Below are 144,179 nucleotides of genomic sequence, written 5' to 3' on the forward strand. Positions count from 1 at the left end.
GGTCAATGTTTACAACTAAAAGAAAGGGCATGGACTATATGCAAATGTGTGATAGTTATTAAAGTCATCAGGGCCTGACTGGAGTGCCAATTCTATGGGGCCGAAGGCACCTCAGCCCCCCAATATTTATTTTAAGGGGACCAGTCCTCCTCACACATTACGTGCGTGGCACAGATCCAGTGGCTAGCTCCTCCAGAGCCCTCGGCCTCCTGCGTTGTCCCACATGAACAATGAGCATCCCCCCCCCTAAAAAATGGGAGGGCAACCCAGCACCTCTGGAGCCTATTCTACCATTAGGTGGAATGAGGCAATCACCTAAGGCAGCAGATGCCATCTATTCGTCCTCCGTTTACTAGCTGCTCCCCTCTAGGGTGGCGCAGGCTTGTTGTACACCCCCTAAACTAGCCTGCTGCAACCTCAGGTGCACTGAAGGATGTGAAATAAGATCAACGGTCCAGTCATCTTATTCAGATGGGATTGGGGAGTGCGGGAGGGGAAGCACACCAACTTGTCTTTTCCCTCAAGCAACAAAATGTATTCTACCAGCCCTGGACATGACACCCATCTAAAACAAATACACAGTGTCAATGCTCTGACATGCCAGGGTAGTGATGAAGTGCAGGGTTGGGGTTGCTGAGGCCCTCAGCTATGACAAATATAAGAGGCTCCATAGCACTGCCAAAGAAAAAAGGAGGGGGGAGAGAGGAAGTGTATTATTCTAACAGAAAAGGCAATGAAAATGAAAATGATAAAGTTTTCTATTGCTTGTACATAGGACAGGAAGCAACTAAAATCTAATAGTCTATACAAAACATATTGGGAGGGATTCACTTAAATAATTCCCACAGCGGAAGCCCTAGTGCAACAGTTTACACTTGTGCAAAGTGGCTTTCCACCGTCCTCTCACTGAACTTCACTCGCTTTCCCTGAAATTGCCTCAGGAGTGGTGGTCGTTTGAGAGAACCCCAGAACACAAACAGGAGGAAGAGAGCAGGGAATCGTTCTGTCTGGCAAGCTGATACTCTTTCACAGATGAAATGGTTGTAATAGCATGCTATTCAATTCCACACTTAGGTTGCAATAAGCCTGGTGTGGTCTGCACTCAACCTGAACCAGACCTCACCTACAACAAAAGCTGTTTGGCAACTTATGGACACCTGGCCTAATGAAATTTTGAAATGTTACAGTAATTTCTGCACAGATTTATAAACACAATATGGCATAGAACTGTGTAACCATTAAGTATATTTTGTCATGTCAGAACAATGGTGCCCTTTCTGAGCCTGTTTTCCCTGTTTCCTTTTTTTTTTAACCCATTCCATAAAACTTGAATTTTACTTGTAGTTTACTTAGTTTGTGCACAATTTCAGCACCGATGAAATGACTCATAAGAATGCAAGAAGAGACCTGCTGGATCAGACCAAAGGCCCACCTAGTCCAACCTTTTGTTCTCACAGTGGTCAACCAGACTCAAGAACTGCTTGGCAGACAACTATATAAGAAAACTATACCCTGAAGGTATTCTGAAAATCACTGGACCTTGAATGGCATTAATTCCAACTTGCATGGGATCTGTTGTGAGCAACCTCTTCAAGCCAGAAGAACTCAATGGGAGCAGGCCGGATGTGTATACAAAAGTAAAAAGTTTCACTTCCACATGAGAGCCTTGTCTGAGTGGTAGAGTCCAATAATCATCTCATTGTACCTATATAGACTAATAGTCAAAACCAAGTTTCTGTTAAACTGTACTCCTCCCCTTCCAGTCTGAGAACTTCAGGCCCAGTCTTTCCCAGTGAGGTGTGTGTGTGTGTGTGTGTGTGTGTGTGTGAGAGAGAGAGAGAGAGAGAGAGAGAGAGAGAGAGAGAGAGACCCTCTTATCATTTCTCCTCATGGACATCCTATTCCGTCCCCTCCAATATTTTTCCAGTGAAGGAAAAGCAGGACATTCCAAGATCAAATAAGAAACTGAGGCGGCTTTTGTAATTCTGGGACTGTCCCTGGAAAATCCGGACACTTGGGGAGTCTGGAAAGAGGTTTGGTTGTGTGCTGCCATTCTCACACATACAATTAAATCCTTGATGCCACTATATGTATTTTAACGAAGAGGAAAGGAACATCCTCCTGCAAAAAGTTTGATTAAGCACATACGCAAGACATGACCAAACCAACTTCCAGAACCATGAAGACCAAATTTCCTAGAAGGGGCATGCACACATTTAACAAAACATCCATATTATTTTGGAGCCTTTTTTTTTTTTTTTTACTTTGCTAAGCTAATTCTCCCAGAACCCAGTGTTCACTTCATCACTCCATATAAAATACAGAATCCTTAATTGGTATGTGCTTCTCCAACATGTTTTTAATGAAAACGCAGCACATAACTCTTAGTTTGTTGGCTGGCGGAGCCCAATTTACAAAAGTGGGACTGCAAGATAAGAAAAGAGTACATCTGCAAAGCAGGCTGTGCAATGAATCACACCGTGCCAAGGTTGAGCAGAATATAATTGAGTCCAACATCTCTGAGCACTTTCACCATAATTAATGATAATCTGTAACAGAGGAATCTGAGATTCCAGTTCAGAGAACTGTTTAATTAGGCCAAGTAATGAAAGCAGAAGCAGTACAAGAATATGGCCTGTCTCATGATTAATGATTCATGCTACTGAACACAAAAGTGCCGCACTGTTAACTCTAACGGATGCTGCATCTCTCTGGCATTTACAAAATAGTGAAATGCATGCATTTTTGTATTTAAAAGATGTAACTGGCAGTATCCTTTTCTGAGCTATTTACATGATAAATATGGTTCCAGAGGTACCTGTCTTCTTCCCGGGTTCTTTTTGCTCTGGGGTACTTTAAGATAAATATGGTATCTGCCTAAACAGCAACATTAAGGTACTGCCACTGAATAATTAACACTTTTACTTTTAAAGTTAGTCAAACACGGCTTTCTTTTCTTCAGACTCCCATAAAATGAATGGTTCCTGGTGGCAGCGAGATTGCAGTTCATAATACGTTTGGTCCTACAAAGGGGAACAAGGATTTGGGTTAGTAAGGATGCATTAATGTTGGTGAGCTGCAGGGGAGAAGAATGGAACCCGTTGAGGATGCCCAAGTGACCACATTCAGAGGTTAAAATGTACACCGGGCACCCATCAATTTGATAGACAATGTATAAGAAGAAGAAAAAGTGTAAGAAGTGTAAGAAGCCAGGCATAAGACAGCCTTGGGCATTTACTTACAGGCCACCAAATGATATGGGTTTTATGTGACTATTTATTGCGCTATTCAATGAAACAGGAAGCACCACTTATCACGGGGATTGCAGAAACCCATAGTACATATGCAAGGTCTAAGATAAGAGCACCTTTATAAAGAAACATGTTCACTAATGTCTCTGTCAACCACCAAATTAGGTCTCCCTGGGTGCCTGCCTCAGAAGCTTCCATGGTTCAGCACCCACTCAAAGTAATAAAGATTCAGGAAACATTATCTGCTTTATGGGATAATAGCTCACTATTTCTAACCTTCCACTTTACTCCCTGCCTGCACTCAACCCTTTCCATCTCTCTCTCTCTTTTTCTCATGTACACAAACACAATAGTGGGTATACTTCAGGCTGTTTGCATGATCAATTATTCTGGGATAGCCCTTGAATTCAGAATGGGGTGGGTTTTTTCCCTGATTTTTCACACTTCTAAGTCAATCATCCCTGTCAAGATCAGGACCTTTTTATACACTTATCTTTCCCTTAGGGAAAGCCTGTACCAAATATTCTTCAATTTCAGTTTCACCACAATAGCAACAAATAGCTTGCTGAAACTTTGCATTGTTTCAATACAGTCCCAGAACCATCAGTTGCTTGGGCTCCTCTTTCTTCTTGGTACCACTGAACTTCCTCTTTGCCCTCACTATCCTTGACCTCATTTGCCACACTGACATTTCATCACACTGGATGTGGAATATCTGATTGTTTGAAAAGCGTCTGTGACTTTATCACATCAGACATAGTATCATGACATCATCAACAACATTGCCACATAGGCTCATGAATGCAGAACCAAACTGAGAAAAGAGTGGACTTTTCAACACCTAAATAAATGCTGAAATGCTCTCCCCGCCCCCCGTGCACTATCTCTTCCAGTTATCCCTGAGTGGGGAGATTGGTTGCAGAAATGTATTTAAGTATTTAAAGCATTTTGACCCTGCTGTTTGGCTGAATAGGCTTCTGGAGTAACTTACAAAAATCAGTAGTAAAAATGTCCCTGTTCTGAGTCTTATAATCTAAAACATTTCACACAAAAGGAAAGAGGGATGGGAAGGGAAGAAGAGAAAGTCAAGCTCAGGGACTAGTTAATACAATTACAGCTCTTATAATAACCAGCCGGGATGAAAATAATTCATGTAGCCTGATTAAATAGTAATAATAAATAAATAAATAAATAAATAAATAAATAAATAAATAAATATTTATACCCCGCCCATCTGGCTGGGTTTCCCCAGCCACTCTGGGCAGCTTCCAACCGAATATTAAAAACAATACAGCATCAAACATTAAAAACTTCACTAAACAGGGCCACCTTCAGTTGTCTTTTAAAAGTAAAATAGTTGCTTATTGCCTTGACATCTGATGGGAGGGTGTTCCACAGGGCGGGTGCCACTACCGAGAAGGCCCTCTGCCTGGTTCCCTGTAACTTTGCTTCTCGCAGTGAGGGAACCACCAGAAGGCCCTCGGCGCTTGATCTCAGTGTCCGGGTTGAACGATGAGGGTGGAGACGCTTCTTCTTCTTCTTCTTCTTCTTCTTCTTCTTCTTCTTCTTCTTCTTCTTCTTCCTTTATTATACCCCACCCATCTGGTGGCTGCCAGTGCCACTAGGTGACAGTTGATGCATGTGTGTTGGGAGGGTGCAGCTGGTCTTTCCGCAGAGGCCTCTCTGCTTCACTTCCCTTTGCTCTATTATATTGACCCAATATTGTACAAGTAGACTTCCAGTACAATTTCTGTGAATAGGAAAATATTAAAAAATATTCATAGGCATCAGTTCATACAATGTATCCCATCTTATCCCTATTTCAAGAGATGGTTGGGAGGGAACAAGTTGAGCCTATTCACCCAGGCAAGCCAGCTCAAAAGTATTTTGATCTTAACTGGAGATTCTTAGCTGGGAAGGGGAAGGAAGATTCACATCTCAGTGCCAGAACAGCTGCTTTGCATGCAGAATGCCCCAGGTCCAATTCCTGGCAACTCCAAGGTAGACAGCCACTGGACAGCCACTGACAATCAAAGCAGACAATACTGAGCTACATGGCTCAACAGTCTGACTTGGCAAGAGGCAGTTTCCTATGTTAATTCCTATGATTTGTGAACGATCCATGACAACTAGCAAAAGAAGCACTATGGGGTCCCTCATTTGTGTATATTCTCTCAGTAGCAACTACTTCTAACACCTTGACTGTAAGTCCTACTCTCCATTAGGGAGGGACCAAGCCATCCAATTCCACCCCCTTTCAGATACACTGGCACTCCATTATAGGTCTATTCCGCCCCAGTTTGTTGACATTTACTGTAAAACGTTCATTTTAGATGTACGTTTTCATGCAAAACACATACTTTCCAGCACATTTTCCGCAAGTACACATTTTGCATGCATTTGTATTCACTGTATGCATTCTAAATAACAAAATATGTATTCTTGTGTACGCATTTTGTGCATAGAAACTGTACACAGATATACATATTCCGTGCACAGAAGCCACATTGTGAAATCCAGGCAGGTGCATCATCCAACTGAGAGCAACAAGTTCTGATCACTGTGCAAGTTCAGGGGGCAAGTCCGTCTGCTGCGAGAGCCTCTCCTCCATCCCTTCTCCCTACTTCCATTCAAGGGTGGCAGCCTTTTACTAGCTCAAGTCTCTTCAGAGGAGACTGTTCAGAAAACATTCCAAGCAAAAGAGTGCTTCTGGCGCTTGGCCGGCCTGCCATTCACCTTCTGATTCAGAATCTGTGACCTCTTCCCCTGAAGAAGAGTATTCTGACTCCAGGGCCATGACAGATGAAAGCACACACAGAGTGAAGAGTTTTGGAGCACGCTGTCAGTAACATGCTGATGACACACAACTCTGCTTCTCCTTTATGTCCACAAGTGTGGCAGTGGATGTGCTGGACTGTTGTCTTACCTCGCTAATGGACTGGACTAGAGCCAATAAACTCAAACTCAATCCAGATAACACAGAGGCGCTGTTAGCGGGCAGTTCCCTAGATGAGATGGAGGGGAGGTTGCTGCTGTGGATGGGGTTACACTCCCTCTGCAGGAGCGAGTAGGTAGCTTGGGGATATTCCTGGATCCTTCGGTGTCATTTGAGGCTCAGGTGGCCTCAGTGACATGAAGTGCCTTCCATCAGCTTTGGCTGTTGGCCCAGATGCAAAATCATAGAACTACTGGTATTGGAACTATTGTATGATTCAAGTGTAAAGGTAAAGGGATCCCTGACCATTAGGTCCAGTCGTGGACAACTCTAGGGCTGTGGTGCTCATCTCGCTTTACTGGCCGAGGGAGCTGGCATACAGCTTCCGGGTCATGTGGCCAGCATGACTAAGCCACTTCTGGCAAACCAGAGCAGCGCACGGAAACTCCGTTTACCTTCCCGCCGGAGCGGTACCTATTTATCTACTTGTACTTTGACGTGCTTTCGAACTGCTAGGTTGGCAGGAGCAGGGACCGAACAACGGGAGCTCACCCCGTCGCGGGGATTCGAACTGCCGACCTTCTGAACAGCAAGCCCTAGGCTCTATCATAATATTCAAATCAGATTAAGGGACATTGAAAAACAAAGCATCCGAGTCAACTGTAAATAAAATTTGGTCCGCCATGTTTTATGGTTTAAATACAACAGATAACAGGGTCACTTGTATTCCAGTCCAATGCAGGGCCTTTATGTTAGCCCAACTTAACGTTTTCCCCTCAGCTTTTGTCAAGGGCAGATATTTAAACATCCCCAGAAATGATAGACTTTGCGGATGTTTTTTGAATGTGCCGGACACAGTAGAACATATTTTTGTCTACTGTCCATTGTACAACCTGCTACGCAGATGCATGCTATCCCCCTTTTTAGGTAGTCTAATATCATGGCACAATGAAAATATCAGATTCTATATGTCTGTCATTAACCCGGAAGGAACTGCAAGGGTGGCTGAGTTTTTATCAAGAGTAATTCTCAGAGTGGTAAATGGCACTATTTAGCGGGAAGAAACTCCAATGAATATCCTTGTTGTTACACATTTTTACATGGCTGTTTATTTGCATAAATTTGTAATGCCTAATAAAGGTTTGGTGAAGTAGGTCCAGCTGCACCCCTATCTGGACAGGGAGAGAGTAACTACTGTTGTCTATGCACTGGTAACCTCTAGCTACTAATGCTTTATACATGGGGCTGCCTCTTAAGATGGTTCGGAAACTTCAGCTGGTACAAAATTCAGTGGCCAGGTTGCTCACTGGGGCAATACGGTTTGAGTATATCACACCAACCCTTACTAAACTGCACTAGTTACCCATCAGTTTCTGGGCCCAATTCAAAGTACTGGTTTTGACCTATGAAGCTTAGGATCACAATACCTCAAAGACTGCCTCTCTGCATAGGAACGGGAGGTCCTAGATTCAACACCCAGCATCATTAGGCTGGGTAGACAATACTGAGCCATACGGACCAATGGTTTGACTTTGTGCAAGATAGCTTCCAGGGACCCAGGTGGCGCTGTGGGTTAAACCACAGAGTCTAGGGCTTGCTAATCAGAAGGTCGGCGGTTCAAATCCCTGCCACAGGGTGAGCTCCCGTTGCTCAGTCCCAGCTCCTGCCCACCTAGCAGTTCGAAAGCACGTCAAAGTGCAAGTAGATAAATAGGGACCGCTCCAGCAGGAAGGTAAACGGCATTTCCATGCGCTGCTCTGGTTCGCCCGAAACAGCTTTGTCATGCTGGCCACATGACCCGGAAGCTGAATGCCGGCTCCCTCGGCCAGTAAAGCGAGATGAGCGCTGCAACCCCAGAGTTGGACACGACTGGACCTGATGGTCAGGGGTCCCTTTACCTTTACCTTTAAGGTAGCTTCCTAGGTTCCTATATTCTGATTAAGTTGGATTCTTAAGAAGAGCACAAGCCTCCAGTGTTTTTGCTGGAAACAATTATCAGCATTGATAATCAAAGAGGCAAGACCTGGGGGGGGGGGAATTACAATACAAAAAAGCAGGGATATATATAGCAAATAATAAACAAACAAATAAAATAAAATAAAATAAAATAAAATAAAATAAATCTGGTAGTAACTGTTCCAACTTTCCAAGAATCTGAAAAGCCTGTGGTTGCGCTTCGGAGATATCCAACACAATCCAATTGGATATTAAGTGCCTGTTAAGATTTCTACGACTAGTGAGCTTAATTATTTCTGTGAATGGGAAAGCACTGGAAAACAGCTTAAAGCAGGAAGTGAACATGCAGTTTGAATAAAGTCAAGATGGAGCTAAATGGAGAAGGCCTTGTGCAATTTTTTTCTTTTTTTTACAGTCAGTGGATATACATTCATTCTATAAGATACACATACATTAAGCCAGAATATATATCAAGAGATTCAAAGAGCAACAGATACAAGAATGTATCTTTTACAAGGAAATATGTGTTAAAATGCATATATTCATGGAAATGAAACAAAAGTGTGTATATTAGTCAAAACTATATGCAAAAGTAGGACTAAAGGTAAAGGTAAAGGACCCCTGACAGTTAAGTCCAGTCGCAGACGACTCTGGGGTTGTGGCACTCATCTCGCTTTACTGGCCAAGGGAGCCAACGTTTGTCCACAGTTTTTCCGGGTCATGTGGCCATAATGACTAAGCCGCTTCTGGTGCAACAGAACACCAAAACCAGAGCAGCGTACAGAAACGCCGTTTATCTTCCCGCCTGAGAGGTGCCTATTTATCTACTTGCACTTTGATGTGCTTTCGAACTGCTAGGTTGGGAGGAGCTGGGACCAAGCAATGGGAGCTCACCCTGTCGCGGGGATTCAAACCGCTGACCTTCTGATCGGCAAGCCCAAGAGGCTCTGTGGTTTAGACCACAGCCCCACCTGCGCCACCCAAAATTAGGACTAATTCAGGCTAAAAGGCTGAGAATTTTTGAGGGTTTTTTCCCTTAAGAACCAGAAATGTGGAGAACTGAATTTAAGATTAGAAAAACAGGACACTAAAAGAAACTGAAAGTGGCAGATCAATCCATCCCTAATCCAGTTCTGCTGCTAGTTGAATGGCAGATTCCACCACTGGTCCCTCCACCGCGAGTGTTTTGGTCTACCAGAGTGTGCTGCTCTCTGATCAGCCCTCTTTCTTTCCTCCCTTCTCTTCCTCCTCAGGCCTGTCTCCTTAGCTGCTCCCCCTTGTCTCTCCTCCCAGATATTTCCATCTCTCATCCCTGTTCCAACAGCATTCTCTCTCCCCTCCCTGTTGCCTGCCCTGCCCCTTTGCCTTTCTCACATTGAGAGGCCCTTAGGAACAGGCATTGAGTACTCATGAGACTAATCTGTATGGAGCCAATGAAGAAGAGCTCTTAGATAATCTGAAGCTTTTGGGTATGAGTTTGATCATCCAGCAACCCATTCCAGAAACATTTCTAAAAGTGATATGACATTATTTCCTCGGTGCCCACATGCCTTGAAGGAAATGTGCATGTTTGTACAGCTGAGTGGATAATTCATTCCATGAATTTAGCTTTCCTTTCTGCTTGTTGTGTAACCACAAGCAGATTTAAATCTCCTTGCATTTATTCACTATTCAAATGGTTTTTGATGAATACCCTTTTAATTTCTCTTTTCAGAAATTTTACTCTAAGGAATAACCATAATTGGAGCTGCATCTTCCTTGCTGTGTTCTTCCGAGGCAAGAGCCATAGGTGGGGACTCTTTCTCCTACTGCACCAAAATGGCAAATTTTATCTTATGCTATCATATAGTGGCTCATACCCCGCAAGTTTCCCTGAAAAAGCGGGACACCCCCCCTTTTTTTAATCACGAGAGAATGGGGGCCATTTTGGTTTTAATTTCACAGTGCAATTTCCCTCAGATAAAAGTGCTTTTTCTCCCTAAGAAAACTACAGTTCCCAGGGTTAAACCCACTTGACCTGCCATGTTTGTATGTGTATATGTGTGTGTTCCACAATCAGTTCAAATGGTTGATAGACACAAGGCTAAAACATTCATCTTTTTCCCAGACCTTTGGCTAGTTAAACGATCTGTGGCCTTTTAAACTGGGAAGGGGGTACTGTATGGTTTTTGTTTGTTGCTATGCTATATATTTTTGTGTTTTTGCTGAAGGGCAGTGTAGAAAAACAACAACAACAACAACAACAACAACAACAACAGTTGGTGACATGCAGTAAGCTCATTAAATGAGCTTGTCTTTCAGTGACAAATACTCTCTGTGATTATAACGAGATCTTAATCTCTTATTGAAATAAGGCTGTGGCCAAGAGGGATGTGTTGTTGTTTTTTTTCAATTCCTCAAGTACCATTTTTACAAAGGGTATAAAATACAAGAAGATCTGAGAACTGCCCCAGATCTGGGAGAAATAGAAAAGCAAACCTTAGAAAACTGCTGCCTTGGAATAACTAATAAGTATGTTGAAGGAAGAGATTGTACAGACAGCGATATAATTAGGTGCTGAAGCTTATTGTGGAAGAAGCTGTAAATGCAAAGAAGTGAAATTAAAAGAATGCAAGTTGTGTGAATGAAGGTGAGGTGTGTGTGTGTGTGTGTGTGTGTGTGTGTGTGTGTATCATCTATCATCTACAGAGTAAAAAAAAAAAAGCTAAGTCAGAGATGGGAAGCCTATGACCTTTCAAAAATTGTTGGATTCCAATTCCTATCAGCACAAGCTGGCAAGGCCACTGGTGAAGGATGTTAAGAGTTGTAGCTGAGTCAGCTGACCGGCACAAGGTGGATCACAGGAAAAATTGAAGTTTTAAAACTTCACTTCCTCTTCCTTAAGCTTGGGGGGGAAGCTAAATAGCAGTATGGGGGGCTAATCGCCATCAGAATCGTTGGGGAGGGGCGAGTTAACCATCTGAGGGTTACCCAGCAGAGAAAAGGGAGCTGGGAGAGACTGAAGTACCTATGGTCCCACTCAACTGCCATTTCTGGGGGGACCTTCAGCTGAGAGTGGTGGAAAGGAGACTAAACTGCAGAAGAAGTTAATCTTTTTTCCGGAGCCCTATCCCTTCCTCCTGCTGATCAGTGGGAGGGTATGTTGTGGGCCATGTAATATTATGCTGCAGGCTGCAAGCATCCAAAGGGGTGTTTGGGGGTGCAGATTGCATGTACACTTCTTCTCAGCTAGAGTGGGGGGCGTGGAATTGGATACTATGCATACTGACCGGATCATGCATAATGACCAGAGAATGCACAAAATTCAGGTGAGATATGCACATTCCCGAAAGCCTGTTGGGAATTATGCACAATGGCCAAAGAATGTACAAAATGAAGTTAAATATTCCCCAAAAGGGATTATCTGTTTAAGATGGAAATAGGCACACTTCCCTCGTTATTGATGGGCTATGTACACATTCTGCATGAGGCCTGGGGAATGTGCACAATGGCTGGTTGTTATGCACACTAACCACTGAATTTACATTCCCCTTAAATCATGTACATGAATGAAATAAGATGAATGCAAAATGCTGGGAAAAATGCATATGTGTATGGTAATTAGGTGCTGGTTACTATTATCTATTTATCTATTGCCCACCCTTCACCCGTAATATCCCAGGGCATTAAAAACAATTTAAAACAAATTTGAACCATAAAAATAAGGTGGCTTCTAAAAACATCCACCTCAGGCCTACTGCAAAACCAAATTCTAGATATTTCCAGCCTTAAATTGTAATAAAGGAAATAATGACCAACAACAATGATATTGCACAATATTTCATGCATATGCATTTAAAAGATACCTTAAGGGAGTTTTATATACTGTAGATTGGGGGAAGTGGAAGAGAGAGAATCACTTCTGTGGGGAGGGGCGAATCCGCCACGGAAATAGGAAGGACAAGAATACCTCCCTTCTTGGAATTACTTGCATTAGCTCTACAAATCCTGTTTCTTTCCCATCCCCTTTCTAACCGTGTGTGTGTGCGCGCAAGCGCGCATTGTCTCAGAGAAATCTCTTTTAGATACATTTCTTGTATGTATAGCCTGAGGCTATACATACAATTCATGAAATTGCAATGGAACATTATCGCTGTTCTTATATTGGCATGATCATGTCACAAGAGACATTCTATAATCTGAGCCCGAGGGCTAGACATTCCCCTGACACAATTGAAATAAAGAAGCCAGAACATGGCAATAGCGTATGTTTTATGAATATATCTCCAGCTGCCCAAACCAAAGGAACTTTATGAAAGAGAGAGAGAGAGAGAGAGAGAGAGAGAGAGAGAGAGAGAGAGAGATGCACCGCTAAAAGAAAATGATTACATCATTAATTTCGAATAGGCAAGCAGCATCCAAGAATGCCCTGTCTCCACTGCAGTCCTTCCAACCTTGACTCCCTTTGAACCTTTCTGCTGAACATGCAAAGGTTTGAAATGCAGCGTGTTCTGCGAAGCTGAGGGCTGCGTCTGCTCTCATGCCCTCCCTGAACCCTTGAATATGGCTAATATCTTCAGGAAGCCCTGGTTAGTACAAGGAATTACCAGGGAGCATAAGGAAGGGACACACTATAAACAACAATTATATTGGCCCTAGTTTTGTATCACTGTCTAGCAATGGTCAATATCGCCTTCTAAGCAGCGTCCCCACTAAATTTGAAACAATCATTTTGAGGCCAAGCTAGGCATGCTGTGGGAGTTCTTGATGCCTTTTGCCTTTACGAAAAGCAAGTCTGGTGGCTTACGTGAGGATGGAGTTCAGCTCTACCCTCCTCTACCGTTTACTGTGGCGCAATGGGCCAGTGCGTCTGGCTGTTAACCAGAAGGTTGGTGCTTCGAGCCAAGCCAGGGAAGCTGTGGGCAGGATTCCTGCATTGCAGAGGGCTGGGCTAGATGACCCTCGGGATCTCTTCTAAATCCACAATTTTTGATGTTTGATATTTTACGCCCTGCATAATTTTTGATGTTTGGTCTTTTACGTCCTGCATAATTGATCACATGATGCGGTGCGCGCACACCATTTGAATGGCAATGCCCCTCAAATATTTTCTGGGGGGAAGACCCCGTGGCCCCTAAGAGTTGGCTCCTATGGAGGAAACGGAAACCCCAATCCCCATGTGCCACATCACAGCCTTGATATCAATCTCTTAAGAGCCCCTGTGGCTGTTTTTTTATCAAATAAAGAAGATGCTGGGAATGTGAATTATGGAATGATGCCTAACTCCATCATTGGTATTGTTACAGTTGTTACATTGAAGCTTGGAATGTTCATTTGCGTTCCTGCAAGTGCTACACGGTCAGCTGGAGTCAGTGCGGACACTGTGACAACCCCCTGGCTGCTCATCTCAAAGGCAACCAAGAATATAGGTGGTTTTGCTCAGTGGAGTGGTACCTCTGGTTACGAACGCATCTGGTTATGAATGCTTCAGGTTATGAGCTCCACTAACCCGGAAGTAGCTGCTCCTGGTTGCGAACCTTGCCCCAGGATGTGAATGGAAATCATGCGCCGGAAGCGCACGTGCGCAGTGGCACTCCCCATTAACAAACGCGCGCCTCAGGATAATAACGGTTTCAGCTTAAGAACGGACCTCTGGAACGAATTAAGTTCGTAACCAGAGGTACCACTGTATAAGGAGGCCTCATAGAAATCCCCTCCAAAGAGATGATCATGGCATTGATCTGCAGTGACTGATGCAGCATACCTTTAGTGCATTGCATTGTGGTCCTTATTATCGAAAGGAAGCCATGTGTACCGTATGTTGAGATCCAAGGGGAATCTGTGCGTGAAAACCTGCTTCTCTGCCCAGATTATCAGCCTGCCTGAGACCAGGCAAGTAAGGTATTGACTGCACAGTTTTCCAATTGATCCATCATCTTTAATTTTGAAAACTTAGGCATGACATCTTCGCAGACCTTTATGCTTCAGACTCCAATTGGAGTTCCAGGTGTTATGGACCTTTCAGTGAATCAGACAAGTGTGCTGAGATATTTGCCCAACTCTGTTGCCTACACATGAAAGAAAAAGATTACTCCTGCATCTCCAAAAAAGTGTAAGGCTCTTTGGATGCTGATTATTCAAGAGGCTTTCCTTGTCTCTAGGTCATTCTTTAAGCTTTCAAACAAAATGGAAGTGACTTAATGCCAAAAATAATGCCGAGAACTGTGAAACCATTTTTAACGAATGCTAATAGACACCGAGCTTTGTATTTTTAAATATTTGGAGGGGAGCAGATTTTCAAAGCTCATGAAGGGTTTAATCTCATGAAATACTGTGAAGTCAATTCACTTTTTCACCGGAGAAAAACTACGAACAAACCAATGGTATAAAAGTAGCTTGTACTGGGGGCTAAATTGTCATCTTCCTACTTTGCAGTTCTCAGTTTTCTGAAATCCTAACAACAAAAGGCACAGAAATATTTTCAGAATACAAAATGAACTAAGAGTGTCCCTCTATGGAATAAGATAATCAGTTGGATTTATTGTCTTTGCAAAATCAATAGCTATTTTTATTAATCATCTTTAGATATCATGATGCCTCAACTATATCTCTTTCAGTGACTAATACAATAAATTTCCCCTGTTTGATGTGTCTTGACATTTGAGCAAATTAAATGGAGCATTAAGTAGGATCCTCTTTTTTGGGGGGGGGGAGTGGCAGAATGATTTTTGACTACTTTATTAACTTCTTTGGCAATACTTGGGAGCACCTTCAAAATATTGCTCAGGAGGCTCTGTTTATTATTATCATTCACATTTTCCAGAGCACTACTATATTCCTCCGGATCAGGTGGTTTTACTTTTGCCAATATGTAAATAGATCTAGACTTATTTTCTCATCAAAAGCAATAACTACTGGGGAGGGGAAACATAACATTGCGTTCTGGGTATTGCTCTTAATATGGAAAAGAGTGTTTAGTCATAAAAAACCACAAGATTATCCTTTAAAATCCACTGTCGAAGCTTTAAAAACTAGAAGAGAGAGTTATTCAAAAGCCTCGCAAAATTATTTTTTCTTAAGTCTCATTCTCCCAGAAATGTTTTTTTTCTTTTTTTTTTGCAAATCACAGTATAGTTATTTCAGATTAAACGTCTTGTCAGATTGATTATCAATGATAAAGAAAGAGTAGGTTTGTAGTTGAAAATGGTCCTGCTACCTTTCTGCATCTGGGAAGTGGAACAAAAATAGGGTGCTGGTCTAGTAATATTTTCCATAAATATTACCATCATGATTTATATTGTTAAATCATCTAACTGTACACAGTCAGTGAATGATATGGTATGCAAACACATCAGTCTGGTGCAAGCAAAACATGAGCTCTGCTGGACCAGATCCAAACGACCATCTAGTCTAGCATCCCGTTTCCCACTTTGAGAAGTCTACCAGCAGGACATTACGGCAACAGCCCTCTTCTGCTCATGATGCCAGCAACTAGAATTCAGAGGCACGGTGCCTCTGAACTTGGAGCATATGACCATCATAACTAATAACAACAGATAGACTTATCCTCCTTGAATTTAATCTCCATTTTAAGAATCTGAGTTGGTGGCCATCACTGCTTCTGGTGGTAGCAAAGTTCAACTATGCCTTGCAAAAATAAGTGCTTCCTTTTCTCTGCCCCCAATTCTTCAGCATCATGAGGATGATCATGGGATCTAGAATTATGAGGGAGGGAGGAAAACTTCTCCTTAGCCACTTAGCATAATTCTATAAGGCCACTCCACTTCCTTGTGGGGCAGTGTTGCAGGCAGGCCATGTGGCCTCCCTCACACAGCAGGGGCTGGGCCAAGCCCCCGCATCATCAGGGAGTCCCTGGCTGCGTCATCGCCCCCGGCCAGCCAATCTGGTTAGCCAGGGGCTTAGCACATTTAAGCAGCCGTGTGGCCGGGGGATCTCCCTTCTTGTTCCAGCCTTCTTGTTTCCATTGGGGACCCTGGGGGAGCTCTTAGTTGATGTACATCAACAGGGCTCCCCCTATTGGTGGTTGATATTATAGTCAGTTCCATTCCAATGCCTAAGCCAATACCGCTCACATTCTGTAACCAATAAAGTTGTGGCCCAAATTTGCCCATTAACCTAATATACTGTGTCTATTTGTTATTATTCAACATAAGGGGGAGGCCTCAGGGTCCTGACACGCAAACCTCTACCATGTATCCTCCAGGTATCTGCCTTCTTCCTAAACTGTAAAGTCTCAGGAGATGTAACCAGAGGTGTGTTACTCCAGACCTCTGACCATTTTCAGTGCCCCTTTCCAGCTCTACAGCATCCTTTTTGAGATGCAGAGACTAGAAACAACAGAAATAGGCAACAAGGACAGGCAGAGTCACAAACCAGGCCTCCCAGGGGCAGAACTGCTCCCAAATACCATGGCAGAATAGGTTGAGGACAGTGCTCTAGTGAAGCTCAGCTGGCAGTTCCCATACCTCAGTGCCCTCCAACCCAGCCACAACCAGCACAGCACCACACCACTGCTGCGAGGCCACGTCTGTAGCATCATCCCCTCCACCACCAGATGCCTCCCCCAGTGTGCCTCCCCCAGTTAAATATTTGCAGAAAGGCATTGCAATATGGGCAGTTTTGTTTTTGATCCCTTGCCCAGTTACCTCCACCATGAAATTCACTTTTTTCACCACTGCTGCACAGTATGTGGACCTTTTTGTTGAGCTACTTGCCATGATCCCAATATCCAGCTCAGATCCCATTTGTATGCATGTGAAATGAAAATAACGAACAGTTTTGTGACACTTTAAAGACTACTAAATTAATTGTGGCGTATTGTTTTGTGGAGAAGAATTCACTTCATTGGATGCAAGAAGTATAATCCTAAATTGGCATACACATGCACAATAAACACACACACACACACACACAGAGAGAGAGAGAGAGAGAGAGAGATGTGAAAGTAAAGGTAAAGGGATCCCTGACCGTTAGGTCCAGTCGTGGACGACTCTGGGGTTGCGGCACTCATCTTGCTTTATTGGCCAAGGGAGCCAGGGTACAGCTTCCGGGTCATATGGCCAGCATGACTAAACCGCTTCTGGCAAACCAGAGCAGCGCACGGAAACGCCATTTACCTTCCCGCCAGAGCGGTACCTATTTATCTACTTGCACTGTGTGCTTTCAAACTGCTAGGTTGGCAGGAGCAGGGACTGAACAACAGGAGCTCACCCCGTTGCAGGGATTCGAACCGCCGACCTCCTGATCGGCAAGCCCTAGGCTCTGTGGTTTAACCCACAGCACCAACCGCGTTAACACACACAGAGAGAGGGGGGGTGTAAAAATGTATACAAATGTAAATCTTAGAAAAGATAACATAGGGTAAATGACAACAAATGCTGAACAAGAATTTCCAGCCTGGACTCTCTTCCATTACACACACACACACACACACACACACACACACACAGTAAGGTTAGAAGGTAATTAAACTGACAATGATAATTTTATTAAAACACAGTGACGATTAACAAGGCAGTGTTGGTGGTAACGTAAATATCTTGGCACTGTTTAGCTAATTAACACTTTTTATTATTGTATTTTAAACATTTATTTACCACTTAATTATTCACATTTCTAAGTGATGTACATAAAAACAATCCACAGAAAATCAGACTATAAAACAATAAAAATTATCATAAAACCGAATACCACAGTGAGCTAGCAGCCCACAATCTCGATTTGAGTAAAAAAGCCAGTGCAAACTGGGAGTTTCATGCTAGAGATTTTCTTTGAAGGTTCTTTGTTCCAGAATGGCTATCTGAAGGTCAACAACACAATCGACTATTGACCTTAAAGTAGCCAATATAGAGGAAAGTAAGCAGAAATGGAAAATCTAGTGTGGAACTACTGACTCATCATCATTTATCAGGAAATTCAATTCTATCATCTTTTTGCTTGAATTAAGTTTATGGGCTGTTATCCCACTGCATGTCTTGGTCCCAGTTTAGATAATTCTCCCATCGCCATGCTACGACTGCTTCTGGCATTGGCAGAAGAAATCCCAATACAACTACTGGAACAATTCTCACAATGCAAATAGGCATTGCATGATTAGGACCAAGATCTGGGCTGCAGTGGGGGCAAACACCTAGCCCCTTTCACCCCACCTATGAAGATCAGGAGTCACTTGTTCATTTTCAGAAGAAGAACATGCACGCAATTGCTCATTAGGTGAAGAAGGTTGCTACGGAATTGGCCCTAAATTCCTAGTCACTTTTACAACCAAGAAATCATGTCGGGGAACGCCTATATGCACACAGTTCTAGTATGACCTATTCAGTCTAAATCACATGCTACCCAGGGTCAGCATACATCTGTTCCTCACAGCAACAGCATGCATTCATGTGCATTAATGCAACAATATACAGTGGTACCTTGGTTTACAAACTTTATCCGTTCCGGAAATCCGTTCTTAAACCAAAGTGTTCTTAAACCAAGGCATACTTTCCCATAGCAGCGGGGGACTCAATTTACAAATGGAACACACTCAACAGGAAGTGAAACATGTTCTTATTCCAAGGCAAAGTTCACAAACCAAAACACCTACTTCTGGGTTTGCAGCGTTCTTAATCCAAGCTGTTCATAAACTAAGCTGTTCTTAAACCAAGGTACCACTGTACAATAATACAATCTCTATACAATACTAAAAAAAAAAAAACACCACAACCCAACAAAAACACTTTCTCCTGCATTTTATTTGTTAGTATTTCAATAATCTGGAACTCTGTTGTTCTTGCTCATCTTTCTCTGCTTAGTACCAACTGGAACAAGTGCAAGTCATGCCATTTGCTACCTATGCAACATTTGGCTGAAGATGGAAGTAATTCAATAAATACCAAGGAAAAGCAGGAATGTCAGTTAGCCGGACAGCTAACGTTATTATCATGCGTCTGCAGGTATCCAGATCAAACACAACCCATCAATAAAGGCAAGGATACTTTTCTGAAAGGGAAATTGCGATTTCATCTTCCCAGTGCCCACCTGACTCAACTGCTGGTGCCAGCCAGCAAATGACAACCAGTACTTGGCAGATCACACCCTCACACCAACTGACTTGAAACCAGCTGGCTGGGTTCTGTTGCCTTCCTCGCTGTGGATTTCCCAAAGTCCTGCTATAAAACAGTACAATTACTACAGGTCACGAACATGAAATGCCACTAACACTTCCCGCTGTCACTATGCAATAGCCCCCCAACAGTAGCACTGTAACGTGGCAATAATAATACCCCAGCTGTAGCCACAATCACAGAAATCACTGACAGTGTCAGTAATGTATAAAACCCCATGTCAGCTCAACTGTACTTGCCAAAAGGCATTCATCAATTTCACTGCTTTTTTTAATCTACCGTTTAAAATGGGCTGGTTTTATTGTTGGAGTTTTAAAAGAAATGTGTAGGGTAAATAGGCCCTGGCTGAATTACTCACTTTCTTTCTCTCTCTCTCTCTCTCTCTCTCTCTCTCTCTCTCTCTCTCTCTCTCTCTCTTTCCCCCTCCATCTATACAGATATATAGCCAGCAAAAGGCACTATATGAAAGTTTTATTTTAATCGTTCCAAAGAATGTTCTTCGTAACCACTGCGGATAAGCAGCAAGCGTTTCAATGAGACGTTGAACATACACATGACTGAGCATCAGGGGTTTAAAAACTGGCTTTCCTGTCGTTTATGTGCTTCTCGGAAATAGGAAGAAGATGTGCAGCCCCGTTGACAGCCAATTGGCTTCAGAATCAGTCAGCTGGTTGCTAGTAGAAAAAGAAGATCTCGGAGGGGAGAGAAAGGAGGGCTTTCCCTCTCCCTCTCTCTCTCTCTCTTTGTCTGTCTGTCTGTCTGTACATGTCGCAACAGAGTACAACCATTGCAGTCTTGAAAGACAAAGACGCTGAAGCTGCCATTGTCCTATGCACATTTATTTGGGAGCATTTCCTAAGCGCTTAGGATTAAGTTGCCCATCATCCACCTCTTCCAGTCTAGCCACGCTGGATTCTGAAAGCTGGACATTGCCTACTCCCCCTTGGATAAACGAATAGGTATGGACTTCTCCGTAGTTTCGCAGGAAGGACTCCAGTTCCCAGAATGCTCAGCGGAAGGACTAGGAAGTGAAACAATGAGAAGGAAAAATACAGGATGCTATGCAAAAGGGTGGTGAAAGACTGAACTAAATGTTGGCATGTCTCCTTGTTCTTGAGCATCCTTCTCATAAACAAACTTGGGCTGCTATTATTTTTATTTTTAAAATGTAATTGCACTTTAATGCAGAATAGGAAGAAATGAACAAAGCTGCTTGAAAGAGAATATAGCCAGATAGTTTAAGAAAGAAAAACCCAGCAACAGCTTATTTTGCTTTTAAGAACTGCAGGGTGGGCAAAGCTTAAAACTTGTCTAATTTCATTGCACATCTACATACAGACCTGTAATTCATCTATTGTACTGTAAGGTATAAATGGAACTCATAAGGCCAAATTAGATGTGGCATCTTCTTTGGTTAAAAGCAGCATCTGAGGAGGTGTGATATACGTTGGGGCTTTTGCACACACATATGGAAGCAGTGTAACTGGGATTGCTGTGCAGGAGACGTTTCTGTATCAAGACCTCATGCAGCTCCAACCGCAGAAGAACCTTCTGTAGAGGCTGCACATGCACAATCTCAGCAGATAAGCTGGATTCTTATCAGTTCCTGCAGCCAGAAAGATGTCTTAGATAGAGCCAGCATATATGAGGGCATTCTAATGTGCTTTTATGAATGGAGTTGCATTGGGGATAAATAGATAGAGGCCCATGAGGCAAGAGGGGCTCTTAAAACTGATCAAAGGATACCGTTAGTAGGTGCAATGGGTTTCAAAAGTCTCTATGCAGCCAAAAAGGAGGCAGGCAAAAGATAGAAAGCTTTCCCTTCCTACATCACAACACAGCACACCCATCCTCTATGCAACTCCCTAGAAGGAGGGGGGAGACCCTATGGTAATTCAGCACGTGCAATAAAGAAGTAATAGGATTCAACTAATTAGTTAAGGAAACTGTAAAATAGATTAAGTGCAATGTCTGCTGGACTTGGGGAAGAAAACACCCCAAACTGGTGTGCTGTTTACAGAAAGATCAACAGTCTTTTGGAGAAGTTCTAAAGGGATTTACACCAACATTTGAGAAATGAGCTTTTCTGCCCTGCTCAAATGCTTGATAGCAGGCGCCCAGCAGGAGCGTCACATGAAGAACGCAGGAAATCAATACCACTATTTCATCTGAGTGGTCTCTTTACCAATCCCCATATAAATAAAAGGGATTATCATCTTAGGCCCCAGCCCTGCTTAACTTTAGCCCCATAGGTAGCTTTTTCTGAAGACCAGAACAGGGTGGCCAAAATCTTCTTTCTCTCTCTCTACATGAGCAACTGGAATGAAACTGATAGAAGAATTCTTCTTCGCCTCTCTTCCTCTTTCACCTTGATGTATTATTTACTGATAGAGAAACACAAGCATCCTTAATATTCTATCTTTCCACAGTGTTTTCTTTTATTCTTACAGGACAGCACGCTGGTCATTTTAATTGCGATTTTAAAGAAAATTGTCTGGTTTCTTTTATTAAAAACAACAACACAATCACCATTTCTGAGCTCTCACTATTACAATCCCTTTGACTGCCTGTATGTCGGTGTAAAAAACAGTGAAGCATCCCCCAAACTTCCTCACTTACCACCTTTATGATCTGTGCATTAAATTATGCTAGGGATGTTGGTGAAGAATTGAAAGCCTACTTTGCAAACTCCATTAGTTTCAGTGGAATAAAGTTCAGCTTGTGCCAGCTGAAAACTCAAAAAGAGACTATAAGGAAACTGCCAGGTTCAGGGAAGGGGGTGCTCAGTGGTGCCATTTTAGCTCCGTGGCAGAGCATCAGCTTTGCACCCAGAAGTTCCTGGGTTCAATCCCTGGCATCTCTTGCTAAGGCAGGGAAAGACTTCCGTGTGACACTCTGAAGAGCCCCTGCCAAGTTGGTATGGACAATACAGAGCAAGATGGACCAGTGGTCTGACATGGTGTTAACTGAGCACCTTCTTAGAGAAGCCAAAAGAGTTCTGAATGTTATTGTTCTCTTTGGCTAAGGCCAGCTCCAGATCTGACGGGTGGCCCCCTTCCACATTGGTGGGTAGGCCTACTGGTCGAGTCATGCCATTCGCAGGGAGTTCAAAAAAGTGGGTGCTTCAGAACCAAAGGATAAATTTTGTGCCAGGGCAGAACAAACATTTGACCAATTACTAATAAAGTGGGACCTCGGTTGTCGAACGTAATTCGTTCCAGAAAACTGTTTGACTTCCAATGGGCGCAATGGGCAGTCGGCAATTTCAATTGAGAAAATTGAGAAATGTGCCTCGGAAGCCATTCAACTTCCAAAGCACGTTTGAAAATGGAAGCAATTACTTCCAGGTTTTCAGCGTTTGAAAACCGAAACGTTTGGCTTCCGAGACGCTCGAAAACCGAGGTTCCACTGTAGATAGATATGAGCTAGAAAAAGAATAGCTGTACACGGAAGGGGCACTAACTTTATCACAGAGCCAGACTTTTACTGCTTAAAAATAAACAGCAGCAACCAATATCAAAGAAACACCTATCTTCCTCCAAAGCAAAGGCAAAGACAATCTGACTGCTCATTTTCCCATGGGTGGAGAGTGCAGTGGCCACAAACAGTCCCTGATTATATCCAGTGAACCTGGATTTTAGATTCAGAACAGAGGAAAAGGAGGTGCTTCTTCTCACAGTACATGGTTAAACGTTGGAATTCACCCCCATGAGAAGTAGTGATGGCCGCCAACTTGGGTGGATGTAAAAGGGGTTAGACAAATTCATAGTGAATGATGCTCTCAGTGGCTACTAGCCCCAAGGACTATGTTCAGCCTCTCCTGCCGGGGACACTATGCCTTTGAATGCTAGTTACTGGGAATCACACAGTGGTAAGTGCTGTTGTACTCGTGCTTCCCAAAGGCATCTCACTGGCCACTGTGACAACTGGATGCTGGACTAGGTAGCCCTTGGTGTGGTCCAGCAGAGAGCTTCATATGTCCTCATATCCAGTGTTGTTTTTCCAGAAAAAGAGGTGCCAGAACTCACCATGAATGCCTCCCTTGTTCTCTTAGAATGGCAATGGCACCCACCTGAGAGGTGCAGTTCGGGCTGAGGAAAAACCCTGCTTATTGCCCCAAGCCAGGAAGTATTCTGCGACACTCGCAAAGCAGATGCTTAAAAGTGGCAACTTCCATCAAGCGCCTCAAATAAATCTTCCTTCCTTCCTTTCTTTTCTTTCTTTCTTTTCTTTCCTGACCTGAGACCGGCTGCCAGTGCACATGAAAGAAATTACAATAGCTTCTCAGTCACTGCAGCTCTGGTTCCTTGTGCACTATAGCATTTGTCATTGCCAAAACAGCAGAGTTTAATTAAGTGTTGTGAGCAGCCTAGTGAGAAACACACTTTAAATTAAACCTCTGTACATGCAGCTATTGGTTCTTTACCTCCTGAACAATCAGCGGGGTGTTTGGCATAAATTCTGTCTCTCTAGGTAAAAGGCGGCTCGGTGCACCTCTAGCAATTCATAAATGATCCAGCTTTCCCCGAACCATATCTTATTAAAAAGTGCATTTAATTATTTCTCCGTTTTAAAGACCAGTAGATGGAGGCGATAATTAATGTGCCCACCGCCAAACATTTTATTTACTCTTGATATATTAATGGTATTATCAGGAAGATGCACCACAGTTTCAGAATCTTAAAGGTGGGAAGGAGGGGGAAGACAACTATTTTGAGGGAAACTTTGTGGCTCCAACAACAACAGCTAAATGTTACCAAGAAAAATGAACCAGAATAACAGAGTATTAAATCACCACTAACGTACTAAAATGTATTTGGTTGGAGCCAGATAAAGTGAATGGAACTTGTGTAAGATTGAAATTAATTGGACAAGTTAGTCCAATTGAACTAAGTTCCTTCCATTAACAGTCTGGATCCAGCCAATTATTTTGAACGCCTTTCTGGCCGGAGTCATGTTACACCAGGCATAAAGGTAAAGGTAAAGGTACCCCTGACCGTTCGGTCCAGTCGCGTATGACTCTGGGGTTGCGGCGCTCATCTCGCTTTATTGGCCAAGGGAGCCAGCGTACAGCTTCCGGGTCATGTGGTCAGCATGACTAAGCCGCTTCTGGCGAACCAGAGCAGCACACGGAAATGCCGTTTACCTTCCCGCCAGAGCGGTACCTATTTATCTACTTGCACTTTGACGTGCTTTTGAACTGCTAGGTGGACAAGAGCAGGGACTGAGCAATGGGAGCTTGCGCCGTCGTGGGGATTTGAACTGCTGACCTTCTGATTGGCAAGCCCCAGGCTCTGTGGTTTAACCCACAGTGCCACCCGCGCCACCAGGCATATAAAGCACTAAATAACTTGGGGCTGAAGGAGCACTTCCTTCACCAATAATCTGCCCAGGTGCAGGGGAGTTCCTGCTGGGCAGTGCCACCACCCTCTGTGATTCAGGGGCTGGAGGTGCATGACAGGGCCTTCTCTGTGGTGACCCTACAGTTGTAGAACTACCTCCCTTCCAAGGTGTGCCCTGCATCATCACTATGTTGTTTTATGACTGATCAAGCCACACCCCTTTATCCAGGCCTTTGGCTGAGTGGATGTCTTGCTTTCTGCTGCACTGCTGTGCTCTGCGGTTCTGCACTGCTGTTTTGTTGTTTCATACCCTCCAATGTTTCTCCGATGAAAACGGTGACGTCCTAAGGAAAAGCGGGACATTCCGGGATCAAATCAGAAACTGGGATGGTTTCTATAAACCTGGGACTGTCCCTGGGAAATAGGGACACTTTTTGTTGGTTGGTTTATCTTAATGCAAATGTACTTGTTTTACTTGTGATATTTTTGTAAAAACAACCACAACCTGAGGGTTGATGAAGAGTGAGCTATAAGTACAAGTACAAATGCTTGGTATGATCCACAGTGTCTCGCTGACTGTAAAGTGTTTAAATGTTTGTTTGTTTGTTTGTTTGTTTGTTTGTTTGTTTGTATCCTGCCTTTCCTCCAGGGCAGCCCAGGGCAGGAAACAACAAGTAACAAAGCAATAAAAGTATATTTAAAGCATCTTTAAAACAATTCCAGTACAGATGCAGAGTGCAAACAGTTGTGCTGATCAGTTCTGTATCTAATGGGATTACTGTAGAAACAAATTGGTTTTGCCGCCTGGAAGCTGTACCTACAAAAGAAATGAATTAGAGAAATTGCCAAGGCGATGAACAGCCTGATCAGATTATGCTTTTTGAAATCAATGGGATTCTTTCCATTTATATTCACAGGAAATGAAGAATTACAGATGCTAACACGGATAAATTTCATATCATTATAATTGTCGTTTTTCTTTCTCGGTGCTAAACAACTGGTGGCTGTATATTATTTACTTACTTATTTAGTTTGCATCATGCTATTCAGTTTGATAATACTGCCAAAGCGGATGACAAATTATTATTATTATTATTATTATTATTATTATTATTATTATTATCACACTATTGTTTTAAAAATGAATATAGACAATACAAAACAAAATCGAAAATTCTTTCTAGTAGCACCTTAGAGACTAACTGAGTTTGTTCCTGGTATGAGCTTTCGTGTGCATGCACACTTCTTCAGATGCCGAAAGCTCATACCAGGAACAAACTCAGTTAGTCTCTAAGGTGCTACTAGAAAGAATTTTCGATTTTGTTTTGACTATGGCAGACCAACACGGCTACCCACCTGTAACTATAGACAATACAGTAATCAATAGAAGACAGCATATAATATGAACAGCTTCTATGAAACTTGAAAGCAGCCGTAAAAAATAATAAATAAATAAAATCACTGATCAGTTCAAATCATGAGAAAATGAAACCATTTTGATTGGGCATCCGGACCTTAACTAGATTGCTGTTGGTAAAACATTTCTAAGAAAGAGAGGTCGAAGGTGTCACCAAAGAGGAGGCTATCTACCTGAAATTTTTAATTTAGGTTTACATGACCAACAGCAGCATAATCCAAAACCTAGTCTTTTGGAAATGAGTAGAGCTAAATAGTAGAAAGTGTGGGGTGGGAAATTCAGGGATGCTCATTGGAGACCTGGGAAAACTGATGAGTAGAGACGGGGCCCTTAGGCCTAATCTTGTGGGTTCCGAAAGCAGAGCACTGAATTATTAAACTGATCCCTGAGAAACAGATTGAATCTACCAAAGGGTTGCTTGCTATCCATATTTGAAGGCAGCATACTGCACAGATGTGAAGGATTATTATTTTCATAGCAGCTAAAATTTATCTAGTATCCTCCATATGTTAAAAAGCTGATAAATAATGCCACACATTTGCCCAGCGAACTGTAAAATCCATACACGGCTAAAAGGATGGCTCATAACTATCACCAGTGTTTAGCATTTTCCCACTCTTGCTGGGATCTGAAGATGTATAGAAACATCTCTTGCATTAAAGACACAAATGTGACACCTTAGTGCATTTCTTTCCTTAAAACAGTACCTTGCCTCCGCAGCGTTCCATGTTTCGATGCCTCATTCTCCAGATAGAGTTCCGTTAACCAACTCTGCCCACAAGGCTCAGGATCAGATGAGGTGGGATGGTAAAGGCATGGATACAAGCACAGTTGTGGAAAATGGCTGCTGAGAAGCAAGCCTGGGCAGATTCAGAATCCCAGGGGGCAGGAATTTTATCTCCTACTCTCCCTGTCATGCTCCTGACAAACATCCCCTATTAAAAGCAGACCTTCCAAGTGTCCCTATTTTGCAGAGACAGTCCCTGATTTACAGAAGCTGTCCTGGTTTCAGAATTGATCCCGGAATATCCTGCTTCTCCTTAGGACATCCCTATTTTCATTGGAGAAATGTTGGAGGGTATAGAGTTATGCGACCCCCAAGACAAGGAGATAAGTAACTATACAACCTTTAGAAAACATCTGAAGGCAGCCATGTATAGGGAAGTTGTTTAATGTGTAATGTTTTGTTATGTTTTTATACAGTGGTGCCCCGCTAGACGAATGCCTCGCTAGACGAAAAACTCGCTAGACGAACGGCATGCGTCTAGCGGAAGCTGCCCCGCAAGACGAAAAAGTCTATGGGGCTGCTTCGCAAGACGAAAAATTTTCGTCTTTTTTTTTCGTTTAGCGGAGCGCGGCTGTCATTGCCGCTTCGCTAGACGAAAAAAACCGCAAGACGAAAAAATTCGTAGAACTAATTATTTTCGTCTTGCGGGGCACCACTGTATATGTTGCAAGCTGCCCAGAGTGGGCATTGTTGGTTTTGTTGTTAAATAGGACATTCCTATTTCCATCAGAGAAATGTTGGAGGGTATGTATAAGCTGCTATTTACATTTCAAAGGAAGTCTTAATTGGCAAGAGAAAGAGTTAAGCTGCCCCTCCTTTCTTAGGCTTATTGCATCTTGGTGGGCCCTCAGTCAAAAGCAAATACAATATCCCACTACCACCCCAGTGATGTGAGCACAAGGTTCTGAGATTATGTATGCACATCACATGTGCACAGTGTCTGCCTCCATGTGCACAGAATCCAGGGTATGCTTCTGAGAGGAAGTTTCCACCCCCATCGTTCAGCCCGGACACTGAGGTCCAGCGCCGAGGGCTTTCTGGCGGTTCCCTCACTGCGAGAAGTGAAGTTACAGGGAACCAGGCAGAGGGCCTTCTTGGTAGTGGTGCCTGCCCTGTGGAACGCCCTCCCATCAGATGTCAATGAAATAAGCAACTATCCTACTTTAAAAAGACACCTGAAGGTAGCCTTGTTTAGGGAAGTTTTTAATGTTTAATGCTGTATTGTGTTTTTAATATTCGATTGGCAGCCGCCCACAGTGGCTGGGGAAACCCAGCCAGATTGGGGGGGGGGTTATAAATAAACAGTTGTTGTTGTTGTTGCTGTTGTTGTTGTTCTTGTTGTTGTTGTTGTTTCCTGCTGGTGCCACAGCTGCCAACCACTTAGCGAAAGTGATCCCTTAAAATAAATCTCTGATGAAAATAGCGTGAAGAATTTCATCTTTGGGGATTCCTATATGAGCTGAACTGGCCCGCAACTCAAAGACTAAGATGTGGACCACTTAGCCTACAGTTTTCTCACTTCCCAGTTCTCAACACAGAGAACATATGAAAACACACATTCAAATGTACAGAGAAAATACATTTAAAATGTGAATTGTTGCATGGATATCTTGTATTAAAAATGATAATAAGCAACATGGAAACAGGATGGAAGAAATTTATGGGTGAATTCATAAGAAAGTGACACTGACTGGAAAAAAGTGACTCGTCTACCCTTAACTTAAAATTAAGGGTTTTTTTTTAGAAAATCAATTGAATTTTATAAAGCAATGTACAGCAGTAGGTTGGTATTTTAATGCAAACCTGCCTAATCCACACTGCCTGAATGAAAATGTGAAGCAAAATGCAACTATCCTTCAAAATACAAATTTCTCCAAATGCTGTGATGCAGTTCTCCAACGGAAAACTACTTATAAAAATGTGTATGTTGTGGGGAAAGGTTCGGGAAAATGTATATATCAGTGAAAACAATGCACAGAAATGTACTATGTTAAAGGAAAAGCTTGCAAAGGTGTGTATATTGGAATAAATGTGCTTGAAAATGTGATTTTTGTGTGATTTTTTTATTTTTAATGCAAACTGAAGCAGAAATGGGGCAAAGTGAAGACTGGAAAAATGAGAAATGAAGCAAAAATGAAATTAACAGATTTGTTCATCTATCCACCCATCCCTTGTAGAAAATAGGTTCTAGGTGTACTTTCATATGGTGTTGGACTACAACTGCATGGCAGAAGTTGCATTGCATAGATTTGACCCTGTGGCCTTTCAAACAAACCATACTCCAAAGTTCAGCTCCATACTACAGATCCTATGAACCATTCCATTCTTTTCAAAATTAAAGCCTTCAGAGTGTGGGTCCACATAACTCCAAAGCCTCATTTCCCCAATATTCATTAACAGCTTGAAATATGAAATAAAAAGACCTCCACTTACATTAGCTGAAAGCAAAGCTAAGCCTGGCATTAGAGATGTGATCTGCAGCCTAAATCCAAGAAGACACCGCTTCCCACAGCATACATATACTTTAGGGATCTATTAGTGGCTGTGATGTGACAATATTAAAAGCACCGTCTAAAAATAATGAATAAAAGCTAGCCGTTAGGGATGGAGAATCGTTTAAATGAGTTAGACGTTCCCCGAGGCTGCCCTGTAGGTTAGCATATAGAAGAGTGGGTGTTACTGCATTTGTATTTCATTCCTAATAACACCTCTAATGCCGTGAACTTGGGATGACCGCCTCCCCACCCCCTTCCAAAAAAAAAACCAGCTGTGCCACAGGACATGGCAGAGAGCTCAATGCAACATAAGACAGATGTTGACCCTCCAAAAATACCAAGCACCCTCTCAGAAGCTCAAAAGTTGTCTACTCTGTTGCTCTGCTATGACCTCTGCTCCAGATGACCTGTTAATTGAACATTCATCCTTATTTGCTTGCACAAAGCTTACACAGAGGTTAAACCATGTCCAGTATTTACTGAGCATTTGTTCTGATTTGTTTGTAGGGAGGTTACACAATAATGAACATTTCTCTTGCCTATCTCTTGAGTTGCTTGCATGGTGTTTAAATGTCTTTGTGGGAATATACTTTTCAGGTGCGCTCGCACCTGTGGTTATTTGTGGTTATTTGTGTTTAATTATGCTTGATTTTACTGTATCCTTCCACCTGGAAGGAAAGGTAATAACAGGATCCGACAGGTGATTTACTGCTGGGATCCCTCCACGAGGTTTTAGTGGCTCCAAACTTTAAAGTAATCTACGGCCAGTTAATCTGCTTCCCGCCCAATTTAGGGCAGCAACAGAGTTATGATTGGTTCATGTATTGTTTATGACGTTGGTTGTTCACTCAATAAAAAGCTGCCGCTCCCTGCGTGTGGTGTGGAAAACGGTGGAGAACGCGCGGAAAAGCCCAGTGAGAAGAACGTTGCGTGACAAGCCTAGGCAAAGCAAAAGCGAAACCATCCACGCAGGGCAGCCAAAGCCGTTTCCCTCCAGACTGCAGTCTCCGTAGTTTTATTTTCATTTTTGCTTTTAAAGTCTTTTATTTGGCCGTTCAGTTTTGGCCACTTTTGGCCTTATTTTCCTCTTTGGAGTTTTGAACCAGACAGACGCTCACAACCATCTACGAGGCAATCTTAACGAACTCACAGAACCTGAAACCCTCAGGTTGCAGCCAGCGGTTCTCTTCATCCACGGCGCAGTGTGAGCAGGCTCCGGAATTACCGTCCGTCCCATCCGCAGGCTGCCTATCCCCGTAACTGGCGCTCCGTGTGAGGCCAACTTCGTCCTGCACACGGGAGGTGTCAGCAAAGAACCCCCACAACGGTTGCCCCGTGTGAGGCCTCTCTGAGGCTACACGTGAGGTATCGGCAATCTATCCCGACATGTCTTCCTGTTTATTATCCTTTCACCTTATGCTGCTCATTTCCCTGTCACTTTTCTAACTGCAAGCGGTCAGTTTTTAGTGGGGAAGTAGATTTGCTGTACTAAGGTGCCAGAGCCTTATGACCCACTTTAACTGTGCAAACCTAAATTTCTGGTATGCAGAACACGGATAATCTGGAATCAACCTACTACTGTTCCCAGTCTATTACATCAAGGAAAAGGATGAGGTGTGCATGTCCAGTCATTATGCATCCGAACACACTTCACAGCTATCTGTTAAGATCTGACAGCTGTCAACTGATGAACTGATGTCAGCAGGAATGGAGGTAAGAATGAAAAGAATATATACTTTCACACACTTATTGTTTAAGCTCAGCTCTTGTTGCAAGTAGGGATGCAGGAGAATTCCAGTGAAAACAGAAACAAGAGCGGAAGTTGAGGATGTTTGCTTATTCATCCCATGCCTGGAACTGAAATCAATGCAGAGAATGCAATCGATATTCACTCTTACCGCTGCTTTCAGTCCACAAACAATAAGCAATTTCCCCCCATATTCACTTCTGTTTCCTTTGCATTGAAATGAACGGGGTGGAATAACATAACAACAATGTAATTTCTCCACAGCAGATGAATAATGTAGTTTTTGCCAGAAGATGAACTGCAGAGGAAAAGAAGCAGTTCCACATGCAACATGGTCATCTTACATCCTTAACCGCAGGGAACTAGGTTTAAAATATTCGTGATAAAAGGCTCCAGTGGAAAATAACTTCAAAATATGTTTTTATTCTTCAACGCTAAACTTTCAAGTTCTTGCGGCCCCTTTGAGTGGATCACCGCATGGTGCCATTTATTAAGCTGTGACAAGTCTGTTAATTACTGCTTCTCGAATTCAGTCCATATCGCCACTCTGATTATTCCAGTGTGTTGCCATCTGGTGAAATGAGAGGTGCCATTGGCACTTAAGAAGTCACAAACACTTATCCCTCTTAGGGCTGTTAGGTTCACGCATTGCAAACGTAACCTGACACGAGGCCTCGGTTTGCGGTGAGAGGAGGCGACAAGGCCACTGTGATCAGAAGAGATGGCCAATGCTTTTTGTCACCGCTGACAAAACTGCCAATGTAATCTGTGAGGGGATTCCATCCCCAGCTTACTTCCAGCTATGCATCGAGCCTGACAGCTCAGCCTTCAGTAGACTCAGGGTTAAATTTAAAAACCCACTGCCGTTTACCATGAACCTTAAACAAACTTGCCGCAGCATTTTTCTTTGAGTCGACTGACATTTTTCTTTATGTTTCATCAGTCGTATCTGAGTGATCAGACAGCCACTACACGTGGTACACCCACCAGGATTATTATCTAGACCAAAAGCCCAAAGCTCATTGTAGCAGGCATGTAATTCTTTACAATGTATGCCACGTTAACTGTGTTGGGTTATCTATTCAACAGCTGACTGAGCTGGGCTCTCAGGCTCTTCTCAACAACCATGTAAGAAGCGATGACAATTGTACTACTTTATAACAGCTGCATGGAACTCTGACATACACTTCACAGCAACCAGTCATCTATATAAACCAATTTCAAGAGCAAAATTGCATGGTGCCTCCACTCTGTTATAAACACAATGATACCCACTCAAAGCTGATAAATGTACTGCATTCCTCTAGAGCTTTAAAGAACTAGTTCCTTGCATGTGAGTATTCTTCCCGGCAAATTAGGCCTCTTTGTGTGTTAGTCCATAATTTAGTTTCACAGTCTCAGACTTTGTAAATCTTTAAAAAAAAAAAAACCACAAAAGTAAGACCCAGATATTAATATTCTGCTGCATTACACTAAAAGGCTCTTATTATCTCCATTCTCACTCCTCTTGCAAAGCTATTGTAAGAATCGGATGAACTCAAGTCGAAAGCAAGGTATTAACAGTAGTAAGTAATTACGGTCTTAAACACTAACTCCCTAGCAATTTTCAAATTAGTGACTGTATCGTTTCATAGGATTACATGCAATATTATCTTTGCAATGGGATAAAACATTACAGCAAACAGAACGCCCTTGGAAGAAGAAGAAAAACATTCAGCATTAACCACTGTGGAGCTGGGAATATATTAAAGATTAATAAAAACAAATTAAAAACATTTTGCCAGACCTGAACTTCTTTAGTTCTGTGATATGGCACTTTGACACCTTATCGAGGTTTCTGACTTCTTGGAGATTTCACAAGTACACTCCATCACAGCAATGCAAATTACACCAATACACAAATCATAGCAAAATTTATGAGATTTGGATTTTGCAAATATTGTCGGTTTTCCATCAGAAATTCCCATCGAGATGGTAAACACAATTTCTCTGTTATATGCGATGAGATAGTCTCATATGCTGTAGGTCTTATGCACTGTGTACATAATATATACAGTAATGTCAAATATGGGAGAAATGAGGAAATAACCTTTCTTCCATTAACCCTAACAATTCCAGAGAAAAAAAGAAGAAGCAAAAATAATAATTGTGGTGTTGAAAGTAAAAACTCTAGGTTTTCAGGTTAGCAAGGTAAAATATAAATCCACAATACCTTGCAGTTCTTTGTCCTATAGAGATTTTTTATGAAGCTTCCCATTATTTTGTGGTGGTTAGCATTTATAACTTTGTGGACCCAAATGCATAAAACCAAAGTATATCAGAATGCCTAGGGGCAAAAACAACATTTTAAATTACACTACTATATTTGTGCACATAGAAATATTATGATGATTACAACTACTACTACTACTACTAATAATAATAATAATAATAATAATAATAGTAATAGACTGGGGGAGAGGGGATATGTATGAAGAAGAAGAAGAGGAGGAGGAGGAGGAGGAGTTTGGATTTGATAGCCTGCTTTTCACTACCCAAAGCGGCTAACATTCTCCTTTCCCTTCCTCCCCCACAACAAACACTCTGTGAGGTGAGTGGGGCCGAGAGACTTCAGAGAAGTGTGACTAGCCCAAGGTCACCCAGCAGCTGCATGTAGAGGAGTGGAGACACGAACCCAGTTCCCCAGATTACGAGTCTACCGCTCTTAACCACTACATCACACTGGCTCTCACAATGACCACAATGCAAGAGACAAAAGTGTGATGGAAGGGTAAAGGAATTGAGAGGGATCAGGGAGCAAAGACTGAGGAAAAAATGGGGATCTTCAGCCACAGTGTCACTACAGGGATAGAGGGAGGTGAAGGCAGAGCATTTATATATTTAATGGGATTGTTTTACTGTGCATTTTAATATTGAATGTTTATATTCTAATGCTTCTGTATTTGGATTTTTATATTAAACTGCTTAAAGACCTATGTAGGTGTTAAGTCCTCTGTCAGTTCATAAAAGGAATAAGGATAGAAAGGTGCCACAAGGATATTGAGAGGGATACCCAGAACAAGAGAAGAATCTGGAAATGTCATATATTATGTTCAGGTAGTTCACTATGTCCCACCAAGACTGCGTTTGAGTACTGCACCCATAAATGTTACAAATCTGCTCAACCAGTTTGCCCAGTCTTTAACTTCATTTTCATGGAGTAGCAGTATAAATATGTTTTTTCTTTTCCTGTGGGGAGGAGATGATTCCTCTAGGGAGTATCTACCATTCCTTGTAGGCCATGTGAGGGATATGTGCTCCTCCTAGCCCTTGGGTTGAACATGGTGCCAACATGGGCATCATCCCAGTAAATGCTGTCATGGATTTAGCTTGTCTATGACCCTGCCAAACTTGCTCACATGCTGGATACCTCCTTGTGAATGGGTTAGAAACACCATGGAATTGAAAACTACTCCTCCAGTCGTAGACAAGTAAAGAAAAACCATGACAGCCAATTTGAGAATTGACAATCAAATGTTATTGATACAACAACAGGATTGGAAATCCCCAGTTATGTTAGGATGGCATCTAATATTTGAGAGAAAAAGATCTGGAAGGGAGAGAAGAATCTACAAAACTACTGAGGGTTTGCCCCAACAGCACATGGGTGGATTTTCCAGAAGCAAGAAGAAAGGGCAGAGCGAAGGCCTTGGTTCAGAATTTACTTTACCCTGTAGATGTTGATGCAAACTCAGTTTACTCTGATTTAACCTTTTCTTGTTAATTTATATCTGTTCAGCTTGCCAGCCTGTAGCTGCCAACTAAACCATCCCAAATCAGCTGTCTTGCATTGAAAGGTTTCATCTTTGGATGAAGGAAGGCAGACATTCGCTCAAGTTTCCCTCCATAACTGATATCGCTAATTGAAGTCTTTAAGCAGTGACTTGGCTCCCCCCAAAAAATAATCAGGCAGGTGTAAGAAAGCAAAATGAAAGGCAGTCATTCAGTTATGGTGCCTTTTCCCCCTTTTCCTCCACCCTCAAGCAATAATCAAATTATGTTTTCTTTTACTAAAGGTTTCTGTGGATGGCAGCCTCACTCATTTATTTCCAAACCTATTAACAATAGCCGAGGTTGTATTTTTTTCCTGGGCAACACCTGCATTCTGAACTAGCTGAAGGTCTCAGCCTTCAGTGGAACAATGAATTTGCCATGTTCAACCTACATTTCTCCCTACAACTTCATTTTTTTATTTTTTATTTTTGTTAAAGAACATGCTGCTTATGATGGGAAGGGGGGGAAGGGAAAGTAAATATATAAACCAGCTGTAATAAGTGATTAAATTGTCCTCCAGGCACATTTTGCATAGGACTATAAAGTTCTGATTAATAGGTTATCTAATGTATTAACAAGGGCTCTAGCAAACACAGCACAATATTACCAGCCATTTCTATTTCAAATAGAGCTGTAAGCAAACAGGTCACCGGAGTTACAAATTCTGGCCAACAAGGCCATCAAAGCTTCTGAGATTGCTGCTTTCTACCCAGTAGGCTTTTTTTTCTTCATTGTAAGCTTAAATGCTCCCATCAGGCTCCCAATTAAGAATGACCATAAAAATAATATAGAAGGGGGGGCGACTGCAGAAAACAATGCCCAGCTTCGGAGAGAAATTGAAATAGCTCTATGAGCAGGCCACAATGCTCTTGACATAAAGGTGACATTTAGAACAGAAAGTCCCTGGGTTATGATGGTTATTCCAAAACTAATTTCCTTTACTGTTTGGAAAGAAAGACCGAGTGAGAAAACCATTCTGTTTCCGAATGAGTGAATGGATGCATCTCAAAGAACGGAGATTTGCGCAGCAGCTCCAATTGAGAAATCAAGAATTAAATCAGAAACTGAATATTCATTTAATGCAAGTAGAGAAGTACCAAGAAATCACACTTTTTTGGGGAGGGATCCTGCAATTCAGTGCCATTTACTTAAATGGACTGGATGTCCAAAAGATTCAGATAATTAGAATTCTGGACAAATGTGAATATTCATTGACAAAGGAAGTGAAGCACCACCTCACGCCTACCCAAAAGTAAGTCCTATTAAGTTCAGTGGGACTTGCTCTCAAGAAAGTATGTATGCATTGGGTTGTTGTTGTTATTTATTAAATTCATATACTGCCCATCAGAAGATCTCAGGGAGCATCACAGCATAAAAATACAAGATAAAAACACAAACTAAAGAAGAAGAAGAAGAAGAAGAAGAAGAAGAAGAAGAAGAAGAAGAAGAAGAAGAGGGGGAGGGGGGAGGGGGAGGGGTTTGGACATGATATCCTGCCTTTCACTCCCCTTAAGAAGTCTCAAAGCGGCTAACAATATCCTTTTCCCTTCCTTCCCCCACAACAAACACTCTGTGAGGTGAGTGAGGCTGAGAGACTTCAGAGAAGTGTGACTAGCCCAAGGTCACCCAGCAGCTGCTTTTGGAGGAGCGGGGAAGCAAACCCGGTTCACCAGATTATGAGTCCACTGCTCATAACCACTACACCACGCTGGCAAGAACAAACCAAACCGATAACCCCACTCCCCTTCCCACAAACACATTAAAAAGGATATAGGGTGTTAATCAGCCAAAGGTCTGGTTGAAGAGGAACGTTCTCACCTTGCATCTAAAGGTGTACAATGAAGGGGCCAGGCGAGCCTGCTTAACTCATGGATTAGCTACGAGGAATAGGTACTGGGAGTAAGTTGGAATGGTAAGTATCTGGCTGCAAATTTATCTAGAAGGAGATAACTAGGAATTTCATACCACACATATGTGGTACCATATAGATAACCAAACTGCCCTAGGTGAGTTTTCTCACTCTGGGTCACTTACGGATAACCGATATGAATGACTAAGGTTAAACTAAGTTTTTAGCACCTGAGTTTTTAGCACCTGGAATCTGTATCCATGAAAGGGCCTGTGAACAATGGCACAGCAGTAGCCAACATATGCCCCCCCCATTGTGGACTACAACTCAGTTCAACATATCTCAAACCACTTGCAATACTGGCTGGGCTTGATGAGAGTTCAAGACCACAACATCTGGAGAGTGCCACATTGGCTATCCCTCCGCTAGCAGGTGAGGAATGCTATTGAGTAGCAAATTCTTGAATTATTCCACTAGTACAGTGGTACCTTGGTACTCGAATGCAAGCTCCTGCAGCCAACCGGAAGCCGCGCCTTGGTTTTCGAGCCATTTTGGGAGTCGAACGGACTCCAGGAACGGATTAAGTTTGAGAACCAAGGAACCATTGTATAGACACTTAAGGCACTATGACTGTCCAAGCCATGGAAGGAATGAAGCATTAAATGTTGCTGAAGATAAGAGGGACAAACCAAACCATTTGATACATCTTATTTTTGCTTGATCCCATTTGTTTCCAGCTCTGTCAAGTACCCTAAACGCATAGGCGTTGGGGCCTTACTTGAATCAAAGTCAGCTTGTCTTGAGAACTTGAAGGACTCCCCCCCCCCTCCTTTGAGCAGGCATGTTTGGCAAGCACGTTTTCTTCCCCAAGATCACCTAGCTTTAATTTTAAATTTCAAAAGACTTGCATTTAATCCCTTGAGTTGGCCTGGTACCTTCCACCATCTGTTCAATGGTTTTGTTATACCAGTGTGCACCTGCAGAGTTTTTGCAACGTTTCAAGCTGACTGCGGACAAAAAAAAAAAATCTAAATAATTATAATTTTCATAAACTAAAGACTTCCATTCAGACACCACAAACTGGCCCGATGCATTTGATTCATATATATTTAAAATGTCTGGATGGGGAATGTCTGTGTTTCTTAAGAGACAGAACGTACCTGATGCTTTTGCTCTAACTGAAATCAACAACAAGGCATAGCAAAAACAAACAAACAAACAAACAAACAGGAAAGACTCAAAATACTTTGCGCCTAGAAAACATGGTGTGTTGTGACGTGAAATGACACACAGTCAACCGCCACCTCTTCAGCCAGCCATGCCATGCAGGGTGCTATCACACAAGTGACTTTCTGGAGCGCCAAGTAAACAGATGACCGAAAGCATATAAGTAGCTGAAAAGCACCTGCTGAGCACACAGGTGTGTTCTTGGAGATCTCCAGACTACAGCGTGTGGCATAGTGGTCAGGGTGCTGGAACACAACCTGGGAGACCCAGGCTCAAATCCTCACTCTGCCATGAAACCCACTGGGTGACCTTGGGCCCATTACAGCCCTCTCAACCTAACCTACCACACAGGGTTTTTGTGAGGATAAATGGAGAGGGAAAGAACCAGGTACACAAACTTGGACTCCTTGGAGAAAAAGATTGGATATAAATGTAATAATAAATCCAGGACACAACCCCTGTGTGCATCGGTGGAGCATGTGTTAGCCCATTGCGGCACTTTACGCCCCCAATTGGACATTTCCCAAATGGTTGTTGCCTGTAAATAAAGGGTAGGATTCAAAGTAGTGCTAAGACGATTTGTTCCATAAGTGCAAACATTTCTGCTTGCTGGATGAAACAATCTCCCCTTCTGCCCCTTGCACGCTTCTCTGGTTTTGGGTTTTTTTTTTTTTTGCAACCCCTCAGAGTTAATATGGCACTGCCCCTCTGCCACCCCACTCCCTTGTGCTGCCACACCACTGTGTGGCAGTGGCACTCACAAAGCACCAGCAGTGGTTGCCGCCAAGATTTCACAAAATCTCATGTGTTCTGTGAGATCTGGCAAGATCTCACCAGAAACTGCTGCCAGCCCTGCTTCTCCACTTCCAGCAGAGACGGCGGGGCAGTGGCAGAGGCAAGGCGGGCACCTGCCACCTGGGATATTATTGTGAGCATGCACAGGGAACCCTGGGGCATGCAGTTTCCTGAGCTCTTGATGTACAGGCAACGTATTTCCCAGAGTCCCTTTCACCTGGCACACTGCTGTTTCAGCATTCTCGGAACCAGGGAGAAGCAGAGACCTTGATCATCACAGCTGCTTCCATATATGGAAGAAGGAAACAGCAGAACAGAGCTCAGGGTTCATGGGTGGTCATGGGAGAGAAGGTGTCCTAGCAAGCAGAGTGAAGTTTCTGAATTTAGCCTAGGAAACAGTTCTATTTCAAATTGTTTTGGAAAACAGCTCCTATTAACTAAGCCCAGTTCTGAATTGAATAGGGATCACTCATCAGTAATGTAATTCCATCCCCAGTATAGCAGCTAGAGCCAAATAATGTCCTGCTATGCTTATGAATAGGGAACGGTTCCAAAACAGTGATGGGCATTATAAAGACATTTAAAAGAGATATCTGAAATGGGCATGAGCAGAACATATGAGCTGCCTTAAGTATTTCTAGTATATGCTGGTACAGGTGAACGAAGGTTAGGAAGTGGCCCAGGTTGCTAGCTAAATCACAACATGCATGTGAGAATTCTTCACATAGCACCTTCTGTCTATGCAGGTACATTGGGCTGCAAGGAAGTATATGGGGAGCAGCCACATCCTATAAAAACTCTCCATGCCACACATCCTGTCCTATGGAATATAGAACTGAGCCTTGCTTGCTGCAATCTACATATGGTGCAGAACCGGCTGAACATAAACACTCACAGGTAATTAGCATTCAAATGGCCTCACAGTGCTTACAGTTCATTACATAATGGGATTTCTCTTTTCATAAAGACTGAATAGTTTTACTAGGGCTGCAGCCTAAGCAATATGTTTCATCCATTCACATTTAGATGCACAGCTTTATTGGGAGAAATTTGCACTAAAATGCTGGTGAATTTCCGTGAGGATTTTTTTAAAACACACACACACACACACACACACACACACACACACACACACATAAATTGATGTGGAAATGTGGAGGACTGAATTTAAGATGGAAAAATGAGAAACCCAAACTGACATATTCATCCATTCCTAATGCCAATATGTGAAGTGGATTGCCTTTCCAATGTAGTTCTCAGTGAATCTTGACCTAATAGAGTGGCCAGTCACCCACCAGTCAGTTTCGCCTGGCACCAGGCTCACAACACTAGGTTACTGGCTTGTTGCAGGGTCCTTCATTTCCCCAGCTCATTCCTAAGCAGAAATATTTGTGTGTCAAGGTCCCAAGAAACCCCCAGATAAATTCACACTTCACACAAAAATTTAAGTTTAAGGATTTTGGCCACAACTTTATTTAAATACAAACAATGTGAGTGGTTGCTTAGGCATTGGTTCCAACTATCTTTCCCCCACTCTGGGACAGAACTGACATCCACTAGCCAGCAAAGTCAGTAAATGAAAACACTCTTAGGGGAGAGAAAAGAGCTGGGTGCCAGGCCCTCAGCTCTTCCCAAATGCTCCCAGGGGCTCTTGCATGGCCCTAGCCCCTTGCCGGGGGTACGGACATAAGCATGGTGAGCCCCTGGATTCCTATAACAGAACTCCCTTGCAGCAGCAGCATTGGTGGGGCAGGCTCAGCCGATTCCTTACCCCTCCACCAACCAATTTTAACCAATGCCTAACCGCAACCTTACAAGTTGTGAGGATTTGCTACGCTATGGTGCTGGAGGAGACTCTTGAGAGTCCCATGGACTGCAAGAAGATCAAACCTATCCATTCTGAAGCAAATCAGCCCTGAGTGCTCACTGGAAGGACAGATCCTGAAGCTGAGGCTACAATACTTTGGCCACCTCATGAGAAGAGGAGACACCCTAGAAAAAACCCTGATTGTTATGTACTGAGTTGATGTTGGGAAAGATTGAGGGCACAAGGAGAAGGGGATGACGGAGGACGAGATGGTTGGACAGTGTTCTCGAAGCTACCAACATGAGTCTGACCAAACTGTGGGAGGCAGTGGAAGACAGGAGTGCCTGGCGTGCTCTGGTCCATGGGGTCACAAAGAGTCAGACACAACTAAACAACTAAACAACAAGGCAAAAACCAAATGGCACCAGCCAATCAGCCAAATGGACAAAAAATCCTTCCAGGCCCCTGCCCCAAAGCAGGCAACCCCATGACAGGCATAACAATGTCAAACGCAAAAAGCCCTGCAAACAGGGAGGGTGGGCGGGCGATCCGATGCGCGAAGCGAAAAGAGGAGGCTCAATGATGCATGCAGGGAATATAAAGTCTATGGCTGTCAATCATCAATTTGCAACATCAACATGTCCCCAACAACAAGAGGAGCCCAATCACCTCCGTGGCCATCCAAACAAACACACACGGCAACAGGGGGTTGTCTTGTTAACCCTTCCATTCCTAGAGAGGAGGGACAGACCAAGGAGATACAAAGTGAACAGAGTGGCTAATGCAGACCAACTGTGTTATGGTTGATTGACACTCGGGAGATGGCACAACTGTTCCATTACTTAAAGGAGAAAAGAGGGAAAGAGGGGATTCTGAGCCCTGAAAGAAAAATGGGAAAAACACAGAAGGGAGTTTGGGTGATGACATCATGCAGATCAGTAAATGCCCAGGGTAGAAGCACCCTGATTTTTCATTTTTGGTAGAGTATCTCAGGAGTAGCAGATAGCCCTTCCATACGTGGCTTTAGGTAAGACATGTGTAAAGCTGTAGAGAAAAACTAAAACAACCATGTGATAAAAGTACACTCTTATTGTAAGAAACCCAAGATGCAGCACTGGGAGGGAGCCTCATCTGCCTATTTGTTACTGTCACAACAGGTTAACCAACAAATGGGGACAGTGACACTTGTGCCCCCAAAACAGGTTACACACGTCTCCAGCCTAGTGCTCTAAACTCAGCGCCTCGGCTGCCACTGTTTCCCATGGCTTAAGCTACTTCCATGACATATGCTTGCCTGCCAAACTGTACGATCACATAGAAAACTGAGAGCCAGCATGGTGTAGTGGTGAGAGTGTCAGACTACGACCTGGGAAACCAGGGTTCAAATCCCCACTTGGCCATGAAACTCATGAATTGAGGAGAAGGGGCGAACCATGTACACAGCCTTGAGCTCCTTAGAGGAAAAGGTGGGATAGAAATGCAGGAGTCTCAAAGCGGCTAACATTCTCCTTTCCCTTCCTCCCCCACAACAAACACTCTGTGAGGTGAGTGGGGCTGAGAGACTTCAGAGAAGTGTGACTAGCCCAAGGTCACCCAGCAGCTGCATGTGGAGGAGTGGAGACGCGAACCTGGTTCACCAGATTACGAGTCTACCGCTCTTAACCACTACACCACACTGGCTCTCCAGTGAAGGTGAAACTGAAATCTGTTATGTAAAATTATATATATATGTAAATAAATCAATACATAAACTAATAATAATTTGAATAATAATTTTTCATCCATTTATTTATAAATCTTTAATACCACTTAAAGTAGCAAACCCCTCTAAGCAGTTTACAGAAAAAACAACAGAAATAGGAACAACATCCATAAAATGTCCTAAAAACTAAATGAAAGGGAAGTAGTCAGCTATATATCACAAATAAAATTGAGCAGTTTACAAAACAAAAGTAAAAATTGAGAGTCAAGAGACCAGGAGAGCTGCTTCAGAAGATAATAAAATACAGTGCAGATCTGGTTGGGTTTTGTTTTTTTTAAAAGAGGTGCTAGCAGTGCAATGCATTCCATTGATACTGCAGCTACATGTGTGGGTGACACAAGGCAACAGTTTAGCAGGATTCTCCCCCGCCCCCATCAAGTAATTGGCATCATTTTTGCAATCAAATGAAATTAAAGAGCTAAGATGTCACCTCATATGCTTCTTATGCAATTAATTAAAATAAATAGTTATCCATTTCTCTCGGTTAAATATTTTGGCATAGCTCATTGTTAAAAATGGCTTAGATCTAAATAACTGTCCTCCTGCTCCACAGGGAATTTAAAGATTCCACAGATGTGAATAATTAAAACATGCAGTTGGCATTAGGAAGGAAACTATTACTTCCCACCAGCAGCAGACACTTGTTACATTTACAACACGTGACGGCTAAATGCTTCATAATCTAGAAAAATCCCGCATATTGCATTTCTTTTATATTTATCATTGCTTAACATGGAAACCCTTCCATTTGAGAAATGCTCCTTCAGCAAATTATTTTATTGCAAACTACTGGTGTGTTGTTGCTTTTAAGTTCTTGAGAGGGGACTGCTGCATTCAGTTAGAATTTTGTTTAAAAGGAAGGGGGGATCTCCTTTAAAAAAAAAAGGCCTACGCTTCAGTGTGTTATAATACCACTAAAAACCCACAGTATTTAATTTATCAAACCTTCTGATAGTGAATGAACAAAGGTAAAAATAACAGGCTAGTTATAAACTAGTACTATGATGATGACATTGTGAATTATTTAAAAAGGGCATATTCAATGTGACCATAGAGCCATCAATCATAATAGACATTGATGAGAAAAAGAGGTTTCAGTCACTTCCTATCTGCCACGAGAACAATTCTATCTCACAGGTAGCTATGAAGTGCCGGATGACCCGGTGTCACTTGTATTGTTGCTCTACCCTTTGAGCGGAGAGAGTAGATTCTCTCAATATTAGAATCGAATGAGTAAATAAATTCTCAGTTCACTGCCACACTCCTTCAGAGTGCACACTTCAATTTGTCTAACAATAGAGAGGACAGAGCAGCAGAAATCTCTTAAAGCAAGGATGAATTTTTTATGGAATGTTCAAATCCCGCTGCAAAGAATAGGGGTTTTAAATGGTAGCAACACTTCTTTTAGCCGAAGCCCCCAGAGACAAAATCTTCGGGAAATGTTTTGTGTTGGATTCACAGGGCCGCTTCGAATACTTCCTTTCCTGGGAAAGGCTCCGCATTTTATTTTATTTTATGAAGCCTGCTCCATTGTATACCACTGATCTTTTAGGGCAGAAAATTAAAGTGCTACGTTTCTTTTATATAAAAGAAGAAGAAATAAGCAGGGAGAGAGAGCGAGACAGAAAGAAAGAGAGAGAGAGAGAGAGAGAGAGAGAGAGAGAGAGAGAGAGGTTCTTACAATGGCAAAAGCCTATTGTATGATAGAACCATTCGAGTCAACCTTAACTTTGACATTGCAAAAATAAAATCTATCACTGGCAAGGAGAAGATTATTGGTAAGGGAACTGCCAGTGCTTTATGTTGGATCAGCCTAGAACCTGTCTCCCTATTGATCCTATATATATATATATATTCATATTCTTAATGTTTATTCTAGCTGCAAAAGATCAGAGTCCACCTGAAAAATAGTCCAGCTTCAATACATATGCAGAAAGTCCCCAGTCTATTCCAAGACCTTTCCTGCTGAAGAAGCTCGTGCAGATGTGTGATAGAGACCTCTTCCTGTGCAGGTAGGCAGAACGGAATCAATTGCACTACCAGTCCGACTGGGTATAACGCAATATCAAAATGCTCGTAGTACCTTCCATTCCTTCTTTAGGAAACTGGGCATAGATGAGAAGGTACTGACAAACTTTTGAAAGTAAAGAAAACTGCAGCATTGTGAAAGCAGGCTTGGCTGTCCCCCAGCAATTCAGCTTGGTACGGTATTCGTGTGTCCAATCTCAAGGTTGCAGCATCGATTCCAGAGGCTGCCTCTCAAGTCGTCTTTCTGCCCCTTTCTCTGAATCACAGCTGCACCCACCCACATTTATAGCTTTGAAATCTCCCCCGTAGCCTCGTACAGCGTTTGGGGCAGGCGGTGGGGGGGGGGGAGCGCACCACCACTTTAATTGTTAATAACAGGTAAATCAAAGGTAAAAGGGAAACTAATTAATTTTCCCGCTCACTTTTGTTTTACTGTTAGTGTTTTGAGGAAATATAACAAAACCCCATTAGTGTTAAGGTAGGACCATGAAACAACATAATATAATGCAAGGAAGACATTTAGTAGTGTAGAGGCATGTTAAATTACTAATTAACTCCAAGTTACTGTATAAGAAAGCATAGTAATTTACAGGATTATTGCAACATGAAACAGAGATTGCCACAAGGGTCAGCTAGGGAGCGTTTCCTTCTATACACTCCCCCCCCCCTTCCCCTCAAATGGTGGTTACTGTAAAATTTCTACTCACGTTAAAATGGACTGTCCTTACCCACAATTCACTGCTACTAATTAGTTGCAGTTGAGGTTTTTCTTGCAGTTATCCCCCACCCACACCACCCAGGATTAAACTGGCAAATGTTACCAACTGATCAAAATTCTCCCCGCACGAAAGATCAAGCTGTCCTTCTACGGTGTGCCGTTCAAGTGGCCGCCTCCAAACCCAAACACCTGTGCAAAGGAGTTACTAATAAAACGACCTGTCTTCTATTTTCATTACAGTTTTTGATAAAGTTTTTTAAAAATTAAAAAAGAAAAGAAAAGGCTCATTTCTGCACCTCATTGTACAATTAATGGAACATTTTTATTCTAAAGCATACACACTCCAAACTTTAAAAACAAATTGAGGGAGGGGGGAGTTCTGAAATTCTTATGCATATATACCAGTATTTCTAAAATCTGATTAAACATTTATTTAAACAAGAAAGCAAGGAGAAGCTAGCATCTTTTAGTTTTACCTAAATATATAAGAAGAATGCCATAACTTTGATTAATAATTGATTAAATAAACCATCCTCACATCAAAGACAGGAAGGAGAGCTGTTCTACAGAAGAGCCAGACTATCAAATACCACTTTGTTGTCTTAAATGGAGCTCAGATCTGCAGCGTTCCATAGTGCTCTGCACATGAAAGTTTGAGGTTATAAGTAAGAGGGACATTTTTCTAAAAGAAATTAGCTCTTTTCCTCCCCCCCACCCCACCCTCTACCTTCTTTAATTAAACAAACACAGAAAGGATATTTTAAAAAACCGCTGGAAAATTTGAGATCTTCTCACAACCTTCCAGTTTCGCCAGCTTTATGACTAATTTATGTTTAACCTTCTTGAGAATTTACGATCAGAATACACTTTTACTGTAAAATTCAAAGCTAGGACAACTGGCACCCAAAGAGCTCTGGGAGTTTTAAAAGTCTTTTAAACATGAAAGAGGCTATAGGATGTTCTTTTGTCACATGCTTACGGCAAAAGAACTGGATCAGGCCATCAACACTAAGGACCATTGAGAGATTGGCGCAAGTCAACAGCAAACCCGGGTTGATCAGCTGGGGCCAAACTAGATGCCAAAATTCTCTTCCTCCTTAAGGGTCTTTTGCTTTAAATGAAAAGCAGCCTTGGGTGGCTGTGCTTTGAAATTGCAGAGCAGCAATGGAGAGGGTCTGCTTAACTATTTCAGCTCCCACCATTCAGTTGTTCAAAATCACGCTTCTCCCCAGCTACTTTTCTTCCTGGATGTTACCGTGTCAGGCTACCTGCAGGACAAGCCTGGCTCCAGATTTCGGGCAGAGCCCTGGTTAGCCTTGTCCTTTGTGGCTGCCAATCAGCATGGATGAGGGCCCCCCAACACCTTCTGCCATGAGCCTCCCTCCACCCCCACATTGCTGGCGCTGCGGAATCAAAATTCAGTCTTTGTGATAAGGTCGTTGTTCCCAAGAATGGAACAGTACAGGAGTGTGCTCTGAACAGGCAAAGAACACAGTAAGCAATGTTTTGCATAACATGCTCAATTCATTCTCAGAAAACCAGAGAATTATACAGATGGGAGGGACCTCATCTAGTCCAACCTGCAATGCAGGAATCTTTTGCCCAAGGTGGGGCTCAAACCCACAACCCTGAGGTTAAGCGTCTCGTGCTCTTATCGACTGAGCTATGGTTCAGGGCTCAAGCCTGTTGTCATGTCCTTAAATACTGAATTTTGGAAGTCCGTGCCTATCGGTCAGGAAGGGAAATGAGACTACCCAACGATACTACAATGGTTTCTGCATGCTCAGTAGAACTCCTAGGACACGCAGGCACTACAAGGTGTTCCGTGTTGGTATGAGGTTGAAGCCCTGAGCAGGAGGGCTCCTGCTAGGTCCTGGGAAGGCACATAGAGATGGAGGATAAATCTGATTGCATTTTTAACAAGAAATCATCTAATTTGCAGGTGAATGAAACACAGCTATCATTTGAAAGTCAAACGTCTCTGAACGGTTTCCCACCCCCCCCCAAAAAAAATGTGTACAAAAGCGCATATATTAGGAGAAAGCATGCACTAAAGTACACATATTAGTGAAAATAGCATATAAAACATGGGTAGGCAAACTAAGGCTTGGGGGCTGGATCCGGCCCAATCACCTTCTAAATCCAGCCCGTGGACGGTCCGGGAATCAGCGTGTTTTTACAAGAGTAGAATGTGTCCTTTTATTTAAAATGCATCTCTGGGTTATTTGTGGGGCATAGGAATTTGTTCATCCCCCCCCCAAAAAAAATATAGTCCACCCCCACCCACAAGGTCTTAGGGACAGTGGAACGGCCCCCTGCTGAAAAGGTTTGCTGACCCCTAATATAAAATGTGTTATATTAAGGTGAGTTTCTTGCAAAAAGGTGTACAAAACTGGTACTGCCTCCATTGTCTTTCCAGCGCCTATTGGAGATTTTTATTTTCCAACAAATATTTAAACATCCTCGTCCTTCTGAAGACAACTTTGACCAGTCTCAACGACTAGGACTCCTCCCCAATAACTGAATTCATTGTATTTCAAATGCACATGAAGAATGCAGAAAGAAAGGTGAACTTTACTATCAGATCTGCCAGATCACCTTCAAAAAATAGAATCTCACGCTCCCAAACTTAACCAGAAACCTGTTCCTCTTTTATTATATGCAGATGCTGCTGCTTTACTATCATTAATGAGCCTGAGTTTGAAACGTCTTATACTTTCCCTGACCCGCTACTGTGAAACTAACAAACTCTCTATAAATTATGAGAAGACAAGAATTTTGGTCTTCTCTAATAGCTGGAAACTAGAGAAATGGAAAATAAGAGAGCAAGAAATCCAACAAGTGAAGATGTATAGGTATCTGGGAATTCTATTCCAGAGCAACTTAGGGTGGTCAAACCACCGTACAAATGCCATAAAACAGGCAAAGTGTTCTTCATCCGCAGTTGCTCGTTCTAATTATCAGAAAGGAAACCAATTTATTCCTGCGGCCAACCAGATATTCCAAGCAAAAGTGTTATCCCAGATATTCTATGGGATCCCACTATGGGTACAAGCATACAACAGTGACGCAGAAAAGATTCATTCCAGTTTCCCGAGACGTATCCTTGGACTCCCAACTGTAATTAAATATGAAACAATGTGTGTAGAATTAGGCATACACACAATGGAATACTGGGCTTGGTCTACTGCTATAAAATACTGGTTGCGTTGCCATTTCCGCTGCCCACCATCAAGCTTGCTCTCTGACTTGCTCAAGGACTCCTACAAATCCAGATGGTACCAACTCCTAGAAAATAAAATTAGATCTATAGGCATCGAGTTGGAGCCCTTGTACAACTCAAGTGAGCAACATATTCTCTACAATGTCCTGACCAGACTAAAGGATGTTGAGAGACAAAATATTGCGACAGCTGTAAATAGAGTTTGCTCTCCTATATTCTATGATTTAAATATCCTAGATAGCAGGGTCAACTATGTTACTAAGTTAATAATTCCAGCCCAACGTAGGGCATTTATGCTGGCCCAACTGAATGTCTTCCCCTCGGCATTTGTCAGGGGTAGATACCGGAACATTCCTAGAAACAAGAGATGCTGTAGATGCTCCCTGAAGGTCCCGGATGCTGTAGAGCACATCCTCTTCTATTGCCCACTGCATAATACGCTGCGTGAACGTGTGCTGTCCCCCCCCTCCTGGGTGGTTTGAAACCGCTGCACGGTGGAAGCGTTGGATTCTGTTTGTCGGATATTGACCAAAGGGTGACTGCGGGGGTAGCCGAATTTTTGGCAGCAGTCCCCCAAGGAGTAGTTTAACAGGAAGAATTTCCAGATTACATATAATCAGAATGTGTATTCGATTCTTGCCTTTTTATATATATTTTAAGGTTTTTGTACGTGATTCTTTTTTTCGTGGTTTTATCTGTAAAAATGCCTAACAAAGGTTTGAAGGAGGAGGAGGTAAACTTTACCTGTGACATGAGTGCTGACAGGAATAAAATCTACAAAGTCTCCAATCAAAACTGGAGCCCATGGGTAACATGGAACAAGTGTCAACTATACTTTGCTCTGGAGTTCAGAACATACCTAGTAAATTCCACTCACGGTTTTCTTATATCTGTGTTTATACCAGAGATACAAAAAGCAATTTGAACAGCGTGAAGAAGGCAAAGGATAAACTTTATTTCCCAGACTGCAATTAGTCTAAATAAATATATATCTAAAATCTGATTTAATTTGTTTTCTCCAAAAGGAGATATCTATAGTAATAAGCTACATTATTCAACACTTACAAGAATCTTATCACTTTGGCATAAAGGAATCTGTATTTAGTGCTCCTACCTGTATAACTAATGTCAAGTGGGTAAATATTTATGCATTTGAATTCTTAGTTTATTGGGCTTCTACCTGGGAAGCCAGATTAAGAAAGTGAGCTATGGCACAATGTAAGGAACTGTCTAGAGAAGTCTGCTGTGGTGTAATTATTTGGGAGAATCCAGTGGGTGTGTTGATAAAGAATAGAGTATGATCAGGGATTCAGGCAGGGCTGATCATAGATATTTTTCTGCCTGAGGTAAAATACAAAATGGTATCCACCCTGTTTCATGTTCAGGAGCTAACTAGACTGGCTGCTGAATCTTACTTTAATACTATCAATGGGACAGCAACCTCCATCTTCTGTAGGGCAGCAGTGTAACTTAAGAGTCAAAGAACAAGACAAGTGGCAGAGTCAGTTCTGTGCACCTAGTCATTGCTTTCTGCTCTACAGCATCTGCCACTTGAGGCAAACACCTCACTCTGCATAATGGTAGAGCTGGCCCTCGATTCAAGGGCTCAATCAATGAATCTGTCTTCAGAGAGCTAGCTTTAGATGCATTAGCACATAACACCAAGCCACAGTAAAAGCAAATCAAGGATTGCAAGTCAACAACAAACCATAGTTAAGTTGCTGGGCAAGGTTCACATATAATGCTAAGCCATGATTTAATAAACCATAGTTTAATAAACCATGGTTTGGAGTCATGTGACAAGTAGGCCAGAGGCTTGGACCCCAAGTAACACAGACAGAAGCACGCTTAACTAAGAGGACTTTTTCCATCCACTTCTCTCCATTTTAGCAAGAAAATTTATGTGTGCATTGGAAACAGATATATTTAAATATAATCTTGTTCACTATTGCATTGTTGTACCTTTAAAGTGATCAAACATTTTGCAGTACACAGAGCACAGCAACTCAGAGAACCAAGAAATGGTTAGTCAGCGCAGCAGACACGGCGTTTGGTTTATAGATATTGATTGGATCAATGTCTTCAGCAAAGCTCCTAGGCTTCTGCTTAACTATGGGCACATTTTAAGCACATCCCTATTGAGCTGTTGCTTAAAAGCCCATCTCAGTGTGGCGTCTCTGGATCGCAAGCACAACATGAGAGCAACTTAAAGATCATGTGTCCCAGATTTCTCTCTCTCTCTCTTTTAATTAATTTAAAACTCTTATCCTTAAAAATAATAGTGATGGTAATTGAATGGCTCTGCTTCAGTTTGCACCACAACTAAGTGTTGCCACCTTTGGAAAGGTTTCTGAGTGACAGCTCAGGTGCTCTGAGTGAACCTCACCCTGACACCTTTACCAGCAGGAGACCTGTGCCACTGGGCTTGTAGGACTTTCCCCTGCTGAGTAGGCCCTGCTTGGAGTTTCTCTGTCTTATTTGACCACTGCCATGCTGTGCTGGCGCCCGTTCAAATAAGAATATGAAAGTGCAGATACATCCTAAGTAAGCCATTGGGTCATAATTGAAGTGGCAGGGACATCACCATCAATCTATAGCCTCCTGTCTTCTTTGCAGGAAGCCTCATACAGATAACTCGCCAAATAATCATACTGATGCCGCACACTGTTGCGAGTCAATTAGATCCTAGAGATGAAAATCTGCGCATTTTGCAAATAATCTCAAGAAGATACCCGGGCTCGACGTATTTATCTGCTCCGACACATTCACAACAATTTTCCAGTTCACATATGGGGAAATGATAACATAGGAAGGAGAAAACGGTGAGAGCCTCCCGAATCATTTGTATTAATAACATATTCACAACGTTCAACGTTAATTTTGCAGTTGGCAAAAGTCCTCAAGTTGTTGGTTTCCAAGAAGATTTGGTGCTCTCCATTTCCTTTATCTTTGAGGACCATTTTCGCTTCGGCACATAATTGCAAGCACTCCACAGGATCAAGTGTTTGATAATTAATGTGGCTAGTTAAATAAATAATGGCACCCATGCATAAAAATACTGTATAACAATATTGTTGCATATATATATATATATATATATATATATATATATATATATATATATGCGCGCAGGGCCTTTTACTATCTTCTCTGTCACTCTCTTGGTCTTTAATGAAATGAGCGATAATAGAACAGAAGGTATGAAGTGTGAGCTTGTGTGATCATTATGGAATTACAGTCTATACCAATTAAAATTCAAATTAAAGAATGCTGTTAAATTAGCAGCAAATTCCTCTGACAGTCTAAGGTCACAATAGCCATTGGCAGACCCAGATACACACCACGCCACACCACAAGATGTTCACTCTGTCAACAGTATTGCGATTTTATATTGTGAACTACCCTGAGATCCATGGGTATATGGTGTTATGCAAAATAATAATAATAATTGTCTGAAAGCTGCTGACAGTAAAGGCAGAATTGGCATTTAGGGCTGCATGGTGGCACTGTCAAGATATTTGGAAAGTAACAGAAGTTGGACATAAATATCCTTCTGACTTACACTGTTATCTAGATTTCATTAAAAAAAAAAAGTTCCATGCAAAAATATTTATTTAATTTTCTTGCACCCTACCATTTCTTCCAAGGGAGCCCAGCCAGGATGGCTAATAACCTTCATAAACTATAGCACAACTAGAATCGCAATTCTCTCATCACAAAAAACCATTAAAATAACAGCAATAAAAGAGACAGCTTAAAACTGTACCCATTTTGTTCCAGTGGAGTAGTGTCTTAGTCTGGCTGCAAAAAACAATGGAGGCAACTGAGGGTAACACCCATTGTCCATCAATGGCTATCCTGTGGTCCTCTAGATATTGCTGAACATTATCCCAGACCATTGGCCATAATAGCTGGAGCTGATGGGAGCTGTAGTCCAGTCACTTCTGGAGGGCACCACGTTGACTGTCCATGGCTTAGTGAGTCCTTGCCTCTCTCTAGGAAATTGGAAGTGCTAGGTTCTACTTTGACGATGCCACCTCCACTCCAGGCTTGCACAGCAATAAACGCAGCGTGGCATCCACTGTGGCATGTGGCATTCATCATTTTTATCATTGTCATCCTGTGAGGACATTCACTCTGAACCAGAGCCTCCTCAATTCCTGTCAGCCTTCCCCCGTCAATCAATTTAAAAGCTGCTCTGCCATCTTTTTTATTCTAAGCACCAACAGTCTTGTTCCATCCTGCTTCAAGTGGAGCCCCTTCCTTTTATACAGGCTCTTACTTTTGTCTTCTGGGTTTCTGGGGGGTTTCCCCGTTGTTATTCTGTCTCTCACAGCTACAATAAACCTACCATTAAAATTTTGGACTGGTCATTTCTTCGTCAGAGGCAAACGGGCAAATTTAGCAGGGGATCAAATACTTTCCCCTCTCACTGTACTAAGCTTTTAACATGATCTGTGCATATTTCTGGTGTATAGTGAACATTTCATGATATGCTAGATGTTATAATTACATTAATTGGTATAACCTAAGTTCATTTTGTTGCAGGCATACAGATGAAGAATAATGCTATTGAACTAAACAGAGTATAAAAATCCCTATTTTTTTCCTCCAAGCTATAGAAAAAGAATTTTTCCTTTATGCTCCCCCACATCTCAGCTGCACATCATGAATGGAACATTGAGCCGTCCTCTTAATATTATGACATGGAGAAAATCACATTGTGGTTTAACCTATCAACAATGGAACAAAGCAATTATAGTGCTAAACAGAGTCCGGGAAGACCCAATAAAGAGAAATCCAAGAAAATTTGGTGAAAATTCTTAAGGGGCCTTTCAATGTTTAATCATGCTTCGGGCCTAAATTAATATTCTGATTCCAATTCAAAAGACTGAACCACAAAGGTATATCTTTTGGGTGTTTTTAATAACCATAGTACAACACTCAGTGAATTAACAGCTGGTCTGACTGGTATTTTACTTCTTCTTTGCTTACTCAAGTAAAGCAGTTAATATCAAGATAATCATCAAACCAACATTAGTCAGACAGAGGGAGAATTGTTTTTAGCAGTGTAATGTAGATTTTTTTTAAAAGATGATTTTCAAAGTCCTTTGTGCATTTATTGAAGTCCTTTTGGTTGTGCATCCCCAGAACAAAGAAGATATGCTTAGCTGGACTTTGTTAAGCCTCTAGGGTAGTATCCAACCGAGGCAGTTTCAGAGTAGACTCACTGAAATCAATAGATGTGGCTCACTTGCTGATTTCACCTGCTGATTCAGGAATAGGGAACCTGTGTCCCTCCATATGTTTTTGAACCACAAGTCCCATCATCACTGACCATTGGCCATGCTGGCTGGGGCTGATGGGAGTTGTAGTCGAACTGGAGGGCCACCTGTTTCCCATCCCTGACGCAGTTGGACGCAGTTGTGTTACCTAAATAAATACAGGAAACAAAGCGCACAACATGCACACCCAATAATGCAGAAGGCAATGATGTGCAGTGAAATTTTTCCAGTGGATATGGGGCACAAGGCTAGTCCCTTACATGTTCCTGGTAAATCAGGGTATTAAAGCCTGGTGTCTCCTTCCCAAAGCCCAGGAAGCTTCTGCCCAGCTTAAGGAGGGAGGCGCAATGCTCATGCACGGGACATCAAGACAACACATGTGCAATCTCTCCCCTTGCCCCGCCACCCTTGCAAGCTGGTGCCTCTGGCACAAACTGTTCCCTTAAGGAAAAAATCACTGCACACCACTGGTATGAATAGTAGTTTTCTCGCTTAGGTGCCAGTGGCACTCAAATTTTGAACACCCTGATTAGGAGTTGTTTTATGCCTAGAAAACATCCAGAATTTTGCATCCTGTAAAACCAGAGCCTATTCATCTATTTGCACAGAAATGTTTTGGAATTAGAAAGCCCTAAGAATAATTGACTTTCATCATGTACATGTTAAGTACATGTTAAGTGCTCTAGAAATAATAAATGATGAATCACTTTGCAGTTTTTAGGCCTGCACAAGCAGATATTCCTGTAAAATATTGGCTGCTAATTTTCCACATTGAAGACAGCACTTTCTGATTTCAGTAGATAATTTCTGGATGGCTGGAGATCCTCTGGTTTGCAAACTGGGCTGGGGTTGGCATGTTGTTTAGAGTAAGATAGGTGATGTAAGTAGAATGGAGGTGAACTTGCAAATACTTTGAGATTCCCTCATCACTACTTATCAATTAATACTGGGAGACCCGAAAACATTTTCTTCTTGCCTGGAAACAACATACACAAATAAACTTATACAAGCTTTTATATCAATTAGAAAATTGGGAAGGTATTATTTCCTGTTCCAAGTAATTTAAGATACACAGTGTAATATAAGTGTAAGAAAAGTAACATGGTACCTTTTGACTACCTTAGTCAGCTTTATTTAATAGGAAGCCGAAAAATGGCTTGATAGCACGGCTCTATTGATCATCATGTCAGGGTAAAAAGGGAAATAAAAAATTGTGCCTAAGCTTTCTTTTTTCCTTCCCCCTCCCAGTCCCTTTTCCTTATGTGTCATGTCTTTAGGTTGTAAACCTGAGGGCAGGGACTGTCACATCAGTGACATCTGTAATCACTTCAAAGACAGAAAATGCATTCCATTGTCCGTGCTACATTTTCTCCCTTTGTAGTGATTATGCGATTGAATAATGGAAGAGACACCTTAAATGATAATGTCTTCAAATATTATGTAAACCAATGGGATTTGCCATACCAGATTAGACTGCTAGTCCATCTAATCCCATGTTCTGCCTCCAGCAGTAGCCATGAACTGATATTAAATACTTTTCAACTACTTTTAGCACTGTAACACTGCTTTGTAAAGGAATATTTGAAGATAATTACCTTGGGGTTGGATACATAACGGTATGTGAGAGAATGTATATCTGTATCTATATACACCTTTACAGAAGCATGTATGTATTAATATATGTCGGAATACGTTTCACGGATCCGCCATGGATTCATATTTATTTGGTTATTTAATGAGGTTTTTCGAGATCTATTTTTTGTATAACTACGCACAAAAGCGAAAGTGAAAGCATGAATGAATAGTGTGGTTCACTTAGGAGATTAATCCGCCTTTATTTTATAGTTCCGGTCATGTTCAAAGTTGTTAATGAGCGTTAAACTTGCTTCCCGCCTTTTTGGAGGGCAGCAACAGTGATTTTATTGGTTGAGGCATTGATGATGATGTCACGTTTGTTCCCTAATAAAAGGCAGAGGCACCCCGCTTAGGCGCGTTCGTTCAGTTTTGGGTTAGGCACGTTCGTGCATTCTTTCCATTTTGCTTTAGTTGGGTTTTAGTTGAAGTCAAGTTTAGTTTAAGGGATTAGGAGCGGGCTGGACGGGTTGGATGGGTTTTTCTTTTAGTTAGAGTTAGATCGCGGAAGATCATTCGGTTTAGCCTTAGTTAGGTTTTCTTTAGGTTTAGCCTAGGGCTAGAATTGCGGAAGATATTTCGGTTTTAGTTTTATTTAGCTAGCCTCGCGGAAGATTGGGCGCGCAGGGACTTTAAGCTTAGGAGAACTTAGCTTAGGGGACGAGCCTACGCGGGTTCTGCCGAAGCCACTAAAGATACAACCGGTGTCTGTCTTCCTTTGGGGTAAAAGGGGGGAGTAAAAGGTTTAAAGTAAAATTTTAATTTCTTTAAGTTGGTCCGTCTATTCAGAGTCAGGGTATATATTTTATTTCACGAGGCAACTTTTCCTTAAGAAGGCAATTAGGAACTCACACACCTTCGGAGTCATCAATTGGCTTACTCAACCTCCTTCAGATTGTGAGACTTGGCCGGCGACCGTGCTCAAAAGCACGCGGAACGCTGGCCGCTTTCCCCGCAACTGGTACCTCGTGCATAACCAGTCCAAGGCCGTGCACGAGGAGCTCCAGCACCCAAACCCCGACAAGTGGTGCCCTCTCTGAGGCAAAGCGTAGTCGAAAATCGCTTCCACGAAGACTCCGGTTAAAGGCAACATATCGGAAGTGGCTCGGAAACAGACGTTGAGAGGTGAGGTATAACGGCCCGGTTTTTCCAGGATTTCGCTGCAGTAGCGCGGATCCACCGCTTGCCCAAAAATAGAGTAAAATTTGCCCCAAGGGGTCCCCGGGTAGAGCGGCAAGGAGTTTAGTGTAAGCCTACGGGCAGGGTAAGGTCTTCCCGAAAAAGCCTACGGGTGGGAAGGGTTTCTGGCAAAAGCCTACGGGTGCCAGGGTTTTTCGGTCAAAGCCTACGGGTAGGGCCGGTGTCTCCCGAAAAAGCCTACGGGTGGGAGGGAAAGGTTTTCTGGCAAAAGCCTACGGGTGCCAGGGTTTTTCGGTCAAAGCCTACGGGTAGGGCCGGTGTCTCCCGAAAAAGCCTACGGGTGGGAGGGAAAGGTTTTCTGGCAAAAGCCTACGGGTGTCAGGTTTTTCGGTCAAAGCCTACGGGTAGGGCCGGTAGCCCCTAGTAAAAGCCCACGGGTGGGGGTGGAGGTTTTCTGGCTAAAGCCTACGGGTGCCAGGTTTTTCGGTTAAAGCCTACGGGTAGAACCGGTGTCCCCTAGTAGAAGCCTACGGGTGGGGGAGGAAAAGTTTTGGAAAAAGTGTTAAAAATGGGCTCCTCACTCTCAACTGCTCAAGTTAAATTTTGTGAAGATTTATTGTACCTCTTGAAAAGAAATGGTCACCCTGTCTCTGAATCAGAAGTAGAGCTTTTAGTTAAAACTATTGGGGAAGTTTGCCCTTGGGTCCCTAAGGAGGGAACGAAAGATCTAGCTTCATAGGAAAGGATCGGGTTAGAATTTATGGCCAACCCGAAAATCGGAATTCCTGTACAATTGGTATGGAGCAAAGTAAGAAACTGTTTTCAACAAATCGCTCCAAGAAATGTTTTGCTTAATGGAACAGTGAATTTAGGAAATACTGCTCTTAATAGTGCCCCTGTGCTGCCGCTTGCGGTTGTGCCATTTTCGGCCCCCTCGCAGCAGCCAGTTCAGGCCCCGTTGTCGTACACGCACTCGCCCTTGTCCAATTTGTCATTGCCAGATTCATTGCCGCCTGTGCCGGTGCAGCAGACGCCGTCGGCCTTTCAAGCCCCGCCGCGGACTGCCCCACCGCCAGTCGCTCAGCAGTCATCGCAGGCCTTTTACCAGCCAGCGATCTCAAGTCAGCAGCAGCCGCGGACCTCGCTCCAGGCAACGGTCCCGCTTCCTCCATCGCAAGCCGCGCTTTTGCCAGCGATCCAGCAGCAGCAGCAGCAAGCAGCCTTTTTGCCCGCAAACCCTGCTGCCCTGCAGGCCGCGCTCAAGCCAGCAGCTCCAGTTTTGCAGCAAGCTGATTTCCAATCAACAGCAATCCAAGCTTCAATGCAAGCAGCACAACAGCAATTTACCAACCCTTCAGCACCTCCAATGCCAATGCAGATTCCAAGACAAGAGCAAAGCCAAACAATGATGATCCAGATGCCAGGACTTGCAGTACAGAGCCAACAACCTTATGCTCCAACTTCAAGTCAGCCATCTTGTCTTCATCCAACTTCAAGTCAGCCATCTTGTCTTCATCCAACTTCAAGTCAGCCATCTTGTCTTCATAGTCAGCCATCTTTAAGGCATCCAGATGTCAAAGACTCTTTAGCACCATCTAGTGGCTCATCATTTGGAAAGCATCAAGAAGATTTAAACTCACTGATGCCACCTACAGATCCAACAGCAATGCAACCCATCTGCAGAACTCAAGCTTTGGAAGCAGCTTTGGGACAAATAGACTTTAGTGCTGATCCAATGCACATCTTTCCAGTGATTCGTGCCAATGGAGGACAACCTGCAAGATATCAAGCCATCCCTTTTGAAACACTACGTGAACTGCGAAAAGCCATACGCGAAAATGGACTTCAAGCTCCTTACACTAGAAGTTTACTTGAAGGACTGTCCACTAGTAGACTTCTGCCATCTGATTGGAAGTTGATACTTCGCACCTTCCTGTCGCCTACAGATGCTCTTCTGTGCCTGCAAGAGTGGAAAGAAGTGGCAGCCAGACGTGCAACACCACTCGCCACAGAAGATATGCTCACAGGATCAGGACATTACTCCAATCTCAATCAACAGCTAGCCATACCTGATGCTGCACTCGTCACCATAGCAGACATCGTGGTCAAAGCTTGGCGCAGATTACCCAACCGCACAGATGCCAGCTCAGTATCAGGATTCGCTGCAGTTAGGCAAGGTCCAAAAGAGCCTTATGGGGACTTCGTGGATCGCCTGATTGTTGCAGTGGAACGCCAGATAGAAGATCGTCATGCCAGAAACATGCTGACAAAACAACTCGCCTTTGAAAATGCCAACGATGACTGCAAGAATGCCCTAACAGCAGTTGCAGCTCGTCCAGATGCCACATTGACTGAGATGCTACGCGTCTGTCAGAATGTTGGTACCCACTCCTACAAAGCACAACTCTTGGCAGCTGCGGTACAGATGCCACGTCAAGACAGCTCTACGCCAGTCAAGAAGTGCTATGGGTGTGGAGGCGATGGGCATTTCAGGTCGCAGTGCACGGCAACACCAAGGCCTTCTGCCAAGCCGCCAGAGAGATGTCCCATCTGTCAAAAAGGATTTCATTGGGCGAATGATTGTCGTTTGAATCCACAAAATACATCACCTACCTCATCTCCAGTTCAGGGAAACGGTTCTGCGGGCCGCGCCCCGGCCCCTGTAAAACAATAGGGTGCAAGCTCAAGAACATCATGAAGGTCAACCATCCCAGAAAGATGAACAACGCTACTCCTTATCCAGGTCATCAGGAAAAGAGAGTGATCCAGAGAGATGTCTACTCTTCAGATGTCCAGAGAAAAGATGTGACCTCATCAGACATTCAGGTTCCAGAGGTTTCATCGTCTGCCTTACCTATTCAAAGGGTTCCAGTAGAGAACATAGCATTCAGTTCACCTCCTGCTAACCGCCTTTCAGTTCCTACTGATGTTACCCCCGCTTCACAGCAAGCAATCACAGTCAAGTCTCTGATCGCAGAATTGCCTTCAACGTTGAGAAGACATCCTACTGAAGTCAACCTCGCAGCATCTGAGCTTTATTCACCTTTAAATCAAGGTCAACCTATCGTTGAAGAACATTTGCCCTTGGTGAAACAGCAGTGTTCAAGTTGCAACCCAGCTGATGATCACTTTCCATGTGGCCAAAGAATACAAGTGAGTGAGCCAGCTCCCTCTTGTGGAAGCTTAAACATCACTCCAGTTAACAATGTCCACACCTTTGTGTCACCTCCAGCTTTTAAGCTCAGCCCGCCACAACCAAACAATTATCAGGAACAACAACTTCGACTGCCTTGTGTCAAAGAAGAAGTTCCATCCTGTCAGCTTGATGCACGACTGACTGAATGCCAGCAGGTTCAACAGCATCAGCAACTTTTGCCAACAGGAGAACCTCAAGTTTGCCAACTCAACGCAAAGCAGCTTCAGAGTTGCCAACTTCAGCAGTGCAAGAAACCCGAAGCCAGAAAGATGTCTTCAGACACTGCCAATGAGGAACAAGAAGAATCTTCTGTCCCAGGTATACCACTCTTCTTAACAGAGGACTGTTACTTTTCAAATCCATGGTTTGCTCAGCAATTGCCGACATCTATTCGTGGTCCATTCCCAGACACTTCAATTTGCCTTATTCTGCCTAGGATGGATCGCCTCCCCGCCACAGTCACACTGACTGCAGGCCTAGTTCGAATCACAGATTCATCGCAGTTGCTGATTCCAGGATTTTCAACTGTTCCTTGTGTCCTAACAAAAGGTTTGGAGATTGCCAGACTCTATTTGCTTACTTCTACGCCTACAGCTCCTGTAGACTCTTTGCCTCCTCAGGCAGCAATGGCGCTAATCAAGATTACAGAAGAACGCCCTCATCTCATCTTAGAAATGGGTGGACGAAAGATCAAGGGTCTTCTTGATACAGGCGCAGATGTCACAGTGATCGCCAGAAAGGATTGGCCTGACCAGTGGGCAACGACTGTCACCCAGGAAGTCTTCGGAGTCGGAGGTTTCGAACCCGCCCACCAGAGCGTGCATCCGATTACCTTCCAGTCAGACTCAGGCTCCATGGTGCAGCTCCGTCCACTTGTTATGGATGTGCCTATCACCCTTTGGGGTAGAGACTTATTATCTAAAGCAAGAACTGTTGTCCATACACATTTTTGATGTGGGCCTTTGCATCAGCGCCAGTACATGCTCTTCCACTCACGTGGAAGGAAGGACCCCCTGTATGGGTCGACCAATGGGCGCTGACGTCAGAAAAGCTCGCTGCAGCAGAGGCCCTAATCAAAGAGCTGCTACACCAGGATCATGTGCAACCCTTTACTCTCCGTCAGTACCTCATGGATAAAGCTCCACAGTCATTTACCTTAGAGTGTTCCCTTGATAGTCTTCAAACTGTCCTTTGCAGAAAGCCTATTGCAAAGTTCTCCTGGAGAGTTTCACTGCTTGGTAAGGTGAATTCTCCTGTCTACAAGTTCTGTTCAGCAGCATCTTCAAGCGCTCTCACGCCGCTGAAACTTTCTTTTGTTTCAGTGATCCAATCGCCAACCATGGGACGTTCCTTGCTATGTTCCGTGCTGTCTTTCGCATGGGCATTCTGTTGGCTGATTTTGAATGGTACTCACCGTGTCTACAGATTGCTGCCATCACTTCTTGCAGCATACCTGTTTCCAACCAAAACCGCAAACCCTTTTCACCTGCTTTCTGTTGCTCTCTACCTGGTTGCAAATATGCTCCGCATCTCCCCAGGTATTCTTTTGGAGTATCTTTTCCTGCATCAGCCAAGAACTCTACTACAGGCTCCTCAGGCGGTTCCTCCTTGTGCTCAGGAGTACTGTCTTCCGCAAGGAATTCTTCATCTGAAAAGTCAAGTTGGGAGGCCCCTGCGTGGTACTTGCCAACCTGCATCTTCAACGGTAGCCCCTTGTTGCTTAATCCTTCTCAGCGGAGGACTGTCCTTACTTCTGCGGAAAGAACCCCTATTTCCCACACCTGTTTGTGTGTTCAACTCCCATTCTTCACTCAAGAAACACGCTGGACTAACTTTGCGTGAAACTCGATACTCCCTTTTCATCGCAAGCCGTGATGTCTAACCCTGGTTGTTAGCTACTCGCTAACTTCTCAACTTCCTGTCAAGTGCAGCAACTTTTCAAAAGTGCTCAACGAACAGCACCAGTTGAGTTCTGGGCAGTTTGCTTTACCCTCCTACTGCCTAGGCCTTTTGTTTGCTTCTGGGCGGCCTCTGGTTCCTGGCTGCCTGGATTTGTTCCAGTTTCACTCTTTCTCACACTCACTAGCAGATCACCATGATTTGCTTGCTTAACCTTCTTTCCTCTACAGATGTTCCTGTATCCCTCGTATGCAGAACTTTATTCAGGAACTTTTCCTGTGTCCCATGAACTTTTCCTGACTTCCAGGATCGTATATACCTGAGTAGAAGACGACCGGCAACTCATTCATCGTCTTCATCTTTCTCTCCAGTGTATTTTGCAGTTCTAAAACTGTCCTGTACTTTTACTGTATTTACAAAACTTGCATTCTCAATTTTGTATGCTTCTTGAAATATCCGCCTCGCATATTACATGTGTTTTCCTTATAGCTTGATAATTAATGATATGGGTGTTTATGTATACAAAGCTTTTCTGAAATGGTTTCCATCTAGAGCGTCACAATTTTGATGATATGGAAATGTTTATGTTAGGTCAAAGCATCGTCTTTGTGCAGTTCTAGTCATAGACATATTCATGCATATATGTTCAATCTCAAGAATCCTGAATCTCCACGTTGTGCTTACAAGAGTTGTAGTCTAAACTGTGTGTTTTGATATTTGTATACCTTATTTGAAATGCTTTCCTTTGGTCAAAGAATTGGTCATTCTCGGATTTGTTCAAAGTATATATGTCAAGTCTGGTGGCATCCTACCCTCTTGGTACCCCTTTTTTCTTTTAAAGAATCCCCCTCTATATGCTACCTTTGGCAGTAAACCAGGTTCCCAGCTTTTCCTTTCACTCTATTTCCTGCTATTGATGGGAGACCCTTATGTAGGTGGTTTAAATCCCATCTCGTCTTTTCTGGAAACCCTTGCGTAGATGGTTTAAATCCTCATCCTGGCTGGGACACCTTTACGTAGGTAGCTTAAATCCCCTCTTGTGGCGAAAAACACTTGTACTTAGGTGGCTTAAATCCCTTCTCTGGAATCGGACCCTAGTTCCCCGTTACCTGTGGTTGCTGTGGTAAGTCCAGAATCTACCTTCCTGAAAGCTCCCTTGATTCTGTAGCCTCAGAGCCACAACCCTTTTCTGTTACCTTATCCATTTTTCCTCAGTTTTCCAAATAAAAATTAAAAAAAATGGGGGAGGGGTCTGGGTAGGCCATGAAGCCCCAGCTCTAGTTATATTTTATTTTGGGTCCCGGATCGGGACCTCTCTTATGTTTGGGCAGTCGTTATCCGTTATTTTTAATTTTGGACCTGCATCAGGTCCTCTCTTGTGTTTGGGGAGTAATTTGTTGTTTTACGCTGCACGCGAAAGTATATATGCCTATGAAGTGATTTGTTGTTTTATGCTGCATAATATATATGCCTAGAAAGTTTATAATGTATCGGATCGATCATTTTTTATGTTCAGCCAGTGGTTTGTTATTTTCATGACTTTATTGCTACATTATTGTACAAGTATTTACTCCTGTGAAAAGGTGAATATGAATAATGATGGTAGTGTTTATATCTAAGTCTATATCATAACAAATGGTAATGCTTATGTCAGGATAAATGCTTTTGATATCTTTAACCTTCCTTTTTATATAACTAAAACAAAATTAATTTAATTTAAAACAAAAAAAGAAAGATGATATGTCGGAATACGTTTCACGGATCCGCCATGGATTCATATTTATTTGGTTATTTAATGAGGTTTTTCGAGATCTATTTTTTGTATAACTACGCACAAAAGCGAAAGTGAAAGCATGAATGAATAGTGTGGTTCACTTAGGAGATTAATCCGCCTTTATTTTATAGTTCCAGTCATGTTCAAAGTTGTTAATGAGCGTTAAACTTGCTTCCCGCCTTTTTGGAGGGCAGCAACAGTGATTTTATTGGTTGAGGCATTGATGATGATGTCACGTTTGTTCCCTAATAAAAGGCAGAGGCACCCCGCTTAGGCGCGTTCGTTCAGTTTTGGGTTAGGCACGTTCGTGCATTCTTTCCATTTTGCTTTAGTTGGGTTTTAGTTGAAGTCAAGTTTAGTTTAAGGGATTAGGAGCGGGCTGGACGGGTTGGATGGGTTTTTCTTTTAGTTAGAGTTAGATCGCGGAAGATCATTCGGTTTAGCCTTAGTTAGGTTTTCTTTAGGTTTAGCCTAGGGCTAGAATTGCGGAAGATATTTTGGTTTTAGTTTTATTTAGCTAGCCTCGCGGAAGATTGGGCGCGCAGGGACTTTAAGCTTAGGAGAACTTAGCTTAGGGGACGAGCCTACGCGGGTTCTGCCGAAGCCACTAAAGATACAACCGGTGTCTGTCTTCCTTTGGGGTAAAAGGGGGGAGTAAAAGGTTTAAAGTAAAATTTTAATTTCTTTAAGTTGGTCCGTCTATTCAGAGTCAGGGTATATATTTTATTTCACGAGGCAACTTTTCCTTAAGAAGGCAATTAGGAACTCACACACCTTCGGAGTCATCAATTGGCTTACTCAACCTCCTTCAGATTGTGAGACTTGGCCGGCGACCGTGCTCAAAAGCACGCGGAATGCTGGCCGCTTTCCCCGCAACTGGTACCTCGTGCATAACCAGTCCAAGGCCGTGCACGAGGAGCTCCAGCACCCAAACCCCGACAAGTATATATAACATGTGTATACGTATATTTATAGCATATGTGTATTTGTGTATGCATGTATGTATTATATACACTTAGTAGGGACACGGGTGGCGCTGTGGTCTAAACCACAGAGCCTCTTGGGCTTGCCAATCAGAATTTCGGTAGTTTAAATCCCCACAACGGGGTGAGCTCCTGTTGCTCTGTCCCAGCTCCTGCCAACCTAGCAGTTCAGAAGCACACCAGTGCAGGTAGATAAATAGGTACTGCTGTGGCAGGAAGGTAAACAGCATTTCCATGAGCTCTGGCACTCATCAGGTTGTCCTGTTGTGCCAGAAGCAGTTTAGTCATGCTGGCCACTTGCCCCGGAAAGCTGTCTGTGGACCAACGCCAGCTTCCTCGGACTGAAGTGAGATGAGCACTGCACCCCACAGTCGCCTTTGACTTAACTGTCCAGGGGTCCTTTACCTATATCACATATAGTATATTGCATAATATATCACATATACACAGTGAGTCTGTTTAAATACAAAGTGTGTGTATACGTACATGCAAGTGTGTGTGTGTGTGTGTGTGTGTGTGTGTGTGTGTGTAGATCTGTCTATAGTATTGTGAGCCGGAACTCACTGGAACTCAGTTTTGGCACCTCTCAGTTGGGCGCCATTGCTATTATAAGAAAACAAGGGAGGTGTTCATGGTGAGTTCTGAAGTAGTATTAAGCAAATATTATCTGTCCTGGGTAAATTCAGGATTTCCTAAACACGGGACTTTTTATTTGAGCCACAGGCAAGGGAAAAGCATGTGTAGCTCTTTGAATTACATGGGACTGGACCACGGAACCATATATTTCAATTCTGTTGATTTCAAGGTGCTCCGCTGCCTCAGGATGGCAGGAGATCTAATCTTTTAAAAAACGAAAACAAAACAGCATTACCACTGAGGGCAGGTGGGTGCCTTCTAAGTGGAAACGTGTAAACAAGTTGCCATATTGGTATGCTTAATATAAAAAAGGGGTGGGGGCATTTGCATGTCTGGGTTGTACACTATAACAGATAAAATACAAAACCGTGTATATCTCTGGATAGAAATGTATTAATTATAGACCTAAACTAACAATATCATCATACAAAAAGTATACATAGATATTTCCTCAGAGGCAAAGCCTATATATGCTTTCAAACATCAAAGTGCTGATTCAAAGTGCAATATAATGTTAAAGATGGTTATGCAAAAGTCTTTGAGACGTATGGGTCTATCTTCCCAATGTTGGAGAAGGTTATACAAAGTCATTCAGAGGACATACCCACACATCTGAATGACTTTGTATATCCAGAGATATACACGGTTTTGTATTTTATCTGAGGTACAGATACCGTGACTGTCTGTTGTTGTTTCTACTGGGTTGTACACTATAACAGAGTGGAGAGACTATACAGTAGAGAAGGCTGTTTTAAAAAAGCACCACCTCATTCTGCCGTGTTGCGCAGGATTTAATGAGTTAAAGAAAACATGCCTTTTGTCACTGGAGGGAAGAGATGCTTTGACAACACTGAAGCCCTGGCTTAAGCCCTGGTTGGAGAAACTGAAGCATCTAGCAATAGTCTCCCTCTGCCCCCCACCTCCCACCTCTCCCTTTGGTATTTCTACTTCTCTCTTTGATGCTTGCAGAGGGGGGGGGGAGGGTGGAAGTGTGACACTGTTAAGTACAATATCCAAAGTGCTTAATCTAATTATGCCTATTTTGTAAGATTAATTATAATTAATAATTTAACATATTTTATCGTTTAAGTCAGTATCCGTTCTGATCTTTAACTTTAGAGAGCGCACTGTATACGTACCACATAATTAGGGCTTATGTATCACATAATTAGGGCTAAATACTAGGAAATCAGGCTAATTAGACCAAATCAAACTGAATTATTTAAGGTTTTTTTTTCCCCTTTCCTATTTTAGAGGTAGACTGTTTTGTAATTAAAGACTGATTCCATTTTCTTGTTCTCCTCACACGTCTCACTTGTCTTTGAGATGCCTATTATAATGAAGCATTATAAAAGTGTTTGTCACGGAAGTGCAGCGATAGGCCAGCCTAACAAGCAGGCCAGTGACAGCATTTCCAAAGGACTGCAGAGTGTGACTAAAGTGTCCGCAGCGTATTGTTAAGGATCTGAGCAAAGTGGACCGGAGGGAGCAAAGGCCACACCTCCACCTGCACTTCAGCCAAAAGCTTTACATACAATATATATATTCCATTTGGAACCAGAAATTGGCAATGAGCCAACGATGCACAGGAATGGGAAATCATGCTTGTTTTGTTTTGTTTTGAATCTAAACTTCAGCTTTGCATCCACACTCTCATTGGAATCTGCATGCAGTTTCTAGCAATTCACTGGGAGAGGGGAAGGAAATCCCTCACATTAATTCATGTGCTCCTTGAGGAGAAGCCTATCTATGCTTTACATTAAAAGAACAAACAAACCACCATTCAGTCCCTGCAGGCCCCCCCAAATGTTCCTATTTTCCAGCAACACAGTCCCAGATTTACAGAAGCCACCCCAGTTTCTGATTTGATCCCAGAATGTCCCTCTTTTCCTTAGACAGAGAGAGAGAGCAGTGGTGGAAAGAGAGAGAAATTGAAAGGTGGGCTAGCAAAAGAAAAGGGGTGGTTCTGCCCCTGCTCACTTTTGGTTCTGACTCTGCCAATTTCTGGCATTTGGGACTACAACCCACAACACTTTCTCGACATTCCAAATGTCTTCACTGGCCCAGTATTGCTGATGCCCCTTGAACTAACAGCATGTTGAACTGAACAATTGGTAGAAGAACGTAGACTTCTACATAAGCCGTGAGGTGCTCCATATCTATGTAGCTCAAAAAGCTTTTATGCATGTATGTTAACCAGCTTTTAAAAAGCTGCTCATTGGGAGAGACTTTTAGTTATATTGCTAAAGCATGTTCTCCTTCATGGAGAGCACGTGTTGCGGTGGGGGCTAACAAGTCACCCCTCTGCTGCTGGGTGGGTTAGTTTGGATGGCCACTACTGTGATTGGGCTCTGGCTGTCATTGGGGAGATTCATATGTTGCAATTTGTTGATGGACAGCCCAGAGCCTATAAACGACCCTGCACTCAGCGTCGGAGCCCTCCTGGCTTCGTGCATCGGATCGCCCGCCCTCCCGCCCTGTTATTAGGCCTCTGCATTGACCTTGCTATGCCTGTCATGGGGTCGTCTACGTTGAGCAGGGGCCTGGTAGGAATTTTTGCCACTTGGCTGATTGGCTGTTGCCATTTGGTTTTTCGCCTACTGCGTAGCAATTAGTCACAACTTGTAAGGTTGGCGGTTAGGCATTGGTTATAAATTGATTTAGGAGGGGCAGAGTTGGCTGTGGTTGCCCCTCCTATGCTGCGAAGGGGCAGGTTGGCTGTGGTTGCCCCTTCAAAGCTGCTGCTGCGAGGGGAATTCCGTTACAGGAATCCAGGGGCTCACCATGCTTGTCCGTTTCCCCCCGGTCGGGGGACAGGGCCCACGCAAGAGCCCCTGGGAGCATTTGGGGAGAACGGGCGCACATTCTCTCCCCAAAGTGTTTTCCCCTATACTGACTCCACAGGCGGGTGGATGTCAGTTCTGTCCCCAGAGGGACAGATAGTCTTAACCAATGCCTAAGCAACCACTCACTTAATTTGTATTCAATAAAGTTGTGGCCAAATTAATGCCAAAAACCTAAAACTTATATCTGGTGTGAAGTGTGATTTACTTGAGGGGTGGTTTGGGGACCTCGACACGCAAAGCGCCATTAATACTGAAGAAAACAATCTCAATAATAAAAGGAACAGACACGCCAAATAAAATGAGGAGACGCTCCAAATAATCGTTATTGGAACGTTAACAAATGTGGGAAGCAGCACTACCGCACCTAAGACTGCAGTCCTCCACTTTCTTGCTCAAAAGTAAGCCCTATTGGGCTTACTCCCAGATAAATTGGTATCAGGATCCCAGCCTTAGGAGCAAATTTCAGTTCTACTGCCTCTCAAAAAAAGGGGGGGGGTTAAAAGTGCTTAGCTTTGGTTGAATTGTTGTTTAGCTTTGAGTAAAAAAACAAAAGCCAGCAAGAGATTTCTGAGGAGGATTCCTAGTAAATAAATAAATAAATAGAAATCGCACCAACTCCTTCACAGAGTTTCTAGCCAGACAGCTCAGAGTAATCATCTGAATATACAGTTGCTAAGGGTTGGTTCAGAGGAAGCCCAGCTCCAAGTATAGCAATTTTCAAGCTTTCCCAAATAAAACGCATCAGCTGCCATTTAAAATTCTGGTAGCTAACCATTTTATCAGTGCACATATTTAATCTATTAGAAATATAATTAGAAAAATTAAAGCAGGCTTAATGTAGATTTTAATTCCAGCAACACGGGCCTTATCATTATGCCATTTCTGTAGCAAATTATAAAGAATGTCTAAATGGTGCCAGTTGGCTGCTGACTGATAGCTGAACCCAGATAATTAAGCCGTTAACCATGTACTTCAGTGGTCAACACGGTTATATATCTTTGTCCCAGCTCTGCCCCTCCTTCTTGCTTCCACAGATCTCAGGGGAACCAGATGAATGGCCCTTGACACTACCAGGCAATACAGACGACTGATTAGACATAGACCTGGACCACAGGTATACTCAATTATTCACTTTTCTGAGATCCAGGCATTTTCTGATTCAAGAAAAGGGTCAGGGCTGTGGATTTCATACATTCCGTATTTTGAGGGGAAATGTGTTTAGGCTTGTTGAAGAACTTACAGCATTCTGTTCATTGAAAACAGAGTCATTTTTATTGGTAAATAAAGCAAAGATTTTGTTCTTTCCGTTGCAAAAGCATCACCATGGTTTTTTTTTTGGGGGGGGGGGGGGGTTTGCAGTACAGAGCTTACTCAAAAGTGAATTTTATTTAGTGCCATTATAGTGTTGCTATGACTATGATTAGTCATTTTTAACATTTCAGAAAAGGCATCAATTTTGCAAAAAAAAAAAAAAAACATATATACCGGTATATAAAGTAAAATACACCATCAGCCATATGAGCTATAGAAAAGTCCCCAACAGGTTGCACTTCAAGGGACACATGTAAAATGCCTGTTAAATTTCAAGTCCTTATCTGACACCAAAAACAGATGTCCTAATCATGCGAAGGCACTTTTTTTTAATGCAGGGCTTCTGAAGTTGCTATACATCCACGTGAAGTTTCCCTTTCACAGCTCCCCATCGCTGCACTGCAGTAAATCAGAGGAAATAATTGCTGAGGTGGACAAGTTGCTCACTTGTAACTGAAGTTCCTTGAGTGGCAATCTGTGTGGTAACACGCAGAGAAAAGTTTGCACCTGCGCCGTGGATAATTGTAACGAGCTCGACTACATAGGTGCCTTGGCAATGATGCCCACCCCTCCAGCTCTACTCCATGTTTAATTACTGCACAGCATTATAGCGCCGCTCCCCCCAATAATCCATGCATGTTCACACAATCACAGAATTATAGAGTTGGAACGGACCGCGAGGATCATCTTGTCTAACCCCCTGCAGTGCAGGACCGTGCAGCTGTTTCCATATGGGAATTGAACCTGCAACCTTGGCTTTATCAGTGTCACGCTCTAACCAACCAAGCTATGACAGATTACAAAGTTTTAAAACAGTAATACATGCGCACTGAATAAATAAGAGCAGGTAAAAATACAGAGTTAAGGTTACCAACATAAAACCTAACGGCACACTACTATCTCGCAAATGCCCAGGTCAAATAAACAGGTCTGAGACAGGTGATAAAATGCCAAAAGCGCTGGCACTTCAATGGGGCTTAGCCAAAGGAGAAGATCCCAAGCTTGCCCACTCACAGAGAGATGCCCTAATGTCAAGGCATTTTGACTGCATGGGTCCTGAAGCGAGCATGAAATCAGTGCAGGTGGATTTCCGGTTCTTTGTTGCAATCAACAGAAAAGGCCATACTGTACTTGCCAAAATCTATGGGTGTAATCTCTGAACTAACATCAGAGAAAGTTTTAAAAGTTGCATTAGATGCAAGGCCCACACTGCTTAACACGAACAATTCCTACACACTGGAATTCTCAGGACTTGCTTTTTGACTGTTCAGTTGAATCCCTACTAGATCAAAGTTCAAAATGCTCCCAGGCACGTGCTCTCTTCATGAGCTTTCTCTCTTTCATTCTCTTCTTACACAAAAGAAGAAGAAGCAGGAAACCCTTTCCGCACACACAGAAAACCAGCACTTTCAGTGGTGCAGTCAAGTAATTTTAGGGAGTGGATTTAATGTTCTTGGGGCAGGGAGGGTTAGGTGGCAATATGTATTTCTTTACTTCAAAATTTGACAAGTTCTGCTGTGTTTGGGGGCTCTCCTGTTCATTCTGCTGAATGGGTCCCTGGATTTCTGTCTCAAAGTGCTGCCCTAATGGCACTATGTAGCACTGCAGACCCTCCAAGTGGCCCTATTTTCCAGGGACAATCCTGGATTTCCAGAAGCCATCCCAGTTTCTGATTTGATCCTGGAATGTCCTGCTTTTCCTTAGGATGTCCCTATTTTCATCAGAGAAAAGTTGGAGGGAATGAGTACTGTTATTTCTTGGAGCTATTCATTGGCCTTCCTTGGGTTCAATCTTCCTCCATACAGACAACCTGAAGCCTGGTCCTTTGCATGCCAGCCAAACTATGTGCTTGCCTCTGTTTTCAGCTCTACCTGAAACAATATCCCTTTACAAAGCCTGATGCTACAGAATGTCTTGATCTGCAACAGCTATAGTCATGCTCCCAAATAACTATAGATGTGTCAATAGCTCACTGTTTCCTTTGTTTTTGGTTTCTCCTCCCCAGGCACTGATTTTATGCAGAACAGTTGTAATGCATTCTTCCACTGTCTCCTAAAATCTAGTGTAGTCCTTTTCTGAGTTGTTGTTTTTTACTTCAGAAAGGGTACCTTAAATAATATTCTCTTGTTACTTGGAAGAAAAGCAGGGAACAGATTTGAGGATGCTTCTCCTCAACCATCTAAGTTATATAAGACAGAAGGGCGGGGGAGAGATAAGCATTAAGAAAATGTGGATGAGGTCTGGCTATTAAAAGATGCAACGTATTTTGTGTACAAAATAAGCACGTTTTGAATTGTATTGCATAGGAGAAAAGTTGTGGTCTCTGCAACACCACTACAGAAGGCAGCAACAGACAGCACAAGCAAGGGCATATATTCCTACAAAGCGAAGAGTTGGGTGTAGCCTAATAGTTTAGCCAGAGTAGGAAATTTTCTAGAATGCAACAAATGCTTGCTTATCATAAAATTAATCCTTCTTTCTATATTAGTAATCAAAAGAGTTAAGAGCAACCAGAACCACTTTTAAAAGTTGAGCTATCTCATTCTTTCGATGTATAAATCCCAGGTTTCAAAAATAAGAAGCACAAAATATGAGTCATGTACCAGGCCATATGGCAGTGCAATAATGTCTACTTACACTTTACCATACTTCTTTTTAAAAAGAACTTTTTGTAACACATGCACAGAAGCCTGAACAAATATTTCTTTCCTGTGTGACTTCCGGGCACTCGCCTTCTTGTACTCAGTGTGAAGAAGGGGAAAGTTACAGTATATAAGTTGTGGAATTTTAAAGGCATATTAATAATTTTATTTTGCCAGTAAAAAGGTGGGGGGGAGGATTGCTACATTTTGTTCTTAGTCTGGTTCCACGCGAAGGAGGGCAGGAAAGGCAAGAAAATGACTGACAAAAACTGAAGCAGTTCAAAGAAACTAATGGAATAATTAGTCCTAAAAAAAGACTAAAAAGGCTGAAGAATTCATGATGTCATAAAAAAGCAGAGCCACTTAAATTGGATTAGAAAATAAAAATGACATGAACATTGTAAATATTCACAGATCACATCATTGACGTGTAATGTGCCGTTAAATGATGTCAAATTAAAGGGGAAATTACATGTGTAAGGACTAGGAAGAATAAAGGGAGACATTTTAAAGATGCTCAATCCTTCAAGTGAAACCCCCCTCGTGAATCAGAACTCATCACTGCATGGACTGGGGATAAAGCATAAAATAAAATGCAGGAAAGAAAACATAAGGTTAAAGCATTCCAATTTAAAATTGGCAATGAATGGCAGTTAACTCCAGTATAGCAAAGCCTCTCTAAAAGATATGATTCATCGATATGCTTCTGTGTGGTTCTAAGTGTTGCCCTGATTTGTTCATTAAATCCCTCTCCCCAATTAGTCAGATTTTTTGTTTTTGTCATGAAACTGTGCAGGAAAAAAAAATACTTTCCCCAAAGAGATGTTACACAGAAAAGGAATTTTGCTCCCATGGTCATTTAAATTTGACTAGGTTTATCTCAATTAATATGCCGGTACATGATTCAGTAGGAATGTTAAGGTGGCATTTAGAAATCCCAGCGCTGCTATGCTGGTAAAAGTCATAAGGGAAAGCTTAGTGGTCTAAGGCATCAAGTTTGAAATATCTACTTTCTCTGGAATCACAGGTTCAAGTCCCAGTTGGGGAGGCACAGCCTTTCGTTCTTTTAAGACAGGTAAATTCATCACTATATAGTTTACTGTCTTGGGGGTCTGGGGGGAGGTGCGGTGGAAGCAGGAGGAAGAAAGTATGGATATGCAGACAGATTGACTTCCTAAATACAGGCATGTTTCAATTCTGAATTAGTTATTCCCTGCTTTATATCCACACTGTTCCATTCACATGTAGAAAAGGGTTCATACAAAGGGAGATAAAGAATTGGGGCTGGAGGGGACACAGTCCTAGGATAAAATAACTAAATACATGCTCTGAACAAGAAATTGCCACTTGCCAGGCTATACAAAAAGCAGGAGGACATCCACAATGATAACACAAAAAGCAGGCATGTTTTCCAAGAAAGCCAGTGGTCTATTTCACATTATTTATGTATTTATTTAAAATATCTAGTTTGTGGTTCTTTTTTTAACTTGATAATGTGCCTCCAAGTTGGCATGTTGATAGTATGTATATGTCTTTCCTGTGCTGGTCAACATATTGTGAAGCTATTATTAATAATAATTCCACAGATTAGGGGCCGTCACAGAAAAGACCCTCTCCCAAGCTGCCAACCCCATTAAACTTCTGAAGACAATGGAACAACCACGAGTGCCCCCTTAGTTGATCTTTACACGCAAAGGGATCTGTCAGGAACAAGGTTTTTAATTGGGTTTTGTGTATTTATTTAGGAACTTATACCATTCTTTTCAAAGCAAAACAAAAACAAAAAAAAAGTCCTCACAAAGCTGTTTGCATTATCAAACATTCTTTAAATACCATAAATAGAGTGAAAAACAAATTTTATAAATCAATATCGGAAAAGTACACTAATAAAATACCGTAAAACAGATTGATTCGTTGTTATTTGGAAAACAACTGCCAACAAATTCCTATATATGGGCAATGGTTGGGAATTATGGGCATTATAGTCCAGTAACATCTGGAGGGCACCATGTTAGCTACCCTTGCTCATGGCCAGGATCAGCAAACTTTTTCAGCAGGGGGGCGGTCCACTGTCCCTCAGACCTTGTGGGGGGCCAGACTATATTTGGGGGTGGGGGTGATGCAAGAGCACCATGAGCCCCGGTGGCTCCTTACCTGTGTCTTGTGAGCGGCAGGGGCTGGCGATGGCGGGACGATGAGCGGCGCACAAAAGGGCTCTAGAGAGGGGCTGCTTAAAATGGCAGCCGCTTGAGTGCTGCTTCTGTTGCTGGCACCAACAAAGCCCAGCCCCCTTCCTCCTCTAGGCAGGGCAGGGAGAAGCCAGGAGGGAGGGAGGGAGGAGGCGCCACCGCCACCATGTGAGGGAGAGGGAAAGAACGTGCGTGCTAACGATCCACACGGTGATTCCTGGACGTCCACAGGCCGGATCCAGAAGGCAAGTGGGCCTGATCAGGCCCGCGGGCCTTAGTTTGCCGACCCATGCTCTATGGTATCAAGATGCCTTCTTCTAAGTTGTTTGTATACTTAACTAATGTTCTCATCAGTCGTGAACATGTTTAGAAAGTGCAAAGCGGGTGACCCTCACCCCAACATTTATGTCCCTGCCAGTTCTGCCCCAAATCATCCTGAATTTAGCAATAGTTCTGAAAGAGAGTTGTAGGTTCCTCCAGGTAAGCCCCTCACCTGATTGTATGACAGAGCCTATGGACATCCCACTGTGTATTCATAGTGCCCACCTTCAGAACTAAGAATGAATGTGCAGAGATGAGGAGAGGCAACAGACATACATGTCCAGCCCTGCTTCCCCCTCTCCACATAGTCTCTCTTCATTTGTTAGTCCTCATTTTCCAGGACACGTCCTCTTTTCCATGGGCATGTAAAATGAGAGTTGTCAAAGCAATCCATCGTTAAAAGTAGAAGTCGGCAAATGTGCCCCCCTTTTTGCTTTTCAAAATATGGCAAATATGGCATATGTTCTTATCCTGCACCACCTCTCCCCACCTCACGAAACACAGTGTAGCATAGCAATCTACAGCCTACATGTTCAAATTTCCTGCAGTCACTTCCTTGAACTGCTTCTCTCCCTGTGCCCAGGCTTAAAGGAGTGAGCTATTTGATGAGCTACCCAGCAGAATCCTTTCAGACTTCATTTCATGGTGGCTCCATGAGGAATAAAAGCTGAGTCTAGAGGCAAGCTCTACCATTAGGCAGAGTGAGACAACCATCTCAGACAGCAGATTTTGGTTGTCGTAAAAGGGCAAGAAGCTGTTCATTGTTTAATTTAGTATTATTGGGTTGTTTTGTTTTGGGGTTTGGGGTTTTTACAGCTGGGGTGGAGTGGAAGAGGGGCTTACGGGAATCTCAGCCTCAGATGCTTAAATAACTTGCCTGGCGTTGAATGCTACATATATTGGCAGAGAGGGGACACACCATTTGGTGCTCTGCCTCAAGGCAGAAAAATGCCTTGGGCCAGCTCTAGCTGGACTACAGCTGCTCAATGGATGACATCAGTAACTAGAGATGCCAAAGATTGAACTTGGGGCCTTCTGCACATAAGCATATGTTCCACCACTGAGCTATGGTCCCTCGCCCAGAAGGAATAGTTACAGCTTGATGTTTCATCATCAAAAGATTGGAATTAAATGCATTAATTTATTTATCCATCTATTCATACAAAACATTTATATACCGCTGTATCATAAAAAAAATCACAGGAATATAAAAATATAAACCCAGACAATAAAATCGTAAAAAGTTTTTAAAAAGTTAAAAGCAAAAGAAATTGAAAACAAACATAAATAAGCCATTGTGGAGAATGTACTCTTTAATTGCCTGCATAGGCCTGGTGGAATAGAAAAGTTTTCAGGAGGTGTTTAAATGTTGGCACAGAAAGCGCCCTCTGATTCTCTATTGAGAGGGTGTTCTACAGGACTGAACCGATAAAACGAAAGGCTTGGTTTCTCCTTGTTTTCAAATGAGCCTCACCAACTTGGGGGAAGAACCAAGGCGCTCCTGCAGATGGTTTCAGTGATTGAGCTAGAATATAAACTGAAATACCTCAGGCAATGCCTGTGGTAGGGTGGTCATATGTCCTCTTTTTCCAGGACACCTCCTCTTTTTCATGGGTAGAGTCGTCATAGTGATCCATAGTTAATAGTAGAAGTTGGCAAATGTGTCCTCTTTTTTGCTCTTCAAAATATGGCATCCCTACTCTTATCCTGGACCCAAGTTGTTCAGGGTTTGTAAATCAATACAAGAACTTTGAACCTGGCGCAGTAGCAAATTCCACCCATCTTGCAGGAAGGGGAAGGAAACTGATCCACAGAGCAGAAAAGTGAAAGGGGCCTTCTTCTTGAAAGGACTCCCTAAGTCCCAAGCGGTTGGATCAAAAGGCTGTAGTATCAACAGATTGTCTCTGCTAGCGCAGCACTTCAGCAGCAGCCAACTTGGCCTCAGACCAAGTACATCCTTGAACATCACTGTTCTGTTTTGAGTGCTGATTTCTGCTGAGGCAAAGGTATAGAGGACATCTTGATGCAGGGCTCACCCTAGCGTCTCCATGAAAGCAGAGTTCAGGTGGTGCTTCAGCAGCGGCCATCCTCAAACCAAGTCTCAAATGGGAGCTACAACTCAGTGGCCAACTTGCCTTTGATGAAAGAAGACTCTTCACTTAAAGGGGGCCAGGCTGCTTCAGCAGTCATTGCTGCCAATGGAGTGGTGGAGACACCCATGTATCCCATCAAAGAACTCAAAGGTTATCTAATTGTGTTACACTGTTTTATCTTCAGAGCAACCGTGCACTGTCTAATTAGGTTAATACAGGCATGGAAACCTGCAGCCCTTCAGATGTTGTTGGACTCCTCCTCCAAGTGCTAGCCTAGCGCTTCAGCCCCAGTCAATCTGGTCAATGGTTAAGGGTGATGAAAATTATAGTTCAACAGTATCTGGGGGAGGGGGCGCAGGTTTCCCAACACCACCTTAACTTATTCAACTGTGCATGGTTGCTCCGAAGACAAACAGAGTAACACCATTAGGCCACCTTTGAGTTCTCTGGTGGAACACACAGAATCACACACGAATGTTCTCTTGTCCACTGCCTGCAATGCAGGAATGATTTGCCCGTTATGGGGCTCATGTGTCTCTAATAAATACAGATTCCTTCAGAGACGCTGTTCTAGTTCTGAAATATAACTGTAACACATGTGTTCCTAGAACTAAATAAGCTGCCACAATCTTTGAGAAAATTATGACCATGGTTTAGAATGCATAGACATTTGAAGAGGGGTACATTCCATTTCCATGTGTTCCGTATCCTTGTGAACCGAGAATGCAAAATTAACTTCCCAAATGAGCATTGTTAGGCACTGTGTATCACACATAGCACAAAGAATAATTCATCAAGTGCTAGGTCACAACCTGCAGAAACTCCTCTTAAAGATTGATCCTGATTTGCTGCTCTTGGATTTAATTGCTGTGGGTGACTGAGTGGCAGTATCAATGTTGAATCACAAGAGTTAGTACAAACAGTCACTGCCTCCTTCATTACAACAGAGAAGCGTATATTTTGAGAGTGAAAACCTAGGCTCCTTTTCTGCATCTCTAAGATAAGCAAATCAGTACATTAGGAACTGGAAACCCCTTTAAAAAAAAAGACTACAAGTAAATAATTTTTCTGTCTTATGTAGGAAATAAATAAGTAATTGTAACCTCTTTTGCATGCTTATTATAAAGTACTGTGGATTACAATTCTAGATTGGGTCTTGTTCAACTTAATATATTGTAGTGTAATTGCCAAATGCAAATGAGATACTGTACAGCTTTCCAGTAGAGTTAAGGCAAGCATTTTACATGTTACAATGAAGTGCTATTAAGAAACAAATCACAACAAGGCTTAATTTAGTTGGGAGACACAATACTGGAGCCCTATCATAGGTGACAACATAATATGCTGTCTTCTTGTGCTATTACACCAATGGATGTATACCTCATAGCTCAAGTACCTAAGCTAGAAAGAGGCTTAAGTGATGGAATTGAGCCATTAGTTTCTTAAAAGTGACCCCATTACAGAGTCAAGTAAATTCTTTAAAATCACTTTCATTTCAAATATGCTTGAGTAATCATGACAAGCAACCACAATGTACAAAACAATGAAAATTTAGCTGATTAGTATTATAATAATGCATACTGAGGTTTAGGCACAGTTATGAGTAGGACTGGTTGAAAGTGGCCAACATAATTGCCCTAAATCCCTGGTTTATGCAATATTGCAGAATGTATGGCACCAGGTGTAGGTCTCAGGCATAGAAAATATATTTGCTGAGCTGCAGCTGCCACCCTATAATGGTTAGAGACAGTTCTAGGGAATTCTTGCTCCTGCCAAATCTGGTCCCCCCCAGGAACCAATAGGTGCTTTGCCAGCTCTGTATAACTGTTGCTTTTTAAAACTTAGTACCTCAGTCTGAACTGGGACACGGGTAGCGCTTGCTGATCAGAAGGTCGGCGGTTTGAATCCCCACAATGGGGTGAGCTCCTGTTGCTTGGTCCCTGCTTCTGCCAACCTAGCAGTTCGAAAGCACGCCAAAGTGCAAGTAGATAAACAGGTACCGCTCCGGCGGGAAGGTAAATGGCAATTCCTTGCACTGCTCTGGTTCGCCAGAAGCGGCTTAGTCATGCTGGCTACATGACCCGGAAGCTGTCTGCGAACAATTGCCGGCTCCCTTGGCCAGTAAAGCGAGATGAGCACCGCAACCCCAGAGTCGTCCGCGACTGGACCTAACAGTCAGGGGTACCTTTACCTTTACCTTTTACCTCAGTCTGAGCAACTCATCTGCGACAGAATTGTCTTGCTTTTTCTCTGGAATTTGATCTGCATCCCATCTTAGACATCATCCATCTTGGGTCCTTGCCTGATCCTTTTCTTCCTGTTGTGGACTCTGAGCACCAACTTTTTAAATCCATGTTTGTTTGCCTCTGACTGGCCCTGGTGGGCCTGAACACAGAATACTTTAGATGTACAGTGTTCTATTGTGTTGTTGTTATTGTGTTTTTGTATACCCTGTTGGAAGCTGCCCAGAGCGGCTGGGACAACCCAGTCAAATGGGCAAGGTATTAAAAAAAAAATCACCACCATTGCTTTTACTTGTAAATCAGATTAATTAGTCGGTGCTGCAGATTTGTTTGAAACATAAAAACTGGTACATTTTTTTAGAAAACAAATGCCACTGTTCACCTCACTTCCATGTGGCATCTAATACAACGCAGTGTAAGAGATGACGTCATCATGTGATGCTTTTCCATGCATCCTGCCTCACATCACCAGCTGGGCAGGAGTAGCAGAAAACAAAGCGGACTAACATTACATCATTTGTTGTGCTGTATCAGACGTGATAACGAAGAGGGAACAAAGAGATCCTGAGCAGTTGTGTCTCTTAAAATGTCCACTTCTGCCTGGAACAAAATCTTCCCACCACCATACAAACCAGCTGTTGTCTTTGTTTCCACCAACATTCCAGGCCCAGGATGAATGGGTGGGTGGGTGGGGGGATGGAGGGATGGATAGACAGATAGATAAATAAATAAATAAATACAAGGAGAGGCACACACCAATAGGTTAGCTGCAGTGCAAAAGGGAACCCAGCTCGAAAGCAATTCATTATTAATGTCTGAATATTCTTGCTAAACAGTTCTGATTATTTCACAAGAAAGAGGTCAAGGTAGTGGAGAAAGGGATTTAATCAAATAAACTCTCAATCTCTCTCCAAATAGCATTTTCATCCGGCTGCGTGTAAATTCATCAGGTGACTAGCTTCCAAAAGCACAGACAAGGTTAATCTGCTATGACTGTTAAAAGTTCTGGGATGCGCTTACTGAATGAAGAATCAAAAACAGGACTGAAGCAACCAAGTTGCTCCAAATCTCTCTTTTGTCTTCCCTCCACTCAAAAGAGACCCAATACTTTGCTTTATTTAAAATCTAAACAGAGATCCCAGATCTAGCTAAACAGCTGTTTCGCTAACTTCACAAATAATTATTTACTCTGGGATGAGCTTGTCATTTAACCATCAGAGGTATCAACAGGCCATTGCCAGTGAATTATCACGAGTTTTAGAATCTTAAATGATTAGAAATTCCTAGCATAACTGAAGCAGTCACACTAAAAGGAGATGCTTTGAGGTTCCTCTAACAGCAATCATATATGTGTCTACTCGGAAGTAAGTCCCATTAAGTTCAATGGGGCTTACTTGTGGGCAAGTGTGTATGGGACTGAAGCCAAAACCTCTGGATTAATAATACACTTCTCATATTAAGAAGCTGCGATCTATGAAATTCACTACATTCTTGTGGTTAATATTTTGTGCTGATCTGGGTGGGAAGATGGTCCTTATTAAACAAGACTTATGTCAGATTGCCTTCTTCTAGGCCTGATTAATCAAATTTGTTAGGGAGCCATAATGCAATATTTTAATTTAGGCTCACTCACAATGCAACTCTTTATTATTATTATTTAATAATAAAATAAAGGCAACCACATATTCCAAGTATTCTACTATAAGCTGATAGATGCATAAACAAATAAGAAAATAGAATAGGATCATTTAACCCTGTTCCGCTTAGAGTGCTTGCAGGTATTAAAAAAAGAATGTGCTATAGATTAGAGAACTAAAATCAGGCTGTGACAGATTGTCAAGGATTTTATTTGAAAACACATCCTTTTCAGATATGCCAATACCTGGAGTACAATCAGCGATTAGCTAATAAACTCTGAAACGGCAATCTCAAGAACGCTTATTAACAAATAAGTCAGTGCTGCTTTCTTCCAACTAAGCATGCTTAGTTTTATGCTGCTGGGAATGTTTATGAGTAGCCTCATTCCTTTAAAATATCCAGGAAAAACAGAAGTAAACGTTGTGAATTGGTAAAACCCTTGTTCACTTGAGTTTCTACAATACTCCCTCTGATCTAATTTGAAGAGGTTGTCCTCGATAATATAGAATGCATATGCATTCACTAATTAGACACGCAAGCAGTTAAAAAGTCTGCCTGTATCCTTTATGCACAAAATGCCTTTCTGGAACCTTAGATATCATCTTACATGGGGAATGCTTTCTAAAAAAGCAAAAGGGGGAAAGAGAGAGAAAAGTAACTGTCTAATTAGGAGCAGAATGATTGGCTAGTTCATGGACCCTGTGACAGTTATGACAAATACATATATTGGCATCGCCCTAACCTCACTTCACAGTTTGCAACACAAAGATGGTATTTTCAGAGATGTGCTGAACACCCCACTACAGAGCTTCACCTTGTCTAGTGCTATTCCATTTAATTTTTTATTAACTGCCTGAACATATGCCATTCTACAAGAGGGTAATAGTTACAAAATGTCAGCAGAAACATTTAAACTGCTAAAATGTAAATGATTTTATAAATTTGTAATGAAATGTAATTGTCGTGTGTGTGCGTGCGCGCGTGCGTGCGAGGGAAAAGAACAGAAAAACAGATATGTGTAAGCACACAAACTGGTTAAAAATGCGCCTTCTTGGTCAAAAGTAGGAAAGCTGTAAGCATACTTTAATGAGCACTACAGGCTGCGCTGAAATGAAATTAGATTCATAAGTCGAAAATGTGAATTCTATAATATTTTATTTTCCACCATTAGGAAAGTTCACTATTCGCCGAAACGACCTCGTGGAACTTTTTGTGTATTTTAATTCATTGCCGCGGCAAGGGTAGTAAAATTCATCACCCTCTTTAAAAATACATGCACACACAAATAAATCAAGGATAATATAAATAGAAAGGCATCTGTGCACATCAGGGCAGCTGAGCTTTAAAAGAACAATATTAGAATGTGGTTAGTTAGTTGCTTTACTTTCCACTAAAATGAAAAACAATTTGGTGATTAATCCCTTCAGCAGTAAATTGCTGGGTCAATGATCTCAGATATGTCAAGAAGGAGAAGACTACAGCAAAAGGATTGAGCCTTTCGCCTGCCCACCCACCCCCCTCCCTGAGCCACCACACAGAGCAACCACCTTCCAGTTAGGTTTGCGGGCAACCATCTTTAAATGCTTGAGCTGTTCTGCGTGGCCATGACAAGATTTGCAATTCTCTACGTTTATTTACACACCATCACCCCAACTAGACATCACATCGAAGTGGCATGGTCGCAGCTGACCCCAGGGTAGTCCTTGTCTCTGCCGATCCAATTTTATCCTGCTCTGCAATTGAACTGCAGTCATACAACCCACGATGTACGCACACTACTCCACGCCACAATAAAATTAGCAGAAGCTTGTCAGGGTATATTTTCTAGTTTTACTGTGACAGACACTGGACAAATATGTCTGCTTTTCAGAAATCCACAGAGGTTTGTACTCTCCTGAAACACTTACGATCCTACCGTATCTGCAGGTCAGTGTTATTCCTATATGGGGTTTTTTAAAAAACAAAAACAGCAGTTCCAGGGTAATGTTAAAACTGCAGTGTGTTTTTTAAAAAAATGTTTTGTCCTGTGCTGCACGGACGATTCAAATTAGTTCCCCTTTATGTTTTTAATTGACTGGCTCTGCAAATGTCCCTGTTTAAGAATGAAGAGGAGGAAGGGTTTTTTTTTTCTTTTCTTTACACAGGAGACTAATATAATATAAATCCATCACATTCAGAATGCAAAAGTGAAGGAGACAAATTCTTATTTGTAGTTTGCCAAAAAAGAAAAAGAAAAAGGTGGGGAGGAGGGGACAAATTAAGAAGAGATGTTAGAAAGTGCCAGGTTATTGCTTTTCAGTATGTAAGGAATAAAATATTTTTAATGGTAGTTTTTTCCAAGATTTTTTTTTAAAAAAGACTAGAACAGATACAAGTATAATTATTTCATAGACCCTCACAAATAAATAAATGTTTCCAATTGTCAGTGGAATATTTGCATATATCACATAATGTTCTGTAATCTGCTCCGCTGTAATTTTATTCATTTTGTGTGTGTGTGTGCAGCCCTTGCATCAAACAGCCTCAGAAGCTCTAGGATCATTTTATATTCACTGGAAGACAGAAAGAAATCCAAAACCTAGTTAAATAAATTGTTCATTTATTCCTTTCCTTTTATGCATGAAGATCTACATGTGGTCATTAATTATAAAGAGACTATTATAGCACCATATTTTCATTCAATACGATGTCCTGGTATATATCAAAGAAGTCCCATAATTAAAACAGAAGGGCCACAATGACAATTAAAATTACAATCTATATGGGGAAAGAAAGTACAGTTCTGCAATTTTTCACCCTGTCACTGTCAGCGCGGTGGGATATTCCAGTCACGTCTCTTGTAAAGCAGCCTAAATGCTTCCTCACCAATGCAACCTCGAAAGCATTATCAGCACCTAAGCAAAAGCCTATGCAAGTATAATTTAATACCAAGCCACAGTTTGCAAGTAATAGCGTATAAAGTGATATTTAAGTGGTGTTTTAAGCACACTTCTGATGGCTACAGCCGCTTTTTACTGGTAAATGCATTTTCCTTTGAGTAGTGATTATGAGTCCTGGGTGAAGAGGTCCTGTGTGCAGGTCTGCCTGTAAGCCTTACTTCCAGCTGCCAATCTTTACTTCACAGTGAAGAAAAAGCCACATAGCACCTTGTTCTTACTCTTGTACGCTGTCATCCCCTGAGCCTGATAACTGCAAAATCATTTCCACCTAACACTTCCCTGCCTCTGCCTCTTAAACCCCGAGACCTTCGCATTGTGAATACCCTTGCACCCTTGGCAACCGGCTCCCTAGAAGCAACTTCCTTTTGAACCATCTCCTAGCCTGCCCTCCCTAGCCTATTTTAACACTTATCTTGGTAAACATCTGCCTTAATGGCATGCAAAGCCTTTTGGGGGTGGGGGAACAAAGGGGGGTCTGCGAGGAGAGGGGGGTTAGCAATATGTATTTGCTACAATTTATTGTCTATAAAAGTCACAAGGAGTGAATTATTACAGTTAAAACTGTGTTTTCCCCTTTATAATAACTTTAAACCGAGCACTCACCATCTGAAGCATGCAATGGAGATGGAGAAGGTTTTTTTGTATAATAAAAACTGTGACATGGTCATTTTTTCCAGTTTTGCATTACACAAGCACACTCATGCATGGTGCTTTTTAAATTCTTATTATATGTGAGGTCAGGGGGTCGAATGTCAGAAAGTACTGTTAATTTCACGGGGTTAGGGGAAAGTAAATTCAGAGGGAATACAGATCACTTAGCACAGAAAAGCAGCTCCTCTGAAGTTTGGTTTTTACATTTGTTAGCCGTATCCTTCAGCTGACGAACCATTGAGACCATGGTGACATTCTGGTCCCTCCTATAATGGTTTGACATGCTGCAGCGGGAAAGCACTATTCCGGCGCCCTCCTGGATGTGCCAGCTATAGGCTCCCTTGGAATCAATGAAGCACTAAAACTTCACACAACTGGAACTGAACAAAGCATGTTGCCATTTGGGCTGTGATGTTTAAATTATAGAGAAAGCAGTCAAGATGTCTTAAAGTTCAATCTGACAAGAAATGTAAAATATATTTCTGTCTTCATTCTCTGGGAAGGTAGCATCTTGCAGCGTACAAGACGGTTAGACAGAGGCATTTTTTTAAAGGGGTACATAATGTAAAATCAAGGATCAACTATAGTAAAGGAGATCTCAGGAGGGTCTTATATTTCCCTGCCAATCAAGCATCTTAATATTAACACTGGGGTGGGGTGGGGTGAGGAGGGGAGGATTTGAGGAAAGACACCAATCTTTGAAAATATTCTGATTTCAGCACTAATATTCAAGGAAAGAGACAGAAATAGTGATATGTTTCTATATAGGGAGTCTATACGTTGCAGGCTGGCTAAATAGCATTCTGTTTAAAGGCAGAGACACACAGCCACGGTGTCCATTTCGCCCATGTGTTTTTAACAGCTTTCATTACAATTTTAAACTGAGACTTCTTTGTATGACACTTTTCTTTGTATGTTTTTTTTAAAGCCCACACATTTGATTTAAAGAATTTCCGATGCCGGGGGGATGGGGGACAGTATCTTGCATTTCTGAAAATATTATTTCCATGACTATGCAACTGACTGGGTTGTCATGGATAGCTGGTTCCAGGTTTGGCGGGGCAATTTCAGTTTTATGTGTTTGTATTCTCTCCTTTGTGGTTCCTGAATCAAAACCTCATATTGGGCTCAGCTGCCCCTTTATAATTAAATGTTAATGACTTAGGCTGAATGTTTGGGTTTTGGCGCACATTTAATAGTGTTAGCATTTAAATGGTCTCAAGTAGCCTCCAAAGGAAGAAGACATTGTATTAACATGCGGGGAGGGGCATTTGCTCTGCCAATGATGTTTATGTTTGTCACATGGTTTCAGCAACAAGAAGGAGCTACCTAGTGGAAGACCTTCAGGATTAAAATCAGCCCTTGCGATGAATTTATACACCAGTGGAACCTACGGATCTTGCATAGAAATGGATCTAGGGGGGAGCCGTTCCCACCAGTTCTGTCCTCATATTCCACATCTGTTGTTGTTATGTAGTCTTTGTCAAAATTCAGATCTTGAACACTTAAGGAATTCCTGGTACAAGGTGCGATGAAGCCAAGAAGCACGCCTGGTATGCTTGCAGCACTCCAAATGTCGCCAAAAGCATGGATACCCAAGTTATCACATAGCACAATCCTGAATATGTCTAATCAGAAGTAAATCCTACAGCTCCAGGTAAGTGTGCATAGGATATTGCCTCAAATATTACCTCTGGAGGGTGACAAGTACCCCAATCCTGCATTGTAGGTTTTGTAAGCCATGGGTTAGATACAGAGGTGCCTGGCCATATGTGGAAACTTGTCTTCTCCTTGCGGAAGGGCTGTTTTACACTGTGTGCTAGGCCAGGGATAGAGAACCTTTGGCCGACCAGATGTTATTGAAATCCACCTCCCATCAGCTCCCCAAGCTCTAGCCATGTTTGTGCTAGAGAACTGGGCAAGAGCATTAAATTGTACAAATTCTTGCTCAAGCAGAAGCATGAGAACTGCAGTACAGTCCAAATCTAACTCCTGTACTTAAGGACCACCTGCTCCCGCATGAAGTTTCCACATGAAAACCACGGGAGAGGAGAGTGCTCTGCCATGACCTGACTTGAACCACCAGCACCCGCAGTAGCAGAAACCCAGGGAGCAGCACCTGAGTGAGCCCAAGCATCCCCATTTCCACATTCTCCAGCTCCTTGGACCACTTCCACATCTGATCCTCCACCCTGCCAGTTGACGCCCTCCACTTCACCCCTCTGAGTCACTGGCTGCAAACTCATCCAGACCACCAGGATCCATCACCATGTTGGCCAAGCTGAAGAAGCTGGTGTTGGACGGGCCATGGCACGTTGAAAGAATCCCGAGTATGGAGGCACTGCTGGACATCCTGGTTTGCCTCTATACCAAGTGCAGCTGTGACTCACCACTCCAGAGGAACAGGCTCATCTCGAGCTTCCTCAAGTGGGAATGGACCTCCTGATAATGGAGAGTGAAAGGGTGTGTTCCTGGGCAGGCTACCCAGAGTCAACATCCACCTTACCAATGGGTGTAGGCCCAAGTGCCCCACCATCTCCACTATGAGGACCCTAGCCAATGTAGCATCTGACTGAGTTGGCTTAACAATGGGCATTATGTGTATTTTGTGTGTATTTTATTGAACTGAATAGAGTGAAAGATTATGAGTCACAGGGCCACGGAGAGTGTGTCTTAACAGTGCTTAGCTTATGTTTTTTAGTTGCTATTCTGCTAAAGTTGTTAACATTGTTTTATAGATTATAAATACTGTATTGATTGGTTAAACATATACTATGACTTTTGCTGTAATTGTGATGTTTCGCTTATTTTTTAGTTGCTGCTTTGTTAATTGTGATTTATAGATTGTAATTGTTTCATTGAGGATTTGTTAATTATTTTATATGATTTATGCTCTGTTGTGATGTTCTATTATGTTCTGTTTTGCTGTTGTTATTTTCTGTTTGTAAGCTGCTTTGAGATTCATTTGAATGAAAAGCAGCGTGGCAATACAATGAATCAAATCAGAAACTTCTGTATGAAAACCATTGTCTGATGTCCTGCTCAGAGCACACACTCCCCACCTTTGAAGTCAGGCAGCTGGCTACCAAGAGAAGGAGCATTTTAGTCATGGAGCTGCACATCTGGAATTCTCTAGAATTCCTTGTCCTGGATCTTCCTTTGAACGCAGTCAAAAACATTGCTTTTCATGTGAACGATAACACAATCCTGTACAGTGGTACCTCGCAAGACGAATGCCTCGCACAACGAAAAACTCGCTAGACGAAAGGGTTTTGCGATTTTTTAGGTGACTCACAAGACGAATTTTTCTATGGCCGTGCTTCGCAAGAGGAAAATTTCAATGCATTCCTATGGGAATTAAATTTCAATGCATTCCTATGGGAATCCGTGCTTCGCAAGACAAATTTTTCGCAATACGAAACGACTCGCAGAACGAATTAATTTCGTCTTGCGAGGCACCACTGTACATGCCTACTCTGAAATAAATGCCCAAAGGTTTCAAAGAGGCTCAATCACAGGTAAGTGGGCATAGGATTGCAGCCTCAGTCATCTTTGCCATCCTACCAAGAGCTAACGAGAAATTAATGATAGATCTGGTACAGATGTGGTGGAAGGCATGTAGACATCTTAATTAAATGTCAGGATAAAAAGAGTTGAAGTCAAGGGCTTAGTGTGGGTCCTTAGTGACTGCCCAGAGAGCAGCAGGTGATGGGGTCAGTCAGTGGGCAAACTGGATCCACTGCGGCATGGGCATCCGCAACCAGGGGTCACTAGGGCTGATACGGATTGTCACAGCATCCTTTGTTTCTTTTTCTTTTTTAAGAAAACATTTAATAGCCAGGCAGAGGGCAGGCATGATACATGGTTACAGGTGCTTGTTTTATTGGGTGGTATTCAGTGCTAGTCCTACTCAGAGCACAACCATTGAAGTCAATGACATAGAATTATAGAACTGTAGAGTTGGAAGGGACCCCAAGGGTCATTTAGTCCAACCCGCTAATTTTGGCTCACTAATTTCAATGGGGTAAGAAGCAATGTGTTCACGCTGCACTTAAGTTGAAGTCCTGTTCCTTCCTTCCTTCCTTCCTTCCTTCTTTCCTTCCACTGTAGCCAAATAAGAAGCAGGTTATGTCTCTATCAGATCTTCTCAATTTGCCCATCTTCATTTGAGGAGCTTCATCAATACTTCTCTAACTTAAATCAGGCCTTTAGTCCGAACATGAATTACACAAAAATGGAATTGCAACGTGAGAAATTTCACAACATCCCCTATGCCAAGAGAACTTTCTCTCACACGTCTCTTTTGTAGGTGAGTGGATCTGTGTGTGTGTGTGTGTGTGTGTGTGTGTGTAGAAGGATTTATTTTTAACACAGTTAGCAGCATATTTTACCAGCTGCCTTTTATAATTAAAAACTTTCCCCTCAGATCCCCTTTCCTGTAAGTATCCTGTTGCCTGAAGTTTTAATCCTTCATTGCCAGTTAAAACAAAATCACCAATTAGGCACATGAACACGTCTGTATTAATCTCATTAAGGTGATGGCACCAAATAAATTGGAACTATTTTTGTGCTTTTACTGTGTTCCTATGGCTTTATCAGGCCCTGTGGTCATATACAAAGACCTTACAGCTTAGTCATTTAGAGTCATTCGGTTGTGGACTAAATGTGGCATTACCATCTATGGCTGAAAATTGCTTTCAGCTTTTAAACTGCACTGACTAGTCTGTAGTTAATCTTAGATCATTCACTCGCAAAATTAAATGAGCCAGAACGATGGTCTCTCTCTCCTTTCTTTCGTTCTTCTTTTTGCCTTTTCTTTTTTTTCTTGTAAAATAATACATCACAAAACACTTATTTGCCCTGCCCAAAAGAGAGATCAAATTCATTTGATATCCCATAAACCAGAGTTGTGAATTTTTAATTTTATTTAGTAGCACAGAAATAGAGGGTAAGCTGTTTTTTCTGAGCACATCATTGCTATAAATTTACATATGGAATATAGTATGATGCGTAACCAATCTTTAATCTACCTTTGATGTACACTTCTACTTCAATGGAAGTCACATGACACTCATTATTACAAATCAAAGGAAGACTGTTTGGACTCACTTATGTAATTAATCTTAAACAATATTTTAAAATATACATGCATTTGTCACTGGAGCTGCCTAAATAGCCTTTCTGTATGTGCTCATCACAGATGGATAACCTTAAGAAACTGAACAATTTCATAGATTCCTGTATCATCTGAACAAGGACTTTTTGATGTATATTATACTGCAGGTAGCAATAACCTAGGTCAGGTTGTTAAATACATTTCAAAGGAAATTTCATATCAGTAATCCATTATTCCTGCCACACTTTCATTTACCATAGCATGGTTTTAGCTGACTAAAGTACAGGTAAGTGCAAAGAGAAGTGTGGATCAAGAAAATGCGCCTCCATATTCAAACAAGGTGCGGCAGGTAGCTACTGAATTGAGGGCCTTTTCAGTGGTGGTGCCCCAGTTGCAGAGTTTCCTCTCCAGAGAGGATCACCTGGTATCTTCATTGAGACCTTCTCTGCGCCAATTGAATAGACCTTTCAATCTTACAAGTCTTAACACTCCCTTTAAAAATTCTCTGGGCCACATCTAACGCTGCAGTTCCTCTGGCCCAAGGAACTTCTGTGCATGTTACGGAGCTTCCTTTTCCTCTCCTGTCTCCTCCAGCCGCAACCCATGCCTTCAAAATCAACTCCTGGGGATTGGGGGACACTTTCAGGCAGATATTGTGGGGAGGAAAGGAAACAAATGAAACAGAAGTCCAATTTCAGCAGTGGAACTACACACAGAGCACTGGATGCAACCCTTATCACTAATGTTATCTTCTGTTGCTGGTTTCATTTTTGGTTTCACACTGTTGCTGTGTTTATTCTTTTTTCAGATCTCATGTCTGTATTTTACTTTTTTTTCTTATGGTTTTGCCTTTTCTTTTTCTTTTTTCTTTTACTCCAAATGGTCCAGGGAACCTGTGCTCTACACATGTTTCTACTGTATTGCTCCTTGAGCTTTTACCAAACTGCTTTCTTTCTTCATGGAAATACAGAAAACCACGAGAGCATGAGAGATGACTTCATCTCCAAATGTCACCAGGATATAGCCAAGTGAGAACATTTTGCAGATTGGTTCAATGATTCCTATGGTGGCCTACTGTGAGCTTTGGGGTCACCTATCGGAAATTAGAAGCGTGATCCCTGGTCAGAGGGCCTACATGAACTACATGGTCGATGGCAGAAGAGGGGCGTTTGTGGTCTGGGGAAGGAAAGGGAAGAGAGTGGGAAGAGCTAGTCAAGTCAAAAATAGCTTTGTCTGCCATCAAAAAGATGAAGCTGACATTTGTTGAAGGGAACCTTTTAAAAAACGCCTTTAAAACTCGTGATCTCTCATTTTAACATCAACACCAGGAGAAGAGATTTGACCCCAAAACATGCAATTCCTCAACTGAAAAGTAAACATACCTGAAACAGGTCCTGCTCTTGATGAATGGGCAATTTGGCTTGTTCACAATGCTATGTTAATTGTCATGGTACACATAACGTTGCCAGTTATGCGCATAGGAGCTGGCCAAGATACCAGAGGGGAAGGGGCGGGAAAGAGACAAAATAGTTCAGTCTCCTCAAAACTTTCTTTGCTTAAACCACCTGTCAAGCAATCCACTAAATTGATACCTATCTGTGCTTCAGGTATGTTTTTATTCCAGCAAGATGTTGAAGGGATAGGTTTGTTGTGGCTTATTCTACTTATTCAAATGCATCTTCCTCAATCTCAACATCTTTTCTGGAAGCTCTTGCCTATTTTGTTTTGTTTTTTTGTTTTGTTTTCTGGCTATATAAAAAATTAGCTTTAATCTCCTTGTTATCCAAAATGCAGGCTTTAGGGTTACATTCTTCCATTTGGCACACACAACTTTGGGGAATCAAAAAATCTGTTCCAGTTACATTGCTCTCTAGCACTGTAGGTATGTTGTGAGGAATAGGAGGAGGAGGAGAGAGAGAGGGGGGGCATATTCTTCAGTCACATTTTAAAACAAAAGTAAATATTCAACCATTTAATGAATACTGATCTGTTAGTTGCTCTTCCCATTTATTTATTTTGTGTGTGTGTGTGGCGGGTGGGGGGGATCCTCCATATTTTGTTTATTCTGTAAAATATTCTCTCCCTTTTTTTAATAGCCTGAACCAAATAATTTCTCATTTTTACAGGCTTCACTTCCCTTTTCTCACAGTGAATAAATTGCAACTTATTTCCATGAAATTCACAGATGACACAGATCTTTATTTTGCATAAAGGCATAAAGAAGTGTCTAATATCTTCAATATTCATCTGCTAAGTGGACATTTGCATTGGGTTAGAACAGGGGGGGAAAGAGCCACAACCCTCCCGCAGTGACAGCTGTACAAAGGGATGACATCTGACAGCTGTGACAGTGCTGAAGGGAGACTCAGATGACTCGCTGCATCCATGATCCAATTACAGCACACATCCCTCTGACAGACCCAGCAGCTTGACTCCAGCATTTGGAAGGACAGTATTGATCTCTTGTCAGAGACCAGTTGCCTGCCTGCAATTGTGCATTGCTGAACTTTGAAAAGCTACAGTACCCTCTTAAATGATAGGGGCAGGCAGGTTATAGGATTCAGGTACAAAGAGAGGTGCAAAGGGTATCTGCTAAATGCTCTAAACTTGAACAAATCATAACAATATGACAGTCCAATCATACCCAAGTAGCCTAGCTGATCTAGCTAGCTTACCGCCCGTACTAATGGAGAGACAGCTCTTTGTGGTTAGCTGGATGATCTTACTTGATGAAAAGGCCACTGCAATTAGTGTATGCTGGTTGGTTGTGCAGTGTGACAGCATACAGGATGCCGTAATGGCACCTGCCAATAACTCAAACTTCTAGAAAACAGACAATTAGGCCTTTGATCCTGACACGGCGATGCCTTCCGTTCCAGACCTCTCTGCTCTCTCCTTACTGTAGAGCCCACAAGGTCACAAATCCCACCAGACAAACACAACCTGGGCAAAAGGCCAATTATTATTATTACCACTATTACTACTGCTTCCCCGCTGCAGTACAGGATGGTGTATTCTTGCGGCCCACATCTGGACTCAGGTTTAGTACACGGGATACAAAAGGAAGGTGCAAGTACTTAGCATTCAATATTGGAAAGCAACTAATAATCACAATAATTTCTTTATTTGTACCGCCCGCCCATCGGACTGTGTTGCCCCAGCCACTCTGGGTGGCTTCCATGTTTATAAAAACATAACAAAACATTACACATTAAAAAGCTTCCCTATACAGGGAAAAACAAAAGAGTCAAAGGCAAGAGAATTAACCACAAAGTAATATATTCAGTATGTGGATTGGGGGGGGGGGTGTACCAAATGTGTATATATACACAGACGCACATACACATATATTCACATAAACTGGCACACACACTTCACTGTAATTAAAATCTACCACTTAACAATGGAAATGCATTTATTATATTCTGGTACAATAATCATGTCTGAAAGCCGTTTGTCGGATACAAAGCGGAATAGCATGGATTACTATCCCACTGATTTGGTATTCTAATGGGTCCCGATTGTCTCTTTCTTGTACATACAAAACTTCCATTGAAGTCAAGTACCCTTGACATGCATCTGAAGGATAAGATGACTGCACACCAAAATATAAAGGACGGAAAAGCTCAATGGAGGATTCAGAGTGCTCTTAGAAAGCTACTTCTGAAAGCACAGCGCTGAGGTTGCTTCCTAAAATTTGTTTGAATGTTTGTGTGTTTGCTTTTTAAACATTCAAAGTGAACATGACTGCGCAAGAATGGCAACAGAAAGAACTGTGAAAGTGAAATCAGTTCTCCATGCTAGACAGATATACATTTGGGAGGTGTTAGCCAAAACGCACTCACAGAGTCACGCATATTGTTTTGTTTATATGTCCAGAAAGCAGCGCCTAAGCAGATTCGAACTCACTAATGTATGGATCTAGCTGCCAGGCACCTGAGAAATGCCATCGCCTACAACATGTGTGGGAAACATTTGGCCATCCAGATTTTGTTGAACTACAACTCCCACTATCCCTGGCCATTGGCCATGCTTGCTGGAGCCGATGAGAGTTGTAGTTCAACATCTGGGAGCCAATGGTTTTCCACCCAGGGACTACAGAATGGTCAATGGTGCTACTCCTTTATTACCTGAATAACATCATTTAAGAGCACCACTGGCAGGTGGTTTAACTGAAGATGAAAGAGGCCTTACCAAGGAATGAAAATATGTAGAACAATTTTTTTTAACATGCTTCATTAATACCTCATTAATTTGTTCTGAACTGAAGACTTCTTTCAATTGTGTTACTCCTTACTGGCAATTCTTAATTGTTGACATTAAAAAAAAAATGCTGAGCTGAGCAAAGAGGAACGTTGGCTACAGTGCACACTTTACTTCTGAGTCTCAAAAATTAAGCATAACTGGCACAGTAGCTTAATAACCTCTCTCAAGAACCATAGTTCAATCCCTAGTGCCATCAGAAAGGTTAGGCATTTAAATCTTGGCAAATAGGCAGTTTATGAATCTCTGCACACAGGCAATGGAGTCAATACAGAAAATCTAGAAGAGGACAAAAGCTATTCTTCTTACTAAAAGGCAAGAGTTATCTGCAGACAGTCTTTCTCTTGTATATGGACTGTATGCATTATTCATATGCTATATTTATTTCTGCCCACCCCCGAAAAAAACTCCAATCTTCGAAAAAGGTTTCCTAACACATGGACTCCTGAAATTGACCTTAACAGATGCTGCCGGGTGCTCACCAAATTGCTGTTTGGTGAGGAAGAAAAGAGCCTAAGGCAAAAGGGTGCAGAGCAGGTCTTATGCTAGAAACTTCCCTATACCAGGCTGTCTTCAGATGTCTTCTAAAAAGCTGTATAGTTATTTATCTCCTTGACATCTGATGAGAGGGCATTCCACAGGGCAGGCGCCACTACTGAGAAGGCCCTCTGCCTGGTTCCCTGTAACTTCACTTCTCACCGTGAGGGAACCACCAGAAAGCCCTTGGAGCTGGACCTCAGTGTCCAGGCTGAATGGCGGGGATGGAGATGCTCCTTCAGGTATACTGGGCCAAGGCTTTGAAGGTTATCACCAACACTGAATTGTGCTCAGAAACGTACTGGGAGCCATTGTAGATCCTTTAGATCCCATTATATGGTCCTGGCAGCCGCTCCCAGTCACCAGTCTAGCTGCCACATTCTGGATTAGTTGTAGTTTCTGGTTTTGTAAACTGATCCTTCATTGTGCTATATCTTCTTGCATGTTGCAAGCCACCTTGGGAACCTCTGGCAACCAAGCGGCAAAAATACATTCAATATATAATCGCTAGTAAAGGTAAAGGATAATGGGACCCCTGACCATTAGGTCCAGTCGCGGACGACTCTGGGGTTGCGGTGCTCATCTCGCTCTATAGGCCAAGGGAACCGGTGTACAGCTTCCGGGTCATGTGGCCAGCATGACTAAGCCACTTTTGGCAAACCAGAGCAGCGCATGGAAATGCCATTTACCTTCCCGCTGGAGCGGTACCTATTTATCTGCTTGCACTTTGACGTGCTTTTGAACTGCTAGGTTGGCAGGAGCAGGGACTGAGCAATGGAAGTTCACCCCTTCGCGGGGATTCGAACCGGTGACCTTCTGATTGGCAAGCCCTAGGCTCTGTGGTTTAACCCACAGCGCCACACGCTAGTACCTCGACCTAAAATCCCTAAGAAGTGCAGTTCGGAAATCACGTTGAGCTATTTTGCTCTTTGGTTTCAAACCACAGTCATGCACTGTGAAAACAGAGTTTATGTTTTACTCTTTCCCTTCATAAGCGCCATTAAAAAAATATATCCAACTGTTCTTATTATCACGTTGGGAAACAAGCATAATCTACGGCCCCTTATCTGAGCCTCTTGCAAACAGTTTAGCATATACATTTTTGCATTGATTTCCTCCCCAGTGCCCTCTCTCTTTCCCTCTTAGTCTTTTTATAGACTCCTTGACATCAATACACTAGAACGAACATTAATGTTATCTGCCAGAACCATTGTATCTGGGAATTGCTGTGCCTGGTTACGCTAAAGCTTTTTCAGTCTCTTCCTAATGCCATGTGAAATTAGAAGTTATTTAGGCTGTAGAAGGATGCAGATGAAATGTTGCACAAATAATAAACTGTTTTAGACCATGTCTGACAAACCAGAGCCCATGGAGTTTGGGAGATGCTATTTGGATCTTTCCTTTATACTGCAAACTGTGCCAGAATTGCTCAGAAGACAATCTAATGGAAGAAAGCATGCTTTCTCTTCAAATTATTCACTTTCAACACGTTAATATCTGAAGAAAAGTTCCGATCGTTATTTACCATGGAAGGCTGAATTTGTGATTTTCAGCAGGGCTTAGTCTCAAATGAGGATCTTTATTATAACGAAGTGACTGCAAGGAGCTTTGCTCACAACAAAATATTTTTTTTAAAAAAAAGTATGCAAAAATATTTTGCGCAGTTGAAGAAAATAGAATCGCTATGGAAATAAACACCTGGAGTTGGTACAATAAAAGATATCATCTATCTATTACATGGCTCTCCATCAGTTTATTCATGCACATTAAGAATCCTCTCACCACATGATCTGGAAAGTTCATTCTGCAAAATTCATTTTAAAAGCACTCAGCAGACCACAGTGATGCAGCACACAGTCAATTGTAGAGTTGGAAGAAACCAAGAGGCCAACCCCCGCAATGCAGGAATATGCAGCCATCCCATACAGGGATCGAACCTGCAACCTTGGTGTTATTAGCACCACGCTCTAACCAACTATTCTACCCAGGCAAATGTCAAGGCGTGAACCTGGGACCTTCTACATGCCAAGCTACACCCTTTCTCCAATCTCCATGCCCCATCACCCTGCAATTATTGTCCAACGAAAAGCCCTGCCATAGCCAAGAGACATCTGCCCACCCTGCCTTTTTGGATTCACCCTGCCATCAACGCTCCCTACGCAATGTGCTTTTGATACAGTATATGGAAAGGAAGGCTAGTCAAAGTCTCTGCCTCCTTCTCCAAACCCTTTTTGTCTCACTAATCAACCCATTTGGCTTCCATAATCTCCCCTTCTTTTTTTCCTGTATGTCGGTGGCTTGCTGTCTTCTACTCACTTTCTCATCCTGCTTGGGACAGAATTTACAAATAACTTGTGACTTGTCTTTCACTTTGCTTTCTCAATAAGCCCTCTTTTTTGGGGGGGTAGAGCCTTGATCTCATCTCTGTTATTCCCCCTAGGTATTTTTCAAGAAGAGCCCTCTGGTACCTAGACCAAAGTTTCTAACATTGCCCACGCTGTGCTCTTGTTGATTTGGTTAAATCATACCCAACTATGTGCCAGCAGTCTGTAATCCAGCAGAAACAGAGCTAGGACCATAGAGGGAAGAATGTTCCCTGGCATTTGAATGGAAATGCCCCGTTCATGTTTCAAGAAGGGCTTACTCCCCAAACATGGCAAGGTAGGTTTCAAGCATGTATATTTCCCAAGCAAGCATGGTAACAACAAAGTCAATTCAACAAGTCATCTCAACAGCTTGGTTCTTATGACAGGTGGACAGCATAATAGGAAAATGCTTTTCTCTGTTTAAAACTGTAAGCCACACTGTTTGAAAGCCTTGGGCAAAGGAAAAGTTTAAATAAACATAATCCTCCTACACAAACTAAAATATGATATTTTGGTGACATTTAGTCAAACAGATTTCTAAACGGAGACAACTTCTGTGTTAAAGACCCGTTAATGTGAATTTGAGGTTTTTACTCAGATCCTGAACTTGTGCTGAACCATTTGCAATGAGCCCACCAGGTTCCTGTCAGCGCAACACAGCTAAGCTCTGAAAAGATATACAGTCCCCATCACTAATCTCTGCAAATGTCATTCTGGTCATACACACACATGTGATGAAACGCAGAAATTTATTTTTGTCCTCATGTAACCCCTAGATGTTTATTTTTGGACTTCAAAAAATAAAAATAATAAAAATGGAAAAGCACATATTTACAGGAAATCAATATCACATAGACAGTCAGATAGATACACACAAATAATTTAGAATAAAAGGGGTGTGTGTGTGTGTGTGTGTGTGTGTGTGTGTGTGTGTGTGTGTGTATCAGAGACATATATCTAGCTTCTGGCAGAGATGGCTGACAAATCCCACAATCTTGCTAAATGCTGCAGCATAAGAAGTAGCTACATGGACAATTACTGTACAGGGTGGAAGCTGCAGTTCTCTCATCTCACGTACTCAAAAGTACACAGAATTTAAAGAACAGTAAAATAAAAAGGCCTGGAGGGACTCAGACCTTAATTTTATCCCTAGGCTAGATACACAGTGGCAAGGCACTGCCATATCCCCATTCTTCTTTGCTAATACACCTCAGCCCTGACCTTCTTGGGAAACCAAGCACTCCTGGGCAATATGGTAATGTAACAGGAACATTCATATGTTGCATTCTGTGGGGCGGGTGGGCTTTGTGAAATATGACGCAGTTTACTTTTAAGTAGAACTCAGCTGAGGCCCAGAATGGAGCAGGAAAACAGGCCTCCAATGGAGAGAGATAAATACCTAATTTACTGTCCCACTTAATCCAGCACATTTTTTTCCTTAAGTCATTATCCCCCAGTTCTCATTATTGTGGCAGTGCAGGGATGAAAGACAAGTGCAGTGAAACCATGATTTCAGCACTTCTGTTTACAATAGACACAGTCTATGCAATTTATCATTAAGGGGGAGGGAGGGGAAAATCTGAGCAGCTGACTTGTTACATGGGAAATTAAAGGCAAATATAATAAGGGATAGTAATCCCTTGACTGGCTTGAAAACCTTCTTATGTGTGTGTGGGGGGGGGAATCATGCACAACTATGGTTAAATAATAGTAACAGTAATAAGAAATGTATTAATAATCATAATCATCTGTGGAAAGGCATTCATTTACACAATCCAATGACTAGGATTCTGCAAATGATTAAGGGTGTGTAGGGTGTGTGTGTGTGTGTGTGTGTGTGTGTGTGTGAGACAGAAAGAGAGAGATTGAATGTCTATTGTTATTTCCCTGTTTTCACTTAACATTGACTTGATTTTTCTAGTAGGCATTCCAATACAGTACCTATGAAAACTAGTTAACATGGATCAAAAGCACATTGTTTGTTGTATGCAGCCTAGTGGGCTGACTGTCATCAACGGGAGCTTCCTACCCACACTTTGTAGGGGGTTGAACTAGATGGCCCTTGGGGTCACTTCCAGCTCTACAATTCTATGATCCTATGCTAAACAGCTGCATTGGGGCAGGAGGGTTTTAACTGGAACATTGGCATAGGAGGGGAGGAGGGTTTTTTAGTTGTTGTTTTTTTTAAACCCTCCCCGTATGCCAGGGGTCAGCAAACTTTTTCAGCAGGGGGCCGGTCTGCTGTCCCTTAGACCTTGTGGGGGGCCGGACTATATATATATATATATAGAACAAATTCCTATGCCCCACAAATAACCCAGAGATGCATTTTAAATAAAAGCACACATTCTACACATGTAAAAAAAAATCACTGCATCGCGGGGATTCGAACCGCTGACCTTCTGATCGGTAATACAGTGGTACCTCTGGTTATGTACTTAATTTGTTCCGGAGGTCCGTTCTTAACCTGAAACTGTTCTTAACCTGAAGCACCACTTTAGCTAATGGGGCCTCCCGCTGCTGCTGCGCAGCCAGAGCACGATTTGTGTTCTTATCCTGAAGCAAAATTCTTAACCTGAAGCATTATTTCTGGGTTAGCGGAGTCTGTAACCTGAAGCATATGTAACCCGAGGTACCATTATAATAATAATATATATTTATACCCCGCCCATCTGGCTGGCTTTCCCCAGCCACTCTGGGTGGCTTTCAACCGAATATTAAAAACAATACAGCATCAAGCATTAAAAAGTTCCCTAAACAAGCCCTAGGCTCTGTGGTTTAACCCACAGCGCTACCCGCGTCCCAATACCAGGAATATAAAATACCAGGAATGGCCAGGGTTGATAGGAATAGTAGTCCAAAAACTCCAGAAGAGCCACAGCATTGACTATGGTGTCTTGCATAGCTTGCCTCATATGACGCTTGAGTTGGCTTACAAAGCCATATGAAAATATAACATTGACAACTGCATTTACTACCTCTGTGAGAACTCTGGCCAACAGGAAAGCGATGGTAGATGTACAAGGTTACCCAATACTTTTATTTACCATTATTGCAGTCCCTGAAAGCAAGCATCATATCTGATGCCAGCTTTATGAAGCCGAAACTACATTTAAGGCTCTCAAGTAGTATGAGAAAGAGGAAAGGGGAAGATTATGTGTTTGTCTGTCTGCTTTATCAATCACTGATTCAGGTAGGCAGAGCTATAATGCTTCAAAGAGAAGAAGAGGAAATTGCAGCAAAGATACAAAAGCAGGGATAAAGAACACAAGATTCTGCCTATCAAATGAATCATTTGAATCTAGTATTTTATATTGCCTGATAAATCCAATATACTTTCCTCCAGTACTTCATACAGTCACCTCACAGGGACTCTGGAGCCAGAACTAGGAACTTCATAGGCTAAGGCTGGGACAGGCTTGGGAGCTACTTGGAACTATGGGTGCTCCAGGCCTCAGAATCCATTTCAGACACAGGATGTCAGTCCATGATCGGCAGGCCTCTAGACGGTATGAAGCTTCTAAAATACCAGGAATCTTCTGCCCTAGTTCAGTGGGAGAACACATGCTTTGTGTGCAGAAGGCCCCAGGTTCAATCCTCAGCATCTCCACATAGATCCGGGAAAGACTCTTGTCTGAAACCATGGAAATCTGATGCCAGTAGTGCATTCCAGTCCTCCACAACCCGTGGTTCTCCACATATCATTCAACATCAACTTCCATCAGCCCAACAAGCACAGGCAATGGTTCAGAGGTAATGGGAGTTCGAGTCCAAAATATTGGGTGGCACTAGGTTGGGGACAGATGACCAGCCACTCCTGAGCTAGACTGACCCATAACACTGACCTAACCCTACCACCGTCTCACCAGCAAGCATACCATCACCATGAAGCATAGAGGTCTACCATAACAAAATCAACTAGCTATATTTATCCTGCTCTTTTTGGATGTAGAGCAGTTAACAACAGACACATAAAACAAAAAACCAATGCAAGTAACTTTTTTAAAAAAGCCAGACTATTAAACAGCAGGGATATAAAGGAGGGGGGGGGAATTGACTGGGGATCTGATCCTGACCAACTTGCTGCCGCTTCTTCTTCTTCTTCTTCTTCTTCTTCTTCTTCTTCTTCTTCTTCGTCTTCTTCTTCTCCTCCTCCTCCTCCTCCTCCTCCTCCCACCCATCAGGCTGCTTTTCCCCAGTCACTCTGGGCAGCTTCCAGCACATATAAAAACATAATAAAACAACAAACATTAAAAACTTCCCTAAACAGGGCTGCCTCCAGGTGTCTTCTAAAAGTCAGATACTTGTTGATCTGTTTGACATGGGATGGGATGGCATTCCACAGGGCAGGCACTACTATGGAGAAGGCCCTCTGCCTGGCTCCCTTCACTTCTCGCAGTTAGGAAACTGCCAGAAGGCTCTCAGAGCTGGATCTCAGTGTCCAGGCTGAATGCTGAGGGTGGACACGCTCCTTCAGACACACACACCCTGAGTAGGATAGTCAGGACAGAATCTGATGAGCATGGGAACTGGGTCATAATCTTTACTGAGGCATAGGAAGCTACTTTATACACAGCCCAATCATTGGTCTGTCTAGCTCAGCACTGTCTGCTCTGACTAGAGCAGCTCTCCAGGGTTTTTAGACAGGGGTCCCCCCCCCATTCCTACCAGGAGAAGCCAGGGACTGAAGGTGGGACCTTCTATATGCAGAGCACAGGCTCTCCCTCTGAACCACAAGCCACCTGAGCTTTACTGACTTTTCAAGTCTCAAAACTAGTTACTTGCTTTTTAATGGTCAGAGCTGTAAAATACTGAATTATTTGAAACCTTTAAGTTTTGCTGTATTTACCCACGACTGTAAATGCTTGGGAATGTTGATGTGAGAAAGGCAATTTGGAATCCTGCAGGAGAACGAATAAGAATACAGTAATGGCAATACTTTATCTAAATAAAGTTATTATTTCCTAGTGGGGAATATTCCTATTTAGATTAGATCCGTCATCGCCAGCTCCTAACAGCCCATTGCTATGCAGGCAAAGAAGCACTTCGGACGAGGTGATCCAACTGCCGCCAGTGATGTTGTTATGATGGTTCTGGAGGCAGATAATGCTGTTGCAAAGGTTTGCAGAGATAAGGCAAGCATTTAAAAACAAATATAGTAACACACGTGAATGTAACTTGAGATACCCAACACCTTCAGCGGTCTGATAACTTCTAGACTGGATTACTGCCATGTGTTGTGCACTGGGCCACCCTTGAAAATGGTTCAGAATGAAGCTGGCACATCTTAAAAGAGACACTTCATGCAATCCAAGTTTCTGGGCTTCAGTTATAATGATTTCCTCCTGCTGCCATTTCCCCTACAAATCAACAAATAAGCAGTTTTTATCCATTGCCCTAAAGCTCTTTGGCCTCAGATATCTGAAAGACTGCCTCCTTGCCTACAGACCTTCTTGAGTGTAAAGATCCTCAAAGAGGGGCCCTCTTGGTGGTTTCCCCACTATCAGAGATTCGGGGGTTTCTGTGACCTAAAAAGGGCGTTCTCTGTGGTAGCCGCTAACTTGTAGAATTCTATTACAAAAGAGATGTGTCTGGCATCTTCAATGTACAGCTTTCATTGTATGCTGAAGACACATCTGTTTACCCCGGTTTTTGACACTCGAGATATATAGATAGATATAGCTATAGCTATAGCTATAGATATTAAAAGACCCATTTTAGTTATGATACTTATTTGTTTTAAACTGTTTTCAATGCTCCACTTACACTGCTGCATCCCACCCTAGGACCTTCTGGTATCGAGCAGGTTCCACAGCATGTTAAGTTGGTATTGCAGAACATACAAGCAAAGGAAAGCTTCCAGTCATCTTGGTGAAGCAAATCAACCTGTATACATTCTTAAGTAATTTATTTGCACAATTTATAAATGCACCATTACCTAACTGATTAAACTGGGGGGCCAGAACATAAAACTGCTAAGCCACCCCCCCCCCAGGAAAAAATAGGCCAATCTACCTGAAAAAAATTAATATTGCCATTCCAATTCAGAGGCAAAATGGGGGGAAACTTATCAATGGTGCTGATTTGATAGTTTCTGCTATAACCATTTTTTGAACTTTATGTAAATAATATTCTGACAATTTTTCAGAAATCCTACGGTTGTGAAATTCAAGAGGGCTACCGTACACAGATCCTGTTGCATTCTTATCACTTCTGCAAATGCAAGTCTCGCCAACACAGTAGAGAAAAATCCAAGCTCCCTCTCTACTGAGGAAAATATTTAGCTGACTGTCTGCTGAACCTTTCCCTAGAATGCGAAGACATACTTGCTCTCATCAATCATTCCAAGGGACTCTGGTGATTCATGATACCTGTCCAAATTAACAGACTTCCTTGTTCACTCCCTCAACCATGCTTCCTTGTTCCAGCCTTATTACACCACCACATCCATTACTGTGTCTTCAGTTCAGGAATTTCCCACCTGTAACTCCATAGTGTCAACAGAGCAGTTTCCACAGACTTCTGCAATCACTTAAACCTTAGCACAATCTTTCTTTATAAATCTATACTGATACAGTCTGCTTTGTACCTTCAGAGCTTACCGGTATTTACCAGCAGAAGTAGCTACTACTACACTGAGATTAAAAAAAAAATTATGTGCATTTCATCTCCGTTACCAAAGACATATTCTTCCTGTAAGTGTAGCCAAGTTCAAACTATGCTTTAAGTACAACCTCTTTAGAGGATCTCCACTTCTGCTGAGGCTGTTCATCACTGTCACTAATGGCCCCATCTAGACATTACCAAGTCCATGTTCCATTTCCTTGTGTGGAGTATCCTGCCCCTGTTGAAACATCTACAATATTCCCACAGTTAAAGCTTTCCTGCCCCCACTCTACAGAATGTGCTTGGGGCAGGAAAGAACTGACAGCTTGATGGAGCCACATCACATGCCAAATATTTGGAAGTACACATAAGGAAGCTGGTATGGGGAAGATAAAGAAACACTGAGAACCAGATATAAAAGAAGCCTTTAGTGTCAATACCCCTCAAGTGTCCCCATAAAACTGGGGCATCCCTTTTTTTCGCATGAGAGCACGGCGGCCATTTTGGACACCACAATCTCGCCCTGAAAGATGAACATTTTCGGGAGCACAATCTCATGTACTGCCCCAAAATGTGAGTTTTGGGACGACGGCCTGGAAAAAGCACATCTTTCGGGGCAGTGATTGTGTGTGGGTCACTTGACTTGCACAGGAGCATGGCCCCAGAAGCCATCATCCCAATTTTTTTGTCTCAACATGTTGGAGGGTATGCAGTGTTATTAAAAAATAAATAAAGCAGGAAGAGAGGGAGTTAAAGTGAGCTGCACGCTCCCTTTCCTTGGTCGCTTAGAACATCTGGAGCCCTCTCCCCTTCCAGATGCAGAGATGGCCACGTATGTCTTCCTCACATGGAAATGCTAAACAAACATGATAAAAGGAAGCCCAATTCAAAACCTAATCCAGCTGCCTCCATTATTGTAAATGGAGATGTCCACAGGCATGCTGTAGCACACATGGGAGATCTGGATCAGAATGAAGATACAATTCAATATGTCTGGGCAGGACATTAGACACACTTAAATATGGAAAGTGGATTTTGTTTTTATCCTTTAAGTAGGAGCCCCTGGGGAAGGGGGAGAGAATCAGGTTTTGCACATGGTGGGGTGGGGCTGAACCCTATCCCCACACACTATGGCCCCATAAGAAATCCACACCTAAAGCTACTGTAGAAGTGCTTGTACTGAATTTATTTATTTATATAAGAATATGCTGCCTGAATAAGCAGGAACACATTCAAAGTTAATTAAAGGTTTTTAATTGATTGATCCAACCAATTAATCATTTAAAAGCTAATCAGTAAATCTGCATACAATTTGAAAAGAAGACATGTTTTGTGGTTGTAAGTTGTTTGAAACTGTTTTTAATATTGTGTTTTAATATTGTAACCTGCCTTGGGACCTTAGGGTGAAGGGCAGGTAATTTTTAATAATAATATCAATTGCATGTTTGTTTCTCATAATCAGCATGCAAAAGAGATCATCAGTACTGCCAACCTCTGACAACACTACACACCTGTTGGAGGGACAATGGTTTCTAGATTCAGCTCATCCTCTCCCAGCTGATCAACACTGACATTACTAATGATTTGCTCCTCTACCCTGAGCTGCAGAACTTCTCTTTGTATACATGGAAATACCTAGAGCAGCTTTATCCAACCTACAGGTGGGTAGCCGTGTTAGTCTGCCATACCTGATATCTTGCTGGACTACAACTTCCATCATCACTGACCATTATCCATGTTGACTGTGGTTGATGAGTGATGATCATGCGTCTGTAGAAAGTTAATCTACAGTGGAATCTGTGTACAGATAGGTATCTTCCTCCACACACAAATTACACTGGGGGACATTGTGGCTATATATGGATATTAGCGTATTTAAATCAACTCCCCACCCTCACCCCACTGGACATAAGTTTTTAATATTCTAAAACCTATCCCACAACTTGGGCAGCCAAGAGCTTTCAGCAAAGAGCTGAAGTCAACTTTAAGTAAAACACTGCATTGTGGGGTGTCCTAACCACACAAACTCCCCTTCCCACACCACCCAGAATTCAGATTTCCAATTCCTACCCGTCCAATTCCTCTTAACTGGTAATACAGGCAGTGAGACCGAAGCAAAAGAGAGAGATGGAATACATAAAAGAAACAGAAAGTGAACACAGACACAAGAATGAAACATTCGCAAAACCAGCTGGAGAAAGCCGGTCACTTTTATTTAAATAACGGCGGCAGGCATCAAACACGATTATCTGTGCTCACACGTGCCAACGGTATAGGTGGCACATTACAATACTGGTAAATGAATATCAAAAACCTATAGTATAGGCATGCCAAGATAAAAATATCATCATCATTAACAAATAAATTGTGAAAAATAAAATATCAGAATGCCATTAGGAAAAAAGCTACAAATGAAAATAAACTGCAAACATTTGAATAACATCACAGCAGGGATAATATACCTAAGGAAATCTATTGAAATATGCTACTGAATTCATCCTCTTCTCTCCCATTAAAACGGCAATTGACTGTAAACCTCCTACCCCTCTCCACTGAGACTTTAATTGTAAAGATTCCTGTTACATATCATATTAGAATTTAGTTAAAATTGTAGAACACATTATTTCCAATCAGACAGCCAACCATCACTCACAAAGATTTTTAAAAAGGTGATTAATAATTCATCTCAGATAAGGAAAAGATCTATATTTATACCATCTTCTCAGCCACCATAAACTACCTGACAATTGTTCAGTAATGATGCCCAGTAAATTCTTTAAAATGGTAATTTGTCATTCTGTCACTTCATTTGTGACCTAAAATTCCTCACTTGAGGCATCATCAAATAAATTAATCACTTTCCAGGATCCATTTCTCTGTTCTGCACGTTATTATGCCCAGGCTCTCGTGTGTTTCTGTTCATTTACATATATTTAATGGCTCAGCAGTGGTTCACTATGGCACATAGCACACACATCTCATTACAGGTGAAATATTCTAACTGCCACTATCACTGGGAAAGAAAATAACTCTCCCAATTTAATTTTCCTGATGTAACAAAACCATGATTCTTCACTATGAAATGTTGATGCCATCCATCAGTCACAATCAATAAAATCATCATAGAAGTACGCCTTCTTTAGCATCATTCCTTCACACACAGGGTATTATTTGAGGGAGGTAATTAAACTCATAATATGTAATGAATGTAAATGAAGAAAAAACCCTCATGTACCCCTCTAACTATGCTTATTTTACTGCTTTGATTTAAAGTATTTTTACATCTTACAATCCATGAAATACACAAGGCCCTGAAGGAGAGCCATCAGAAGTACAGTAGGCAATCAATCAATATGTATAATGACTAATTAAAAAGGAATACGAATACACACACACACACACACACACACACACACACACCCAAAATGCTTTTTTTCACTTAAAACGTAACGTTCCTTTTGGGTCCTCTTTGTTTCTTGCAGAAATTTCATATTTCATTGCCTTGGGTTTATAGATACTGTTGCACCCAAATGTTGTTGTTTTTTCCCTTTCTCAGAGAACAACGAGGGGTGGGGTGGGGGCGCAGAGACAATTTCTGTTCATACTGCATGTCCCTCTGCAATGTGTACAGGAAGACAGTTTGTCACAGGTGCTAACTTTTATGTTTAATTCTAAGAAAATCATTCAAGATTATGCAGTAGCTCAATATGCATTTTCATAAATGCAAAAAGACATTAACTCTTTTCACTGTACCCACCTGCCACAATTATACACACAAAATTGCTTTCTTCCTCTGTTTAGAAAGGTCAACAGGGAGGTGTTGGGGCTTGGTTAGGTAAACCAGTGTGACATAAATATTGTCCATATGTTTCAGCTTTGTAACCTACAGACTACCTTCCAGCCTCTTCCAGCATCTTGATTGATACCTTATTCACAGAGATCCAAGACTATTATTGCCAGCTGCTATAATACATGTATACAAAGGGCAGCAAGTTCTTGTTCTGTGAATGTAGAGCAAAGTATTCCCCAGTAAAGCCACTTTTCGCTAAATGAAAAATGATCCTTATTAACCATTCCAAATTAGCAACTTCAGTTTAATTGTTTGAAAGAGGCACACTAAATATGAACACAGGATTTTAAGGTGGGGGGGAATCATGAATTAACCATTTATAACTCTTACCTGATAAATTACCGTAGTTTCTCTTCTTCTTCTTTTAAAGGGCATTTATTTTAGAAAGACTACAGGCGTACCTTTCATCTGAAATTCAGCTGGCTATTAATTGGAAGCCAACATATTCCACAAGCAAGTTCTGTGCTGTCTTCCCTAATATATCAATGTCCAATACATTTTGCACAAGGTCTAAATTTTGAAGCTTACTTTTAAAGGGGGGAGGGAGAAAAGGGTGTGCTATTATACCTGCATGCGAAGATTGTTCTGATCTTGTATTGCTGCGACTTTGGTTAAAGTAGAAAAGGAAAGGAAGTTGGTTTATTTATTTCAAATATATTTCAGGCAGTGGGTTTTAGACGGGGGGTGTACATGGGGAACAGAAGAAAAGCAGGCAGGAGGTGGTAATGTTTTGAGATGGGAGAATGGACCAAACCCTTGAGAATGACCTGTGTGTGTGTGATTAGCGCCTAGACAGCAGTCTAAGCAAGTATAGTCCTTTCTCTCACCTCAGAACTCTACCACTTCATTCACACTTTTCTGCTGTTCCACATGTACAGTAAGCAGACTAGGGGTTTGTGCACACCTGAGTTTACCCAGCTTTGCAGCTGTTTGCATTCCCATTTCATGTGTGTAGCCCACAAGATGTTACCTGCAAACTGCACCAATTTCAATGCTTCCCCACTGTAAATCTGTGTTAATGCAATACAGAGATAACCCAGTAAGTTGGGCTCCAAATTACTATTTCTCCTAGTTTCTCATCTCCTAGTCTTAAGTTCGGTTCTCCATTCTTGAATATCAGTGTGCTTTGAATAGTCCTTGTGAAAATTCACCTGCATTATAGTTTGAATTTCTCCTAATAGGCACATTTTTATGCAATCTTGCCTAATATGCGCATTGCTGCAAAGCAGTTTCCCAGTGTAGCATTAATGGTTAGGGTGTTGGACTAGGAGCTGGGAGAGCAGGGTTCGAATCCCCACTTAGTCATGAAGCTCACTGCCTCTCAGCCTAACCTACCTCACAGGGTTGTTGTGAGAAGTACCATGTACACCACCTTGAGATCCTTGGAAGATAAAGGTGGTACATAAATGTAATAAATAAAAATTTATTCACACTTTACCTTAGTGCTTGCATGCATTTTTCTACACATTGCCTGGAGAAGTGCACTGAAAAAATTCAGAAAATTGTGGATTTTGAAGGGTGGCTCTGTTTTGGTTGCCATATTGTTTGGTAGGTTTGCCTTTAAATGTAAGCTGAATTGCTATCCAATCCCTGCTGGACACAGTATCAAGAAGCATTTTAAAGCAAACCTACAGCAACACCTATTTATCTGTTTATTCTATTCAGTTTATAAACCCATATTTCATCATCAGAGTGGGTTACAATATAAAAACCAACACAAAACAGTCAAACAATTCAAGCTAATGCAAATCACATTCAGCAGTGCCTTAACAACAATTTTGAAACCATCACATAAAATCACTGAAAACATTTGTCGTCATGCAGCAGGTGGTAAGCTCAACCTGAAACTAGCCAGATCGCCGCCACCCTCCAAAAGCTTGGCCAAAGAGATGTATCCTTAACTGGCACCAAAAGAAAAAAAAATCAGTGTTGGCATCACCATCAAGGCAAGGGTGCCCAAAAGCAGAGGCATCCCACTAAGTGGGCACCCTATAACCCCTTCCACTGAGCCATCTGAAATGTATACTGCTTCTTATGTTCTTTGGCAGGTGTGCCAGAGTTCATGGAAAAGACACACACACACAAAATGAAAACCAATTACTTTAAATAATTCACAGATAGTACTAGTCTAGTCAAACCATCTCAGGGTGTTTTTATTAATCCTGGCATAGCTATGGCACTACCACATTCCAAGCAGAGTGGCCACTTACTCATCGCCAGAAAGAAGAAAAGCATCAGAGGACACAAATTTGCATATAATATAGATATGCTGATTTATATGTATTCATGCAAATTTAAAAATAATAACTGTAAATTGGAAATACAGCAGGTCTTGCCATAGTGGGGAGGACTGTGTGTGCTTGCTCAGTCTGCTGGTCCAGCTGCTAACTGTTGGTGGGCAGCTTGAAGGCCAGTGCCACCCATTCTTACACTTCTTTAACTTTAAACTAGACTTGGAAAAGTCTAGAATTTTAAACGGAGTATTTGATCAAACACAGGACTGCCCTCTGACAGCCCTTTATACAGATGAGTCCAATTTAAGGTACAGCTGGTGCTTACCTTTAAAACACTAAACGGCTTAGGACCCAAATACCCGAGGGAGTGCCTCTCTGCATCCCAGCCTGCCCATGTTTTAGTTTTCTTGTAGAGATTCTTCTCCAAATACTTTCCTGAAGATGCATGCACTATGGAAATTGTCTTTTCTGTGGTGGCACCCCAACTTTGAAACCGTCACAAAGAGGCCTACTTGACACTGGCACTACATTCTTTCCTTTGCCCGAAACATTTCAGATGCAATTTAAAGTCAGAGGTGTTTTGGTTTCATGATTCTGTGTGTTTCATTTCATTGTTTGTTGCGCTTCTTTTTAAATATTGTTTTTGCATTTATGTGGCATGAATTCTTTTCACATTTTTGCATAACTGGTGAAGACCATTATGCTTACCTACGCCTTCCAAACAACATACGCTGTTCAGTTTTTAAGTGTCTATTTTTAATCTTGCAATGTATGCTGTTTGGGTTGTATTTATATTGTTTTGATGTTATGCTTTGATGTTTGCTTTTATAATTACACAGGGAAATAGATAGATAGATGATAGAGACAGACAGACAGACAGACAGACAGACAGACAGACAGACAGTAAACTGCCCAGAGAATTTTGCATGTATCCTTATGGAAGTGCAGATAGATTTCTGGTAACATATATTATTTAATTTTTGGACAGAAACGATCGATTTTCTTTTTATTAAAACTTAAGATTAGAAAAGAGGAACCTGCTATAGGAGATAATTGGACAATGCAGCTCAGAGAGGGGGACTGAGGGAAGTCCCCATACAATGGAAAATAGCAATGAGATGGATTATGAAATTTTTGTGTTTTGTTTGTATATTGTGTTTTGTTTGTTGTTGTCTTTTTTAAAAAAAAAATTGCAATAAATATTATAGACAGACAGACAAACAAACTGCCCAGAGTATTTTGTGTTATGGGCTGAGATGCAGATGTTGAAAATAAAGAAATAAAATACTGCCCTGGAGTCTTCTGATGAAGGGCAGGTAAGAAATGTTTTAATAAATAAATAAAAACAAATAATAAGTGCAGTACTGTTCTAAGCAAAATAGGACAACATGACCACCTCATTTCAAGGCTAATTTCTGTCTTTCTAATTCACGGGGAAGAAAAAGTGCTGATTTATCTCAAGCCCTCTTTGTGCAAATTCAGAAAAAGAAAGCAATTGTCTGCTGTGAGTAATGCTTTTCTAGTTGGTCTGGTCAGTGGCTGTGTACTCTTCAGCATTTTTCTTCTGAATGTCCTGTAAATAAATGAGCCGAGTACCACCTCTGTATATTTTGCTCCAAACAGATTGATTGGAACTGACCATCACAACTAACTCATTCTCTATATTGTCTGTTTATTATTACTAGCATTTGGGGGGTGGTAGAGGGGAGAGTTTTTAAATCCTATTTTGAAGCTTTTTTGTTTTTTCTTTACACCATATATGCTCGTTTTAAAATGCTTGTCACATATTTTCAGCTGAACTGAGAAATTTTGGGAAGACCTTTCAACAAGGCTTTATATGAAGGCTTTGCATGCAGATCTGTGTGAGACCAAAGTATGCCTAGTTTGAGTTACTGATTCAATTTCTGATTTATTCATTTTTTGCAGACATCATAATCAGCAAAATGAAGATCAAGTGCAAGGGCACAAGTCCCTCAGTCTGCCCACACATTGCTTATACTGCCAGCATAGGAGTCTGCATGACGTATCCCCCCAATACAGGAATGGTGAATCTGTGGCTTTAGGATATTGATGGACAACTCCCCATTATCACTGGTCACACTGTCGGGGGCTGATAGAAGTCAGACTCCTGCAACAGCTGGAAAGCCACAGCCTCCCCAATGTACTCTAATGGCGCACCCAGAAAGTCAAATGTCTATCCGGTTTGAAAGTGAAACAGGACCACTAAAAAATAAGGCAGTGGTCCAACACAGAAGTATATATGTTTGTAAAATAAAATTTCAATCAACATATGGAGAAGATAGCGCATTCTCATCTACCGTAGCCCTCCAGTATGCCTCATAGCAACACAGTGTATTATAATTTTGGCATAGGAGCTTGTTTGCGATGGCATGAGTTCTACTCCACAAAAACATGCTATTCCAGCTTGGAATGATTATAAGGTGAGATGTTCCTTTGTTCCTCCACATCAAAAGTTTACTTTAGTGGAAAGTTAGCGCATCGGTGATATGGCTAAGCCTGAACCTTTTCCCTTTATGTGCTGGCTTTCCACCGGCGGAGTTTTTGATGTGGGGGGACAATGCCTATACTCCATCTGTACTTGAAATGACATGTTTCCAGTAAGATTTTAACCTCATATTTTCCCCCACACCCCCGTTTGTTTTAATTAGCTCTCGGATGTGTAATCCCCTTGAACAATTGCAGCTGCACAATTACCATTCCCCAGATCGCCCTAAGAGAGTTCAGAACGAGACACACTTTCTACTGACAACATAATGCCACCTGGTGAAAACAAAACAAAAAAAGCAAATACATTTAGAAACCAAGATATACTTCGTATCTAAACACACCAAATTGCAACAGATATGTATTGCTACTAAATATCAACTACGTGGTCATAGGTAACTTTGGAAGCCATTGTGTGAAATTTCACAAAACCTTCATGCACACAGGCATCCCTGTTCAGAGATCCTGCCCAAACGTCAGGGACGGAACTGTAGAACATAGCCCCGTTGAATCAGGAGACTGCAGGGTGTGGCCCCTCCACACTTCCAGTGAATTCATGGAAGCACAAGTGAATTGGGCTTTCATCTCAATGCACAGCACACATTTTAGCTCTTATACCAGTGTTTGAGAATATAGAGCAACAGGTGACCCACAGCTATTAGTACCTCTTGGTTACTCGCAGTTGAGAAATCTAAAACAACGGTGACAGTCCCTGCTAGACCCAACTGTGTCTCTTGGTTCTTGGAGTGCAGCTTCGTCTTCTCTCCTTAGCCTTACAGTATTTGGCTGTGGTGCTCACAGGTAGAGCGAACATGTCACCAGGTGCAAGTGTACTATGCTCTGGCCCACATTCTCGCAGTTGCTCCCTACAAGTTGGAGGGCAAAATCTGAAGTGGGGAGCCTCTTCTGCTTGTGGAGGCTCCCTGTCTGGTTTGGAACCCTGTGAAACTGGGGTTTAAAATCATACAGGAAGACTCCATGAGGAGCGGATGCTCTGTGATTCAGACTTCGTTCTTCAACTCATGGAGAGCTATGGGCATATAGTAATGTGTGGAAGGGCAGTGGGTGCAGGGGTGTGTAGTACTCGGGTACTTCTCCTTGCTGGTGTATAGCTTTGACACACGAGCAGCATGGTCAGATCGGGCTAGTCTACTCAGACAAACAGTTCTCCAAGCAGATGGGGGAAGAGCGGGAGTTACCTTTCCCACAGAATTTGGGGATTTTCTTCTACGTTATGCTGCAGCTCTCTGTAGGCCAACAAGCCACCTAGTGGGTGTGCAGTATGCTACAATTTGATTTGCAATGCTTCGAAGTGCGGGTTACATGTCTGAAATGGAGCTTTGCAGAAACAAAAAGAAACTGCCAAGCTTATGTTTCTACAGTACAGTGATATTTTTTCCAGCAGTTAGTCTAGCACAAGTGACACCGTTAAACCTCAGGAACCTTGAGAGACCAATCTGTCGGTGCCACCACTGCCCCTTCCCCCATCCCCACCCCCCGCAACACACCCACTCACCCCCGGCACTGCTTCTGAAAAGGAGGAGATGTGTGTAGGGGCTAAGGTGATAAATGAGGGTTAATAGAGCAGCAATGTCTTTTAAGATTTCTACTGATTGAAAAACAATATCTACACAAAATAAAAACAAACCTTAATAAGATTTACAACCAAACACAATTAAAATATCAGCACATGAAAGACATTAAAAATTGGGCAAGTATAAAAACCACATTGCTGCAGGAAACAAATTGAAGCTAAAGCAGATTGCATTTATTTGTTTTTTTAAAAAGAAATCTGACAATAGAGGGAGCAAATAGAAGCTTTTGCTACTGGACCCAGGAATAAAGAGGCAAGGAGTAAGTGGTGGGTGGAACTAGGCCCACATTTTATTTAACACAATTATCTACAGGGCAAATGAGAAGAGCAGAAAGCTGACTTCGACCTTAGGCAAGCCAAACCCTGCCCATTCCATGGACTGTGACAAGGCGCCGCCCCAAAGCCTGGGCCCCACCGCATGGTGAGTAGGGAGACCTTCCTGCCCTATTTCCTCTCAGGCTCCACAACTCTGGGTGGGCATGGCAGGTGAGCCTCAATAACCTTTTCTATCCAGGCCTCACAACCCAGAACAGTTGGCCTCCGGAAACACTCTTCACCTTCAAAGGCACCCAAGCGCGCTCACCTGTTGCTTTATATAACCTTGTCCTTTCCTGCAGGTTTGGGGGCACCGTGCGAGATTGTGGACCCTAAAAAATGCTCTTCCCAGGGTGAGATCTCACCCGAAATTGGGCGAGAGCAAGGCACCCCAAAATGGCCGCTGTACTCTTGTGGGGTGGGGGTGGGGAGACGGCATGTCCCGGTTTTCCCAGGGCAGTTGACAGGTATGGAGACAGCATTGCATGGCTGACAGAAGCAGACTTCCAAAAGGGAGTTCCATAACCTGAGTGCTGCTACCAGGAAAACTTTGCCAAGCATAACTCTTAAAATGGTGGCACATGGTGCAGAGTCTCAGATGTTGGAGACTGTGCTCAAGAGGAAATTTCAGCAGGCGTCACCTGTACTTGATGAAATCCCCTTCTACCATGCAGATGCCCTGTTCTGCTTTTCACCCAGCCAGCCACTTGTTGCTTATTTCAAAGCATGCTTCCTTGATCAATAACACTACCTCGAAATACTAACTGTAGTGCAGCAATGATGGGATCTTTGTCCCTCATGAAAGGCAGACATCTACTTTCCAATGCTGCCAGTTTTGCAGCACATTGATTAACTCTTCCATTAACATGAATGGGTCTTAACTCTTCTACTAAACTAAATAGGTATTCAAAGGTGCTTCCTTTTGCCTGCAACGTGTCCCTGGGGATGTCAAAGGTTGAGGGCAGCGTGGAGTATACAATTGCAAGTCTGAATGCATGCGAAAACAAGGTAATAGCAAACTATGTTCACACTCCTCGGGGATGAAACAGCATAAGGCTCCAGTGGAAACAACCCTATATCATCATAGCTGATGGGTGATAATTTTCATTATACTCCAGATCTCCAGCAAAGAGACACCACAGGAGCATTATCCTCTAATTTTGACAGCTGAACTATGGTAAAAGCGAAACAAGATGTAACACTAGATGTTTGTGATAAGGATTTCTGTGTTTTAGGTTTTGTTTGGTTTTTGGTTTTTGGTTTTAAATAGAATAATAGCAGCCATGGGGGAGGGCAGGGGGAAATCAGGGCCATAACTTGGGAAGAAAGCCTTAACCCTTTCCTCTGCCCCACCACCAACTGTTTTCCTGATTAAAATCACAGAGACACGCTCGTGACATGAAGCTGCTTATTTTCCCTACAGGAAACAAAATGTATAGGTATGATATCAGTGCCTATAAGGTACACACACAGGGCAGCTTGAATGGGAAAAATCAGGAAAATTGAGCAGACAGTGCCATGGTCCTGGAACAGATTACAACTCCTGCAGCCGCTATCTTTTTTTTATTTTTTAAGGAAATACTAATCATGTACTTTCCACATCATATCTAGTTAAACCCTAAAAGAGAAAAACAAATAGTCTTAGTATCAGCTGGGTAATTACAGGCAAGCTCTCAAATACCTGCTTTTCATTATCCGTTAATAAGGCATCCTTTACATTCACCTCCTCACTTCTGTATCATTCTTGAACTGTGCCGATAAATAGACAGGGCTGTGTCTCTGTGCAAAGTGGACTCATCCCTCCTGTGTAGCTGGACCTCCTCAATAGAAATTATGCAGTTTTAAAAGCAGATTGAACGGAGACAAATGTGCGTCTCGCCTAACGCTGTATGTTTATTGTCCCAACCAACTCCTATTCAGAGAATTGCTTGCATACCGAACAGAAAGACATCTGCCCACCTCTGCAGCCCAGTTCACAGATACAGAGCTCAGTCTGTGATGCTGAGTTTCCGGTTTTGAAGAATGCAACCAATGGTGATATCTAATACAAATGTGTCTAAGAGGGGCTCTTTTTGGTATATATTGTATGCAATGTATATTGTATTTAAAAATGCAAAGGAAAATGCATACATATTTCTGTAGCTGAAAGGCACCTTTATTTATTTATTTTAGAAATGTGTGGGTTGCCTTTCAGCATCACTATACCCAGGGAATGTAGCAACATTAAAAGCAAAGAGTGAAAGCAAAAAAAGGGGGGGGGAGGTTAAAACAGCAGCTCTTTTTTTAAATAAAAAATAAAAAAACACCCCATAAAATTGCAGCAGTGGCATAACCACCTAAATATTCAGACAGAATATCCTGGAGAAATAAACAGGTTTTCATGTGAGGCATTCCAAAAGCAAGGTGCCACAAGTGAAAAAGCATTTTCTATTTCTGGTACCTTTTTCTTACTCAGTTGTAGAATGCTGACACTTCTCGTCTCCATTTTTCTACTCCCTGCCCTCACCTGCTGGCATTGAGCAGCCACAGCCACTGATGCAAAGACGCTGCATATCCAAATGCATACCCAAAAGTATGAAGGCTATTATAAAAAAAAAACATAAATACTTCATATTCTAAAAAGTCCTATTTCCGAAAGAAGTAGCACCGTAATCGCTATCCATTTTCAAATTGGAAGTTTGCAGTTTTGTTATTTTTTTCAACACTTTGTTATAGTCTCAAGTGATTTGGCCTAGTAGTCTGAAGTCTGAAATACATCAAATTCTCAAGACTATGACAGATTTTAGTGATCATGATTATGTTTTATTTTCTAAAAACAAATTAACGCCCAGTGAGCAAAGCTCTAGATGAGAGCTTGTCAAAACTGTTACGTTTTATTTTTCTAAGAACACAAATTAATGCCCAATAATCAAAACTTTAGATGGCAACTTGTCAAAAACTGCCTCTCCTAGTGATGAGGGAAGGGGCCTTTGCTCAGCCATATAATAGGAACAACAGAAACTGACTTATACCAACTCAGGCCATTGGTCCATGTATTTTAGGGTTGGCTATACCAGTGGTTTTCAACCAGTGTGCTGTGGCACCCTGGGGTGCCTTTAATGATGGTCAGGGGTGCTGCGGGCAACACTGTTCTCCATCCCTCTTTCCTTCCCTCCCTCTTCTGATGCCTTCTTTCTTGTACAGCTGCTTGTTACAGAAGCCCTGGCTACAAACTCCACAGATGAATGGTGCCTCTGGAGCTGGCCAGGGGGTGCTGGTTGCCAGGAGCTGAGGTGGCCTTGGTGAAGTAAGTGGGCGAGGGACTTCTCAGGGGCCTGGGACTTGTCTGTCCATTCCCAACAGCAAGGGCCGGCTGGACAGACAAGTCCCTGGCCCCTGTGGGGCAGTGTGAGAAGGCACCTCTCTTTGGGGCAGGAGGGCAGCTCAGAGACCAGGGGCTGCAGCAGCGGGTGCCCAGACAACTCTCAAGGACAGGAGGCTGAGGGAACACTCCTCAAGGGAAGGTGTTCAAAAAGGGTGAGTGGCTACCAGCTCTGCAGGCAAGGGGTGACATAACTGGGCTCCTGAGCTCCAGAGGGTTGCCACAGAAAGAATGTAGTTGGTCAAGGGAACCGTAGATTCAAAAAGGTTCAAAACTTCTGGTCTATACTGATTGGCAGCTGCTTCCCTTGGTTTCCAGTGTCTCCTAGCCCTGCCAAAATGCCAGGGATTGAACCGGGGACCTTGCGCATGCAAAGCGCATGCTCTACTACTGAAAAGCTTCATATTTGCAAGCCTCAGCACAAGAGATCTACGGTAACAAGACTGGGGGCAAAAACTCTGACAGGGCTTTGGAAAGTCAGTGCCCTTAAAAGCAGACATTACTGATGAACCAATAGTTCAACTCTGTATAAGGTAGCTTCACCATAGACAATTTTAGAAGGGATGCATCCAAGTCTACCAGTGGCTATTAGTATGCCCATGTGCAATCTCCAACTGAATACCAACTGCTAGGGAGCAATAGCAAGGAGGGCTGTTCCCTTTTTGACCCATTTCTGGGCTTCCTGGATAGCCCCTTCCGCCCTTAGAAAGGAGGGGGGGTTGCAGTTAGCACGAGCCCTCCACGTGCTCAGGGGATGCTTGCATCCCCTGGCGCTATTGGGTGTGCTCTGGGTGCGGTGCCCAGCTGGCTGACCAACCGGTGCAGCCGGCTAGGGCGTGCCCACTGCACTTAAGTGGGCTCGCAGCCAGGGCTCGCCCTCTTTTCCTGGGCTCCCGTTCCTTCCTGCTTTCCCTTCCCACCCTCCCTTTAGGTTAGGTTTTCCTTGACCTTGCTATGGACCACGGTTGGTCGCCGTTGAGGGGCCTGGTAGGAATTTTTCCACCTGGCAAATTGGCTCCGCCTTGTGGTTTTCGCCTACCTCGTAGCAACTCGTCACAACTTTGGTTTGGCGGTTAGGCATTGGATAAGGTCAGGAAGGTTAGGAGGTGGGGGGGAGGACGGGCCAACACCTCCCCCCAAGTGCTGAAGGGTACTTCGTAAAGGAGTCCGGGGGGCGTGTCCGTGTCCGGAGCCGTGGGTGGTCAGGGCCTAAGGCACGCCCCAGACCGGTGATCACAGGGTGAGTCCTTAGCTGATGTGCAGCAGCAAGGGCTCACCCAACAGTGGTTATCCCTTCCTGGACTGCCAGCACGTCGTACTGGAGTCGGATATAGTCTAGTTAGATCCAATGCCTAAAGCCAATACCGCTCAACATCCGGAACCAATAAAGTTGTGGCCTTTTATTCTCCATTTAACCTTATATACAGTGTCTTGTGTCTTATTTATTCACGGGAGGGGTCGGGATATCGACATGCAAACAGCGTGTTGACTGTTTTGGGAAGAAGGTTACTCAATTCAGTGAGCCTTTGCTCTAATGTTCTAAGTTGTGAGAGTCTTTCCCTCACATATGGGTTTACCCAAGGAGGACTACCTAAAACACCATCACTGCTGCAAATCTTGCATGCCCGATTCTCTCGCATCCTTTCACAGAAGCCTTTTTTTAATGTAACATGGCTAGCTTGGATGCATAACCATTTGCCCCAGGACTGTAAAGCATCTATTTGTCGGCACATTTGAAACCGGCTGTCTCTCAAATGCTGGCAGCGGCCACAGCTAATCGATATGCATATTCACCAGCAAAACTGACTAGTACATCTGTTCTGTGAAAAAACATACATTCCGCCTGTAGTACAATCAGTGTAATTAAAAATTAACATGCATTAATTGTTAGAGCTGATGTAAACAGCTGATGTTCCACTTAGGCTTGTCTTCTGTACATATCATTAGGCAAAGCCAAATATTGTTTAAGGCCACTCTTACAAAAAAGAAAAGAGATAGAAAACTAATTTCAACTAAACCAATTTGCAAGGGAGTGCAAGGTACAATGAAACAGCCGAGGTAATTATTAGGCTAAAGGACTAACAGAAAGAAAAATTACTCAGAACACGTTTGTTTGAATCTCATTCTAGTAAATGTATTTAGGCACAGTATGAAATATAATTTGATCTACATTATGCTTCAAGGAATGGGATATGCAGAATGGCACAGCTGAACCAAAATTAGAACTCGTCATTTGAGATACAGGGAAGCAAATAACTTAGAACATGCATCATTCCTAACGTTGGTGGTAGACAATACTCTCAAGAGAAATCAAGGTAGGATGTGCAATTCTAAAGGGTTTGTTAATGCCCCAGGTGTGTCTGCACAGCTCCCATCGATGCCGACAGGAGATACATCTCCAGCCGTGCTGGCAGGAAAATATGCTGCTTAAAAGTTTACTTCTTGTCATTTTTTAAAAAACAAACAAACATATATAATTGTTATTTAAATGTCATTGCAAAAATTATGTTTCTGCTTTGTGTAAAGCAGCAAAACAACAACAGCACTCTAGCAAGTCTACCTTGTCCTGCATATTTCAGAATTCATGCCTCAGATCTGTGTGGCAAAGTTATAGATTGCCTGGGGGATGTCAGCTGCTTCTACCCGCAGGCTCTGCTCTGCTCCGAGATGCAATGCTACAGTAGGTGCCTACACTGTCAGTCTCACACCACTTTCTTGGTTTAAGTGAAAACTGGAGCTTACGGATTCTGCCAGGTAAACGCAGAGCACCGTAAAAGTGTCTTCTGTGCAAGTGAAGTCACCCCTCCCATGATGATGGTGTATTTGCAAAGCATTTGTGCCTGGAGGGGCAGGGGACAGGGGACAATAAATCGTACGCCGTGACATTTATTACTTATAGTGCAACTAAGAAGCACATTCCAACTTCTGCAAAGAGGGCACACTAAGCAACAGCCGTTGGATTTCTGAGGGACAGGAAGCACAAGTAAACAGATAGTGGTTGCAAGTTATGTGTATGTTCTTTATCAGTCTTGCTTTGTAAGTCTAACCAGATTTGTATAAATGAAGTGGTGATTTTGATACGAAAGCTGCATCAGTAGCAAAAAAAACCTTGGTGATTTAATTTTAAATGGTAGGTAACCTTCTGTAAATAATTGAGACAACATTTTTATTTGTTTGTTTAAAATTTATTTAATTGGATTTATTTGCACTTGCAGCATTTATACATGCCACCAAATAACTACTTTTTTTGAGAGGCTCAAACATAAATTTGTGAACACATACAAAAATTAAGGACTTGAAGGGAAATTGCAAATGGGCTAGAAATAGGGATCTTTCTCTCCCCCTCCCCACTCCACCACACCAATTTTGAATGGGTCCATTTAAAATGAATTGATTGGAAAGGCCTCTGCTAGAGTTTTGGAATTAATTTTAAATCTGATCCACGCAGACCTGATGAAACCTCTAGAATCTGTCATGCTCCCAAATGTTTATATTACTGTGTTACTAGTGTAGCTTACTATCTATAGTGTGAGACTTACGCCTGGTGGGAGAGAGGTTCAAATCGGCATTCAGCCACAAAGTTTAGTGGGCAACCTTGGGAAAGTCATTCCCTCTCCACTAGCCCAAGCTACAGGGCTTTTGTGAAGACGGAAGGGTAGAACCACCCCAAAAGGGGGCGCGAGAATGCAAGAGAGCATGGCACCCAAAATGGTCACCACGATCTCACCCAAAAAAATGGGACGTCCCGTATTTTTCTGGCCACTTGGGAAGGTATTCGTTCAACACAAAAATAAATGCTGAGAGTTCATTCCATTGGCATTCCAAAATCTAGACACCAGCCTTTCAGGAATGCATTCCATGATCTTCTCCCTTCCCCCAGTTCTGTGTCACAACACCCCAGCAATCATAACACCACAAAGATGTATCAAGATGACTGGTGTACTTATGGTCTTCACAGGTTTGTTTTTAATTAGACCATTCATATCTGTCTAACTTTTCTTTAAATAAAAAGAAGCAGCAGAACCCTGATGGAAATGTTTCTATATGGCTCCCTACTCATTTTAAAATCACAGTAAATGCTCATGAGCACTGCTGCTGAGCTGTTTCATATCAATATCAATCTAGTAATGCAGCAAATGAGTTCTGATTTGTGCTATTTAATGTCCTAATGGCTTGACTAGTTAGGTAGATAATTACACTGTGTGATTTATCCAACCCATTTATAAATATTTATAATAATGGATAGATTAACCTTTGGGATTTCTTTCTGGAAACCCTATTGGTTGCATCAGGATCACTTGACCAAAAGTAGAGTGAGTAGCTGCCTGCAAATGAGCAACAGCGCAGATACTGGGAAGGCTTTTCAGCACAACATCCTTCCTGTAGCATCCTGAAAATTTAAGTAAAGATGGCGTCACTGCACTTTACCTTTGGTGCGACTCAACAACCTCAATCTACTCTCTCCCACCCCCAGAAGGCCCCAAACACATTTTCAAAAAGGATGTGTAGTCACCATGTCCATGTGTGTTTATGTTTTTCACTCAGTCATTAATACTCCAAACAGCAGCATTCTATATATACAAAGCAACTAATGTGGGACACGTCACTATTACTTAGCAAATAGTACATCAAATTGTAAGACCACCTTGCTAAAGATGAACTACATTCAGATTGGGAGCAGTACTTTGAATAATTTCTAGTTCATATTCATATTCATATTCATATTCATATTCATATTCATCCCACCCCACCCCGCACCACTGGCAACAGAAGGTCCAGACTCTCAGCTTTCATTTTTCCAAACAGCAACACAATTGGATATCTATAAAGAAAGCAAAATGTGGAGGCAATGTAGATAGATAGATGTTTATTCGGCATTTGCGCCCATCATGGAGGCAATGTTCTAAGGCTAATTGGGCAGATATGGAGGTAGTGCTGCTGCTAAGGACGCTTAGTCACTTAATGACTGTTGCTAAGTGATCAGAAGGAAGGAATATGAGCCATTTCCAGTACATTCTCTTTTGAAGAGACTCACTCTCTTCCAACACAAGGAGCTTGAAGTGAGAAGTACAGGTGTGGCTATACTGGATTTTGATTACTGCTCAGACACAGAGGTGGACTAGAACGAGGGCCAAAAAGTCAAAACTCAATCCTGACACATGTCTTGTGGGTTGCACCATTAGGCAGGGTACCTGTTCTGGACGTCCTCTGAAGGAGCAGGAATGTAATCTGGGGGTGATCTTGGGTGCATAACCATTGGTGAAGGCACAAATGACCTTAACAGCTAAGAGCACATTTTACTAGCTTCAGCTAATGCAATTTCTGGGCAGGGATAATGCCATTTCTGGGAAGGGATAATGCCATTTCTGGGCAGGGATAGCCTAACCATTGTGGCCCAGGCAGTGGTAATTTAAGTGGAGGACCTACACAACTCAGGGCTTAGCTATCTGAAGGAACACCAGCTCCCATATATATATATACCTGCCTGTTGGTATACCATCTGTGGAAGGTTTACTATCCTGCAGAGCTCAGACTGTAGGGAGAACTGAAGGAGATTACTGTTAAGAGTTGTATAATACAGGATTGTTCCATATTTCAATGTAAAAAGCTGCATCCTGTATTTTGTCCTGTATTTGAGGTCGCGCCCCCCCCTCTCCGCCAGGTTAGGAATCCTCTCCAAATGCATGTGTTTGAAAAGATGTACGAAAGGCCATGTATTTAAGTTCTGGGTAGCCAACCACAGACAGATTTACAAATTCATGTGTATGTGTGTGACAAATTCCAGAGGGGCAATCCTGTTGGCTGAAATAGATTGTAATGGGTTAATTTGAAGTTGCTTCAGCACCAGATAGGGGGGGTGCCCCCCCAACTCCCCTGCCCCGCCCTGTCCTGTATTTTGCCAGAACAAAGGTAGCAACCATAATTACTGTGGTTTACTAATTTTTTAAGAATTATTTAATTATACAATGTCTTCAGCTTAACGGGAAGGTCAAGGAGGACACATGGTCTCCAAACACTTTATACAGAAGGCCACACACTTGGATATGTTCCACCGCTGTGCTGTTCTTTCTCCTCAAGACTCCCCACCCCCAAGAGTCACACTGCAATTGGCAATTCCAACTGCATTTACCTGTATGTGATGATTCAGCTGAAATTTTGGCAGCACCCAATGATTAGTCTTTCTTGAAGGAATAATGAATCCCGTCAGACTCAGAAGGGTGACTAAAACAACACCTTGTCCACCCCATCTATACATCTTACTCAGATACATGCTCTCACACAAGGCCTAAACTTACAGTACCAGGTTAGAGAGAATGCAAGGGTGCAAGAAAGACGCAAATTATGAATGCATTTATCATTTACTCTCAATGGGTAAAAAGCTGCACCTGAAGACTAAGTGAGATTTGTGGTCTTTTAAAATAAATAAATCATTGGGAAGCAAAAAGCCTGCAATGTGGCTATATTTTCTGATAAACCATTTACTAATAAAATATGCCATTCCCAGAACAAATAATTACTTTTGATTTCCCCCATCTTCCTGCCTTGTACACTACCAGCAGGTCTTTCAGTGATGTGATAATATTCTGATGTATAATCAGACAGTTCATAAAATCCTAATGGAAATTAAGATTTTGCTATTTGGAGTGGTAAAAATTCCATTTTCAAACACCACACACATCTTAAAACCAAGGCTGACATTTTGGTTTGCTCTGAGTTTTAGGAGAATAGCAAATTACACAGAAAATCTACCAATTCCCTGTCAAGTGAACTAAGTTTTTTTAAAAAAATAAAAAACCTATTAGTTCACAGTTCATCTAAAGCAGAACCCTGAATAATAATTTTTATTACATCACGAGAAACATTTGCAAATAGCTATAATATCTGTTGATTTAAGAGTGCGTGTGTTATCAGTCTGGTTGGAGAATAACCCTCCCTTTTTATTTCAAATAACCCTTGCATCAAGTAAAGAGACAACAATAGAGTTCTAAGCCTCATATTGTGAACCACATACTTATGGCAGATGAAGTGAAAACTCTATCAGGTCAGTAGGAATATTATCATTGTTTTTACTATGGACTAGATGTCAACCAGGGAGTCACGGAAGATATGACTAGCATAGATCAGATTGTGCAATGGTGTAAATCAAGATAACTCTACCCAAGTCAATGGAATCGCCAGAGCTAGAAATAAGAATTTCTTCTGGTGCCATTGCCATTCACATATTCTGAATATACTTAACTGAATTAATGTTAGCTGTAGAACTGAAACCAATCTGTTTTCATGTATAGAATGTCAGCCTGCAATTTTGAAAGCTGCAAAATCCTGATTCTAATTCTATAAGGCCACTTCCTTATTTAATAATAATACTTAACATTTGTTTAGTGTTTTCAAGTATTCAAAGCACTAATTGTAATCCCTACGACAATCCTGTAAAGTTTAATAAATTCATACACTAAGGCTTCAGTCCTATAGTCCCCCCTGGAAGGGCATTCCAGAAGCTGTGGGATTTATTCATCTGCTTCTCTGAGGGCAGAGTGATCTGACCTCCTAGGTCTCCTCCATGAGGCTGCAGAAAGGCAGCCTATGGCACTTCGACATCAAATAGGGGGGAAAGGTGAGGATCCTGTGGATTTCAGGAGCGCACTGGGAGAGATTGTGCATTCATAGACCTTCTGCCCTCCTGAAACACAAACAAAATGTGGGCACAAACTGCACCAACCATGGGGCTGCCTTAGTTTATCTTCCTGCATTGATTCCAATGAAAGGAAACTCAAAATCAAAGAGATGCAGAGCAGAAAAAGACGACCCAACCCCTCTCACACACATCTTCCTGCCAGTTCAGGGCCAGCAGGACACAGGGGGAAATGGTTTATCCTCCTTCAGATCTCCCTCATGGCCACCCCCAGATTTGGATTGCTCCATAAATGTCATTTATATAGGTAATTAGGGCTGCAATCCTAACTGAATTTACTATACTAAATGAGATGTGTAAAATGGCCCTTCAGTTACCATGGGGTGACTACTGCAGTAACAAAGTAACATGTAGGATCGATAACCAAATCGTCTTTCCATTTCACACTGTGGGCTAGGAACTTGGGTTTTCCCCCATTGTAAACAGCAGGTAGGGGTGGGGGTCCGGTTCTCATTGGGACTGTGGCAGGGTAAAAAGGTAAAAGCACACAAGGGTCCCTGTCTGGTTTGTACTCACATGAAGATATACCACCAGTTAAAAACTTTTAAACAGTTATATGTGGGCAAAGTTATGTGAGAGATGTCACATCTAGTTTGGCCCTTGGGTGCCCCACATTGCTGCACATTCCTGGAGTAGCTGATGCCACCATTGAGTGAACCCACGTTTCAGATTCTTGAAGGTGTATGTGAAAGCTGAATAGATAATGTGGGTGATAATTTATGACACATCTGCTTCCAGAGAAGAACATGTGTGGTTCTGTCTAATGTTAGGTATAATCAGGGCTTTTTTTCCAGCCAGAACTCATTGGAACTCACATCCAGCACCTCTCAGATGGGTGCCATTGCCATTGTAATGTTCATGAGATGTTCATTGAGATGTTCATGGTCAGTTCTGGGACCTCTTTTTCTAGAAAAATAGCAATGGGCATAATATAAACAGCCAATACCAAGAAAGCATGTGTTCTATTAATAATTGGAAGATCATAAGCTACTGCCTACATCACAATAAAGAAACCTGCCCCAATATCCCAGGAAACAGTAATTACTTATAGAAAATGTTTCCACCCAAAAATCCTAGCTGGTTGGTTTTGAATTCCTGGCAAGCAGCAAAACCATGACAGACCAAACTAGCCTGACTGTGGACTTGTAGACAGCACAGAGGGTGCTCTTCATTGTCAAGGGAAGTTCAGTGTAGCTCCTTACACTGGGATGCAAGAGCAGGTGCATAAACTAATGTACATCCCGACGTTCACAGTATTGATGCACAAGCACTTCACGGCATTCCTAACAGCAGTCCGATCATTTGAACATAAATGCTAAGCTTTTGGAGATGAGGCTTATATGTAAGGCAGCAGTCAAACATCTCTCCCTGGTATGATAGATGGCAGACATGATCAATGGGTTTGCCTCCTAGTATAGTAGTAAACAAGATTGTTAATCCGGGGATTGGAAGGTATTTCTGCAGGAAGAAAAGCAGTGGGATTTCCCCTGCTGCACCAAGTTTCCTAATACCTCACTACCAAAGTAAAGCATTTTGCTCTATTTCTGCCAGCAAGCCGTCTCATCCGTTCCCCTGTATTATGGCACTCAGCTACTCTGCCTTCAGTGAGCTGTGTCACTGCTAGGCATTTTGCTGAATTTGGGGGCTTTGAATGGTGCTAATGCTGCCACTTATAAGGATAACATCCCAATTAGGAACAAAGTCGGACATTGCACTGTGCACTCATTTTTTTTCCCAAAAGGCAGCATTCTAATCTCTTTTATGAAAATCGCCAGGTTGGCTTGGTAAGAGAAAATAAAAAGTTGCTCATTTCAAGCCTTACGTCACACCCTTTAATCTTACAAATTCGTTGATTTCGCTTTTTATCTGTGAACATTTCTATACCGCCTTGCAGCTGCAAAAAGGAGCCCCCAAGGCTGTTTAGAACAATAAAATAGCAAAATAAAAAAGACTTGAAAAGTATCATTGGCGTTCGTTTTATATTTAATGATTTGTTTATAAAACATAACCATCATGTATACCATGATATAACATTGCGTACTGAACTCTAGCATTGTGTATAGTGTAGAAAAGAGAGTTAGAAATTAACTTTTATTTTATTAAACGCCAAAAAATTAGTTTTCACAAGTTGATTACAATGTAGGCAGATGATTCACACAAGATACAATTCTGGGAGGGTGCCTTGTTAGTTAGTTTTTGTTAGTACAGTGGTACCTCTGGTTACATACTTAATTCATTCTGGAGGTCCGTTCTTAACCTGAAGCACCACTTTAGCTAATGGGACCTCCCGCTGCCGCTGCGCCGCCAGAGCACGATTTCTGTTCTTATCCTGAAGCAAAGTTCTTAACCTGAAGCATTATTTCTGGGTTAGCGGAGTCTGTAACCTGAAGTGTATGTAACCTGAAGCGTATGTAACCCGAGTTACCGCTGTAATCACTGGGTTTCCCATGCCCCCCCCTCTAGAGTCCTTTAATTACCTCCAGGCAACTAAAACAGAAATAATAATAGTTGTTGTTGTTGTTGTTGCTGCTGCTGCTGCTGCTGCTGCTGTTATACCCCGTCTATCTGACTGGGTTTCCCCAGCCACTCTGGGTAGTTTACAGCATATATAAAACATAGTAAAACATCAAACATTAAAAACTTCCTGATAAAGAGCTGCCTTCAGGTGTTTTCTAAAAGTTATGGAGTTCTTTATCCCCTTGACATCCGAAGGGAGGACATTCCACGGGGAGGGCGCCAGCAATTGATCTCCTTTTCTCTCTCAGACCATCAGAATGCCACAATATAGAAACATACGTGGTCAAGCAAAATAAAAGAATAATGACTAGGCCATTAATGTTTGTGGATGACATGTTGTAAGAGTGGGCCATCGTGTTATGCAAGCTGTTTCTCTGGCTTCTTTCATTCCAGAGGTTGTGATATCTTAAGTGACTCACTGCATTTTTAAATTTCTTTATTTCTTTTCTTCTTCTTCTTCTTTTACTAGACCAAAGCAGAGCTGAATATTGACATATATATAAAACTCAACCATACTGCTTTGAGATTTCTTTCGCATTAAGCTACATTTAATATTCATTTCACATTTTTTCCCTATTAATTAAAAGTAAACCGTGTATTGTATGGTACATTATCCCTCTAACAGCCCCATGCGGTGATCATGAAGTGGAAGACTAATGGTGTAGACTTTAGCATTTAGTTTTAACCAGAATAATTTACATATCTGTAAGAAGAGTCCAAGGCATATGTAAATAAGCAAAAGTCTGATAGCAAGACCCTTGCCTGGTTTGCTATGGACAGGAGAGCCATGGACTGTGTATTTATTCCATCAGTCAGCTAATTTAATGAGACTTTGCATGGCATCTCTTTCTGCAGAAGAGACAAAACTTATTATTAAGGAGAGGCATGTGGCAGTAAGAAAAATGTGTTTGTTTGCTTTTTCTGTTCTATTACCCCAAGAAGCAAAGGTGATCCCATTCGCTCTTCATTAAAAGTTTACCTTTCTAATAGATCAACAAAGGCCCCCAGTTTTATGCTGAGATTTCAGAATTCTAAAGTGATTACATTTTTTAAAAAGGGCCATATAGTTATTTTTGGGAGGGAGAGGCTAGAGTACCTTGCTCTTCTACAACTTTCCTATATACCGGTACATTACATTAATGCATTGCAGTATTATACTTTAACATGAAAAAAGTGAGGTGTAAATTAAACAAAATGAAATGGACTTGATTTAAACATTTGTGTGTGTTGTAATTATTGAACAACAACCACCACCACCACCACCACCACCACCAAGGCTCATTCTACCTTAACCCTTTTCTAAAAGGTCTAAGACCTAAGTCTATGAGTTTTCATGTCCTGCTGCAAGATCTATTGTACCTTACTATTCTAGGCACAGATGTTCCTGGAGATGTCTAGTACTGATATGAAAATTCTTCTCAAAAGTCACAGCAAGTTAATTTCACATTGCCATTTAAATAGAGAACATACATTGGTGCTAGTTTTTAATTTTGCTGATGGTTTTTAGTTTTGAAATTGTATTTTATAGTTTATGTGTTTTGTAGTTTTAGAGTGTTTTTCTTCTTTTTTCAAAAGTAAGCCATTTTGTGAAGGCCATTTGACCTGAAATGTGGAGCAGAGATACATTAAATAAATATAAACTGACCAAAAATTCAAAAGTTTAGTACTAAAGTTTGCTAGACTCTAAAGTGAAGAACTTACAAGAGCATAAAAGGCTTAGTTCACATAAGTCATCCCTTTACAGATGCAGAAACAGCAGCTTCACAGAGCCCCATCCTTCAATAAAAACAGCTCTTCAAAGATCAGAAGAATATTATGAATCTTCAAATGTTTTGTTCCATTTTAATTTTTTTATTGTGATGGGATTTCCCAGTCCAACCAAATATACAGATTGCTCGACCAATGAAGTAGAAAAGGAAAAATAGCCCATGTCAGTTTCACTCCTAGTTGCTCAAATGATCTTTGAGGTGACTCTTTCTTGGGTTTCATCACAGATGGTAAACTCTCCTCTTCACCCCCAGTCTGAGACTTCAAAGTCTGGGGCTTCTCTTTTGAACCTTCTCTGTTCCAACATGAACAAACTGAGCAAGCAGCGTCTCCTAATTCTCTTTCCAGCATTGCAGGGTAAGAGGAGCTGCCTGTGAAATAAGTTGTCTGTACATCAAGAGACTGCCATTTCTTCCGTGATAAGGTCAAGAGGAGAAACATGTGGCTAGGTCACCCTTCAGTTGCAGTCTTGTGCACAGCCCACAGGTTTTCATGCATAAATCTGTCAATTAGTGTACTCATTTTGCACTGTGTTTTCCAAAACATGATCTTCAGCCTAGATAGCACGCAAGTTACCTGGTGCATCTGACGGGAGAGCAGGGCAAAGGGGGTGTCGTTCCAATGAATTGCCTTAGAATATTGTTGTAAAAATGCACACCGATGGACTGCATTGTTGCTGATCTGCTGATCATTCTAAAAAGTAATTACAAATTATAGTATTGGGTTATGTTCTCAATCTTCCACTATGTCAAAAATACAACAACCCCAAACTCTTCCTGAAAATAAAATAAAAAACTAACACAAGGTTCTAACCAATACTACTCCCTTAAGTGCTAGTTTTCTACTAGCAGGGTGTTGTACTTTGACATGAGGAAGAATTCAAAAATGACAGCCCCACTGTCCCCCAGGTGGAAGCAGAACAGACCACTCTGCCATTTCAGGACCCCGGGGGGGATTGAACTCAAGCAGTGCCCTAGCGGAAGCCAGGAGGGGCTTCCACCCACCCACCCCCATTAACCATGAGCGCCCCTCTAATCCTCTCAGAAGGAGGGTCAGAAGAATCCCTATAACAGCACACAGCAGGGAAGAGAGGGGAGGTTATTCCATGTGGCAAGCAGAACTACTCTAATCATACAAGTGCGGTGTAAAATTCCACCCACTCATTCTACGGTACATGTAGGCCCCTCCTCAACAGACCACCATTAAGTGCACATATGCAGTGGATAAATCTATGAAGTGAGTGGACAATGAGAAGTGTATGAGTGACACACTGAGGAAATCCATCAGAACCAGTTCCTGAACACCCATCTAAGAACAATGTTCTAATAAGATATTTCCATGTCAAATAACAGAAAGAGGGAATTTTATCTGCTGAAAAAAGCATGCAGGTTTAATAATGTTCCTGAATAAAATTCTGCTAGATGCCTGCTAGATACGTTAACAGCATATAATGGAAAAATGTACCTAGCAATTTCTGGGTACCTTGCCACCTTCTGGTATTTAAATAAGATAAACTACAGTGGTACCTCGGGTTACATACGTTTCAGGTTACATACTCTGCTAACCCAGATATAACGCTTCAGGTTAAGAACTTTGCTTCAGGATAAGAACAGAAATCGTGTTCTGGTGGTGCAGTGTGGGAATACACTACGTGGGTTTCTTTGAACCCGCGATTATTTGTATTAAGTTAATGTTAATATTATGCACTATTTTATGTATTCTTCCGTGCAGAAGTGAAAGCGAAAGCAGGGCTCAGTGGGCGTCTCGCCACTGAGATCCCTCCGCCTAGACTTTTTGGTTCCAGAGGTTTGAAATTGTGAATGATCAGTTAATCTGCTTACCGCCTTTTTGGGGGGCAGCAACAGCGTTCCTATTGGTAAACCTATCGATCATGACGTTGCACTTGGTTGTCAATAAAAGGCTGCGGCTCCCCGCTTTAGGTAGATAGTCAGGATTGAACAGTCGTTCAGATAGTTGGGGTTTTTGGGGAACGGGTTGGTTGGGTTGGTTGGGTTGGAAGCGCGTGCAGGAGGTAGATAGATTAGTATTGCGGAAGATTTGGCGGTAAAGGTTTGGTTAGCTTTAGTTTTAGCATAGAATAGCATTGCGGAAGATTTGGCGGTAAAGGTTTAGTTAGCCTAGAACTTGCGGAAGAATTGGCGGTTCAGGGTTAGATAGCCTAGGTAAAGGTTAGAACAGGTTAGGCATAGGGAAAGGTAATAGCCTATGCGGGTCAGCCAAAGCCATCTAAAAGAAACAGTGATTGTCTGTCTTTATTTCGTCTCGATTTTATTTTTTGTAGTCAATTGGCGCTTTTGCCTGGCCGTAGCTATGGCCATCTTAATTTGGGTACGTTAGTTAAGGGAACAACTTAGGAGGTCGCAAGTGCTTCCAGGTACTTTTACGAGGCAGTTTTCGTCGGACTACTCACGCACCTTCAGATTTAGCCTGGCGGGCAACGGCGCGGTGTGAGTTTAAGCTCCGGAATTATCGGCCGTCCCGTTTGCAGGCTTGGCCGGTGCCCGTGCAAGGACACACGTGAGACGCTGGCCGCAGATCCCCAGCAACTGGTATCCCGTATGCGGTGGGCCTTGCCCTGCACGCAGGAGGCTCCAGCAAAGAACCCCCACAGTGCAGCAGCAGCGGGAGGTCCATTAGCTAAGTGGTGCTTCAGGTTAAGAACAGTTTCAGGTTAAGAACGGACCTCCGGAATGAATTAAGTACGTAACCAGAGGTACCACTGTATATCAAAACAAGCAAAGACAACACACACACACACACACACACACAGGAAAAGGATATTTATAAATCCTAAAAAGGATCAGAGGGTGTTGTGAAGCACTGCTAAATTAAAGTACATTTTGAACATAAGACCAATCAGCTTTTATATGTAAATGATGGCTGTTTCATTTAATAATAGCATTGTTATTTAGGTGCTTCTATTTAAAAGAGAGAGAAAACAAGACAAAGCTACAAAAAGAACCTCCTTTGCCTTATTTTTATTGTGTGTTAATAGCATCCTTTCTTCAGCCTTTTATGCCTTTTGCGATATCAGATTTTTAAGCAATTAGTTTGCAGATGTCACTAAATAAATGGCATTCATTCCTTAAGCCGGAACCATACCTGTTAACCATCTCGGCATATTCTAGCTTTAAAGCCGGGCTTGATGTGCACAGCATGCTCAAAAACTGTACTCACAGTTCAAATGAGCTGGATTACAGACCATGACCACTGAGACCCTCACATGACAAAGCCTTTGTGTAATTAATATGCAGGGTAAAATGCTCCCTGGACGGCTGCTAAAGCGATTTAAATCATGCACATAAAAAATGTAATCACAAATTTAGCATGGTGGACATTGTAGTCACACTGTGCTTGATTGCATAGAAGGTTCCAAGTGTGTTTTAAATGTCCTTTAAGATTGAGATTAGGACTTGTACTTACAAGATGCATATTAATCTAAAACTCAACATTTTTCAGTGTGGGATCACAGTAGGAGAACATTATGGGCAATAGAGGTTCATTCTAATCCCAGTAGGTAATTACACTTTGAAATAATATTCTTTAATTAAATCTTGTTTGCAGTTGATTGATTTAAACACTAAATCTAAAAACCTAAATTTGAGTTTTTATCAATTTTTGATGCTTATTGCACAGAACTTGAGCTTTAATTGATGTTTCTGAAGTTTTTAAAGCCCTTGTCTGCCGTATCCTGACTGAATTTAGTGCAATTACCCTTCTCCCCACCCCACCCCCGCCCCTCTTGTTCTGCATTGCAGACTACTTTCATTAGATGTCTGATAACTTTAGGTATTTTAAAATCAGTGATATCTACGTTTGCTTTATAAAAATACTAATATTTTATGTAAACGTCCTTAACAAAAAGTTACAATACACACAATAGGAACTGTTTGTCTCAAACCATAAGTCGGGCTCCTTGACAAATATTACAATACCACTGGCCATGCCTCCTGACCCCCATTATCATTTAGAATATATGACAGCCCCACAAATCCTTTGCTAATCTTTGAAAAACCCCACATCCTATGCTCTGAGTTCCACCGGGGGGGGGGGGAGAAGCAGACCTGCTGGATTGCAGCCCCGGTAAAACATCTAGCAATCAAGATGATGTCCTTATTTCTTTGTACATCTCTTCCCTTTCAGACTATTCAGTTATATAACATTGTCGAAATATTTGGCATATGGTTCAGTGTGGTGTAGTGGTTAAGAGCGGTAGACCTGTAATCTGGGGAACCGGGTTCGCATCTCCGCTCCTCCATATGCAGCTGCTGGGTGACCTTGGGCTAGTCACACTTCTCTGAAGTCTCTCAGCCCCACTCACCTCACAGAGTGTTTGTTGTGGGGGAGGAAGGGAAAGGAGAATGTTAGCCGCTTTGAGACTCCTTTGGGTAGTGATAAAGCAGGATATCAAATCCAAACTCTCTTCTTCTTCTTCTTCTTCTTCTTCTTCTTCTTCTTCTTCTTCTTCTTCTTCTTCTTCTTCTTCCTACAATCTCCTCTAAGAACCCCATCACCTAGGTGAACATGAGTTTCCAGAACATATCATAATAATTCAAGGTTGTATTCAATCCGTGTTTCTCTAATGAGAGTTCTGTCCAGTTGTGTCCCTCTGCTTCAATGGAGCCTCCAAGGTGCAGCAAGACTTCTGTGGGTGCTAAATCTTCTCTGTGCCTGACCATCTCTGCTCCAAAGGATTGGAGGACCTTTAGGATCAAGGACAAGGCCTGCTTGCAGGCTTCCCATGGGCACCTGGTTGGCCACTGTGAGAACAGGATGCTGAACTAGATGGAGCTTTGGCCTGATCTAACAGGACTCTTTTTCTCATCTTATGTTTGTGGTGCAATGGTTGGAGGGAAAACAGAGTATTTACAAAAATCACTACTTTGTTGGATCAGCAGCCAGACTCAACTGGATTCAGCTCAGTGTTGTTGTTGTTTTCCTCATTCCTCGCTCAAAGGAAAATTCAGGACAGCATTTCTTGGAGGATCTGATCCTTATAGTTTCCTCCTAATGGTATCCTTAGGGCTGAATCCAACAAAGTGAAATGACTTGTGCACACACAAGGGAACTTCTCCTCCCGCTCCACCCCAATCTGTTCCTGGAACACGCTGCTTGAGTGCATAGAAGCCCTTCTCTAAGAAGCCCTTCTCTAAGAAGTGTTCATGGATGTCAGGCTCCAACCCATACTTCCGAAAATGGTTTCAAAAGGCAAAGGCTGCACAACATCATACAACTACTGGATTACAGAACATAGGGAATCATCATCCTGCTGTAACTCAAAAGAACAGGTCTTTAAAGAGTTTGTGTTATAAGGGCTGTCTCCAAAGATGGTTTGGAAACTTCAGCCAACAATGAATTCAACGGCCAGGTTGCTCACTGGGGCAAGATGGTTTGAGAGTATTCCACCAATCCTGGTCTGACTGCCATAGCTGTCAACCCTCCCTGCTGTTCCCCACTGCTATATACATAGCTGTCAACCCTCCCTGCTGTTTCCCAATGCTATAATAAGGGAATTTCCCACAAAAAGGGGAAAGGTTGACAGCTATGCTGACTGCACTGGCTGCTATTCAGCTTCCGGGCCCAATTCAAAATGCTGGCTTTGACTTATGAAGCCTTAAACGACCAAGGACCGCAATAAATCAGGAACCACCTCTATCCATATAAACCTACCCTGAAATCACAATCTAAGGCCCTTCTTCATGTGCCTCCTCCACGAGAGGTCTGGAGGGTGGCAACTCTCTTTCTGCAGTGGCTCCCCATTTGTGGAATACTCTCCCCAGGAGGTTCAGCTGGGACCTTCATTATACGTCTTTAGGTGCCAGGCAAAAACATTCCTCTTCAACCAGGCCTTTTGCTGATTGACATCTGATGCCCTTTTAAATGTGTTGTGGAAGGGAGGATTATTGGATGAAGGACAGTATACAAATTTAATAAATAAAAACGAAAACAATAATATGCTATGTTTTACCATCTGTGAGGTGATTCTCTTTAAAAAAAAAAAAACTGGTCAGACGTCTATTAAACAGACGAGCAAGCAAATATTACTTTCATTCCAATACATAGAACAATCTGTGTCAGCCCATCCTCAGTTCCAGAAGGGTGTTCTCTGCCTTATGGTCTTCTCAGCTACCGTTATCCATAGTTCTGCAAGCCTCGATTGAACACATGTTTTTGCTGGGACTGTCCTATTCCCTTCAGTATCAGAAAGGCTTACCATATTCCCTTCTCAACTATGCACAACAGAGCATTTCCCAGCACTGAAAATGATGAGCGAACCCCTCCGTGAGCAGAACATCATGTGTGCCTGAAGCTTCCAAGCACAGACACTAGAGTTGCAAGATCTGGGCGGCTGCATTTTATCCTCCTGTATTTTAGAAGGTTTTCAATTTGTCACATGAGAGCTTAGCTAAGGAAAAAGAATAACAACATGATTCACAGTGCAGCCCTGTAACTCTCAGAAAGGATACCCAGTGAATAGGTATGTAAACCAGGTGATCTGGCAGGTCAAGTAATTTCACAATTGGTTGCAAATTTAAACATGATCCTTGAAATATGCATCTACATAGCCACACTGTTCACAGATGACAATTTTATAACCAAAACCTCCAGTATTCTGTCCCTTACACTCTGAGCTGAACTTTCAGTATATAATTTTGCAAAGTTTACAATGGAATTCACAATAAGCAAGGCAGGGGGAGGGGGAGAATAGGTTTGGATTAAGAATCCACAGTTCTGTATAATGCAATCATGTGTGTGCAGTACGGTAAATTAAATTCATGATCCTATACATTTAATAACAGAAAAATTCACATCTTACCACAGTTGCATTTGTCATTTTGCAGAAAAACAAACTAGCATGTGGAATGTTTTATTAAGATGACTGGGCTGTTGAGAGAAATGATTAAGTCGCTATAAGAGCAAAGACAGACCACAAGACCTCATTCATTGTAACACTAATATTAATCACACACATAATATAGGTGTCTCACTATAAGCCACATTCCCTTAAAATATATATTACACATCCTGGGGGCAAACAATAGCACAACAGACGTGGAATAAATCCCTCAAAAGCCATGGTGGCCGGATGAAAATCATTTATATTCTGACAGATTAATGTACTTCCTTCTTATGCATAATAGATGAAAATATTTACAACAATATCAGAAAGAGCTATAGAAAATTAAACCTCACTAATCAACATGCTCCAAACAAGACTCAGGCTTCTCTCTGAATTTTATGGTATTGTCAAAAATTCTTAAGAAAACAATATTCCTCTTTCAACTAAGTTGTGGACGCTCATCATATGAGATTTGCTTTTAATTAATCTGTGTTTGCTAAAAATGAATGCCTTGGCATAACGCTGAGGGGAAAGCTATCCTACAGACCTAACAGTTGGGGGGGATATATTAGAACTATTGGAAAAGAGTTAGGGAGTTATGCTTTTTTATAGTGAGAGGTGATGAAGTCTGTAAAACAAAATTCTTTCTGTAGCCAATAGCAAATTGTAACAAAAATGTGCTCATGTCATACTTTAATCCCATGTGAGATCAACTTACTCTGGATCTAATCCACTATTGGAAGATCTGCCTGCAAGGAACAGAGTTAGCCATCAAACTGGAGAAAGAGCTGCAGATTCCAAGCCAAACATTCCAGGATGGTACTGAGAATGGCCATAAGCGGTTGCAATTAAAGTCAACAAGTTTTACATTTTAAAAAAAAAGTTTATGAGTGAGGCAACTCCCTTTGAAGCCGAATAATCTGCACATTGAGATTGGACTGCAGCAATGCTTCCCTTGAGGCTGGTCGAGAAACTGAGGCTAGTGCAGAATTCAGCAGCTAGCTTGCTGACTGGTGCAACCTACTGCAAGCATCCTACACATTTTCTCAAACAATTGTACTGTCTCCTCAAAAGTTACCAGGACAGGTGCAAGGTGATGTTGTTGCCATACAACAACTTGGCACCCATTTATATGAGAAGACACCTTCTTCCATATCTGCCTGCCCATTCCTTGAGATCTACAGATCAGGCCCTCCTGATTCTGTCAGCTGCACATGCACATCTTACGGCTTTTTTTGGTTGTGGCACCCAGACTTTGGAGTTCTCTCCCCCGAAGTATGACAGACATCAATCCTAATTGTGTACTAGGCATCTGCTCAAGCCTTATTCAAGCATTTTCTGATTTTAATATTAGCTCTTTATAAACTCGTCTTGGATAGGTTTGCTTTTCACAGAGATTCTCGGCTTTGTTTAATGCCAAGTTATGTGAAACTTCAATACTCATAACATGATCTATGTGCTGCGTTCTATCGTTGTAAATGGGCTGAAGATCAGAATGGGGCAGGTAGAACCTATGTTTCTAATTACCCACTTCCCTAATAAAAGCTTATCATTGCTACTAACATGATAGCCCTTGAGCACCCCATCTTCCATTCACTGGGACCAAGCCCTCTAATACTCGAAAGGGTTCAGATTAGCCAGGGTTCAAGGAAGACACTTAAGAGCATTTACTGAAGAAGACTTGCAATGAATGTGAGAGGACACAATATTTGAAATATGTGAAATATTCTACAATGATGGCATGAAACATCCTCCCCCCCCCCCACCGCCCAAAAAGAATTGTATTTGTGCTACATGTTCTAGTGGAAATAGTAAACCTACTAAGTCAGTTTGTGAACTCTGTGAAACCCTGAGACAAAATGGTGACATGTTTGCAAGGCAGAGGGATGACCAGTTGCCTCTTGTTGCATTTATTTCGGTGTCCGTCTTGTCTGTTGGTCTCTCTCTCTCTCTCTCTCTCTCTCTCTCTCTCTCTCTCTCTGATACTATAGAGTATCTGGTAAGGTATGTGCAACTATTTACTTGTTGGACTCTTGCAGTCCTTTCCAGTGAATGGCTTAGTATGTGCCCACTACTGATGGCAAATCATTACAGCAACAGGAATTGCCTCATCCTTTGAATCATGTGGACATTATTCTTCCTCGGGGAGAATCTGTAAATGGTGATGATCCTTTACTTTTTGAGCATACAATCACTTCACAGCTCCAGGCTTTCTTGGATGCTGCAAATTGGGCACAGGACTAATATTGCTTTAGTCAGCCTCGTAAACAGTTTGCATCCGCAGAATGACAAAAGCAATTATACCTGGTTCATTCTAATAGTTCACACAGCAGTTTTATATATATATATCATGGACTCTCCTGCTAAACTGCTGGAGTAACCTGGCAGGACAGAGGGATTGCACTGAAATGGATCTGTTCTATATGATAGAACGGTTCCGGAAAGCAGCTTTGTGAGCCGTTGTCGTCTTCTTCTTCTCCCAAACTCTTTCTTGAGCATCTCACAAGCCTTGTTCTTGCCACCACTGCTTCTTCTTCTTTTAACATCTACATAAAGCTGCTGAAATAGACTGTCTATAATTTTGAAGTGCAGTTTCATCAATATGGTAATGACATCTAGCTCCATTTTCCTGCATCAAATCCAGCAGCAGGAATCTCTCTTCAAATCTACTGTCTGGAAGCTGTGTTAAACTAGTCAAAGGACAGTGGAAAATGGAACTAAAGATGGAACTAAAAGTACATGGTGAAAGTATTTAGAAACTAGAGGACAGGAAGTTTTTGTCAACTTGTAGTCCAGCAACAACTGAAGGGCACCAATTCCTATCTTCCCTGGCCATTGGCTATGCTGGCTTCGGCTGGTGGTCGTTGCGGTGCAACATCTAGAAAGCACCATGTTGGCTTTCCCTGAGATGTGTAGTCTAAACACTGCACTGCAGTTTACAAAAAAGGTAAAATGATAAATTATCATCAATCACAATACAACAGACTGAACCAAATTAAAATTCCTACAAACTTTCTAAACATCTGTGTTTGGCTTGTCTTAATAAGAATGTACCTGAAAGCTGTGCTCATAACAGAGACCTAGCACTTGTCAGTCTCACTTTTATAACTTCAGGGTTTAACTACAGCAGCATGTACTTGGCAGATGTAGCCAGAAGCTTCAGCTGGTGCAACAAACCACCTCCTTGCAAGAGTTGGATACAAGAATATGTGATACAAACACTGAAATGTTTGCCTTGACTTTCAGTTAGCCTCCACACACAATTCAAAGTGTTGGAGTCATTTTACCCACAGAATCCTAAACAGCCTAAGATCTTAGAGAACACATCTCTCTTGCTGCAACAAAATTCACAAAAATATTAAAGGGGTTTGTTTATCCATCAGAGTGGGACCGAAGAACCCTGCTAATGCTGATTGTTGTTTTTAAGTTAACGTTTTGAGTGCTGTAATTTTTTAACTCTGTCGAAAGCCTTTGTTTTCATTTTTGGAAGAAATGTGTGTTATAGTTTTAGCTTAAACGTACAAAGATACCATTTATTTATTTTTCTACTCATTTCCAGCCTTGCAGACAAACAACAACATCCATCTTAACTGGCCCAAGAAGGTTTTTGAAAAGCATCAGATGCTAGTCTGCACAGCTTCACGGCAGGAACGCCAGTCTCTCTGTCACTGGTGACCCAGAACTTCCTTTGCAATTCCTCACCCCCATGTCATGCAGATATGATGCAGCGTGCCTAGCCTGACAGTTGGGAAAGACCAGCTCTATTTGCATCTCGTTTGTTCACAGCACTCGAAAAGAATTATGAGCAAATAGATAAAGAGGCCCTCCATTTGGTTTGGAGAGGGGGCTGTTAGGAAATCTCACCAATGTTTATATAGATGACCTTTTACCTTAATAACAGACCATCAGATTGACATCTTTATTCAGCTCCAGAATATATATTTCTATAATGTCTACTGCATGGTTGAAATGCCGGGCTCTGCTCCTCTGTGAAATCAGAACTCAGCAAGAAATTCAAATACCTATGCAGAGTATGATCTACAAATAAATAATGGAGAAATCTTTCTTTCTTTCTTTCTTTCTTTCTTTCTTTCTTTCCCCTGATCCAGTGATTATGGACGGGTGGGTTAGGATTTTAATGCACGCGTGCGCGCACACACACACACACACACACACAATGAACTTTCCACTTTCTTTTCACTGGCAACACAGAATGCATCTGCTTTCGTCTAATGAAATGAATGAGGCTCATATTACAAGTGTTTGCTGTAAGCATCGCAGTGCATTTAGGACTCTGGCTCAAAATGTGGATGTCGAATGTAATTTCAGCAATCCTAATATAAGCAAGGGAACAAATGGGATAGAATCTGTATTTAGCATAAGCATAGGAACCTCACAACTAATGTATAACACCGACCTCATAAAGGGACCTCCCACCGGGGTGCCTTTCCCAAGTGCCATTTATATAATCAGTTCAAAGCTGAAATATCAATGCCTCAGAAAGTTGAATTTTTAACACCAGAGACATAAATGAGTTTAGTTGCCAAAAGGGAACTTGGGAGCAAAATACAAACCGTCCGTCTGAAAATGTGTCCACAGTAGAAAAATGGACAGCTGGAATTATAGAAAATCCAGAATCTCTCCAGATAGGGCCATCTAGAAAATGCGAAAGATACTAGAGCCTGTCCAAGCATTTTATTAGGCCTTTTCAGGGCCAAATTGCCTTTAATTTCTCAATAAAATGGTCCTGTGTGATTTCCACAACATCAGTACAGTTCTACAGTTCTACAATCTGTTTGCCAAGGAAAAGAGAAGATAATGGGAATCTGTCAAAGAGAATCTCAAAGCATATGGTCAGTAATAACACTCCCATTGTTTGTTTCATCAGCCATTTAATGGAATTCAAGAACTTCAGCAAAATCACATGCTTAACCAGGACTACACAACACCCAGTCCTCAATGACTTGGCTGAACAGTTTGTTCAAATGTTAAGAAGCAGATTATAGACTATGAAGTCAGAAAAGGGCACTTAGCAGAAGCAATTGGCCAAATTAATTACATACAGGGGAGCATTGGCCAGGAGCTTTTTGTGTTGCAAGACATGAAGGAAAACAGCTAGACGTCAACTTGGGATCTTAATAATCACAGGGTCCCCCCTCCGAAAAAAAAGGTTGTGCAGGGCTAGAATTATAAAAGTTGTTGTAAGACCATATGCTTTAAATTTAATTATTTAATTTAGTTTTAAGTATGCTGTAAGTTAGCGTGATCACCATATTATATAATAAAGTAATAATAATTGAATATAAAAAGATTACTCATAAAGGAACATGCAAGAGGTGCAACTGAGAAATAGATTCTATGCTTTAGCTGGTGACAACTCTGTTACATAGAACTAGGCCCTTTTGCAGCCTACTTTTGCACCACCCAGATTTATTATTTTCTTCGGAGTTGGCAAGAGAAACTTTTTTTTGGAAGTGTATGAATTGCTTCTTCAGTTATATGATTTTCTAACAATTTTGAAAGATGCTAAGAAAGAAAGGTAAGAAAGAAACTAACTTGCCTAGGAAAAAGTGACCTGAATATCGTATGGTTGCCGCCATCTTTTTAACTGGGGGGAAGGTGGAGAGAGCAATTGCTTATTTTCATATATTTATCTAATGTATTTATTTAAAATGTGTATGTATTAAACTTGCCCATTACAATGGAGAGATGCTAGGTTAAACCCAGCACAAGTGACTAGGTTACAAAACCCCTAATTTAAGTTGTTAATAAACACAACACATCCAGATCTCAGCTTTATTATAAAAAAAAAAATACCAGCCCTAGTACCTTAGGTCAGACTGCATTGATTCAGCTCCTTCATACAACATTATTTTCTGTGTCCCCCTTCCTTTTGCCGTATGGTCTAGGGCAGGGGTAGCCAATGTGGTGCCTTCAAGATATTGGGGGAACCCAACTCCCATCCCCCCTGACTGTTGGCCAGGGGAGCTTGATTTCAAAAAATACGGAGGTCACCACATTAGCTATCTCTGGTCTAGAGATACGGAATAAAGAATGGAAGCAAGGGGCAAAGAAAGATAGCTGACCCCTCTTCCTCCCACCTCCTGGTGTTTGGGAACAGATGTGACTGCTCCTTGGGAGCAACTGTCTTCCTAGCTAGCGTACTGCTTCTACATACCAAATGGCTATTGCTATACACATATGAAAACATTTACCAATCAACTGAATACTGGATGGGTATACTAACAGCATAAATCCTGGGGAACCATTTTAGTCACTGGAAGATACAACTTGCTGCCCACTCAGTGTTCTAAGGATACTGTGAGAGGTGGCTAGTCTTGAACCAATATTCTTCCTTCCAACTGATCCCCCAGTTACAGATACAGTACTCCCTCTGTCCACTTGATCAAGAACTTCAAGGCCTCCCCAGCCCTCATCTGTGCTGAATATGGAAGGCTTTGATATTGCAGATGAATTTTCAGAACAGCTCACTGACCTTCTCAGAGAAGCACACTGCCATTACAATTTATTCCTAGCCTGAGCTCTCTCTCTCTCTCGCCTCCTTGCCCCTGAGATATGGGTTTCCCTGTTTCTGACCTCAGACTAGTCCTGGATTCAGCTTTCTACCCTTTCTGCTCTTCTTTGATGTGTATCGACAGGTAAAGCAGCAACCGGGCAACCTGAAGCAAGGAGCACTTTGCCTAAGCCCGGCAGAGCATCTACTAGTTTAGTTCCAGTACTGTGGGAAATCTTCTCCGTGGTCTTAATTCAGCAAGAAACAGCCACATCTTGATATACAGTACACACGGTATGAATGAGAAGAGAAGCATTTGTCCAAACCGACAAGAGATACATCACTGCATAATGACTTTTGAAAGCCAATAAAACTTAACTGAATACACTGAAGACATGAATTCTAACTGCATTCAGCCACCAATTCATTGCACCTATGAGAAGCCACATCATCTTTTTTTGCATCGATGTCCTCTTCTCTGTGCTGGTGGCAATAACTCTTACATACACTGCAAGACTGTATGGAGTAATTAATGTCTTTACATCCATCGCGCCCTTTATTTGATCTAAGTGTGATTATTACTTTTACTTGGCCTGGTGTGCTCTATGCCATCATAAACTTTATGCTCCTTGAAATCACGTAGCAAGCAATATTCAGAAGTGTTAAATTAACACATGTTAGAGATTTACACATTTGCTCTGCACAGATCAAACAAGGGGATTCAAAATGCAATCCCAAAGCAGCAGTAATGCATACCACTGGCTTTTCAATTAGGTAGGTGATGCTGTAGGACACAAAACTCCAGGTTCTTTTCCTGCATGTGCTCCTTGCACATCTTAAACAGAGCAACACATTATTAAGCTATTAATCACCTCTTTCGATTAATTGTTTCAAAATGACCCAGGCTTTAGCAGTTGTGTAGCAATTGAAAATCTCACTGATATTTAGCAAGGTAAAGTTACAGGCAATAGTAATTTGAGACAGCTAGGCTATTAGCTAGTGTTTAGAATCTCAATTACTCTTAAGATGGATAATTACAAATAAAACAAACCTATGATCTTACATTAATAAATACGTTTTCCTCTTTATGAAATTTGCAAGTGATTTTTTCAAACACTAGATTTAATTTCCAGATGAAAAAATGACCTTAACAGTATGAAGTATGGCTATAAGGAGGGGAGGGGAAGGAGCTGTGTTTTCACCGAAGAGAATAAATGCATTTCCTGAACACTGGCTGTTAAGGCTAATTGATTTATCGGCTCTCTATACATGTACTATTGTCTTTAAACTCATGGGACAACGAAACTCTTCAGGATAGAAGGAAATTCTGCCACACTAGCAATGATAACCAAAGGGGTCTTTAATATAATGTGTGGGTTTCCTGAAGCTAAAAGAAATATTTCTAGCTCTGGACTAAATGAAATGGATACATACTTATTAGCTTGCTGGGTGTGTATTTTGTGTGTGTGTGTGTGTGTGTGTGTGTGATTTAGGCTATTCCTCCCACCCTGCTGCATTTCAGGCCACATTTGCAGTATTCACATTTGAGATGGGTTGGAGATGTCTTCACCCAATGATCGTTACCTGTTTGGGTTTATCTATCATCTGCACATGCCCAATAGCTATCTCCAATCTACACACCTCAGCTCAACTGTTTGAGGGGGAAAGCATCAAACAGAAGAATTTCTTAAGAAACTACAGGATAGCTCTGCATCATGGGTAATGTTATGTATACATGAATTCAAAAGCCAGCGGTGGAAACACACTCAGCCTTAATGTCTTTCTGATGTTACATCAGTGGTAGGGAACTTGCTTTTAATCAGATTCCTTTCATCCTAGTAAAATATTTATTAATGCAAATGTAAAATACTACTCAAAAGAAGAGAAATATGAAAGTTTACTGGCTCAGTTTAAAATCGATTCATAAGTTTAGGCAAAAAAAAAATCTCTTTGTATTAGGTAAAGAATAATTTTAAAATGCATGGATTTTGCCATCATTTACAGCCCATGTTTAGGTTGCTATACAAATCATGTGTGTAAGATGAAAGAAAATGCTCAGCTCCAGTTGGAAGCAGACTCCAATAATCATATCTATTTAAAAAGCCATGAAGAAAAGCAAATAGAAGGCAGAAATCAGAACACAAAGATGATGATCCCGGACATACAGTACAATTCAAATGCATTATTTTCAAACGGGTGTTCTAACCAACAAAAAAGTGCAGATCATTGGGGGCTTTATCTTAAGGATATAACCCTAAAACCATGTATTATGAAGCAATCTTGTGGAAATCAATGCAGCTATTTCAGACCAGTGATTGATAAATTGTATTCTACTGTGAGGCACCCTTACTCAGGTTTAATTTTTCTTTGCAAATCATTTCTCTCTTGTTCTTACTACTAC

The sequence above is a fragment of the Lacerta agilis genome, chromosome 1 (genome assembly GCF_009819535.1).
Source record: "Lacerta agilis isolate rLacAgi1 chromosome 1, rLacAgi1.pri, whole genome shotgun sequence".
Lineage (NCBI taxonomy): Eukaryota > Metazoa > Chordata > Lepidosauria > Squamata > Lacertidae > Lacerta > Lacerta agilis.